Genomic DNA, 141,816 nt, shown 5'->3' with positions numbered 1-141,816 from the left:
TGGCTACAGGTTCACCTGCCTCGACTAAACTCTTCTTTTGGGGTGCTGCTATGGGCCAAGTGCCAACAGTCAGTATCTGGATAAAATGTGTTGCAACGAGGTGCAATGAGGTGTGTGATGTAAACAGAGAGGTCTATTTATTGGGGTGACCTGAACAGTGACTGGTTAGCAACTAGCTGTCCTCTCTAGAGGAATCTTCTAACTGTGACTGATGCCTGTAATCTAACCCAGATTATCACCGAGCCAACTACAGTGTGACTGATGCCGTAATATAACCCAGATTATCACTCAGCCAACAAGAGTGTGACTGATGCCAGTAATATAACCCAGATTATCACTCAGCCAACAAGAGTGTGACTGATGCCTGTAATATAACCCAGATTATCACTCAGCCAACTACAGTGTGATTTATGCCTGTAATATCACCCAGATTATCACTCAGCCAACTACAGTGTGATTGATGCCGGTAATACAACTCAGATTATCACCCAGCCAACTACAGTGTAAACCAATAGTGTCGGATCTATGACACCCACTTGTATTGATCATATTGTCACTAATGCTGCAAAGCTTTGCTCCAAACTAATATAAATTCCCATTGGCTGTAGTGACCATAACATTTTTGTCAATAACAAGGAAAGTGCCAAAGGTTTGGGCCTAAAGTAAATTCATAAGAGATCAGACAATATATTTTCTCAGGACTCTGTTGTTGTTGTTGAAGATGTAAACATGTACATGTTGGTCTGATGTGTTTGAGGAAGTGAACCAAGATGCAGCACTGGAAATATTTGTAAAATTATTCATGGCAATTGTTAATACCTTAACTGTTAGAACCCTGTTAGAACCCTGTGAGAACTGTTAGAACCCTGTGAGAACTGTTAGAACCCTGTTAGAACCCTGTGAGAACTGTTCGGACACTGTTAGAACCCTGTTAGAACCCTGTGTGAACTGTTCAAACCCTGTTAGAACCCTGTGAGAACTGTTCGGACACTGTTAGAACCCTGTTAGAACCCTGTGTGAACTGTTCGAACCCTGTTAGAAACCTGTGAGAACCCTGTTAGAACCCTGTTAGAACCCTGTTAGAACCCTGTTAGCTTGATGAGGAATTGAAACATTTTATGGTTCAAAGACGTGATGCAAAAAAGTCAGGCTGCTCAGCTGATTGGTTGACGTATTGTGCATGGAGACATATTGTGACTAAACTTAGCAAAAATAAGAAGAAATGATAATTACCAAACCGAGATAAATGACGTAAAACACAATAGGAAAAGACGTTGGAGTACCTTAAATGAAATATAACGGACAGAAAACCCAATTAATCTCCGTCCGTCTTTGAAGTTGAAAGGTCACCGATAACAAAACCTTTTGATGTTGCCCGTCATGTTAAATGGCTGTTTCACTACTAAAACTGGAGAGGGGAAAAAAAAACTCTGAAATTAAATGACAATATTGAACAGTGAACCATCATACTAATATATAAAATATCTAACAGGGAAAGAGAAGGATTGTTGTTTTGAATTTGGTCAAGTTAGTGTTGGAGAGGTAGAGAAACTACCTCAGCATGCATATAGAGAAGGGCACTCAACTTGTACTGCACTGACTCAGATGACTGCTGATTGGTTAAAATAACAGGATGACATTGGAGCTGTATTGTTAGATTTCAGAGCAGCTTTTAATGTTATTGAAGAAACTAACTTGCTGTGGCTTTACATCACCTGCCATCACACGACTGGAGAGTCATTTAACCAATAGAACCCAGAGAGTTCTTCAGTGGAAGCTTCTCTACCATAAGATATGTACAGTGTGCAGTGTCTCTCGGGCAGGTCGGGCCGTTACATTTCTCTGTTTATAAATGATTTTACCACTTGTCTCACACCACGCTAGGACGGCATGCGGATGATTCCACACTCTACATGGCAGCACCCAATGCCAGTGAGCTCACTGATATTCTAAATAAGAATGGGTGATGTAATAATAAACTGGTCACAGTCAGTATCAGAATGGGTGATGTAATAATAACCTGGTCACGGTCAGTATCAGAATGGGTGATGTAATAATGAACTGGTCACAGTCAGTGTCAGAATGGGTGATGTAATAATAAACTGGTCACAGTCAGTATCAGAATGGGTGATGTAATAATGAACTGGTCACGGTCAGTATCAGAATGGGTGATGTAATAATAAACTGGTCACAGTCAGTATCAGAATGGGTGATGTAATAATAAACTGGTCAGTATCAGAATGGGTGATGTAATAATGAACTGGTCAGTATCAGAATGGGTGATGTAATAATAAACTGGTCACGGTCAGTATCAGAATGGGTGATGTAATAATAAACTGGTCACAGTCAGTATCAGAATGGGTGATGTAATAATGAACTGGTCACAGTCAGTATCAGAATGGGTGATGTAATAATAAACTGGTCACGGTCAGTATCAGAATGGGTGATGTAATAATCAACTGGTCACAGTCAGTATCAGAATGGGTGATGTAATAATGAACTGGTCAGTATCAGAATGGGTGATGTAATAATAAACTGGTCAGTATCAGAATGGGTGATGTAATAATGAACTGGTCACAGTCAGTATCAGAATGGGTGATGTAATAATGAACTGGTCACAGTCAGTATCAGAATGGGTGATGTAAAAATGAACTGGTCACAGTCAGTATCACAATGGGTGATGTAATAATAAACTGGTCACAGTCAGTATCAGAATGGGTGATGTAATAATGAACTGGTCACAGTCAGTATCAGAATGGGTGATGTAATAATGAACTGGTCAGTATCAGAATGGGTGATGTAATAATAAACTGGTCAGTATCAGAATGGGTGATGTAATAATGAACTGGTCACAGTCAGTATCAGAATGGGTGATGTAATAATGAACTGGTCACAGTCAGTATCAGAATGGGTGATGTAATAATGAACTGGTCACAGTCAGTATCAGAATGGGTGATGTAATAATGAACTGGTCCCAGTCAGTATCAGAATGGGTGATGTAATAATGAACTGGTCACAGTCAGTATCAGAATGGGTGATGTAATAATGAACTGGTCACAGTCAGTATCAGAATGGGTGATGTAATAATAAACTGGTCACAGTCAGTATCAGAATGGGTGATGTAATAATCAACTGGTCACAGTCAGTATCAGAATGGGTGATGTAATAATCAACTGGTCACAGTCAGTATCAGAATGGGTGATGTAATAATGAACTGGTCACGATCAGTATCAGAATGGTTGATGTAATAATAAACTGGTCACGGTCAGTATCAGAATGGGTGATGTATTAATAACCTGGTCACAGTCAGTATCAGAATGTGTGATGTAATAATCAACTGGTCAGTATCAGAATGGGTGATGTAATAATAACCTGGTCTTGAATAAATCTAAAACTAAATGCATTGTATTTGGCTCTAAACATTCTCTAAGACCTTAACTGACGTTGTGCATAGAGGATGTGAGCGCTGAGGAAGCTGAACTCCAAGGTATAACATTGGATGGTCAATTATCATGGTCAAGTCATATTGACTAAGTTGTTGTTTAGATGAGGAGAAGTTATCATGGTCAACTGTTAGACTAGGTTGTTGACTAGGTTGTTGTGAAGATGGGGAGGGATATTGTCTGTTATAAAAATATGTTCTGTGTTTCTGACACAAAGATCAACTGTACTAGTTGTCCAGACTCTGGTCTTGTCCCATCTCGAGGACTGTCTGGTAATATGGTCAGGTGCAGAAAAGAAAGACCTAGCAAAGCTGTCTCAAAACAAAACAGCACGTCTTGCCCTTTAACTACACACACATATAACTAACATCAACAACATGGATGATAGTCTTTCTGGTTGACGGTTGACCAGAGATGTACTGCTTCTCTTTTAGTTATGGTAAATATTACTGTGGCGAAAAGTCCAAATTGTCTGGATAATCAAATCACATTCAGCTCACACACCCCTACATACCCCACAAGACATGCCACCAGGGGTCTCTTCAGACACCCATACATACCCCACTAGACATGCCACCAGGGGTCTCTTCACGCACCCATACAGACCCCACGAGACATGCCACCAGGGGTCTCTTCAGACACCCATACATACCCCACAAGACATGTTGTCAGGGGTCTCTTCAGACACCCATACATACCCCACAAGACATGCCACCAGGGGTCTCTTCAGACACCCATACATACCCCACAAGACATATTGTCAGGGGTCTCTTCAGACACCCATACATACCCCACAAGACATGCCACCAGGGGTCTCTTCACACACCCATACATACCCCACAAGACATGCCATCAGGGGTCTCTTCACACACCCATACATACCCCACAAGACATGCCATCAGGGGTCTCTTCAGACACCCATACATACCCCACTAGACATGCCACCAGGGGCCTCTTCCCAAGTCCAAAACGGGAATGGTGAGGGGACACACACACATAGAGACACCCTTTGTCTGTGTGTCCTAGACGAGAGTCTAGTCAAGACTATTGAGATACACCCTTTGTCTGTGTGTCCTAGACGAGGGTCTAGTCAAGACTATTGAGATACACCCTTTGTCTGTGTGTCCTGGTCTCGGGGTCCTTTGTTGCAGCTGCCATGGCGGATTTAAGCGTCCGTACGGGCCTGACTGAAACAGGCTTTACCTCCTCTCACACAAAGAGCCATTTAAACGCTGAAAGGACGACTGAAGTCTTCATTATATATACCTCCCGGAGAAAGAGAGAGGAACCTCGGGGGCGAGGAGGAGAACACATTGCGTCCCAGATGACACCCTATTCCCAATACACCGAGTCGACAAATAATTAGGAACACCTGCTCTTTCCATGACATACGTCCCAATACACCGAGTCGACAAATAATTAGGAATACCTGCTCTTTCCATGACATACGTCTCAATACACCGAGTCGACAAATAATTAGGAACACCTGCTCTTTCCATGACATACGTCCCAATACACCGAGTCGACAAATAATTAGGAACACCTGCTCTTTCCATGACATACGTCCCAATACACTGAGTCGACAAATAATTAGGAACACCTGCTCTTTCCATGACATACGTCCCAATACACCGAGTCGACAAATAATTAGGAACACCTGCTCTTTCCCATGACATACGTCCCAATACACCGAGTCGACAAATAATTAGGAACACCTGCTCTTTCCCATGACATGACGACTGACCAGGTGAATGTTAGGATCTCTTATTGATGTCGTCTGTTAAATCCACTTCAGTCAGTGTAGATGAAGGGGGAGGAGACGGGTTAAATACGTTTTTTTTTTTAAAGACGAGACATGGATTGTGCGTGTGTGCCATTGAACGGGAAGGACAAAAGATTTAAGTGCCTTTGAACGGGGTACCGGTTTTAGTGTGTCAAGAACTGCCACGCTGCTGGGTTATTCACGCTCAAGGATGTGTCGAGAACAGTCCACCACCCGAAGGACATCCAGCCAACTTGACGCAACTGTAGGAAGCATTGGAGTCAACATGGGCCAGCATCCCTGCGGAAACGCTCTCGACACCTTGTAGAGTCCATGCTCCGACGACTTGAGGCTGTTCTGAAGACAAAGGGGGTTGTGCAACCCAGTATTAGGAAGTTGTTCCTAATGTTTTTGTACACTCAGTGTGTAGCGCACAATTTTTTACCAGAGCCAATAGGGTAGTAGTGCACGACGTAGGGAATAAGGCACCATTTGGGAAGCAACCTGTTTGGAGAGGGTTGGTTCGTAGCTAAACAGCCATGGAGGACGGCTGTTTGGAGAGGGTTGGGTCGTAGCTAAACAGCCATGGAGGACGGCTGTTTGGAGACGGTTGGGTCGTAGCTAAACAGCCATGGAGGACGGCTGTTTGGAGAGGGTTGGGTCGTAGCTAAACAGCCATGGAGGACGGCTGTTTGGAGAGGGTTGGGTCGTAGTTAAACAGCCATGGAGGACGGCTGTTTGGAGAGGGTTGGTTCGTAGCTAAACAGCCATGGAGGACGGCTGTTTGGAGAGGGTTGGGTCGTAGCTAAACAGCCATGGAGGACGGCTGTTTGGAGAGGGTTGGGTCGTAGCTAAACAGCCATGGAGGACGGCTGTTTGGAGAGGGTTGGTTCGTAGCTAAACAGCCATGGAGGACGGCTGTTTGGAGAGGGTTGGGTCGTAGCTAAACAGCCATGGAGGACGGCTGTTTGGAGAGGGTTGGGTCGTAGCTAAACAGCCATGGAGGACGGCTGTTTGGAGAGGGTTGGTTCGTAGCTAAACAGCCATGGAGGACGGCTGTTTGGAGAGGGTTGGGTCGTAGCTAAACAGCCCACAATATGTGTTAAGAGTCACGAAGCATCAAACTAAGGAGACGAGCACGACTTGTTGGTTTATTGTGTTGAGATAGTAGAATAGTAGCTATCATCCGTATTCTGTGGGTTCTACAGCACACAGACAATCCTACCAGCTGACGAGAGAAAGGCTGAGATCTGTCTCTCTCTTCTCAGAGCTCCACACAGGCTCATTACCGAGTAATAACCAGGAAAAGAAGGGAAAAAAACTGGAAAGAAAAAAAAAAGCATAGAAACCTTTAACGTCTGAGAGGTGTTTAAACCCATTCATTCATCCCCTGTTCTTTTTCAGCCCGGCTTGGGCCCATAAAGAGGACTGTCAGCGTGTCTGCCATGGCTTCCTACTGATGTGTATTGAGACAGTGTGAATATAGAGAGACCAAAATGGCCTCCTCCTCCTCCTCCTCCTGCAAGGCTGGATTAGCTACACTGGATTAAAAGATTTACCTCCTGCTGCTTATTCAAATATTGTTTCACGTATTGTCATCAACAGTCTTGGAGACTCTACCTACTGCCCAGTCGAGAGAGAGAGAAAAAATAACCCTACATTAAACCTAGTTTAGAAATCGGAAATGTTTCCTGTCTATAACAGTCTAACAAAGGAGTTCTATTTGATTGGGGAATGAGAATGTGGAATCGGAACGTCGTGGGTTGGTAAAACAATGGAGGAGAGTTCTGAGGCATTCCGCAGCCAAGGAAGAGCGGATGGGGTGGAAGGAGATGGAGGGTAGAGATGGAGCAGGATGGAGCAGGATGGAGCAGGATGGAGCAGGATGGAGCAGGATGGGGTGGAAGGAGATGGAGGGTAGAGATGGAGCAGGATGGAGCAGGATGGAGCAGGATGGAGCAGGATGGGGTGGAAGGAGATGGAGGGTAGAGATGGAGCAGGATGGGGTGGAAGGAGATGGAGGGTAGAGATGGAGCAGGATGGAGCAGGATGGAGCAGGATGGAGCAGGATGGGGTGGAAGGAGATGGAGGGTAGAGATGGAGGGTAGAGATGGAGCAGGATGGGGTGGAAGGAGATGGAGGGTAGAGATGGAGGGTAGAGATGGAGCAGGATGGAGCAGGATGGGGTGGAAGGGGATGGAGGGTAGAGATGGAGCAGGATGGAGGGTAGAGATGGAGCAGGATGGAGCAGGATGGAGCTGGATGGAGGGTAGAGATGGAGCAGGATGGAGCAGGATGGGGTGGAAGGGGATGGAGGGTAGAGATGGAGCAGGATGGAGGGTAGAGATGGAGCAGGATGGAGCAGGATGGAGCAGGATGGAGCAGGATGGGGAGAAGAACCCCAGCAAGGCGAAGATGTAAATAAATGCGTCAGGAAAGCCTGTGGTGATCTTCGCTACGAGGTCTTTTTCCTGGAGACTCTCCTGGCAGTCAAACCAATTGATGTGGTTCCTTTGATGTGGATAAAGGGCTTCTGGAGACAGAAGGACCAGGATGAAAGGAGCGCAAGAAACAGAAGAAAAAAACTAACTGTTATTAGATTAGAAGACGAACACGACAACAAAACGGGTCGGACGACGACGCCGACACCGTGGCGGTGGGGGAGATGTTACGGCACAACGGGCTTCGTTGTTTTGGAGGTTCCGTTGGCATACGGACGGTGGGAGGGCGGTGGCAGCGATACGGTAAACGGGGATTCTTACCGTGGCGATGATGTGGCGGGGTCGGTGGTGGTCGTGTCGCGGTGTCAGGCCGATCGTCGTCCCGTTGTAACGGACAACGGTTCTGGTACTCCGCAGGACGATCTGTTAATCTGGACTCCCGTTGGCGTCCCGCAGTGGAATCTGTCGCCATCTTTGTGTCGTTGTCTTGGTTATCAGCCCTTCTCTCCCTCTCTCTCTCCTCCTCTCTTTCTCATCCCCTCCCTCCCTCCCTCCCTCCCTCCCTCCCACCCCTCCCCCTCTCTTGTTTCCGTGTTGTGATGTCATCACGCTGCAGCGATATGGAGGAGCAACGAAGGCCTTCTCCGTTCTGCAGGGGGCCCCGCCACCAACACACACACCAGACAGACCCTCAGTAGAAAGGACGTCAGACTGACAGAAGACCCCCTGCTGGGCTTGCCCTGTGTTTGATGTTGTATTTAACAGCTTCATTCATATCTCTCTCTCTCTCTCTCTCGCCCCCTCTCTCTTTCACCCCCCCTCTCTCCTCTCTCTCTCTCGCCCTCTTTCTCTTTCCCTCTCTCTCTCTCTCTCTCTCTCTCTCTCTCTCTTTCTCTCTCTCTCTCGCCCCCTCTCTCTTTCCCTCTCTCTCTCTCTCTCTCTCTCTCTCTCTCTCTCTCGCCCCCTCTCTCTTTCCCTCTCTCTCTCTCTCTCCCCCTCTCTCTTTCTCGCCCCCTCTCTCCTCCCTCTGTCCCCCTCTCTCTCTATGTTCAATACCTTCTCAAATCCTGTTAATGCTGCAAGGGGCAGTGTGTGTTCGTGTGTGTGTGTGTGTTGGAGAGCCCTTCTGTCTAGATCATCAACCGTGGCAGCTGCTTCTCTTTGAAGTCTTCATAAATAATCACTATTCATGTTCCTCCTTTCAACATTTTGTTTATCCCTTTTGAGTTGCGTTGACATGCTATCTGTGTGTGTGCGTGTGTGTGTGCGTGCGTGCGTGCGTGTGTGCGTGTGTGTGTGTGTGTTTAATCTATATAGTTTAATGTGCTGCTTTAGCGAGGGTAACTTGGAAAGGGGAAAGCAGAAGATGACACCGCAGAAAGCAGCCATATTGGAAACGTGAATCTGATCCATTCACTGGAATCAGACATGATGGGTCGTATCTCAATACTCTGACTCAGACATGATGAGTCATATCTCAATACTCTGAATCAGACATGATGGGTCGTATCTCAATACTCTGACTAAGACATGATGGGTCATATCTCAATACTCTGAATCAGACATGATGGGTCGTATCTCAATACTCTGAATCAGACATGATGGGTCATATCTCAATACTCTGAAGCAGACATGATGGGTCATATCTCAATACTCTGACTCAGACATGATGGGTCATATCTCAATACTCTGAAGCAGACATGATGGGTCATATCTCAATACTCTGAATCAGACATGATGGGTCATATCTCAATACTTTGACTCAGACATGATGGGTCATATCTCAATACTCTGGCTCAGACATGATGGGTCATATCTCAATACTCTGAAGCAGACATGATGGGTCATATCTCAATACTCTGAAGCAGGCATATCTCAATACTCTGACTCAGACATGATGGGTCATATCTCAATACTCCGAATCAGACATGATGGGTCATATCTCAATACTCTGAATCAGACATGATGGGTCATATCTCAATACTCTGAATCAGACATGATGGGTCATATCTCAATACTCTGAATCAGACATGATGGGTCATATCTCAATACTCTGAAGCAGACATGATGGGTCATATCTCAATACTCTGAATCAGACATGATGGGTCATATCTCAATACTCTGACTCAGACATGATGGGTCATATCTCAATACTCTGACTCAGACATGATGGGTCATATCTCAATACTCTGACTCAGACATGATGGGTCATATCTCAATACTCTGAGGCAGACATGATGGGTCATATCTCAATACTCTGAAGCAGGCATATCTCAATACTCTGACTCAGACATGATGGGTCATATCTCAATACTCTGAATCAGACATGATGGGTCATATCTCATTACTCTGAAGCAGACATGATGGGTCATATCTCAATACTCTGACTCAGACATGATGGGTCATATCTCAATACTCTGAAGCAGGCATGATGGGTCATATCTCAATACTCTGAATTAGCTTCCTCCCCTCTTCTACTTCTTCCCGTCTCTTTCTTTTGCTCTCCACAGTTCACACCACAACAGACTAGCCCTCCTCAATCTCCCCTCCCGTCCTCTCGCCCTCTCCTCTCCCCTCCTCTCCTCTCGCCCTCTCCTCTCCTCTCCCCTCCTCTCCTCTCCTCTCCCCTCCTCTGCCCTCCTCTCCCCTCCTCCCCTCTCCCCTCCTCCCGTCCTCTCCCCTCCTCTCCTTTCCCCTCTCCTCTCCTCTCCTCTCATCTCTTCTCCTCTCCTCTTCCCCTCCTCCACTCTCCCCTCCTCTGCCCTCTCCCCTCCCCTCCTCTCCTCTTCCCTCCTCTCCTCTTCCCCTCCTCCTCCTCTACTCTACTCTCCTCTCCTCTCCTCTCCTCTCCTCTCCTCTCCTCTCCTCTCCTCTCCTCTCCTCTCCCCTCCCCTCCCCTCCCCTCTCCCCCCCTCTCCCCTCTCCTCCTCCTCCTCAGACATGACCATTTTAATATGTCTGCTGCTTTAGAGCCCACCTGTCCTCCAGAGTCCAGTTAGTCATGTGACCTCTGTAGTGATACGGTAATCAGCCATGTAGAACGACCGACAGCAGAACAACAAAGAACTAGAACACTGCTGTGAAGGTCATATGGTCCAGACCAGAGTCCCTCTCTCCCTCTTCCTCAATCTGTCAGTCTCCCCATTTCCTCCTCTTCTCTTGCGTTGTCTCTTTAATTCATACTGCTCTCTCTCTCTCTCTCTCTCTCTCTCTCTCTCTCTCTCTCTCTCTATCTCTCTCTGTCTCTCTCTGTCTCTCTCTCTCTCTCTCTCTCTCTCTCTGGCTCTCTCTTCTAACAGTAATAAATACTGAGTAACATTGACTGATTACCGTGAGTCAGGTGTTAAAACTCATTTCTCATCACTAATTAACACATCATTATAAAAACACATCTTCCCATTTCCATTCCCTTCCTGGTTCGTAATATCCTCCAAACACATCTCAAACTACTCCACATTTAGGGCTCAAATGGCACCCTATTGCCTATGGACCCTGGTCTGAAGTAGTGCACCCTATTCCCTATGGACCCTGGTCTGAAGTAGTGCACCCTATTCCCTATGGACCTTGGTCTGAAGTAGTGCACCCTATTCCCTATGGACCCTGGTCTGAAGTAGTGCACCCTATTCCCTATGGTCCCTGGTCTGAAGTAGTGCACCCTATTCCCTATGGACCCTGGTCTGAAGTAGTGCACCCTATTCCCTATGGACCCTGGTCTGAAGTAGTGCACCCTATTCCCTATGGTCCCTGATCTGAAGTAGTGCACCCTATTCCCTATGGTCCCTGGTCTGAAGTAGTGCACCCTATTCCCTATGGACCCTGGTCTGAAGTAGTGCACCCTATTCCCTATGGACGCTGGTCTGAAGTAGTGCACCCTATTCCCTATGGTCCCTGATCTGAAGTAGTGCACCCTATTCCCTATGGACCCTGGTCTGAAGTAGTGCACCCTATTCCCTATGGTCCCTGATCTGAAGTAGTGCACCCTATTCCCTATGGTCCCTGGTCTGAAGTAGTGCACCCTATTCCCTATGGTCCCTGGTCTGAAGTAGTGCACCCTATTCCCTATGGACCCTGGTCTGAAGTAGTGCACCCTATTCCCTATGGTCCCTGGTCTGAAGTAGTGCACCCTATTCCCTATGGTCCCTGGTCTGAAGTAGTGCACCCTATTCCCTATGGACCCTGGTCTGAAGTAGTGCACCCTATTCCCTATGGTCCCTGATCTGAAGTAGTGCACCCTATTCCCTATGGTCCCTGGTCTGAAGTAGTGCACTAGGTAGGGGGGGGTTCCATCCGTCTGATGACTTCCATTCCCCCAGAAAGCTTTGGGGTCCGAGGGGACCAATGGGTGCTCAGAGTCAACACGGACCACTTGAGACAGCTCCACCTGCTGTGTTCTGCTGTGTTGCCGTGGTTACAGCTAATAGCCAGTCAGCTGACAGGCTGCTGAGTGATGATAAGAGTTTCTCATTATAAGACTCATTCACACACCATACACACACACACACACACACACACACACACACACACACACACACACACACACACACACACACACACACACACACACACACACACACACACACACACACACAGAGGGAAAGGGGAGAGTCATTATGGGGTAATCTCACCAGTAAATGGATGTAACTACATCTCCCAACAAGGTGTGAATAACAAGTGGGACTTTATATTACCTGTGGTGAGTGATACGGAGAGGAGTTCAGGAAGTGTGTGTGTATGTCGTGACTGTGGGAAGGGGAAAGTGTGTGTGGCATGAGAATCACAAAACCACTCAGCACACAACAGTCTAGAGAATCACACCCTGAAATATCACTTCTTCCTGTTCAACTCTGACCTCTGTAGCAGCAGTCTGACGTCCTGTTCAACTCTGACCTCTGTAGCAGCAGTCTGACGTCCTGTTCAACTCTGACCTCTGTAGCAGCAGTCTGACGTCCTGTTCAACTCTGACCTCTGTAGCAGCAGTCTGACGTCCTGTTCAACTCTGACCTCTGTAACAGCAGTCTGACGTCCTGTTCAACTCTGACCTCTGTAGCAGCAGTCTAACTGACGTCCTGTTCAACTCTGACCTCTGTAGCAGCAGTCTAACTGACGTCCTGTTCAACTCTGACCTCTGTAGCAGCAGTCTAACTGACGTCCTGTTCAACTCTGACCTCTGTAGCAGCAGTCTGACGTCCTGTTCAACTCTGACCTCTGTAGCAGCAGTCTAACTGACGCCCTGTTCAACTCTGACCTTTGTAGCAGCAGTCTAATGTCCTGTTCAACTCTGACCTCTGTAGCAGCAGTCTAACTGACGTCCTGTTCAACTCTGACCTCTGTAGCAGCAGTCTGACGTCCTGTTCAACTCTGACCTCTGTAGCAGCAGTCTAACTGACGTCCTGTTCAACTCTGACCTCTGTAGCAGCAGTCTGACGTCCTGTTCAACTCTGACCTCTGTAGCAGCAGTCTGACGTCCTGTTCAACTCTGACCTCTGTAACAGCAGTCTGACATCCTTTAAATGCTGAATTGAATGTCAGAACTCAATAATTAGCGAGCTAACTCTTCAGCAGAGACCAGTGTGATGCCTACATGCATAGTACGTGTGTGTGTGTGTCAGGGCCAGATGTCTGGGAGGAGGCCCAGGAGACAGATAAGTCTGACGGTGAAGGTCACATATGGCTTGCTTCCCAAATGGCAACACTATACCCTAGGTAGTGCACTACTATTGAGTAGGGCCCAGAGGGCTCTATATAGGGACTAAGGTCCCATTTGGAACTCAGCCATAGGGCTACGAGTAGGGCCCAGAGGGCTCTATATAGGGACTAAGGTCCCATTTGGAACTCAGCCATAGGGCTACACTAGTGGATGATAATTCCCATGTCCTGAGGGACAACGTGCACAAGAGTGTGTGTGTGTGTGTGTGTAGAAGTGTGTGTGTGTGTGTGTACTGTATGTTCCATTGTTTCCGGGGCCTCTGACCTTTCCACTCAAACGAGAGGGGTTTCGGACAATCCTGAGTGACGGGTGTGTGAGTCTCAGGTCTGAGTGGCAGGGGGGCCTCAGTTCCCACAGAGAAACACAGAGCAATTAGACAGGACCAGAGGGCCAATTAAATCAACAGAGACAGGAAGAGGGTGTGTGTGTGTGTGAGACTCCTGTGTGTTTTCTTAAGAGACGACCGAGTACAAACTGAATTCATGGGTAATATTGTTGGCTTCAACCTCTTCAAATGGCGTCAATGTTTATCTACTGAAGCCTACTGGAGGCATCATTTTATTACGTTACATAATTACCATATTATTCTAACAGTATGAACGGGTTAATTCATTCCCATCAGGTGTAGGTCAGGATAGACTAACAGGTGTAGGTCAGGATAGACTATCAGGTGTAGGTCAGGATAGACTAACAGGTGTAGGTCAGGATAGACTAACAGGTGTAGGTCAGGATAGACTAACAGGTGTAGGTCAGGATAGACTAACAGGTGTAGGTCAGGATAGACTAACAGGTGTAGGTCAGGATAGACTAACAGGTGTAGGTCAGGATAGACTAACAGGTGTAGGTCAGGATAGACTATCAGGTGTAGGTCAGGATAGACTATCAGGTGTAGGTCAGGATAGACTAACAGGTGTAGGTCAGGATAGACTAACAGGTGTAGGTCAGGATAGACTAACAGGTGTAGGTCAGGATAGACTAACAGGTGTAGGTCAGGATAGACTAACAGGTGTAGGTCAGGATAGACTATCAGGTGTAGGTCAGGATAGACTAACAGGTGTAGGTCAGGATAGACTAACAGGTGTAGGTCAGGATAGACTAACAGGTGTAGGTCAGGATAGACTAACAGGTGTAGGTCAGGATAGACTAACAGGTGTAGGTCAGGATAGACTAACAGGTGTAGGTCAGGATAGACTAACAGGTGTAGGTCAGGATAGACTAACAGGTGTAGGTCAGGATAGACTAACAGGTGTAGGTCAGGATAGACTAACAGGTGTAGGTCAGGATAGACTAACAGGTGTAGGTCAGGATAGACTAACAGGCAGACCGCACCGGCTGTCGGGACTAACGATTGGCGGGGTCGCTAGGAACACTCCCTGCCCAGGTAATTAGCTTTAATAAGGGAGAGTGAAAACTGCCACTTTGGGGAGATGTGTGTGTGTGTGTGAGAGAGAGAGAGGTCAATATGGCATACAAATGAGAGAGAGAGGGGGAGGAAGAGAGAGAGAGAAGGAGGGGAGAGCGAGAGGTGTGGGTGGGAGAGAGAGGAGGCAGAGAGAGGGGGGGAGGAAGAGAGAGAGAGGGGGGGAGGAAGAGAGAGAGAGAGGGGGGAGAGCGAGAGGTGTGGGCGGGAGAGAGAGGAGGCAGAGAGAAGGGGGTGGGAGGAAGAGAGAGAGAGGGGGGGGGAACGAGAGGTGGGGGCGGGAGAGAGAGGAGGCAGAGAGAAGGTGGAGGTAGAGAGAGAGAGAGCGAGCGAGACGGGGCGGGAGGGAGAGAGACGGGGGCGGGAGGCAGAGAAAGAGAGGGGAGAGAGAGAGAGAGAGGTGTTCTAAATTAGCTTTACAAATGAGTCAGCTCCTACTAAATGGAAGACAGAATATCAATATGAAAATATTCTGTTCTGTTCTAATGGAAGCCTCCGTCTCCACATTGACAACCTGTCTCTCCTATCTGTTTGTCTGTCAATGGAAGTCTATGAGCCAATTAGTACAACCCATCCCCCCTGTCTCTGTCTGTCTGACAGTCACTTCACTCTGCCTACAGATCCATAATGGAACTCAATGAGTTGTTGCTCAAATTACACTCAAGTGGCACCCTGGTCCAAAGAAGTGCACTATATATAGGGAATAGGGCTCTGGTCTAAAGTAGTGCACTATATAGGGAACAGGTCTCTGGTCTAAAGTAGTGCACTATATAGGGAACAGGTCTCTGGTCTAAAGTAGTGCACTATATAGGGAATAGGTCTCTGGTCTAAAGTAGTGCACTATATAGGGAATAGGGCTCTGGTCTAAAGTAGTGCACTATATAGGGAACAGGTCTCTGGTCTAAAGTAGTGCACTATATAGGGAATAGGTCTCTGGTCTAAAGTAGTGTACAATATATGGAATAGGGCTCTGGTCTAAAGTAGTGCACTATATAGGGAATAGGGCTCTGGTCTATAGTAGTGTTGTATATAGGGAATAGGGCCCTGGTCTACAATAGTGCACAATATAGAGAATAGGGCTCTGGTCTAAAGTAGTGCACTATATAGGGAATAGGGCTCTGGTCTAAAGTAGTGCACTATATAGGGAATATGGCTCTGGTCTATAGTAGTGTACTATATAGGGAATAGGGCTCTGGTCTATAGTAGTGTTCTATATAGGGAATAGGGCTCTGGTCTATAGTAGTGCACTATATAGGGAATAGGGGCCATTAGGGAATCATTCTAACACCCCTGAGATGGTGAGTGTCCAGACTATGGGCCAATGCTTCAATGATCCTGACCTGCTCATTAAGGAGAGATATGAAGAGACCGATGGCTGATGCACTGAACTTGGCCATCTTCAGTTGTTTTGCAGTGAATAGTTACTCTGGTCAAAAACAGGGAGGGACTACCTGCACTAGCCCAATAATACTCCTTCTCCCCATTGCAAAATGTTTTGCTAAGGTGTGCCCCTAATGAATTGGACCCAGGTGTCGGAGTGGCCAGAGCTATACACCAATAGCAAGGTTTTGTTCCAGCCTTATTGCAACACCTGATTTCACTAATCAGCTGATATTCGGAACCTTGATTAGCTGAACCAGGTGTGTTGTGTAAAATAGGTCTGGAGCAGGGCCTCCTGAGTGGTACAGTGGTCTCTAGCTGTGCCACTAAAGATCCTGGTTCGAGTCTTGAGCGCTGTCGCAGCCGGCCGCGACCGGGAGACCCATGGGGCGGCGCACAATTGGCCCAGAGTCGTCCGGGTTATGGGAGGGGTTTGGCCGACAGGGATGTTCTTGTCCAATCGCGCTCTAGCGACTCCAGTGGCGGGCCGGGCGCAGTGCACGCTGACACGGTTGCCAGGTTACGGCGTTTCCTCCGAGTCATTGGTGCGGCTGGCTTCCGGGTTCAGCGGGCATTGTGTCAAGAAACAGTGCGGCTTGGCCGGGTTGTTTCGGAGGACGCGGAGTGCCAGCGATGGGACAAGAAGAAAATAAATAAATAAATATATGTCTGGAGCAAAAGCCTGCTCTGTCGGTAGCTCTCTATATGAAGAGGATTTGGTCACCTCTGTGCTACTGGCTGGGTCTACAGTGCGATACAGCGTCACCTGGTGTTACACAGCAGTAATGGCTAAATTAAATTGGAATAGGTATCTGTAACCAGGTTTACACACAAATGTATGATTTAAAAAAAAATCTGAGTTAAGTAAAAATGTCATGACAGGCCTGACGGAAACTATTTGTTTTCGGTAAACTTTCCAAATGTCGACAAAACAAAATACGCTGGACAAGGTGGGATTTTATGCACAGATATTGATATAATAACCATCATATGGAAGTAACCGTTGAGTTACGCGATGACGCGGTGTGTGGTCCTCCCCTACGACTCGTCGGGAAAGTAAGCAGTTTATTAGGCTACAGATGAAATACGTAGAAATCATGAACTTCTCAGGGTGGCGAAAGAGCACGGTGATCTTGATGCTCATTTTCAATACATTTTGAGGGTCTTATTCCGGTGACACGATGATTGATGCTGGACTGCCCTTTGACAAATAAAAAATATTCCTCTCTTTAGTACATCGCTCGCTATACAACGCAACATGTCTCGTGAGACAACTATCAACAGCTGAAAATGCAACGGAAACAGATTGTCGGTACGTGGGAATTAAACCCTGAAAACAATGTATTTCATATGCACCAAGTCATCACACACAGCCTTTTATCTGCTACAAGTCAGTTTGATGGAAACACATCTCTCTCTCTCGTGGGAAAATTTGCATATTGTTTTTATGCAGATTTTCACAATATTCGCATCGAAAATCTCCCGTCAGTTAGATGGAAACCGAGCTTGTGAGTTACTTTGAAAATAAATTGGAGGGAGAATGAGAATATAAAAACACACAAAACAAAATCACTTTATTTCAAGGATCGGTTTTTTTTGGGGTTACTCTGTTCTACAAAACAAAAAGGTATATTACAGTATACCTCCATTATCGGACAGTATACGAGAGAGTCCTGCACTCAGATCAGGCCTTACATTCCTGGGGCCGCATCAATGGTCTCAGAGCTGATCTAGGATCTGTTTTGTCTTTAAGATTATAACAAATACAATGATATGGACAGGGAGAACCTGATCCTAGATCAGCACTCCTACTAAAATGATACATAACAGCCCCATGGACTAAGAAACACTTAAAATGGAGATTCTCATCTGGGTCCATGAGTGTGTTTCATCTGGGTCCATGAGTGTGTTTCATCTGGGTCCATGAGTGTGTTTCATCTGGGTCCATGAGTATGTTTCATCTGGGTCCATGAGTGTGTTTCATCTGGGTCCATGAGTATGTTTCATCTGGGTCCATGAGTGTGTTTCATCTGGGTCCATGAGTGTGTTTCATCTGGGTCCATGTGTATGTTTCATCTGGGTCCATGAGTATGTTTCATCTGGGTCCATGAGTGTGTTTCATCTGGGTCCATGAGTGTGTTTCATCTGGGTCCATGAGTGCGTTTCATCTGGGTCCATGAGTGCGTTTCATCTGGGTCCATGAGTGTGTTTCATCTGGGTCCATGACTGTGTTTCATCTGGGTCCATGAGTATGTTTCATCTGGGTCCATGAGTGTGTTTCATCTGGGTCCATGAGTGTGTTTCATCTGGGTCCATGAGTGTGTTTCATCTGGGTCCATGAGTGTGTTTCATCTGGGTCCATGAGTATGTTTCATCTGGGTCCATGAGTATGTTTCATCTGGGTCCATGAGTGTGTTTCATCTGGGTCCATGAGTATGTTTCATCTGGGTCCATGAGTGTGTTTCATCTGGGTCCATGAGTATGTTTCATCTGGGTCCATGAGTGTGTTTCATCTGGGTCCATGAGTATGTTTCATCTGGGTCCATGAGTATGTTTCATCTGGGTCCATGAGTGTGTTTCATCTGGGTCCATGAGTGTTTCATCTGGGTCCATGAGTATGTTTCATCTGGGTCCATGAGTATGTTTCATCTGGGTCCGGGAAACCAGCCCTGTAAGAACTGGGTCAACTTAGAAGACTAGTCTTCTAACATTAATTTACAGAGGAAAGACTGTCAGGTGACTAGGGTTGAAAAATTCTGTGAACTTTCAATGAATTCCCTGGTTTTACAGAAATCCCAGATGCAGGATTTCCTGAATAAAGAAGGAATAAGCAAGGAACTCAGAACCCTACGACCAGGATTTCTAGAAAACGAGGGAATTTAAATAAAATAAAATATGACACCTTTATGTTAAAAAAAAATGTATCTATTTAAAAAATCTAATGACATTTAAAAAAAAAATTACCCATCAGCTTTCAGTGATGGAGAGGAGACCAATGGACTGTCAGCGATGAGGAGGACATGTTGGAGACAATACAAAATGGAGGACCGAAAGGATTTTGTCGTAGTCTGGGTTGGGTACCATAGGACCTGGTGTAATGTAGTGCACTATGTAGGGAACAGGGTACCATAGGATCTGGTCTAATGTAGTATAGTTAACTAGTACCAGGGTTGGTGTCTGTTCCCTTTTCGATTCAGAATGTAACCCCAAATTCCAAAAGGTTCCTAAATCGAAACACATCGAAGAGAAATGGAATTTCAGTGTATTTTCTGAATTGACTGGAAATGAACAGGGAATTGATCCCCAACCCTGGTACTAGTCAACTATGCACCAACCCTGGTACTAGTCAACTATGCACCAACCCTGGTACTAGTCAACTATGCACCAACCCTGGTACTAGTCAACTATACACCAACCCTGGTACTAGTCAACTATGCACCAACCCTGGTACTAGTCAACTATGCACCAACCCTGGTACTAGTTAACTATGCACCAACCCTGGTACTAGTCAACTATACACCAACCCTGGTACTAGTCAACTATGCACCAACCCTGGTACTAGTCAACTATGCACCAACCCTGGTACTAGTTAACTATACACCAACCCTGGTACTAGTCAACTATACACCAACCCTGGTACTAGTCAACTATGCACCAACCCTGGTACTAGTCAACTATACACCAACCCTGGTACTAGTCAACTATGCACCAACCCTGGTACTAGTCAACTATGCACCAACCCTGGTACTAGTAAACTATACACCAACCCTGGTACTAGTCAACTATACACCAACCCTGGTACTAGTCAACTATGCACCAACCCTGGTACTAGTCAACTATGCACCAACCCTGGTACTAGTTAACTATGCACCAACCCTGGTACTAGTCAACTATACACCAACCCTGGTACTAGTCAACTATACACCAACCCTGGTACTAGTCAACTATACACCAACCCTGGTACTAGTCAACTATACACCAACCCTGGTACTAGTCAACTATGCACCAACCCTGGTACTAGTCAACTATGCACCAACCCTGGTACTAGTCAACTATGCACCAACCCTGGTACTAGTCAACTATGCACCAACCCTGGTACTAGTTAACTATGCACCAACCCTGGTACTAGTTAACTATACTACATTAGACCAGGTCCTATGGTACCCATAGGCCTCAGGTCAAAAATAGTGCACTATATAGGGATTAGGGTTCCATTTGGAATGGACAACAGGAATAGGACCTGTTCTACAGTAAAGCTAGCTAAAAACACATTGACTGCATCACCTGCACTGTGAGATGCCTTTTGAGTTGTTTATCAGTCCCATTTCACTTCCTCCCTCATTCCCCTCCCTCTTCTTCTCTCCCTTCCTGGTACAGGGATCTACTTCACTTCCTCCCTCATTCCCCTCCCTCTTCTTCTCTCCCTCCTGGTACAGGGATCTACTTCACTTCCTCCCTCATTCCCCTCCCTCTTCTTCTCTCCCTTCCTGGTACAGGGATCTACTTCACTTCCTCCCTCATTCCCCTCCCTCTTCTTCTCTCCCTTCCTGGTACAGGGATCTACTTCACTTCCTCATTCCCCTCCCTCTTCTTCTCTCCCTTCCTGGTACAGGGATCTACTTCTCTTCCTCCCCCTTTCCTTCCCTGTCTGTTTTTGGGGCATCCTTTCCCTCTTCCTGCTTTCCATCCTTCTCTTCCTGGTTCGACTTGATCTCTTCCTGTTTCCCATCCTTTTCTTCCTGGTTCGACTTGATCTCTTCCTGTTTCCCATCCTTTTCTTCCTGGTTCGACTTGATCTCTTCCTGTTTCCCATCCTTCTCTTCCTGGTTCGACTTGATCTCTTCCTGTTTCCCATCCTTCTCTTCCTGGTTCGACTTGATCTCTTCCTGTTTCCCATCCTTCTCTTCCTGGTTTGACTTGATCTCTTCCTGTTTCCCATCCTTCTCTTCCTGGTTCGACTTGATCTCTTCCTGGTTTGTGGTGACCTCTTCCTGTTTCCCATCTTTAGGCCCCTCCTCCTTGGCAACCTCCTGCAGGTTGTACTTCCTGTATAGAGTGTAGTCCCTGACGACGCTGACGCAGCACACACTCTTGATGACCTCGACGATGATGGTGAGCTCAGGGGTGGTCAGGTCAACCTTGTTTTTAGGATTCATCTTCCCCACCAGGCCTGCGGGGGGGAGATAAACATAATTAGCATGGCCAGGTACAGAGTTTATAGGAGCGAGCACAGTACACACACACACAGACCACACAGACACACACAGTACACACACAGTACACACACAGGGGTTGTCCCATGGATGGAGGACAGGTGTGTGGGATATGAATACACTAGGAACATGTAGAGACAGTTTCCTGGATGTAATCTCTACCCAGCATGCTTCTCAGACCAGGCCCAGGCTTAATCTGTGTCTGGGGGAAATGGCCCAATGAGACACACAGAAACATCTAGGATGGAAGTGGTCGGACCAAGCAAAGAGGTTTGACTTTGAGGAAGATTAAATCTGTCTTCAGCATTCTAGAAGACCATTTTAGAATTCTATAATAGAACTTAATTTAATGTATTCTAGAAGACCATTTTAGAATTCTATAATAGAACTTCATTTAATGTATTCTAGAAGACCGTTTTAGAATTCTATAATAGAACTTCATTTAATGTATTCTAGAAGACCGTTTTAGAATTCTATAATAGAACTTCATTTAATGTATTCTAGAAGACCGTTTTAGAATTCTATAATAGAACTTCCTTTAATGTATTCTATTTGATCGGATCTCTGTGATTATACGGCATCACAATAGATCAAAGGTAAAAGAGGGAGGTCCTCAATAAGGAAGTGGTCGGACCAAGCAGACAGGAGGCTACAAGACCGTTTTTCTAGTACAGACTGGGATATGTTCCAGGGATTCAATCACAACAGTCACGAGCTTCCTCAATAAGTGCATAGACGATGAACGCGCCCACAGTTCCTATAAGAACGTATCCAAACCAAACACCATGGATTACAGGCAGTATCCACGCTGGGCTAAAAGCTAGAGTTACCACTTTACAAGGGACGGGACATGGACACATACAAGAAAGCTAGGACATCAAACATGCAGAAGGACAATATAGGAGGAATCGTAGTACAGCGTCTCCGATGCTCGTCGGCAGAGTAGCCTAGTGGTTAGAGGCAGGGTAGCCTGGTGGTTAGAGGCAGGGTAGCCTGGTGTTTAGAGGCAGGGTAGCCTGGCGGTTAGAGGCAGGGTAGCCTGGCGGTTAGAGGCAGGGTAGCCTGGTGGTTAGAGGCAGGGCAGCCTGGTGGTTAGAGGCAGGGTAGCCTGGTGGTTAGAGGCAGGGTAGCCTGGTGGTTAGAGGCAGGGTAGCCTGGTGGTTAGAGGCAGGGTAGCCTTGTGGTTAGAGGCAGGGTAGCCTGGTGGTTAGAGGCAGGGTAGCCTGGTGGTTAGAGGCAGGGTAGCCTGGTGGTTAGAGGCAGGGTAGCCTGGTGGTTAGAGGCAGGGTAGCCTGGTGGTTAGAGGCAGGGTAGCCTGGTGGTTAGAGGCAGGGTAGCCTGGTGGTTAGAGGCAGGGTAGCCTGGTGGTTAGAGGCAGGGGCTCCGATGCTCGTCGTATGTGGCAGGGCTTTGCAGACGGTAACGGATTACAAAGGGAAACCCAGCCGAGAGCTGCCCAGCGATGCAGAAGCCATAGACTGTCACTGTTCACTCTGCTACCCTCTATATCAGCCACCCAGGCCATAGACTGTCACTGTTCACTCTGCTACCCTCTGACAAACGGTACCGGAACATCGGCTCCTGGAACAACAGGCTCCGAGACAGTTTCTATCGACAAGCCAGAAGACTGATTAATAGCCAGACTGCTAAATAGCCAGACTGCTAAATAGCCAGACTGATAAATAGCCAGACTGATAAATAGCCAATAAAAGGTGTCTGAACTATATTGCACTGATCGCACCATCACTAGACTTTATACCCACAAACACACACATTTACACTCATCATTTTCTGCTGCTACTCTGTTCTTTATTTTACTCTTATTATCTATCCTGTCTAGTCACTTTACCCTGCCTTCATGTACATATCTACCTCAAATACCTTAATATTATCTATCCTGATGTCTAGTCACTTTACCCTGCCTTCATGTACATATCTACCTCAAATACCTTATTATTATCTATCCTGATGTCTAGTCACTTTACCCTGCCTTCATGTACATATCTTACCTCAAATACCTTATTATTATCTATCCTGATGCCTAGTCACTTTACCCTGCCTTCATGTACATATCTACCTCAAATACCTTAATATTATCTATCCTGATGTCTAGTCACTTTACCCTGCCTTCATGTACATATCTACCTCAAATACCTTATTATTATCTATCCTGATGTCTAGTCACTTTACCCTGCCTTCATGTACATATCTTACCTCAAATACCTTATTATTATCTATCCTGATGTCTAGTCACTTTACCCTGCCTTCATGTACATTCTACCCCCAAATACCTTATTATTATCTATCCTGATGCCTAGTCACTTTACCCTGCCTTCATGTACATATCTACCTCAAATACCTTGTACCTCTGTACATTGATCTGGTGCTGGTACTCTCTGTGTATAGCTTAATTATTGTGTTAGTTACCATGTTATTGTGTTAGTTACCATGTTACTGTATTCCTCGTGTTAGTTACCATGTTATTGTATTCCTCGTGTTAGTTACCATGTTATTGTGTTAGTTACCATGTTATTGTATTCCTCGTGTTAGTTACCATGTTATTGTGTTAGTTACCATGTTATTGTATTCCTCGTGTTAGTTACCATGTTATTGTATTCCTCGTGTTAGTTACCATGTTATTGTATTCCTCGTGTTAGTTACCATGTTATTGTATTTCTCGTGTTAGTTACCATGTTATTGTATTCCTCGTGTTAGTTACCATGTTACTGTATTCCTCGTGTTAGTTACCATGTTATTGTATTCCTCGTGTTAGTTACCATGTTATTGTGTTAGTTACCATGTTATTGTATTCCTCGTGTTAGTTACCATGTTATTGTGTTAGTTACCATGTTATTGTATTCCTCGTGTTAGTTACCATGTTATTGTATTCCTCGTGTTAGTTACCATGTTATTGTATTCCTCGTGTTAGTTACCATGTTATTGTGTTAGTTACCATGTTATTGTGTTAGTTACCATGTTATTGTATTCCTCGTGTTAGTTACCATGTTACTGTATTCCTCGTGTTAGTTACCATGTTACTGTATTCCTCGTGTTAGTTACCATGTCATTGTATTCCTCGTGTTAGTTACCATGTTATTGTGTTAGTTACCATGTTATTGTATTCCTCGTGTTAGTTACCATGTTATTGTATTCCTCGTGTTAGTTACCATGTTATTGTATTCCTCGTGTTAGTTACCATGTTATTGTATTCCTCGTGTTAGTTACCATGTTATTGTATTCCTCGTGTTAGTGACCATGTTATTGTATTCCTTGTGTTAGTTACCATGTTATTGTGTTAGTTACCATGTTATTGTATTCCTCGTGTTAGTTACCATGTTATTGTATTCCTCGTGTTAGTTACCATGTTATTGTGTTAGTTACCATGTTACTGTATTCCTCGTGTTAGTTACCATGTTATTGTATTCCTCGTGTTAGTTACCATGTTATTGTGTTAGTTACCATGTTATTGTATTCCTCGTGTTAGTTACCATGTTATTGTGTTAGTTACCATGTTATTGTATTCCTCGTGTTAGTTACCATGTTATTGTATTCCTCGTGTTAGTTACCATGTTATTGTATTCCTCGTGTTAGTTACCATGTTATTGTATTCCTCGTGTTAGTTACCATGTTATTGTGTTAGTTACCATGTTATTGTGTTAGTTACCATGTTACTGTATTCCTCAGTGTTAGTTACCATGTTATTGTGTTAGTTACCATGTTACTGTATTCCTCAGTGTTAGTTACCATGTTATTGTATTCATTGTGTTAGTTACCATGTTATTGTATTCCTTGTGTTAGTTACCATGTTATTGTATTCCTCGTGTTAGTTACCATGTTATTGTATTCCTCGTGTTAGTTACCATGTTATTGTATTCCTCAGTGTTAGTTTCCATGTTATTGTGTTAGTTACCATGTTATTGTGTTAGTTACCATGTTATTGTATTCCTCGTGTTAGTTACCATGTTATTGTATTCCTCAGTGTTAGTTTCCATGTTATTGTGTTAGTTACCATGTTATTGTGTTAGTTACCATGTTATTGTATTCCTCGTGTTAGTTACCATGTTATTGTATTCCTCGTGTTGGTTACCATGTTATTGTATTCCTCGTGTTAGTTACCATGTTATTGTATTCCTCGTGTTAGTTACCATGTTATTGTATTCCTCGTGTTAGTTACCATGTTACTGTATTCCTCGTGTTAGTCACCATGTTATTGTATTCCTCGTGTTAGTTACCATGTTATTGTATTCCTCGTGTTAGTTACCATGTTATTGTGTTAGTTACCATGTTATTGTATTCCTCGTGTTAGTTACCATGTTATTGTGCTAGTTACCATGTTATTGTATTCCTCGTGTTAGTTACCATGTTATTGTATTCCTCGTGTTAGTTACCATGTTATTGTATTCCTCAGTGTTAGTTACCATGTTATTGTATTCCTCGTGTTAGTTACCATGTTATTGTGTTAGTTACCATGTTATTGTGTTAGTTACCATGTTACTGTATTCCTCAGTGTTAGTTACCATGTTATTGTGTTAGTTACCATGTTATTGTATTCCTCGTGTTAGTTACCATGTTATTGTGTTAGTTACCATGTTATTGTATTCCTCGTGTTAGTTACCATGTTATTGTGTTAGTTACCATGTTATTGTATTCCTCGTGTTAGTTACCATGTTATTGTATTCCTCGTGTTAGTTACCATGTTATTGTATTCCTTGTGTTAGTTACCATGTTATTGTATTCCTCGTGTTAGTTACCATGTTATTGTGTTAGTTACCATGTTATTGTATTCCTCGTGTTAGTTACCATGTTATTGTATTCCTCGTGTTAGTTACCATATTATTGTGTTAGTTACCATGTTATTGTGTTAGTTACCATGTTATTGTATTCCTCGTGTTAGTTACCATGTTATTGTATTCCTCAGTGTTAGTTACCATGTTATTGTGTTAGTTACCATGTTATTGTGTTAGTTACCATGTTATTGTGTTAGTTACCATGTTATTGTATTCCTCGTGTTAGTTACCATGTTATTGTATTCCTCAGTGTTAGTTACCATGTTATTGTGTTAGTTACCATGTTATTGTGTTAGTTACCATGTTATTGTATTCCTCGTGTTAGTTACCATGTTATTGTATTCCTCAGTGTTAGTTACCATGTTATTGTGTTAGTTACCATGTTATTGTGTTAGTTACCATGTTATTGTGTTAGTTACCATGTTATTGTATTCATTGTGTTAGTTACCATGTTACTGTATTCCTCGTGTTAGTTACCATGTTACTGTATTCCTCGTGTTAGTTACCATGTTACTGTATTCCTCCTGTTAGTTACCATTTCAATGTGCACCAGTTGTATTCGGTGCATGTGATCAATAAAATGTGATTTGATTTGGGCTTATTCTCTGGTCTCTGAACACACTGTATCTCGAGATGTGTTTCCCAGTACTGTGACCATGTAGCCCACCTGCCAGGGCCTTGATGATGTCATCCCTCTTGTTGTGGGAGCTGTTCCGGGCCTTGAAGGCGATCTGGTAGCTGCCCTGGTTGGGGGCTTTAAACCACGGCTCTAAGAACACACTCAGGTACTTATCCATGTCCTCCTGGAACGCCTTGCACGTTCCACTCACCTAGAACAAACGGAGAACCATCAGAACCACAAGGACCCCCCCCCCCACCACCACCAAAAAAAAAAACACACATTCCCAAAAAGAGACATTCTTCCAGCCAGTCTTTCCCTCTCTCTTCAGGTTGGACGGTCAGGAAACCTCCATGCCATCTGATACTCAGCCACATGACATTACATGTGCTCACCGGCAGCATTCTGAGGATGACTCGTGACTTGTTCTTCTTGGTGATGTGGAGGTCTGACAGGATGTGATGCACCAGCTTCTCAGGGTCTGGAGAGAGAGAGAGAGAGGGGGGAGAGAGAGAGAGAGAGAGGGGGGAGAGAGAGAGGGGAGAGAGAGAGAGACAGAGAGACAGAGCGAGACAGAGCGAGACAGAGCGAGAGAGAGACAGAGCGAGAGAGAGCGAGACAGAGCGAGAGAGAGCGAGACAGAGCGAGAGAGAGCGAGACAGAGCGAGAGAGAGCGAGAGAGAGCGAGACAGAGCGAGAGAGAGCGAGACAGAGCGAGACAGAGCGAGACAGAGCGAGAGAGAGCGAGACAGAGCGAGAGAGAGCGAGAGAGAGCGAGAGAGCGAGAGAGAGCGAGCGAGAGAGAGCGAGCGAGAGAGAGCGAGAGAGAGCGAGAGAGAGCGAGAGAGAGCGAGAGAGAGCGAGAGAGAGCGAGAGAGAGCGAGAGAGAGCGAGAGAGAGCGAGAGAGAGCGAGAGAGCGAGACAGAGCGAGAGAGCGAGAGAGAGCGAGAGAGAGCGAGAGAGAGCGAGAGAGAGCGAGCGAGACAGAGCGAGAGAGAGCGAGAGAGAGCGAGACAGAGCGAGACAGAGCGAGAGAGAGCGAGACAGAGCGAGAGAGAGCGAGAGAGAGCGAGACAGAGCGAGACAGCGAGAGAGAGCGAGACAGAGAGAGCGAGAGAGAGCGAGAGAGCGAGACAGAGCGAGAGAGAGACAGAGCGAGAGAGAGACAGAGCGAGACAGAGCGAGAGAGAGACAGAGCGAGACAGAGCGAGAGAGAGACAGAGCGAGACAGAGCGAGAGCGAGACAGAGCGAGAGAGACAGAGCGAGAGAGAGACAGAGCGAGAGAGAGACAGAGCGAGAGAGAGACAGAGCGAGAGAGAGACAGAGCGAGAGAGAGACAGAGCGAGAGAGAGACAGAGCGAGAGAGAGACAGAGCGAGAGAGAGACAGAGCGAGAGAGAGACAGAGCGAGAGAGAGAGAGCGCGAGAGCGAGAGAGCGAGAGAGAGACAGAGCGAGAGAGAGACAGAGCGAGAGAGAGACAGAGCGAGAGAGAGACAGAGCGAGAGAGAGACAGAGCGAGAGAGCGAGACAGAGAGAGAGAGAGCGAGACAGAGAGAGACAGAGCGAGACAGAGAGAGACAGAGCGAGACAGAGAGAGACAGAGCGAGACAGAGCGAGAGAGAGACAGAGCGAGAGAGAGACAGAGCGAGAGAGAGACAGAGCGAGAGAGAGACAGAGCGAGAGAGAGAGAGCGAGAGAGAGACAGAGCGAGAGAGAGCGAGAGAGAGACAGAGCGAGAGAGAGACAGAGCGAGAGAGAGACAGAGCGAGACAGAGAGAGACAGAGCGAGAGAGAGCGAGAGAGAGACAGAGGAGAATAAAAATACTAGTTAGTTATAAACAAAACAGACTATTTTGAGAACTTCTGAATAGGTGTAACTGTCAATGTTGGCAGTTCTTTATTGAACTAAGGATAAAACCTAGCCTGGTCCCAGATCTGTTTCTGCTATCATGTCAGCTCCTTGTCATGCCAAGTTAGTGGCATGACGGCACGAAACAGACTGGTACCCAGGCTAGGATACAACTAATGATTATTGAAATGAGCTAAAGAACTATGATAAAAGTGTCTGCTATAAATGAGTCGTCTCACTCTCCACTCGGGGCCCTGGTCCAGGGTAGTGGGCTCCCGAGTGGCACAGCGGTCTAAGGCACAGCATCTCAGTGCTAGAGGGGGTCACTACAGACACCCTGGTTCGAATCCAGGCTGTATCACAACCGGCCACGATTGGGAAGCCGGTTTGGCCGGTGTAGGCCGTCATTGTAAATAAGAATTTGTTCTTAACTGACTTGCCCAGTTAAATAAAGGTTCAATTAAAAAAAATATATATAAATATATACTGGGAGTCTTTTTAGACATGCTTCATCTCAGTCTGATGCTGTTCTTCAAACTCTTCCTCACCAAGGTTCTTGGTCTTGATGAAGATGACGTTGTTGGCCCCGCTGTCCATGGCCTGGAAGCGCCGCTGCCGTTTCCCCGACGACGCTTTGAGCTGCTTCACCTCCTTCTTCAGAGCCGCCTCCACATCTTCATCATCCTCTTCCTCACTACTGCTCTCCTCGGGTTCCTTAAACTGGGTTGTCAGAAGAGTTTAGAGAAGTTCGTTTAAACAAAAAAAAAGACTTAAGATTTATAACTATTAACAAAGATTACTAACCAATAAAGATGTACAGTACAAATAATAACAATTCACACTGAAAGTTGGCTTGGCGCAGTTACTTTAGAAATGACTCCTATTTGCGTTCAGTTGATGCCTGATTTGAATGAAATGATTGGACAGTTATCCGTTCCACCAGTGACGAGTTCAAGGAAGGAATTAAGGGAAACACCTCGTCACGTATTCGTACATGGACTCGCTAAATGTACTGCTTACATTCTCAGGTCCGTAGAGTTGGTCGGCGTATTCGTTCAGCAGGTTGAAGGCTTCCGCGGTGCATTTCCTCTCGTTCATATTGCAGGTGATGAGGACGCCTTGCATGCCCACCTCGAGCTCCCGGGAACCCTTGTACTTCTTACTCCGGTGTCCGCCGCCGTAGCGTTTCTTACTGCGCTTTCTCAAGTCTTGTGCTTCGGACATATTTGATCATATACAGGACTCCTGGATAATAGTTTGTTAACTGTTAGAAAAAACACATTTACCTGGATAACATTAACTCTCTGGTTTATTGTTTGGCACTAGCAAGTATAGCAGAATTGGCTAGCTAGCTAACGTGCAAGCACAACAAACGACACGAGCCGGGATTGCTTACGGTAGCTACTGTACTAAATCTCAATCCTTGATCGTACACGTTGGATTAAATGCTAACAATGTATCGTTTAATTTGCTAAATTATAGAAATACTAGTCAACGTTTATCGTATTCTTCACGAGTTGAGCCTGAAGGTACTCGTGGGCTCCTTCCTTCATTCAAACACGCGAGTGTTGTGAGCAGCAAAAGGGGAATCGGCGTATCGCCTTCAAAATAAAAGTCCCCAATTGAAACATGCAAACTAATAAAAATATTGAAATAATGACACATTTGGACTATAAATGTTAAACAAGGTTGAAATGTTGTTAGAAAAATTCAACATTAGACTATTTGACAACAAAATTGTTAAATCCGTTGATCGCACTGTGGATGTATAAACTTAGGGATGATGGTCCAAGCACACCAAGACAGTCGTGGAGAGGGCACGACACAACCTATTCCCCCTCGGGAGACTGAAAAGATTTGGCACGGGGCCTCAGATCCTCAAAAGGTTTTACAGCTGCACCATCGAGAGCATCCTGACTGGCTGCAGCATATATTAATGCAAGTATAGCGAAATGCTTGTTCTTCTTCTTCTGACAGTGCAGTAATATCTAACAAGTAATCTAACAAATTCCCCAACAACGACCTAATACACACAAATGTAAAGGAGTGATGGAGAATATGTACATGTAAGTGTAACAGTATAACTTTAGTCCGTCCCCTCGCGCGAACCAGGGACCCTCTGCACACATCAACATCAGTCACCCCTCGAAGCATCGTTACCCATCGCTCCACAACAGCCGCAGCCCTTGCAGAGCAAAGGGAACCACTACTTCAAGGTCTCAGAGCAAGTGACATCACCGATTGAAATGCTAGCCATTTCATATCCGTTACATAAGTATATGGATGAGCGATGGCTGAGCGGCACAGGCAAGGTGCAGTAGATGGTATAAAATATAGTATACACATGTGATATGAGTAATGTAAGATACGTAAACATTATTAAAGTGGCATTATTTAGAGTGGCATTGTATAAAGTGACTAGTGATCCATTTATTAAAGTGGCCAGTGATTGGGCCTCCATGTAGGCAGCAGCCTCTCTGAGTTAGTGAAGGCTTTTCAGCAGTCTGATGGCCTTGAGATAGCTGTTTTTCAGTCTCTCGGTCCCTGCTTTGATGCAGCTGTACTGACCTCGCCTTCTGGATGACAGCGGTGTGAACAGGCAGTGGCTCGGGTGTTTGATGTGCTTGATGATCTTTTTGGCCTTCCTACATACAGTATTTACATATGTTATGGTCTGGTGAAGGCTGGCTGAATTCTGGAAAAGAGGATGTTATTTTATCTCAGCATGCCCTACAGAGGATCCCATCTTCCTGTTATTTTAACTCAGCATGCCCTCAAATCAAATCAAATCAAATCAAATGTATTTATATAGCCCTTCATACATCAGCTGATATCTCAAAGTGCTGTACAGAAACCCAGCCTAAAACCCCAAACAGCAAGCAATGCAGGTGTAGAAGCACGGTGGCTAGGAAAAACTCCCTAGAAAGGCCAAAACCTAGGAAGAAGTCCTCCGAGAGAGAGAAAGAAAGAGAGAATTAGAGAGAGCATATGTGGGATGGCCAGTCCTCTTCTGGCTATGCCGGGTGGAGATTATAACAAAACATGGTCAAGATGTTCAAATGTTCATAAATGACCAGCATGGTCGAATAATAATAAGGCAGAATAGTTGAAACTGGAGCAGCAGCACAGCCAGGTGGACTGGGGACAGCAAGGAGTCATCATGTCAGGTATTCCTGGGGCATGGTCCTAGGGCTCAGGTCCTCCGAGAGAGAGAAAGAAAGAGAGAATTAGAGAGAGCATATGTGGGATGGCCAGTCCTCTTCTGGCTGTGCCGGGTGGAGATTATAACAGAACATGGCCAAGATGTTCAAATGTTCATAAATGACCAGCATGGTCGAATAATAATAAGGCAGAACAGTTGAAACTGGAGCAGCAGCACAGCCAGGTGGACTGGGGACAGCAAGGAGTCATCATGTCAGGTAGTCCTGGGGCATGGTCCTAGGGCTCAGGTCCTCCGAGAGAGAGAAAGAGAGAGGGGAGAATTAGAGAACGCACACTTAGATTCACACAGGACACCAAATAGGACAGGAGAAGTACTCCAGATATAACAAACTGACCCTAGCCCCCCGACACATAAACTACTGCAGCCCTACAGAGGATCCCATCTTCCTGTTATTTTATCTCAGCGTGCCCTACAGAGGATCCCAACTTCCTGTTATTTTATCTCAGCATGCCCTACAGAGGATCCCATCTTCCTGTTATTTTAACTCAGCATGCCCTACAGAGGATCCCATCTTCCTATTATTTTATCTCAGCATGCCCTACAGAGGATCCCATCTTCCTGTTATTTTAACTCAGCATGCCCTACAGAGGATCCCATCTTCCTGTTATTTTATCTCAGCATGCCCTACAGAGGATCCCATCTTCCTGTTATTTTAACTCAGCATGCCCTACAGAGGATCCCATCTTCCTATTATTTTATCTCAGCATGCCCTACAGAGGATCCCATCTTCCTGTTATTTTAACTCCCTGTTTTTGTTTGATCTGAAAATGTCGATACTGGAGACTGTTATCAGAAGAAACTGTGTAACCAGGCATTTTTATAGCGACTAAGAAAATGCATTGTCATTAATTGGAAGGTTGGTTATCCTCCGACAATGTCACAATGGATGGCAGAAATGTCAAGTTATGTACCACTGGATTTGATTCATTACAAACTTAAGGGTATTCTGAGCAACTTTTAGAAGGTCTGGATGCCTTATATGGAATACAGTATGACGAAAGGAGTCTGTGTAGAAAACATGCCCAGGTCAGGGGAGATACTTAGTCTATTTAGGCAATCCCTAGCTACTGGGCTGCTCAGTCCTGGTTCTGGGGGTCTGTGTGTTGTCACTCTGGCCTTGGCCTAACACACCACGAAACCAATAATGAATGTTTCACTAAGATCCTTAAGCTCAGCGGGTTGTGTAGGTTGGTGCGCTGCAGGGTGGTGGACTCCTAGGGGCAGGGTGGTGGACCCCTAGGGGCAGGGTGGTGGACCCATAGGGGCAGGGTGATGGACTCCTAGGGGCAGGGTGGTGGACCCCTAGGGACAGGGTGGGGCGACCCCTAGGGGCAGGGTGGTGGACTCCTAGGGGCAGGGTGGTAAACCCCTAGGGGCAGGGTGGTGGACTCCTAGGGGCAGTGTGGTGAACCCCTATGGGCAGGGTGGTGGACCCCTAGGGGCAGGGTGGTGGACCCCTATGGGCAGAGTGGTGGACCCCTAGGGGCAGGGTGGTGGACCCCTAGGGGCAGCGTGGTGGACCTCTAGGTGCAGGGTGGTGGACCCCCTAGGGGCAGGGTAGTGGACTCCTAGGGGCAGGGTGGTGGGCCCCTAGGGGCAGGGTGATGGACCCCTAGGGGCAGGGTGGTGGACTCCTAGGGGCAGGGTGGGGCGACTCCTAGGGGCAGGGTGGTGGACTCCTAGGGGCAGGGTGGTGGACCCCTAGGGGCAGGGTAGTGGGCCCCTAGGTGCAGGGTGGTGGACCCCCTAGGGGCAGGGTGGTGGACTCCTAGGGGCAGGGTGGGGCGACCCTGCTATATTGTGTGTAAGTAAAAAGAGCTCTACCGTACCATTACGACTATGAGATTAATTATATGGAGGATGTGCTGCTCCCGAGTGGCGCAGAGGTCTAAGGCACTGTAACGCAATATAGATTTTTGAATGACCTTTGATCTACTTCAGTTACTTATACATATGTAATAATCTCTCACCAAGCTTGATGACTGGGCATTTTGGCTTCCTGTTTGTTGTTCTAAATAGAGACGACTATAAAGGCCATGGGTCATATTGGATTGTGTAGAAAGGCAGGAAATTAGCTTTCGATGCCCCCCCCAAAAAATCTGGAGCAGGAACCCCAGAATCCCCGCGAGGTTATGCCCCCCCCTCCACTTCTAAAACTAAAGTTGCATCCCTGTATTAATTGTTAGCCAGAAATGATTTGATATTGAGATTAAAAACGGTTGCACTGGACCTTTAAACAAAACCTCTTTCTCTGAGAAATTGTATTGGTATAAAATAATTGAATTTTCAATACCTTTTATCAATGGTGCCAATAATTATGGATGTGACTGTAAATGAATCGTTTGACACTTTTCTATTATTGCATGGGGGACTTTTATTTTGAAATTCCCCCAAATTCCGTGACCCGGATTTGACCTGTTAGTGCTACTGGCAAGAACACGTAGCTAGCTAACAAAGCTCGAAATGCAACATCTCAATGAAAAAGGTAACTAGCAGCTAGACAGTAGTTAGCTATCGTTGCAGTGTGGTAGCATCTGCAGAGAAATGTTACTAAAATTGTTCTCTCTTTGGCCTCTGTCTCATAGCTAACTAACTAGCTAGCTAAAGTGAGTTATTTAAGTTGCGATCAAGTGATAGCTAGGCTAGCGAGCTAGATAAACTAGCCTATTACGAATTCGTCCGGAAAATTTTTATCTTGTCATTTTCCGTGGAAGCTTCACGTTATGTCAAGAGCAGCATTTGTATTTATTAGGGATCCCCATTAGTTCCTGCCAAGGCAGCAGCTACTCTTCTTGGGGTCCAAACACACCAAAGCACCCAGATTACATATAAAACAGTGAACTATATTTGTGCTGAATGAACTAAAGATAAAACAGTACGTCATATAACATCCCTACATCACAACATATCCACAACACAACATGCAAAATACCCCCATACAATTTGGAACATTTTATTTAACTAGGCAAGTCGGTACTAGAACAAATTCTTATTTACAATGACATCCTAACCCGGACGAAGCTGGGCCAATAGTTCGCCACCCTATGGAACTCCCAATTACGTCTGGTTGTGATACAGCCTGGAATCGAACCAGGGTCTGTAGTGACACCTCAAGTTCTGAGATGCATTGCCTTAGACAGCTGCACCACTCGGGAGCCATCTCCAGATCCTTCTCTTAATTGCCTATAACCACAAAACATAATAGCGTCCGTTTCTATGGCGATTTAAAGGTGAAGTCTCAGAAATACACAGTGAAAACAGGAACCGATTGTCTTTGAGGAGGGTGGATATTGAAATTCAGTCTGTTAGCTTCATGGATACCGACATGAGTGCTATGGGTCGGTAGTCATTTAGGCAGGTTACCTTAGCTTTTTGGGGGGGCACAAGGACTGCTTGAAACATGTAGGTATTACAGACTCGGTCAGGGAGAGGTTGAAAATGTCAATTAAGACACTTGCCAGTTGTGCCGCGCATGCTCTGAGTACACGTCCTGGTAATGTCTGGCCCTGCGTCCTTGTGAATGTTGACCTGCTTAAAGGTCTTACTCACATCGGCTACAAAGAGAGTGATCACACAGTCGTCCGGAACAGCTGGTGCTCTCATGCATGCTTCAGTGTTGCTTGCCTCGAAGCGAACGTAATTGGCATTTTGCCCGTCTTGTAGGCATTGGGCAGCTCGTGGCTGGGTTTCCCTTTGTAGTCCGTAATAGTTTGCAGCCTGCCACATCCGATGAGCGTCAGAGCCAGTGTCGGCTTCATAACAAACACTGTGAGGCAGGTGTGAGAGAAACAACAAGCTCTGTGAGCCCTTGCCATAATTTGAGGCTTGCCAACATTCATGCAGACTCCTACATACACTGATAACAGTCTGCACTCCAACATATGGGGTGGTAGAGTAGCCTAGTGGTTAGAGCGTTGGACTAGTAACCGGAAGGTTGCAAGTTCAAATCCCCGAGCTGACAAGGTATCTGTTGTTCTGACCCACTGTTCCTAGGCCGTCATTGAAAATAAGAATTTGTTCTTAACTGACTTGCCTAGTTAAATAAAGGTTAAATAAAATATAGACCTCAGGGATAATTAGCAACATGGAATCATTTGGAAATGCCTAACTTTATTTCTGTACACTCAGGTTGACTTCCCCACAAACAAATGTCTCCTTTTCTGAATCTGCCCGTAGGTCCATTTCTTCCCCCAGCGTCACTGCGTCTTTTGGTTCCTCCGCTGCGGCTGGTGTCTGCAGCTCTATGGCAGGTTGTTCAGCGGAGAGACGTCATGGACTACGGCTTGGTGGAGGAGTTTGTCGTCACTGTGTTGGACGTAGTCCCAGATCTGATGAGTTACAGAGAGAAAGTCCAACTCATCATGGGTCTGAGAGCACAGGTGAGAGATGGGGCTGATGGGTGGAGAGGGGGAAGGAGAAATGGGGCTGATGGGTGGAGAGGGTAGAGAGGGTGAAGGAGAGATGAGGCTGATGGGTGGAAAGGGTGAAGGAGAGATGGGGCTGATGGGTGGAGAGGGTGACGGAGAGATGAGGCTGATGGGTGGAGAGGGTGAAGGAGAGATGGGGCTGATGGGTGGAGAGGGTGAAGGAGAGATGAGGCTGATGGGTGGAGAGGGTGAAGGAGAGATGGGGCTGATGGGTGGAGAGGGTGAAGGAGAGATGAGGCTGATGGGTGGAGAGGGTGAAGGAGAGATGGGGCTGATGGGTGGAGAGGGGGAAGGAGAGATGGGGCTGATGGGTGGAGAGGGTGAAGGAGAGATGGGGCTGATGGGTGGAGAGGGTGAAGGAGAGATGGGGCTGATGGGTGGAGAGGGTGAAGGAGAGATGGGGCTGATGGGTGGAGAGGGTGAAGGAGAGATGGGGCTGATGGGTGGAGAGGGTGAAGGAGAGATGGGGCTGATGGGTGGAGAGGGTGAAGGAGAGATGGGGCTGATGGGTGGAGAGGGTGAAGGAGAGATGAGACTCAGAAGAAGCCCTTGTTTCAACACCGGGGGGGTGAGGTCACTTCATTAGATGCATGTAGTTGTTTGGTTATAATCTGGGTAATTCTATAAGAAGTAATTAGCTTGAGAACTAGGCTATACCACATTGCTATAGAAATGGATATAGTCCCGTGAAGAAGTATTCTCCCAACGGCACCGTTTCCATAGACACGCTGCCTACAACGCCGTGCTAAAACGGCACCGTTTCCATAGATACGCTGCCTACAACGCCGTGCTAAAACGGCACCGTTTCCATAGATACGCTGCCTACAACGCCGTGCTAAAACGTCTCCGTTTCCATAGACACGCTGCCTACAACACCGTGTTAAAACGTCTCCATGGGGGAAAGGCTCATCTCAGCTGCAGTCAATACACTGGTTTTGTTTGCTGGAATTCTTTAAAAAAAATAAAAAAATCGTAACTTTTATTCCCATCAGCTGGTTCTGAAGTTGTTGTTCTCAGAACACCTCGCCGACTCTGACACCATCCAGTCACACCTGAATAGGATGAAAACCTGTAGCATCACTCATAGGGACAACCAGGTGAGTGTCACTCAATGACATTGTAACTCTGCTGGTATTACTTGTAGTGGTCGATACCAAACCATAGTGACAGAAACACGGCTCACCTTTGTATCGGTGTCATAATGGCTTCTGGGACAGCATGGCCAGCGCCATTGAGGGATGTCTCCATTTTAAAGAAGTCAATTTTCTTCTTAGTGTAAAACTAATATTGGTGATGTACCGCCCCCTGCAGTGCTGGGGTCTTGAACCGAATCTAGTGTGTCATTCATTTAGTGTGGCCACCAGATGGCGGTCCTATAACATAAAGCCATTTAAAAACAATAGCACTCTATATGAAAAAGAAGCATTCACTCTGATCATTGGCTGTTCGCTCCCAACCCATAGGAATCCCCACCCAGTTGACTACTTAAAAATGGTGGAAGCCTTCAATGTCATTATCCATGCTAAAATGGGTTATATCCATCCAGAGAGGGACGTCACTGGCATTCACACAGCATTCACACAGCTTGAGATTGTGCCATGTGCTCTGGTTAGCCAGGCAAGGTGTTATAGATGCTGGCTCTTTTGATTTATTAACTGTGCTATCCATACTTCCTGTTAGTCACTGTGCTATCCATACTTCCTGTTAGTCACTGTGCTATCCATACTTCCTGTTAGTCACTGTGCTATCCATGCTTCCTGTTATTCACTGTGCTATCCATACTTCCTGTTATTCACTGTGCTATTCATACTTCTTGTTAGTCACTGTGCTATCTATACTTCCTGTTAGGTGTTAGTCACTGTGCTATCCATAGTTCCTGTTATTCACTGTGCTATCCATACTTCTTGTTAGTCACTGTGCTATCCATACTTCCTGTTTGTCACTGTGCTATCCATAGTTCCTGTTATTCACTGTGCTATCCATACTTCCTGTTAGTCACTCTTCTATCCATACTTCCTGTTAGTCACTCTTCTATCCATACTTCCTGTTAGTCACTGTGCTATCCATACTTCCTGTTAGTCACTCTTCTATCCATACTTCCTGTTAGTCACTCTTCTATCCATACTTCCTGTTAGTCACTGTGCTATCCATACTTCCTGTTATTCACTGTGCTATCCATACTTCCTGTTAGTCACTGTGCTATCCATACTTCCTGTTATTCACTGTGCTCTCCATACTTCCTGTAGATTTGTGATCCTGAGGTGGAGGCATCAGAATCCCACTTCCTGAAGCTGATTAAAACGCTGCTGGAAGACCCAGTTGAGAGAGAACGCTTCTTTCAGGTCAGTGACTAAGTAGCTGATTCTGTTGATGATGATGATGGTGGTGAGGAGGATAATAACTCCAAGGTGTTGAATGCTTTGTCAAGGTAATGTTCAATGCTTAGATTTAAAAAAAGCACTGTCCTATTCTCTATTTCTTTGGTTGTTTCCCAGAACGTTTTTCCAGGGGAATTCGGCCCAAAGTATCACTCTGCACTGCAGACTCTGGTGTGGGAGTTCCTCTCCAGACTGGAGAAGCTGCTTCCAACACCGACCCTTCAACAGGTACCACTATCTTCATCAGCGCCGGACTGAGGCTTCATACATCAGGGTGATACCAAACATTTACACAAATGCAATATTTTACCTTTATTTAACTAGGCAAGTCAGTTAAGAACAAATTCTTATTTTCAATGACGGCCTAGGAACAGTGGGTTAACTGCCTGTTCAGGGGCAGCATGACAGATTTGTACCTTGTCAGCTCTGGGGTTTGAACTTGCAACCTTCCGGTTACTAGACCAACGCGCTACCCTGCCGCCAGTATATTTTATACCATTGTGCGTTTTAATACCATTCATGCATATTGTCAGCGTCCTGGAAAAACACAGTTTCTTTTCAGATGTATTAATGTGGTATACTTCAGCAGCCACACTTTAAATATTGAACAGCTTCGTTTTGCCTTGTAGTTATTCTTTGGAACGCTACTCGTCTAACACCGTCTCTAAGCCGTTCAAAACTTTAAAACGTGCAGACTGGTCTGGAATAGTATGCTTAAATACACCTTTTTCAAACCATTTATACTTTAAAAACTATTAAATGTTTTTTCCTCCTAAAAAAAACTAACTTAATCCACTTTAATGGAATTTCTTCCAACATTCAAACGCTTCTATTGTTGAATACTCCCGTGACTTTCTGTTCACTGTAAACATTGTCACTTTTGATGCAAATCAGCGACTTTGACCACTTTCCCAACAACTTAGACAAAAACTTAAGAGCATACAACATCTTAAGGCTGTTTTATACTTGGCCTAACGACGTGTTTGTAGACAATTACAATTTCGACAAGTGTCGTTGGTCAAAACGACATTTCATTTCATACTCCGGTGGATTTGACTGTCTGTCGACCGTAGCTGCGACTGTCGGTTTCCATGTTCATGTTGCAGACGTAAAACTGAATTTTGACCCCCGTTTTCGGAGTCCATTGTCATGGTTACCAGAAACGAGAGAGGGCACAGGTTCAAATCAAAATCAAATCAAATTTATTTATATAGCCCTTCGTACATCAGCTGATATCTCAAAGTGCTGTACAGAAACCCAGCCTAAAACCCCAAACAGCAAGCAATGCAGGTGTAGAAGCAAGGTTCTAAAAGATCTTTAAGTAGAATGCCCTGCTTTTATTTCGTCACATTATTTAGATCTTGTTGTAATTTATCTTCCTGTAGTGATGGATACAAATGAGCTAAAGTTAAGACGTTGTCAGCTATGCTCTGGTCATTATTTTAACTGGCTAGGCAGCTAGCTAACAAGCTAGAAACAAAACAAACATTGTTTAGGAAGTTGAGGTTATGATATTCTGGAACTGGATCTGTTGTCATTGTCAAGCCCTTCTTTTTCCCTCAGACTGCGTCTTGGTTTCTACAACAAGTTAGACAAAAAAGTTGTGTATGAAATCCTAGTCTACTCTGCTTTTCAAATCTCAAAATCACAACACTTCTTCCACTACCACAAGAATACATTCAAATAGCTCAAGCAAGTCACACAATTTTTCTTTATGGACAATTACAATCTAGTTGCTTGTATTAAAAGCTCACAAGGTAATTTGAATTCCTTTTATTAATTATACTACAGTCAGTAAACTTTTACAGGACGTGGATGGCAATAACAGCTTTTTTTTATGTAAAAAATACAAATAATAGTCTAAACAATGTACATTTTCTAGGGCAACGAGGTTATGATATTATAGAACTGGATCTGTTGCCATTCTCTTTCCCTCAGACTGCATCTTGGTTTCTACATGACCCCTCTGTCCTGGAGCAGTGTGGGCAGTCTGTGCGTCACCCTCAACCTTTGAGGACCCTTCTCCAGTACCACACCAACCTTTCTCCAATCCCACATGTTGAGGCCAATGGTAGGAGAAGAAGACTTTTGAAAAATTAGGGAATTATATTTTTGTTTTTTACGGTTTGACATTCATGTTTTGATATTGCCTTTTCTTCTTCTCTTGTCCTCGGCTCTGTCATCTGGAGACAACCACATCCTGTCTCCATCTCCCCGAGAGTCATCCACTGACCAAGCTGACCCAGAGATCCAATCAGAACCCATACAGACATGTATGACCATTCAAAGCCCTGCATCATATTGCTGTGAGTCAGAAATGACACCTTCGCTGGATTACAGGGAGAGTCAACGAGGGATGAATTTAGACCGCACTGCAAATGTCGACATTTTGCCTTCGAATGAAGAGGTAGAGTGTGTCGACAAGGAAACTCTTGACGAAGAGAGCGAAATGGATCAAGTTTTTTTTCACCTTCGTGCTGACAGTGGGCCGAAAATCCAACCGGGAGCTCACCGCTTCGAAAAGGAAGCGCAGGACGTTTCTGATTGGTCTACGTCCTGTCGGCTCCGTCAGCCCACGGTGCTGCTGCACAGACTTGACATGACTGATACGCTGTCACCTGTGTCAGAGGTCTTTCCAACGCCGAGCAGAGAGATGCTTCAGATTGACAATGTGGCGACCCAAGGACGGAGAGGAGAACGGGTCGTATCACAAAAGAGCGAGAGGAATGTCGACGTAGAGCCCTCAGATAGCCCACCTCGATATCCTCTGGTCCCTGGCCCATGCCGGACTAAGGGGCAGCCTAAAAGAAGCAAGCGTGTCAAAATATGCTCCTTGTGTGGGAAAACTTTCAGGGAAGCAAAGGATTTGACGGCGCACATAACATCTCACACTGAGCCGAGGCCTTACCAGTACACCCTGTGTAGTAGACAAGACGTTGAACACCGTGAGGACTTGCAGAAGCGTCGTCAGAATGTGTGTGAGGCGGCAGCTCAACCAGAAGAGGATAACGCGTCTGCTACATCGACGGGGGATTGCACAGAGATATCTCAGCCCCGACCAGGAGCTCACCGCCTCGAAAAGGAAGCGCAGGACGTTTCTAATTTGTGCAGGACATCGACATCGACGGAGGACTGCACAGAGATATCTCAGCCCCGCGACACTTTACCTCAGAGAAGGCACATGACAACCCAACACGGTAAACCAAGACAGTCTTCCAAAGTCACCAAGTGCTCCGTGTGTGACGAGACCTTCAGTAAGGCATCGCACGTGGGAAAGCACGTGAGATACACACATGGGAAGCTCCTGTGCCTCAACTGCGGGGATGTTTTTGAGAACTCCACTTTGAGGAAACACAAAAAAGTGTGTTTGAAGACAAAGAAACGTCTCTCTTGCTCTCTGTGCGGAGACACCTTTGATCTCTCTGAGCCAAACGAGCGTGAGGACGTGAACCCACAGCAACTTCCGAGGGAGGCTCTTCCAGAGGCCGGCGCCGTTTTGGCAGCAGTAGAAAATTCGACAGAGATACCTCAGCCCTCAAACACAACACCCCGAAACCCAACCACCTCCAATGCTCTGCCCTTTCAGCTAGCTAATCATTACAGAAAATGCCTTTTATGTAAAGAAGCTTTTGATAACGGAGAAGACCTGAGAAGACATCTGAGGTTTCAACATGGTGTACTTCCTTACCTGTGTTTTAAATGTGGGGAGAGTTTCCAAAGCGCCTCTGATCAGAAGGAACACTCGGACCAGTGTTCCGGTCGAAACATTCCAGAGTCCAGGAAGTGTCCCGGTTGCAGGACGAGGACTTCTCAATATAGACAGCAGCAGCAGCAGCAGGAAATGACAAGTCAGGAAGTGAACCTTAAAAGACACCAGACAGCCTGGCCGCCGCTACATACAGGGGAAAACGAGATGGAGATCCCACAGTCCAGCAGCACAGACGTCGACTTCTCAAATGACTCTCGGCAACACCGGCTGAACCAATCCGTCGATCCATCAAAGTTACTTGTAAGGTGCTTTTTCGATCAGCGAACTGCTCTTACAGTAGGCCGGTCTAGACCCCGGAGAGCGAACCGCTGTGATGAGACGGACTTTCAGACACAGCAAGACTTTAATGAGGAAGTCAATCCAAGCCAAACCCTAAGGGAGGTTGACCCAGCAGGTGGAGGCACATCGCCGCCTTCAAGGGGGAACAGGATAGAGACTCCCCAGACCCACAGTACTGAATCGCAGAACCCAACAACCTGCGCCGCTTCCCCCACTCTGCCCCCTGGTGTGAATTTAGATTCTAGAACATGTCACGTGTGTTCCAAGAGTTTTCGTAGGAAACAATCCCTGATTTTGCATCTGAGACGTCACGGTGAGGGGGCCATTAAGTGTCCCATATGTTCAAGGTGCTTTGGTCGCAACAGGGATTTAAAGTTTCACCTGGCCAACAAATCAGGTTGTGGGCCAACGCGGCGTAATCTTACCACCGTAATCGTTCCCACAAAAGACACGCCGGTCTTCACTTGCCCCGAATGTCTGCAACAGTTCACAAGCGAAAAGAAACTGAAATCCCACATGGTATGTCACACAGGAGACGGGTTCTCCTGTAGCTTTTGTGGCAAAATGTTTGCTGGACACAACCAATTGAAGTTTCATATTCGTTGTCATAGTTACAGGCCTTATCTATGTGACACGTGTGGCAAGGACTTCCCATCTCAGAGTGCGTTGGAATCACACGAGCGCGTGCACACAGACGAGCGGGCATACTCTTGCACAGACTGTGGGAAAACCTTTAAGCGTAAGGGTACGCTGACACAACACCGACTGATTCACACGGGGGAGCGGCCATTCGCGTGTACTCTCTGTCAGGTACGCTTTACCACCAATAAGCATCTGAAACTGCACATGATGTGTCACACGGGGGAGAGGCCTTTTAAATGTCCGCTTTGTGGGCGGGGCTTTAGACAGAAAGGCGATTTGAGACAACATCAAGCTTTGTGTTCCTAGTTGCCTTTTGGGGGGCTCAAGAGGTTAAGATAAAAGAGTTCTTACGTTCTTATTGTGTCTGTCAGTATTCCGACGTTCTAATTCCATCAGAACATCTGGTACATTTGTGAATTCCAGCAATCCAACTGTGTGAAATCCACTTGAACGCCTCTCCAACTGGTAACTACTTGTGAAGGAAACGTATCTGTCCTCTCTGAGCTTCCGACTTCTGCCACATGAGGAACTCTGACGTCACAAAGGAAATAACCTTTGATAACAGCATTTTTTGGCAGTTAAATGCAACAACAAAACATTATTTATAAAAATAAAAAAATCGATTGTTTTTTTGAAAACAAGTTGTTAGTGAGCAGGTTGCTATACTTTCAGTTTGTGGTTGAAACAGTTTTGCCATCCAGCCAATCGGTGTTTTCTAAATTGGTTCAAAGCATGTGAATGTACTCAACTCGTTGAGCCCAGTTTACCGTTTGTCATGAAGGCAGCATAAAGCACGTCCATGGGAAGTGCCGCAGGTGCATTCCATTACGGTTTGGAATTGAGACTTCAATTTACGATTTTGACGAGGTTATCAATTAGTCTATTAGACCAATGTCAATGGGGATGTTTCGAAATGCAATAGACCTTATACCACCCGTCGCATAAATAAGGCCAATTAAGTACGACATGAATGGTTGAATTTTTTTTTGTCTTGCACAATTGTCCATGGCTGTCTTATTGCAACGATCCAGAACGTTCTGAGAGTTGATAAAATATTTTCGGGTTATCTGATTGGAGGAATCACTGAAGACTGAACAACGCTGATAGAATGCTGTTGTAACAGATCTCTCAGTGGGCAGATGTTCCATTGGGTACGTTGTTGGGGAGGATGATGCACTGCCCAGTTTCAAGCACACAGTGTAGAAGTCTGAATACTGCGGCTCGTGCCAGTAAATTCATAATTCAGCCAACTCTGAAAAGAACACTAGTCATTTTGATTTGTGATATACACTAACCAGATGTATTTGTCGGGTAAATTAGATTCCTGCTGGGTGGTTCTTATCAACAGACTAAAACCCTTCTACCTTTTCCACAACAAAAACTGATTCTTTGAGTTAATTTGAATTCTCCATATTGAAGGAGTTAATTTTGAATTCTCCATATTGAAGGAGTTAGTTTTGAATTCTCCATATTGAAGGAGTTCATTTTGAATTCTCCATATTGAAGGAGTTAATTTTGAATTCTCCATATTGAAGGAGTTAGTTTTGAATTCTCCATATTGAAGGAGTTAATTTTGAATTCTCCATATTGAAGGAGTTAATTTTGAATTCTCCATATTGAAGGAGTTAATTTTGAATTCTCCATATTGAAGGAGTTAATTTTGAATTCTCCATATTGAAGGAGTTAATTTTGAATTCTCCATATTGAAGGAGTTAATTTTGAATTCTCCATATTGAAGGAGTTAATTTTGAATTCTCCATATTGAAGGAGTTAATTTTGAATTCTCCATATTGAAGGAGTTCATTTTGAATTCTCCATATTGAAGGAGTTCATTTTGAATTCTCCATATTGAAGGAGTTCATTTTGAATTCTCCATATTGAAGGAGTTCATTTTGAATTCTCCATATTGAAGGAGTTCATTTTGAATTCTCCATATTGAAGGAGTTCATTTTGAATTCTCCATATTGAAGGAGTTCATTTTGAATTCTCCCTTTTTGAATGAAATAATCTAATATGTTGAAAAATGTTTATTTTTTTAATTACAAACTTCTTAGCTTTGTAAAACAGCCAATTGTATATATCCTTTACAAAACTGCAACTATATGTCTACAAGAATTGTAATAAACATAACAGCAACCCATGCATTATCCTCAATTTTGTCATCCTTCCATTTTGTACGTTACAATTTGTTCTACGCTGCCCCGTAATGAACGGTAAGAAACATGTCAAAACGAATCACTTTGGCCTCTCCCCGATCTGTCTTCGTGAAAAGTTATCCACAACAGGTTCTGAATTTACATCCATTGTACAGAAATGATTATTCTGTGGGAATCATTCTTAAGGTTTTGGTTGTTACAGGTAACTGCCAAAATAATGGAAACAAAGCAGGCGCAGCTACACAGGTGTGGTTCCTGAGTTAATTAAGCAGTTAACATCCCATCATGCTTAGGGTCATGTATTGGTATAAAAATGCTGGGCAGGCAATTATTTTGGCTACCATGGCTATGCTCTCATAGGGTGACAATGCCCCCCATCCACAGGGCACGAGTGGTCACTGAATGGTTTGTTGAGCATGAAAACGATGTAAACCATGTGCCATGGCCGTCTCAGTCACCAGATCTCAACCCAGTTGAACTATGGGAGATTCTGGAGCAGGGCCAGAGCCAGCGTTTTCCCACCACCATCAACAAAACAACTAATTATTGAATTTCTCATGGAATAAGGGTGTCACATCCCTCCAATAGAGTTCCAGACTCTTGTATAATCTATGCCAAGGTGCATTGAAGTTGTCCTGGCTCGTGGTGACCCAACACCCTAATAAGACACTTATGTTGGTGTTTCCTTTATTTTGGCAGTTACGTATGTCAGTCGTGAGACACGGGCTGAATTAACACGATAAAGCCAACATGATTGAAAGCCACAATCATTTCTATCTTAATAATCAAATCATTTTCTGGGTAACAAATAAGTACCTTACTGTGATTGTTTTCAATTCAAATTGTCAAAAAATAAACAACAATTGCTTCTCAGCAAAGAGCAATTTCTCAAGCTAGAATGTTTGCTCAGACTGTCTGGGAGTGGCCTCAGTGGGGAGGTGAAAACAGAAAACCAGCTGTTATTGGCAGAGAAGTTTGGAACTCTTATTGGTCCATTAACTAATTTACCTTCCGGTGATGTCACCAGGCAGGGTATTTTATTAGGATCCCTATGAAACATACATAATACAGAACATTAACAGACAAGAACAACTCTTCAGGTCCTGGAACCCTCTGGTCGGGTCCTGGACCCCTCTGGTCGGGTCCTGGACCCCTCTGGTCGGATCCTGGACCTCTCTGGTCGGGTCCTGGACCTCTCTGGTCAGGTCCTGGACCTCTGGTCGGGTCCTGGACCTCTCTGGTCAGAACCTCTCTGGTCGGGTCCTGGACCTCTGGTCGGGTTCTGGACCTCTCTGGTCAGGTCCTGGACCTCTCTGGTCAGGTCCTGGACCTCTCTGGTCATGTCCCGGACCTCTCTGGTCAGGTCCTGAACCTCTCTGGTCAGGTCCTGGACCTCTCTGGTCGGGTCCTGGACCCCTCTGGTCAGGTCCTGGACCTCTCTGGTCAGGTTCTGGACCTCTCTGGTCAGGTCCTGGACCTCTCTGGTCAGATCGTCCATTATTTTATTAGTTGAATCCACCAGTATTTGGACAAAACACTCGAAGCTATTTTGTTGTTGTCACAACCGCTTGTAGAACTATTTTTGTCAATGTAAAAGATCTTTCAGGTGCGATAGAGAGACACCACGGTCCTCAACGGTACTCTCGCCGACTCTGTTCTTTGTCATGGTAGCTAGGGAAAAACTCCATCCCACAAAAACAGAGATTTCAGGCGGTCTTTTCAAACAGCTCTGACACTAAAAGGGCGTTATCATCATTTTCACAGTATTATTCCAACCTCATAGTGTGGAAATATATATAAAACACAGGGAAATCATGTTTTTGAACGCACTGGACCTTTAACTAATGTGACCATTAAACTGCATTTACTATATTGCAGATTGCACCTTTAATAAGATACTTTGGTGAAGATAGAGAGGACTGAGAAGCTCTCAAAACAATGTTCTGTTTCACTGTCCTCTTGGATAGAGAGGACTGAGTAGGAACTCTCAAAACAACGTTGTTTCGCTGTCCTCTTGGATAGAGAGGACTGAGTAGGAACTCTCAAAACAACGTTGTTTCGCTGTCCTCTTGGATAGAGAGGACTGAGTAGGAACTCTCAAAACAACGTTGTTTCGCTGTCTTCTTGGATAGAGAGGACTGAGTAGGAACTCTCAAAACAACGTTGTTTCGCTGTCCTCTTGGATAGAGAGGACTGAGTAGGAACTCTCAAAACAACGTTGTTTCGCTGTCTTCTTGGATAGAGAGGACTGAGTAGGAACTCTCAAAACAACGTTGTTTCGCTGTCCTCTTGGATAGAGAGGACTGAGTAGGAACTCTCAAAACAACATTGTTTCGCTGTCCTCTTGGATAGAGAGGACTGAGTAGAAGCTCTCAAAACAACATTGTTTCGCTGTCCTCTTGGATAGAGAGGACTGAGTAGAAGCTCTCAAAACAACGTTCTGTTTCGCTGTCCTCTTGTTTAGTTCCAGAACCATCTCTTTTAATCCAGTTCTTTACTGTTCCTCCTATTCGTTTGTTTTCTGGTCACATGGTTCTCTTCTTCTCTGCCGTCATTGGGTTCATCTACAGTAGCTTGGTTCCTTAGTTCTGCTTTAACTACAAGAGGGTTTTTAAAAAACTGAATAGCCTTGGACGTGGTACGACCAAAGCCACATTCATTCTTCCTGTTACTATCTAAAACCAAAAGAAGGCACGCTATTCAAACTATACGGGAGCTTCTCAACGAATCCATATTGTACACTAGTGTTGCAAAGACTGACCAATGTGCAAGACATTTGAAAACAGTTGAATTTTGAATGTGGCTAACACAACAAAAATGGTGTCTACTGGTTGTTCTTGTGTGGGGTATGTCTTGTTTTGTACGCTTGGTACAAATTAATAAAATGCAGTACTACAGGATATTTCTTAACGTAGCTCTTTATTAGCTAGCTACAACTGGTATCACGTTTCTCCAACCAGAATCAACTGACCATGACCTAACCATCTGGGTGTTCTTAACCAATCATAGCACAGTATGATACGGGGGCGGTAAAATGCATCCAATTACAATTCAGTATATTTACACATGAATATTACATCCCCCTTCTTTTAAAAACAAACACAATGTTTACATATTCTAAGGGTTTATTTTGAAAACATGCTCTGTAGTTTGAACTCAAGGTAGGTACCCATTTATATGACATACTACACCAACTGAATCAACATAGACTCTGAAACAATGATCCAACATACTGTTACTTTTCAGACAAGGGGATTCTCAACAACTCGGCTTTCACCGTAGAAATGACATCTTAACATTTCAAACAAATACAATACCAAAGTATTTCAAGTGAACTTTCAATAACAAGTTTATGGTCTGGAACTCGTTTAGGGCAGCGACCCGCCTACACCCTTTGACATTTCGCAGGTCTAGGACAGCTCTGGGCTTGACCTCTCTTCCTGACCTTGTGCGATATGATGCTGAGCATGCTTCTGTGTCAGTCAACAGCTCTTGTGGTGTTGCAGGTAAGAATGGTGTATGTTGTGCTGTGTGTGTGTTTAGTCCATCACGTTCTCTTTCAGGGGAACAGTTCATCTCATCAGTGTGTTGTTCTCTTGTGTTCAGTAGGTGACGGTGATTGTGGCGGTACACCGCTCCTTCTGCAGTGAGGACGTGATATGAACGTTCAGTGTCAGCTGGCTGGATGACGACTGCTGGCTTCCAGAGACCATGCTCCTGGATTCTAACTGACTCTCTGTCGTTCAGTGTCAGCTGGCTTCCAGAGACCATGCTCCTGGATTCTAACTGACTCTCTGTCGTTCAGTGTCAGCTGGCTTCCAGAGACCATGCTCCTGGATTCTAACTGACTCTCTGTCGTTCAGTGTCAGCTGGCTTCCAGAGGCCATGCTCCTGGATTCTAACTGACTCTCTGTCGTTCAGTGTCAGCTGGCTTCCAGAGACCATGCTCCTGGATTCTAACTGACTCTCTGTCGTTCAGTGTCAGCTGGCTGGATGACGACTGCTGGCTTCCAGAGACCATGCTCCTGGATTCTAACTGACTCTGCTTCGATCAGTGGTCTAGCTGACCTGCCGTAGTATCGCTTTTGTTGTTGTTGTCGTCTCTGTGCACGTTTTTCATGCATTTCCTTCACTGAGGCTGCTGTCCTTATAGGTAAGAAACTTCCTGGAGAGTTGCATTCAATTGCCCCTCCATTTCCCTTCACGTCACAGGATTTATGGCTGATTTCAGATGACATCAACCCTGTTACTTTATTTGACACTTAATTGTCTTTTTTAAATTCATAATTTTTTTTTTTTACCTTTATTTAAGTCAGTTAAGAACAAATTCTTATTTTCAATGACGGCCTAGGAACAGTGGGTTAACTGCCTTGTTCAGGGGCAGAACTTTAACCTCTTGAGATGGGAAAATATTTGTTATTAAGTTGAACGTTTGCTCTTTATGACGAATTAGTGGAACGAGCCTTTAGAGTTTATTTCATTAATGTTTCAGGACCTCCGTGACACAAGATGGCGACACGGACCTAAAAAACCTTTCTCATTGCATATAGATGGGCTATCGAAGAAGAAACAATGCAGAGTCCGAAACGGGACAGCTAAGGTAGCTTGTATTTACAGGTATACATTTCATTTTCCTCTATACCTACCGAGTGCATACATTACAAAGTCAGGTTATTGTATTGTTCCCAAAACAGATCGTTGCAACATGGTGTTGAAGCGTCTTCTATCCGCTCTGCTCAACAAAGCGCAAGTGGTGGAAAAACTGGCCGAGTTGAGACCGATACGACGGGCCGCACAGCTCACCGCTTATGCCTTGATGAAGGCAAAAATTGCCGGAAAAGAAGCGACCACCAAACTGCTGAAGTTCAAAACAGTTCGCCAGATACGACATGAGGCGTCGGGACTGCCTCAAAAAGCCGGAAGACTCCGGGATTCTATAGTGAAGGATGTGAAAGACGGGATAAGGGACACCTCGAGACAAGTTAAAGACAAGGACAAATGATGGTGTGTTTAGCAACAAACCAAATAGTATATTTTAAGGCCTAAATGAAGGCTATCAATAATGGTCTTCAGCTCTCAAAAACGCTATTCTGACTAGTATTCAAAATAAAAAGCCCGCATTTTCAAAACACTGCAATGTGTAGAATTCATTCAAAAACATTAAAATATAAGATGTTAAATCAATGTCCATTTTTTTTGTGTGATTTACAAACAAATGCAAGGAGTACTTTATGGAAACAATTACAAAACATGCTTAAAAAAACATTTAAAACCACCATCGAAAAATACAATGTTCAGATTGGTATATTCACAATTTTGGGCTGTAGAGAAAAAAAACAATTCTATGAGCTGAGATAAATGTCGGGTTGGGAATACTCTGTAGGGTCTGTAGAATCTATATAATGTGTTATTTCTTATGGGTTGTGGTCGAAATACCCAGCAGCACTTTCTACCCCATCCATTCCATTCACTGGAATACATTGAAGGCCTATAAAATTACAAATTGGTTTATTTGGAGAGAAAAAACAATTATGTGTGTGGAAGTAAAACTAGGGTTGGGATTACTGTATATATTACTGCATAGGGTCTGTATAGATTACTGTATATATTACTGCATAGGGTCTGTATAGATTACTGTATATATTACTGCATAGGGTCTGTATATATTACTGCATAGGGTCTGTAGATTACTGTATATATTACTGTATAGGGTCTGTATAGATTACTGTATATATTACTGCATAGGGTCTGTATATATTACTGCATAGGGTCTGTAGATTACTGTATATATTACTGTATAGGGTCTGTATAGATTACAGTATAGGGTCTGTATATATTACTGTATATATTACTGTATAGGGTCTGTATAGATTACAGTATAGGGTCTGTATATATTACTGTATATATTACTGTATAGGGTCTGTATATATTATTGTATATATTACTGCATAGGGTCTGTATATATTACTGTATAGACTACTGTATAGGGTCTGTATATATTACTGCATAGGGTCTGTATATATTACTGTATATATTACTGTGTAGAATACTACATAGGGTCTGTATATATTACTGTATAGATTACAGTATAGGGTCTGTATATATTACTGTATATGGTCTGTATATATTACTGCATAGGGTCTGTATATATTACTGTATAGGGTCTGTATAGATTACAGTATAGGGTCTGTATAGGGTCTGTATATATTACTGTATAGGGTCTGTATATATTACTGTATAGATTACTGCATAGGGTCTGTATAGATTACAGTATAGGGTCTGTATAGATTACTGTATAGGGTCTGTATATATTACTGCATAGGGTCTGTATATATTACTGCATAGGGTCTGTATATATTACTGCATAAGGTCTGTATATATTACTGCATAAGGTCTGTATAGATTACTGCATAGGGTCTGTATATATTACTGCATAGGGTCTGTATATATTACTGCATAAGGTCTGTATATATTACTGCATAAGGTCTGTATAGATTACTGCATAGGGTCTGTATATATTACTGCATAGGGTCTGTAGATTACTGTATATATTACTGTATAGGGTCTGTAGAATCTGTATATGGTGTTATTTCTTGTGGGACTGTGGTCTAAATACCCAGCAGCACTTTCTACTCCACCCACTTGGTTCCAATGCAATACACTGTAGGTATGTATCATTTACATGTTAGTCATTTAGCAGACACTCTCATCCAGAGACTTAGGGTAGTGAGTCATTTAGGAGATGCTCTCATGTAGTGTGTCATTTAGGAGACACTCTTATCCAGAAAGACTTAGGGAAGTGAGCCATTTAGGAGACGCTCTTTTCCAGAGAGACTTAGGGTAGTGTGTCATTTAGCAGACGCTCCTATCCAGAGAGACTTAGGGTAGTGAGTCATTTAGCAGACGCTCCTATCCAGAGAGACTTAGGGTAGTGAGTCATTTAGCAGACGCTCTTATCCAGAGAGACTTAGGGTAGTGAGTCATTTAGGAGACGCTCTTATCCAGAGAGACTTAGGGTAGTGTGTCATTTAGCAGACGCTCCTATCCAGAGAGACTTAGGGTAGTGAGTCATTTAGCAGACGCTCCTATCCAGAGAGACTTAGGGTAGTGAGTCATTTAGCAGACGCTCTTATCCAGAGAGACTTAGGGTAGTGAGTCATTTAGGAGACGCTCTTATCCAGAGAGACTTAGGGTAGTGAGTCATTTAGGAGAGACTTAGGGTAGTGAGTCATTTAGGAGAGACTTAGGGTAGTGAGTCATTTAGCAGACACTCTCATCCAGAGAGACTTAGGGTAGTGAGTAATTTAGGAGAGACTTAGGGTAGTGAGTCATTTAGGAGAGACTTAGGGTAGTGAGTCATTTAGGAGAGACTTAGGGTAGTGAGTCATTTAGGAGAGACTTAGGGTAGTGAGTCATTTAGGAGAGACTTAGGGTAGTGAGTCATTTAGGAGAGACTTAGGGTAGTGAGTCATTTAGGAGAGACTTAGGGTAGTGAGTCATTTAGGAGAGACTTAGGGTAGTGAGTCATTTAGGAGAGACTTAAGGTAGTGAGTCATTTACTTCGCACTTTTACTTCGGCACATGGAATCATTTTTTCTCTATAAGCCAATTATTGCATTGGGACCAATGGAGTGGGTGGAGTAGAAAGTGTTTCTGGGCCTATAGACCTCAGTCCACCATATACACAGTGGGGTGTGAAATTATATTGTGTGCAAAAATAAAAGGGGAAATTCTATTATTTTATACAAATCGTTAAGAGAAAGAGATTTAAAAAAAACAATACAACAAATTGACACCCCTAAAGATTCTTATACAGTAGTCAGAAGTTTAGTATTTGGTTCCACATTCCCAGCACGCAAAAATTATATAAACTCTACAAATGTATTCCATGTGCAGTTCATTTTGGTTGTGTTTCGGATTATGTTCTACTGAATAGAAATTCATGGTAAATAACGTAGTTTGTCATTTGAGTCACAAAAAAAAGAAACGCGTTCACATTAGTGTGGATGCTACCATGGTTACAGATAATCCTGAATGAATTGTGAATAATGAGGAGTGAGAAAGTTAGAGGGTCAAAGATCATACCCCTCAAGACATGCTAACCTCTCACCATTACAATAACAGGGGAGGTTAGCATCATATAGCATACCCCCCAAGACATGCTAACCTCTCACCATTACAATAACAGGGGAGGTTAGCATCATATAGCATACCCCCCAAGACACGCTAATCTCTCACCATTACAATAACAGGGGAGGTTAGCATCATATATCATAGCCTCAAAACATGCTAATCTCTCACCATTACAATAACAGGGGAGGTTATATATATATATATATATATATATATATAATGCTAACCTCCCCTGTTATTGTAATGGTGAGAGATTAGCGTGTCTTGGGGGGTATGCTATATGATGCTAACCTCCCCTGTTATTGTAATGGTGAGAGATTAGCGTGTCTTGGGGGGTATGATATATATATATATATATATATATATATATATATATATATATATATATATATATATATATATATATATATATATATATATATATATATATATATATATATATATAATGCTATATATATATATATCATACCCCCCAAGACACGCTAATCTCTCACCATTACAATAACAGGGGAGGTTAGCATCATATAGCATACCCCCCAAGACACGCTAATCTCTCACCATTACAATAACAGGGGAGGTTAGCATCATATATCATACCCTCAAGACACGCTAATCTCTCACCATTACAATAACAGGGGAGGTTAGCATCATATATCATACCCTCAAGACACGCTAACCTCCCCTGTTATTGTAATGGTGAGGTTAGCATCATATATCATACCCCCCAAGACACGCTAACCTCTCACCATTACAATAACAGGGGAGGTTAGCATTTCATATCATATACCTCCAAGACATGCTAACCTCTCACCATTACAATAACATGAGAGCTTAGCATGATGTCTTGGGGGGTTAGATCTTTGACCCACTAACTTTCTCACTCATTCACGAACTGCCAAAAGGGACAATTTGCAATTCCGTCCTTCTGTCAGAACACAAAACATTTTATAATTTCCATTTTGGTTCCGACCTCAGCTGTTCAATTTACAACAATAGGAACCCCTGTAATACAATTCATGACATCTTTTATTATGACAGTGCTGACCTAAAAAAAGTATTTTACATTTCATTATGACATCATGTCATCTCACATTATGGAAGATCAATTCTATTTAGAAACTGTACAGGATATTGGTCAATGAATTAACCAGATTTAGTACGTGGACATAAATCATATACTCACAAAAAAATCAACATTATACATATTTTCATAAAGTACAGTTTAAAATATGACACCTTTGTGAGGAGAATCTCAATTACATTTCCTTGATTCCTTATGTCCTCTCAAACCCATTGGATGAGAAGGAAATGCTATTGAGAGTCTCCCTATGACCTCAAGCTAACTGATATCTCGTCCTAGACGACGACAGGGGGACGAACAACACTGGAGTTGAGCCCAAAACGCAGAGCGATGGAGTTGGCAGCGGAGGCTGGTGATTTAGCCTGGAGGAGAGCAGACTCCCACTTAAATAACTCACATCCCTTCCTGGTCCCCCCGGGGCCGTGTTTACGCACCGTACAGCAGTAGAACGCTCGGCCTTGGTTCGGGCCGCCGTTACACACCGTTAGACGCTTGGCTCGCCGCCCGCAGTCGCACAGCGGGGCCGTGATCTTGGTGCTGCGGGTCGGCGGGAGCGAGGAGCGGTTAACGGACGAGGAGAGGACGGAGAACGATCCACCGACAGAAGGACGAGAGACAGAGGAGAGGCAAGAGGAGTACTTGTGGATCGTGAAAGATGCGTTTGGCGTCTCTGCGTGCAGCCTCGAACGTGAAGTCAATGGGTCGGGGTTATGGACGACAGATCCGGGCCTGGCAAAGGAAAGACTGGATGCATAGCCGTTTGGTGTCTTTGAAGCAGAGAGGTTAGAGTCACTGCTGGTGGTAACTGGTTTGGGTCTAGTGACGGAAGGATTGGGAAGGTTTGTCATAGAGGACATGGGTGTGAAGGAGTTACCAGGGTTGTTTGTTGTGAGAGGTCTTGACCGTGTAGCATGGAGGTTGAAGTTCTGGAGGCCTGGTCTGGGTTTGACAAAGGAATGATTGGATGCTGTTGAGGTATTGGATGCTGTTGAGGTATTGGATGTGGAAGAGGTATTTGAGGCTCTCGGCTTGTCCTTGTAGATCACAAAGGAGTTGTTCCATGTTGCCGTTTGCGGTCTTGACCGTGTAGAATCATGGGTAACAGGTCTGGGTTTGTCGAAGGAGAAACTGCATGAACTATTTGACCCAGAGGTGTTGTATATCCTCGTTGTCGCAGCTTTTGCAGAACTTGAGGATGCTCTCGATTCGTTCTTGCCGATCACAAAGGAGTTTGACGTTTCCGTGTTCAGTCTTGACCGTGTATCTGAGAGGTTTGAGCCAGGGGTAACGGGTCTGGGTGTGTCAAAAGAGGAAGTGGACAGACTGTTGGGTGCAGTGGTGTTGTAGGTCCTTGTTGTCTCAGCCTTCAAAGACACCAAGTTACTGGAGGATGTTCTAGTATCAGTCTTGTGTACCAGGCTGGTCAGATGTTGGCAGGGCGTGTTGGTGGTATTGGACCTAAGCCTACTGTTGGTTGGACCTCTACCAGAATTTGAATGTACTGGGCTTGGACACAGCAAGGTCCTCCCATAAACCACCTCAAACCTCTCGTTCTCTGTGTACACATCAGCAACAGAAGCCTCGTCACCAACCGTGACATCCCAGTCCTCCTCCAATACCACGCTCTCGTTCTCTGTGTACACATCAGCAACAGAAGCCTCGTCACCAACCGTGACCTCCCAGTCCTCCTCCAATACCACGTCGTCATACGAACCGCACGAGATAGGCACGTCCTCCTCCATACTTCCTGTTTCCGGGTCAAGGGTCGGGTCTGGCTGGGGTAGATGGGTAATGCAATTCACAGTGGTGGAGACCAGAACGAGGCTGTTGATGTAGTGATGAGGAGAGGGGATATTGAAAGTCATAGGAGAGGAGATGGTTCCTATTCTAACTGTTCTGCTACCACCACCACACATTGGAGTGGTCAGACCATTGAGAAGGGTCTTTGGTGAAACAATACTCTGATACTGAACAGGTTCAGCGGTTAAGTTGGAGTTCACCTCTGTGTTGGGAACCATGTTGTCTGAAGGCTTGGGTCGTGTCTCAACAACGTCCGTGATGCTAGCTGGCTTGCTGTTGGGTCGATTTTCAAGATGGCCGCCGCCGCCGCCGCTCTCTGTCGTCTCGGAGGGGTTTTTGATAGTGGTTTTGTTATCCCTCTTGTTGCCAGGACAACCATCCCCTGGCACGTTCCCATTTCCAAACAGGGGTTTGGTCTTCAAAGGCGCCTAAGAGGTAAACAAAGTCAAATAAATCAATACATTATCATTTCTTATTTTTTTTCCTCACCATTTTTGTGATTACGATCTTGTCTCGTCGCTGAAACTCCCCAACGGGCTCGGGAGGCGAAGGTCGAGTCATGTGTCCTCCAAAACATGACCCGCCGACCCCCGCTTCTTAACACACGCCCACTTAACCCAGAAGCCATCCACATCAACTGACGACCGAGGTCAGACTGCAGGCGCCCGATCCGCCACAAGGAGTCACTAGAGTGCGATGAGCCAAGTAAAGCCCCCCCCCCACGGCCAAACCCTCCCCACGGCCAAACCCTCCCCACGGCCAAACCCTCCCCACGGCCAAACCCTCCCCGAACCCGGGCCGATTGTGCGCTGCCCTATGGAACTCCCGATCATGGCCGGTTGTGAAACAACCTGAGGTCGAACCAAGGTCTGTAGCGACACCTTTAGCACTACGATGCAGTGCCTGAGACCGCCGCACCACTCACGAGGCCCAAATCCTAAAAACATTTTTAACCAACTTTATGGATAGTCAGTCCAGTAAACAGAGGAGACCGAGTAATATTCACTAGAAACTAAATGAAAGAAAACTGACCCGAAACAAGGACTCCAATAAGAAACGAATCATTGCAAAACCTTTTACATGGCAAAATGTTTCACTACGGTTTGCACTAATGAATACACCCCAGGTGTGTATGGAACGGGGGGGAAGAGTCACCTGCGTAAGTCTTTACGGGAGGAGGAGTGGGTATTCTGGGGCGTTGACAGAAATCCAAGGGTTCAATGTAGTTCACCACTGGGTGAGTCTTTAGGGGCGTAGTACAGTAGTCCAGGGGTCGTCAGCACGGTGGGGTTGTTAGTACTGGGGGTGTAGGAGTGGGGGTTTGTCAGGGAGCCACTCACCCTCTCCAGACTGCGTGTAATCTTCATCAAACAGCCATCCCTCATCATCCTCCAGGCCAGGTGGGCAGTGTTACGGGCGTCGTCCAGACCTGCAAATAACATTCAACAAAAACTATTTTTGTGTCTAGATTTTGAAAAATGCTTAAGAGAAATATTCACGTTGTTTTATATGAATGTTATTCATTGTAACTTGTGGGCTTCATCCAGGCCTTCAAACAATATGTAGATTATTCACAGTAACTGACAATGATGACTGGGGTTGTGTGTGTTTTGATCCTAATGTTATTAAATGACTAGTACCAAGAATGCTAATCGCTAGCCAGCCACAAGTGATGAGAATGCTAATAGCTAGCCAGCCAGCCACTAGTGCTGAGAATGCTAATAGCTAGCCAGCCACTAGTGCTGAGAATGCTAATCGCTAGCCAGCCACTAGTGCTGAGAATGCTAATCGCTAGCCCGCCACTAGTGCTGAGAATGCTAATAGCTAGCCAGCCAGCCAGCCACTAGTGCTGAGAATGCTAATAGCTAGCCCGCCACTAGTGCTGAGAATGCTAATAGCTAGCCAGCCAGCCAGCCACTAGTGCTGAGAATGCTAATAGCTAGCCAGCTACTAGTGCTGAGAATGCTAATAGCTAGCCAGCCAGCCAGCCACTAGTGCTGAGAATGCTAATAGCTAGATTTTTTTTTTTTAATTTAAAAAAAATAGCCAGGGTTTTAGATTATGTGGGATGCTGTAACACAGAATCCAACTATTACTAAAAGTCCCATGATGGTAGGGACTGCTTGTAGTTAATTACCACATTGTATGCGCCAAACTATGTGCAATATTGGCCTGTTGGAAACTACAACATCACGCAGTTCAGGCCGGATCTGACGCATCTCCATAGAAACCACACATTGAGCTCACAGAAAAAAACCTAAATGGAATTTAAATAATTGAATCAACGTCAGTCAATAAGTTGTTTTAAAAACAACACAAATTTCTGTTAATTTTCAGCACTATAAATCAAATCAAATTTTATTTGTCACATACACATGGTTAGCAGATGTTAATGCGAGTGTAGCGAAATGCTTGTGCTTCTAGTTCCGACAATGCAGTAATAACAAGTAATCTAACTAACAATTCCAAAACTACTGTCTTATACACAGTGTAAGGGGATAAAGAATATGTACATAAGGATATAAAAGTATAAATGATAACAGAGAGATGTTTTTGGTCTGTGTGTACCTGAGTGCTCCCGTCCAGAGAACTGTATCCCTAGATCCTGTAAAGCTCCATTCAGTCCCTTGGGTTTTCTGTTGTAGAACAGCTGAGAGAGACACAAACACACGAGTTAGACTGGGTTAAGAGTAACACACACACATGAGTTAGACTGGGTTAAGAGTAACACACACACACACAACCACCTACTCTGTACGTAGCTCTCAGGTCTATCCAGCTGTTCAGAACAGCAGGTTTGTGGAGCTGCTTCCGTTTACACTCATACAGCAGACACACCCCCAGGTCCCAGTCTGAAACAATAGAACACAGATAATCAATCAAGTTGAACAGGGTTATCCCCACTAAATGTTTGAGACTGTACTAAAGTGTGCAAATGTCTTATTTTCTCTAAACCTTAACAAAGAATCCACTGGAAAAACAGTATATAGTCAGATATGAGTCCTGGACCTACAGAGAAAGGCAGTATATAGTCAGATATGAGTCCTGGGCCTACAGAGAAAGGCAGTATATAGTCAGATATGAGTCCTGGGCCTACAGAGAAAGGCAGTATATAGTCAGATATGAGTCCTGGGCCTACAGAGAAAGGCAGTATATAGTCATATGAGTCCTGGACCTACAGAGAAAGGCAGTATATAGACATATGAGTCCTGGGCCGACAGAGAAAGGCAGTATATGGTCAGATATTTGTCCTGGGCCTACAGAGAAAGGCAGTATATAGTCATGAGTCCTGGGCCTACAGAGAAAGGCAGTATATAGTCATATGAGTCCTGGGCCTACAGAGAAAGGCAGTATATAGTCATATGAGTCCTGGACCTACAGAGAAAGGCAGTATATAGTCAGATATGAGTCCTGGGCCTACAGAGAAAGGCAGTATATAGTCAGATATGAGTCCTGGGCCTACAGAGAAAGGCAGTATATAGTCATATGAGTCCTGGACCTACAGAGAAAGGCAGTATATAGTCATATGAGTCCTGGACCTACAGAGAAAGGCAGTATATAGTCAGATATGAGTCCTGGGCCTACAGAGAAAGGCAGTATATAGTCATATGAGTCCTGGACCTACAGAGAAAGGCAGTATATAGTCAGATATGAGTCCTGGGCCTACAGAGAAAGGCAGTATATAGTCATATGAGTCCTGGACCTACAGAGAAAGGCAGTATATAGTCATATGAGTCCTGGACCTACAGAGAAAGGCAGTATATAGTCAGATATGAGTCCTGGACCTACAGAGAAAGGCAGTATATAGTCAGATATGAGTCCTGGACCTACAGAGAAAGGCAGTATATAGTCAGATATGAGTCCTGGACCTACAGAGAAAGGCAGTATATAGTCAGATATGAGTCCTGGGCCTACAGAGAAAGGCAGTATATAGTCAGATATGAGTCCTGGGCCTACAGAGAAAGGCAGTATATAGTCATATGAGTCCTGGACCTACAGAGAAAGGCAGTATATAGACATATGAGTCCTGGGCCGACAGAGAAAGGCAGTATATAGTCAGATATTTGTCCTGGGCCTACAGAGAAAGGCAGTATATAGTCATGAGTCCTGGGCCTACAGAGAAAGGCAGTATATAGTCATATGAGTCCTGGGCCTACAGAGAAAGGCAGTATATAGTCATATGAGTCCTTGACCTACAGAGAAAGGCAGTATATAGACATATGAGTCCTGGGCCGACAGAGAAAGGCAGTATATAGTCAGATATGAGTCCTGGGCCTACAGAGAAAGGCAGTATATAGTCAGATATGAGTCCTGGACCTACAGAGAAAGGCAGTATATAGTCAGATATGAGTCCTGGGCCTACAGAGAAAGGCAGTATATAGTCATATGAGTCCTGGACCTACAGAGAAAGGCAGTATATAGTCAGATATGAGTCCTGGGCCTACAGAGAAAGGCAGTATATAGTCAGATATGAGTCCTGGGCCTACAGAGAAAGGCAGTATATAGTCAGATATGAGTCCTGGGCCTACAGAGAAAGGCAGTATATAGTCAGATATGAGTCCTGGGCCTACAGAGAAAGGCAGTATATAGTCATATGAGTCCTGGACCTACAGAGAAAGGCAGTATATAGTCAGATATGAGTCCTGGGCCGACAGAGAAATGGAGGGAAATAAGAATTTCTGATTTTCGTATCAAAACATTTCTTCCCATCTGAAGGTGACCCGGGTAACCTTTCCTATCCTAAACTACAATACCTGACCAGGTGACGAAGGCACAGGGGCGGTGCTCTGCGACTGGAGCCCTCTGGTCCCTGGGGAAGACCACACCCCTCTGGTGCTCCAGGGTCTGCAGCCATCGGGAGAACCGAGACAGACAGATGTGGAGGGGAACCCCGGCCTCCACCTGTTGCTGTAAACAAAATGAATAACAAACCGAGTGAGGAGGGGAACCCCGGCCTCCACCTGTTGCTGTAGAAGAGAAACAAAAGGTTTTCTAACACACACACGGATGTTGGCTAATGCTTAAAATATTCTGACTGTTACCATCCTGTTGAACAGGCCACAGGGAAGAAGGGTGTGTCTGTGTGTGTGAATACCTGTGTGATTCCAGTGAGCTCGGTGCAGAAGTCAGACAGTACCGGGTGCTCCTGCGGCTGAACGTACGTATGGAACTCTGACTCCACCTGGCCTGTAGAGGTGTTCAGGAGAACAGCAGGAAACTCAACTAGATGGGGGGAGGCAAGGGGGAGAGAGGGGGGAGGTAAGGGGAGGCAAGGGGGAGAGAGGGGAGGCAAGGGGGAGAGAGGGGAGGCAAGGGGGAGAGAGGGGAGGCAAGGGGGAGAGAGGGGGGAGGCAAGGGGGAGAGAGGGGAGGCAAGGGGAGGCAAGGGGGAGAGAGGGGGGAGGTAAGGGGAGGCAAGGGGGAGAGAGGGGGGAGGTAAGGGGGAGAGAGGGGAGGCAAGGGGGAGAGAGGGGAGGCAAGGGGGAGGAGGAGGCGAGGGGGAGGCAATGCGGTGAGGGGGAGGCAGGGAGGGGAGGGGGAGGCAAGGGGGAGAAAGGAGAGGCAAGGGGGAGAGAGGGGGGAGGTAAGGGGAGGCAAGGGGGAGAGAGGGGGGAGGCAAGGGGGAGAGAGGGGGGAGGTAAGGGGAGGCAAGGGGGAGAGAGGGGGGAGGTAAGGGGAGGCAAGGGGGAGAGAGGGGGGAGGTAAGGGGGAGAGAGGGGAGGCAAGGGGGAGAGAGGGGAGGCAAGGGGGAGGAGGAGGCGAGGGGGAGGCAATGCGGTGAGGGGGAGGCAGGGAGGGGAGGGGGAGGCAAGGGGGAGAAAGGAGAGGCAAGGGGGAGAGAGGGGGGAGGTAAGGGGAGGCAAGGGGGAGAGAGGGGGGAGGCAAGGGGGAGAGAGGGGGGACAAGGGGGAGAGAGGGGAGGCAAGGGGGAGAGAGGGGAGGCAAGGGGGAGAGAGGGGAGGCAAGGGGGAGAGAGGGGAGGCAAAGGGGAGAGAGGGGGAGGTAAGGGGAGGCAAAGGGGAGAGAGGGGGAGGTAAGGGGAGGCAAGGGGGAGAGAGGGGGGAGGCAAGGGGGAGAGAGGGGAGGCAAGGGGGAGAGAGGGGAGGCAAGGGGGAGAGAGGGGAGGCAAGGGGGAGAGAGAGGGGAGGCAAGGGGGAGGTAAGGGGGAGGAGGCGGCGAGGGGGAGGCAATGCGGTGAGGGGGAGGCAGGGAGGCAAGGGGGAGAAAGGAGAGGCAAGGGGGAGAGAGGGGGGAGGCAAGGGGGAGGTAAGGGGAGGCAAGGGGGAGGTAAGGGGAGGCAAGGGGGAGAGAGGGGGGAGGTAAGGGGAGGCAAAGGGGAGAGAGGGGGGAGGTAAGGGGGAGGACAATACAAAGTGCAATGTTACAGTATGTAGGTATGATTCTACCACAAATACTGTCAAAGTACTGTATACTTACTAATCTCCTGCCCGTAGCTGTTCCTCTCTCTCCAGCATGTGGATTCAAAGTCGATGACAATCAGATATGGGAATATTTGATCTGGAAAGTAGAAAGTCAAAAGTGATGGAAGTTGAACGAGATGTCATCGATTCAAGCAGAAAACCAAACATGGAGGGCGTTTGAAAAGACTCTTACTAGATGTTAGTGGTTTCTTCTGTCCAGTTGATGACTGACTGCGTTTCCTCAAGAACCCCAATTGTCTGTTGTTTTATGGAAGACATCATCCTATCAGTTTTGTCATCCCCTGCTACTGTGAATATTACTCGTTGTACATTTATGTTCATGGAAGCGCTAAAAAAACATTTATGAGAATCATGGCAAATCGGCATTTGAATTACATTGTTTCTCGGCTAGTATGGCTGTCTAGATATAGTTTAGCTAGAAAGCTAGTCAACGTTACTTACTTCGCCAGTTTCTTTGTAGACATGTCGTTTTCTTTAGGCCACGGACTCAACTTCGTTAAGAATATTGTACATTAAAATATGAACAATGTGACAACCGAAGTACGGCTTCAAAATTAAAAGTACCAGGTTAAAAATATCGCATACAACTTCATTAATAACAAAGCGGTGTTGGATTCGCGGTGATCCTTTTTTTGAATTCTCGTCTCATCGGTGATACTGTGCTGCGCTCGACTGGTTTGGGCTGAAAGGGAAAACCAATCGAGCAGGAAGCGATGATCGATCAGCAGCATGGAAACCTTGAAACGTGTGAGGCGAAGCAGGAAATCTTCACAAAACAGATTGACCCACTACGAGGTATTGATCTTTATTTGCACTTAGTCACACTGTAACTTGTTGGTAGATTTCGGACATGCTATACTGTATTTACTTATTGTTTGCGCATGGATATGATTGTTGTGGTTTTGTAAATAAAACAAGTCACGATCACTTCTCATCGACCGAGTCGAGATGCAGTAGTGTAGAGTTTGATCCCCAGTAAAAAAACAGACAAGTCAACGACATAAAGAAGACTTATAAAATACATTATGAAAGCAAATGTCATGGTATTTTGTCACGGTTGGGCCTGTTGCTAGGATATGATCGCTCGATGTATCTTCTGAAAACTCCGTTGGCTGATAGTGTTTGTTCCATAAGAGCAGGATTAATAAAGTAGCCAGCTAAACTAACTGTCCTGTTCTGAAATAACTTGATATTTTCCAAAAGTAGACCAAGCTAGCCTGATATAATTGACTCAACAATAATTTACTTTCTTCACTCGGATCCATGTCCAGTTTGAGTCACAACAACGAGCCAACCAACACAGCTGCTGACTTTCATGAGAACTTGTTCTCAGAGCTACAACCTTCCTTCATCCAACCTGGGACTCCCCGTAAGCACATGGAGCCACAAGTCTGTCTCAAGAGAAAGAGGGAACCTTCCCCAACACCAGAGAGCAGTAAAACAGTGAAAGAGACAGATGGTAACAGAGTTCCAGAGTCTGAGCACCGTTCCGGTTCCCGAACCCCGCGGCTCTCTCTGCCGTTTGACCGTCTCCGGGAACCGGTCACGTTGAAAGATCTGACGGAACTGCTTCAGTTTGCTGCTCTGGGGAACACCGGGGGGCTGAAACAACCCAGGTATGTTAGCTAGCTAAAATAAGTTGAGGTGTTTGTTGTTATTGTTGTTGTTATTGTAGCTAGCTAATAAGTTTTGAGGTGTTTGTTGTTATTGTTGTTGTAGCTAGCTAATACGTTTTGAGGTGTTTGTTGTTATTGTTGTTTTGAGGTGTTTGTTGTTATTGTTGTAGCTAGCTAGCTACAACAACAATAACAACAAACACCTCAACTTATTTTTTAGATCAGAGTCTAGACTCTCAAGGCAATAACTCTACTCCATAGAGATGGACGTCACACCACGACAGGAACTGAAGCAGACATTCTGCCACAACAACAACATGATGGATATGTATGTGGATGGATAAGTGACAACATCAGTGTTATTGTCTTGTGCCTGTTTCAGTTGGTGTCGCCTCCACCACCAGAAGAATGTGTCAGGGGTGAGCGTGATCCTTCTAGAAGGACTGAGCCAGGCTCACTTCTACAGACACTACCTACACTTTAAACACCTCCGCACCAAGTACACCTCTGTAAGTCAAAGACCAAATGGCATCCTATTCCCTATATAGTGCACTACCTTTGACCAGAACCGTATGGGTCAGAAAGTAGTGCACTCTATAGGGAACAGGGTGACACGGACTATGTCAGTCATATTGCATAAGATTCCACCGTGACCCCCCCCCCCCCCCTCCCCTCTGACCTCAGAGACACAGTTATACTCCATCGCCTGGCAACATGATTTCTGAGATATTTAGCAGTGAAGTTGTCAACAACAGTCCTGCCGATGCGCTAGGAGACCAGAAGAGTGCTCAGCCAGAGGGAGGTATGTATGGGTAGCCCTGCCTGAGACTTAAAAATCTGCCACTCTCGGCGCAAGGAGGAATTTCCTCTGGGTCTATTTGTTAGGATGTTGATTTCCGGAGTGTGTGTGTGTGTGTGTGTGTGTGTGTAGGTCTGCAGTGGCACCCAGTGATCAGGAAGTTTGGTCTGGAGACCAGAGGGCTGACTGGATACCTCCTCACCCAGGAGGAGATGATCAAGAAACACTTCCCTGTCCGCGGTGAGACACACACTGGACACTCACACACTGGACACACACACACTGGACACACACACACACACACACACACACGACACACACTGGACACACACACACTGGACACTCACACACTGGACACACACACACACACTGGACACACAGACACACACTGGACACTCACACACACACTGGACACTCACACACACACTGGACACTCACACACACACTGGACTCACACACACACTGGACACACACACACACACACACGACACACACACACGACACTCACACACACACACTGGACACTCACACACACACTGGACACTCACACACACTGGACACTCACACACACTGGGCACTCACACAGGTCTCTCTCTCTCTCATGTCTCTCTGTGGTGTGTTTTCCAGGTATGCCTGGCAGTGAGGGCTTTGTGTGTACAGACAGTGACGACTGTGTGACTGACAGTAGTCCTCTCTATGGGCTGGACTGTGAGATGGTGAGGACACGACTGTGTGACTGACAGTAGTCAGTCATAGGGCTCTGGTTCAAAGGCCACGGACTCAACTTCAGGGAATAGGGTGCCATTGGCCATAGGGCTCTGGTCTAAAGTAGTGCACTACATTGGGAATAGGGTGCCATTTGTGACATCCCATATTCATGTCATATCATTCATAGATTTTATTAACAGTAGATGAAACCTCCATTTTGTTTTCTAGTTATTGCTTGGTATCTAATGTGTGTGTGTGTGTGTGTGCGCGTGTGTGTGTGTGTAGTGTCTGACAGAATGTGGCAACGAGCTGACACGCATCTCTCTAGTAGACAGCAGAGGGAGCTGTGTTCTGGACGAGCTGGTCAAACCTCCCAACCGCATCCTACACTACCTTACACAGTAAGCAGAGTGAGTGTGTGTGTTTACGTGTGTGTGTGTGTGTGTGTTTACGTGTGTGTGTGTGTTTACGTGTGTGTGTGTGTTTACGTGTGTGTGTGTGTTTACGTGTGTGTGTGTGTTTACGTGTGTGTGTGTGTTTACGTGTGTGTGTGTGTTTACGTGTGTGTGTGTGTTTACGTGTGTGTGTTTACGTGTGTGTGTGTGTTTACGTGTGTGTGTGTGTTTACGTGTGTGTGTTTACGTGCGTGTGTGTGTTTACGTGTGTGTGTGTGTAGATGCATGTTTGCTTCTCAATATCTGTACGTAACCTCTCCCCTGATAGGTTCTCTGGTATCACCCGTGCAATGCTGCAGCCAATCACCACCACCCTGAGAGAAGTCCAATCAATGCTCAAGAAAGTGTTGCCCCGGGACGCGGTCCTGGTTGGCCACTCCCTTGAGAACGACCTCGTGGCCCTGAACGTGAGTCGCCGTGGTTTACCAATGTAGCCATGACGATAGTGGTTGCAATGGCAGCTAGCAGCAATGCCCGAGGCCTGTTCAGGAGAATATAACATTACAGAACGTTCAGATAGAAATGTATGTTGTAGAACAGATATGACTGTCAGGTAGAATAGGAATCATGTCAGATATATTCATTTCTATCTGGAACACATAGGTCATCTGACCTGTTGTCTCAGCTGACCCCTGACCTCAAAACCCCTGATCTTTGACCTGTTGTCTCGTCTCAGCTGACCCCTGACCCCAGACCTCAAAACCCCATAACTGTGACCTGTTGTCTCGTCTCAGCTGACCCCTGACCTCTAAGCCCCTGATCTGTGACCTGTTGTCTCGTCTCAGCTGACCCCTGACCTGTTGTGTTGTCTCCTCCCAGCTGATCCACCCCCATGTGATTGACACCTCCCTGCTGTACAGGAGAGAGTTTGGACGGAGGTTTAAACTCAAGGTGCTGGCTGAGACCGTGCTCAAGTGAGTTCACGACACACACACACACTGACGACACACACACACACACACTGACGACACACACACACACTGACGACACACACACACACTGACGACACACACACACACTGACGACACACACACACACTGACGACACACACACACACTGACGACACACACACACACTGACGACACACACACACACTGACGACACACACACACTGACGACACACACACACACTGACGACACACACACACTGACGACACACACACACACACACACACTGACGACACACACACACTGACGACACACACACACACTGACGACACACACACACACACACTGACGACACACACACACTGACGACACACACACACTGACGACACACACACACACTGACGACACACACACACTGACGACACACACACACACTGACGACACACACACACACTGACGACACACACACACTGACGACACACACACACTGACGACACACACACACTGACGACACACACACACACTGACGACACACACACACACTGACGACACACACACACACTGACGACACACACACACTGACGACACACACACACTGACGACACACACACACACTGACGACACACACACACACTGACGACACACACACACACTGACGACACACACACACTGACACCACACACACACTGACGCCATGCCACTACGCTCCATAATCGGTTGGAACTGCAGCATGTTTGTGTGTGTTTCTGCTCTGGGGTGAATTTCCCCCTATAGGTACAGATCTAGGATCAGCTTCCCCCTCCCCTAATCCTAACCTTAACTATTAGTTGGGGACAATGTTAAACTGACCCAAGATCAGTGTCTAGGGGCAACTTCACCCAACTCTTATGTTTGTGACCCACAGGAAGCAGATCCAGACGGAGGAGAGGAAGGGTCATGACCCCACAGAGGACGCCCAGGCTGCCCTGGAACTGGCCCAGTACTTCATACACACTGGACCTCGACAGGTACACAACACACACACACACACACACACACACACACACACTGGACCACCACACACACACACTGGACCACGACACACACACACACACACACTGGACCACGACACACACACACACACACACACACACACACACACACACACACACACACACACACACACACACACACACACTAGACCACGACACACACACACACACACACACACACTGGACCACGACACACACACACACACACACTGGACCACGACACACACACACACTAGACCACGACACACACACACACACACACACTGGACCACGACACACACACACACACACACACACACACTGGACCACGACACACACACACACACACACACACACTGGACCACGACAGGTACGACACACACACACTGGACCACGACACACACACACACACACACTAGACCACGAGACACACACACACACACACACACTGGACCACGACACACACACACACACACACACTGGACCACGACACACACACACACACACACTGGACCACGACACACACACACACACACTGGACCACGACACACACACACACTGGACCACGACAGGTACGACACACACACACTGGACCACGACACACACACACACACACACACACACACACACTGGACCACGACACACACACACTGGACCACGACACACACACACTGACTCCCAGGCTGAGTAACCAGTCTGTGTTCTGTATCAGGTAGTGGAGCTGTATTGTGAAGAGCTGTGGGGTGGGAGTCCTACCATGTACCAGCCTCCTGTCAACAGAGCAACATCTACACACAACAACAACAACAGGTGGGACCAACAAACCCTTCCCCTCTTTTCCATATGTGGTTCCTCTTGTATTAGCCTGGAGGCGAAATAAACACACCTGTTTAGGAGAGGTGCTGGCTAGGGGAGGAGAACACCTGTTTAGGAGAGGTACTGGCTAGGGGAGGAGAACACCTGTTTAGGAGAGGTGCTGGCTAGTGGAGGAGAACACCTGTTTAGGAGAGGTGCTGGCTAGGGGAGGAGAACACCTGTTTAGGAGAGGTGCTGGCTAGGGGAGGAGAACACCTGTTTAGGAGAGGTGCTGGCTAGGGGAGGAGAACACCTGTTTAGGAGAGGTGCTGGCTAGGGGAGGAGAACACCTGTTTAGGAGAGGTGCTGGCTAGCGGAGTAGAACACCTGTTTATGAGAGGTGCTGGCTAGGGGAGGAGAACACCTGTTTAGGAGAGGTGCTGGCTAGGGGAGGAGAACACCTGTTTAGGAGAGGTGCTGGCTAGCGGAGTAGAACACCTGTTTAGGAGAGGTGCTGGCTAGGGGAGGAGAACACCTGTTTAGGAGAGGTGCTGGCTAGGGGAGGAGAACACCTGTTTAGGAGAGGTGCTGGCTAGGGGAGGAGAACACCTGTATAGGAGAGGTGCTGGCTAGGGGAGGAGAACACCTGTTTAGGAGAGGTGCTGGCTAGGGGAATAGAACACCTGTTTAGGAGAGGTGCTGGCTAGGGGAGGAGAACACCTGTTTAGGAGAGGTGCTGGCTAGGGGAGGAGAACACCTGTTTAGGAGAGGTGCTGGCTAGGGGAATAGAACACCTGTTTAGGAGAGGTGCTGGCTAGGGGAGGAGAACACCTGTTTAGGAGAGGTGCTGGCTAGCAGAGTAGAAGACCTGTTTAGGAGAGGTGCTGGCTAGCAGAGTAGAAGACCTGTTTAGGAGAGGTGCTGGCTAGGGGAGGAGAACACCTGTTTAGGAGAGGTGCTGGCTAGGGGAGGAGAACACCTATTTAGGAGAGGTGCTGGCTAGGGGAGTAGAACACCTGTTTAGGAGAGGTGCTGGCTAGGGGAGGAGAACACCTATTTAGGAGAGGTGCTGGCTAGGGGAGGAGAACACCTATTTAGGAGAGGTGCTGGCTAGGGGAGGAGAACACCTATTTAGGAGAGGTGCTGGCTAGGGGAGGAGAACACCTGTTTAGGAGAGGTGCTGGCTAGGGGAGGAGAACACCTGTTTAGGAGAGGTGCTGGCTAGGGGAAGAGAACACCTGTTTAGGAGAGGTGCTGGCTAGGGGAGGAGAACACCTGTTTAGGAGAGGTGCTGGCTAGGGGAGGAGAACACCTGTATAGGAGAGGTGCTGGCTAGGGGAGTAGAACACCTGTTTAGGAGAGGTGCTGGCTAGGGGAGGAGAACACCTGTTTAGGAGAGGTGCTGGCTAGGGGAGGAGAACACCTGTTTAGGAGAGGTGCTGGCTAGGGGAGGAGAACACCTGTTTAGGAGAGGTGCTGGCTAGGGGAGTAGAACACCTGTTTAGGAGAGGTGCTGGCTAGGGGAGGAGAACACCTGTTTAGGAGAGGTGCTGGCTAGGGGAGGAGAACACCTGTAAAAGGGTGATGAAGAAGCTCCTCTGTGTAAATGGTTATTAAATTATCTGAGCATAAGAGCTAATTTCTCTCTTGTAGTAACAACACTGCTGTAGCTCTCTCAGGTTTGAGTGTGTCTCTCATTTCTCTCTTGTAGTAACAACACTGCTGTAGCTCTCTCAGGTTTGAGTGTGGCTCTCATTTCTCTCTTGTAGTAACAACACTGCTGTAGCTCTCTCAGGTTCGCCGAGGCCCTGAAGAGTTCTGGCCAATCAGCCGTGTTTATAGGGAAGCGTGCTGACAACACCCTGGATCTGGCCAATCAGCAGTGGCACAGCTCAGACAGAGAGGTGAGACGCGTGATGGGTCAGGGGCTCCCATGGAGCTCAGTTGGTAGAGCATGGCACTTGCAACACCAGGGTTGTGGGTTCAATTCCCACTGGGGACCAGTTTGAAAAAGTAGCCTAACCCGCCTAACCTCCAACCCTTCACCCTACCTCCTAAACCCTCCACCCTAACTATCCCTCATTCTCTCCTCCAGGTCTTGTCTTCCTTTAAAAGAGGACTAGACTCTCACTCGTTCAGCGTTGTCCAGTTGTCTTCCTTCTCTGACCATCTGAAGGCTATGATCTCTACTGACCAGCACTACCACACGGTATGAATCTGTCTACCTCTGTCTGTCATATCTATCACACGGTATGAATCTGTCTACCTCTCTGTCTGTCATATCTATCACATGGTATGAATCTGTCGACCTCTCTGTCTGTCATATCTATCACTACCACACGGTATGAATCTGTCTACCTCTCTGTCTGTCATATCTATCACATGGTATGAATCTGTCGACCTCTCTGTCTGTCATATCTATCACTACCACACGGTATGAATCTGTCTACCTCTGTCTGTCATATCTATCACACGGTATGAATCTGTCTACCTCTCTGTCTGTCATATCTATCACTACCACACGGTATGAATCTGTCTACCTCTGTCTGTCATATCTATCACACGGTATGAATCTGTCTACCTCTCTGTCTGTCATATCTATCACACGGTATGAATCTGTCTACCTCTCTCTGTCATATCTATCACTACCACACGGTATGAATCTGTCTACCTCTCTGTCTGTCATATCTATCACTACCACACGGTATGAATCTGTCTACCTCTCTCTGTCATATCTATCACTACCACACGGTATGAATCTGTCTACCTCTGTCTGTCATATCTATCACACGGTATGAATCTGTCTACCTCTCTGTCTGTCATATCTATCACACGGTATGAATCTGTCTACCTCTCTGTCTGTCATATCTATCACACGGTATGAATCTGTCTACCTCTCTCTGTCATATCTATCACTACCACACGGTATGAATCTGTCTACCTCTCTGTCTGTCATATCTATCACTACCACACGGTATGAATCTGTCTACCTCTCTGTCTGTCATATCTATCACACGGTATGAATCTGTCTACCTCTCTCTGTCATATCTATCACTACCACACGGTATGAATCTGTCTACCTCTCTGTCTGTCATATCTATCACTACCACACGGTATGAATCTGTCTACCTCTGTCTGTCATATCTATCACACGGTATGAATCTGTCTACCTCTCTGTCTGTCATATCTATCACACGGTATGAATCTGTCTACCATATCTATCACTACCACACGGTATGAATCTGTCTACCTCTCTGTCTGTCATATCTATCACTACCACACTGTATGAATCTGTCTACCTCTGTCTGTCATATCTATCACTACCACACGGTATGAATCTGTCTACCTCTCTCTGTCATATCTATCACTACCACACAGTATGAATCTGCGCTAACTGTATACTGAACTAGTCCTGTTAGATGTAATGACTATATTCCAATAGGGGGCGCTAACTGTATACTGAACTAGTCCTGTTGGATGTAATGACTTTATACTCCAATAGGGGGCGCTAACTGTATACTGAACTAGTCCTGTTGGATGTAATGACTTTATACTCCAATAGGGGGCGCTAACTGTATACTGAACTGTTGGATGTAATGACTTTATATTCCAATAGGGGGCGCTAACTGTATACTGAACTAGTCCTGTTTGATGTAATGACTTTATACTCCAATAGGGGGCGCTAACTGTATACTGAACTAGTCCTGTTGGATGTAATGACTTTATATTCCAATAGGGGGCGCTAACTGTATACTGAACTAGTCCTGTTTGATGTAATGACTTTATGCTCCAATAGGGGGCGCTAACTGTATACTGAACTAGTCCTGTTGGATGTAATGACTTTATATTCCAATAGGGGGCGCTAACTGTATACTGAACTAGTCCTGTTGGATGTAATGACTTTATACTCCAATAGGGGGCGCTAACTGTATACTGAACTGTTGGATGTAATGACTTTATATTCCAATAGGGGGCGCTAACTGTATACTGAACTGTTGGATGTAATGACTTTATATTCCAATAGGGGGCGCTAACTGTATACTGAACTAGTCCTGTTGGATGTAATGACTTTATACTCCAATAGGGGGCGCTAACTGTATACTGAACTGTTGGATGTAATGACTTTATACTCCAATAGGGGGCGCTAACTGTATACTGAACTAGTCCTGTTGGATGTAATGACTTTATATTCCAATAGGGGGCGCTAACTGTATACTGAACTAGTCCTGTTGGATGTAATGACTTTATATTCCAATAGGGGGCGCTAACTGTATACTGAACTAGTCCTGTTGGATGTATTGACTTTATGTTCCAATAGGGGGCGCTAACTGTATACTGAACTAGTCCTGTTGGATGTAATGACTTTATACTCCAATAGGGGGCGCTAACTGTATACTGAACTAGTCCTGTTGGATGTAATGACTTTATATTCCAATAGGGGGCGCTAACTGTATACTGAACTAGTCCTGTTGGATGTAATGACTTTATACTCCAATAGGGGGCGCTAACTGTATACTGAACTAGTCCTGTTGGAGGTAATGACTTTATACTCCAATAGGGGGCGCTAACTGTATACTGAACTAGTCCTGTTGGATGTAATGACTTTATAATCCAATAGGGGGCGCTAACTGTATACTGAACTAGTCCTGTTGGATGTAATGACTTTATACTCCAATAGGGGGCGCTAACTGTATACTGAACTAGTCCTGTTGGATGTAATGACTTTATACTCCAATAGGGGGCGCTAACTGTATACATGTTGATGTCATATCTGGCTAAATTAACTTTGTATGTGCGTGTCGTGTCGTGTGTTCCAGATGTCTCAGCGTCTGAGAGAGATGTGTGTGGTGTTTGCAGGGCCGTTGCCTAGCGACTACACAGAGAGGGCTGTGAGGAGGCTGTTCAGCAGCTGTGGAACCGTACGAGCTGTCAGGCTGTTGAACACTACTCAGAGGGTACGTGACCAGAAATCAGAAGCCATCAAGCTGATCTAGGATCAGGTCCCCCTTGTCCATTCGTTACCACAGTAGAGCTGATCTAGGATCAGGTCCCCCTTGTCCATTCGTTACCACAGTAGAGCTGATCTAGGATCAGGTCCCCCTTGTCCATTCGTTACCACAGTAGAGCTGATCTAGGATCAGGTCCCCCTTGTTCATTCGTTACCACAGTAGAGCTGATCTAGGATCAGGTCCCCCTTGTCCATTCGTTACCACAGTAGAGCTGATCTAGGATCAGGTCCCCCTTGTCCATTCGTTACCACAGTAGAGCTGATCTAGGATCAGGTCCCCCTTGTCCATTCGTTACCACAGTGGTGCTGATCTAGGATCAGGTCCCCCTTGTCCATTCGTTACCACAGTGGTGCTGATCTAGGATCAGGTCCCCCTTGTTCATTCGTTACCACAGTAGAGCTGATCTAGGATCAGGTCCCCCTTGTCCATTCGTTACCACAGTAGAGCTGATCTAGGATCAGGTCCCCCTTGTCCATTCGTTACCACAGTAGAGCTGATCTAGGATCAGGTCCCCCTTGTTCATTCGTTACCACAGTAGTGCTGATCTAGGATCAGGTCCCCCTTGTCCATTCATTACCACAGCAGAGCTGATCTAGGATCAGGTCCCCCTTGTCCATTCGTTACCACAGTAGAGCTGATCTAGGATCAGGTCCCCCTTGTCCATTCGTTACCACAGTAGAGCTGATCTAGGATCAGGTGCCCCTTGTTCATTCGTTACCACAGTAGAGCTGATCTAGGATCAGGTCCCCCTTGTCCATTCGTTACCACAGTAGAGCTGATCTAGGATCAGGTCCCCCTTGTCCATTCGTTACCACAGTAGAGCTGATCTAGGATCAGGTGCCCCTTGTTCATTCGTTACCACAGTAGAGCTGATCTAGGATCAGGTCCCCCTTGTCCATTCGTTACCACAGTAGAGCTGATCTAGGATCAGGTCCCCCTTGTCCATTCGTTACCACAGTAGAGCTGATCTAGGATCAGGTCCCCCTTGTCCATTCGTTACCACAGTAGAGCTGATCTAGGATCAGGTCCCCCTTGTCCATTCGTTACCACAGTAGAGCTGATCTAGGATCAGGTCCCCCTTGTCCATTCGTTACCACAGTAGAGCTGATCTAGGATCAGGTCCCCCTTGTCCATTCGTTACCACAGTAGAGCTGATCTAGGATCAGGTCCCCCTTGTCCATTCGTTACCACAGTAGAGCTGATCTAGGATCAGGTCCCCCTTGTCCATTCGTTACCACAGTAGAGCTGATCTAGGATCAGGTCCCCCTTGTCCATTCGTTACCACAGTAGAGCTGATCTAGGATCAGGTCCCCCTTGTCCATTCGTTACCACAGTAGAGCTGATCTAGGATCAGGTCCCCCTTGTCCATTCGTTACCACAGTAGAGCTGATCTAGGATCAGGTCCCCCTTGTCCATTCGTTACCACAGTAGAGCTGATCTAGGATCAGGTCCCCCTTGTCCATTCGTTACCACAGTAGAGCTGATCTAGGATCAGGTCCCCCTTGTCCATTCGTTACCACAGTAGAGCTGATCTAGGATCAGGTCCCCCTTGTCCATTCGTTACCACAGTAGAGCTGATCTAGGATCAGGTCCCCCTTGTCCATTCGTTACCACAGTAGAGCTGATCTAGGATCAGGTCCCCCTTGTCCATTCGTTACCACAGTAGAGCTGATCTAGGATCAGGTCCCCCTTGTCCATTCGTTACCACAGTAGAGCTGATCTAGGATCAGGTCCCCCTTGTCCATTCGTTACCACAGTAGAGCTGATCTAGGATCAGGTCCCCCTTGTCCATTCGTTACCACAGTAGAGCTGATCTAGGATCAGGTCCCCCTTGTCCATTCGTTACCACAGTAGAGCTGATCTAGGATCAGGTCCCCCTTGTCCATTCGTTACCACAGTAGAGCTGATCTAGGATCAGGTCCCCCTTGTCCATTCGTTACCACAGTAGAGCTGATCTAGGATCAGGTCCCCCTTGTCCATTCGTTACCACAGTAGAGCTGATCTAGGATCAGGTCCCCCTTGTCCATTCGTTACCACAGTAGAGCTGATCTAGGATCAGGTCCCCCTTGTCCATTCGTTACCACAGTAGAGCTGATCTAGGATCAGGTCCCCCTTGTCCATTCGTTACCACAGTAGAGCTGATCTAGGATCAGGTCCCCCTTGTCCATTCGTTACCACAGTAGAGCTGATCTAGGATCAGGTCCCCCTTGTTCATTCGTTACCACAGTGGTGCTGATCTAGGATCAGGTCCCCCTCGTCCATTCATTACCACAGTAGAGCTGATCTAGGATCAGGTCCCCCTTGTCCATTCGTTACCACAGTAGAGCTGATCTAGGATCAGGTCCCCCTTGTTCATTCGTTACCACAGTAGAGCTGATCTAGGATCAGGTCCCCCTTGTCCATTCGTTACCACAGTAGAGCTGATCTAGGATCAGGTCCCCCTTGTTCATTCGTTATCACAGTAGAGCTGATCTAGGATCAGGTCCCCCTTGTCCATTCGTTGCCACAGTAGAGCTGATCTAGGATCAGATCCCCCTTGTCCATTCGTTACCACAGTAGAGCTGATCTAGGATCAGGTCCCCCTTGTCCATTCGTTACCACAGTAGAGCTGATCTAGGATCAGGTCTCCCTTGTTCATTCGTTACCACAGTAGAGCTGATCTAGGATCAGGTCCCCCTTGTCCATTCGTTACCACAGTAGAGCTGATCTAGGATCAGGTCCCCCTTGTCCATTCGTTACCACAGTAGAGCTGATCTAGGATCAGGTCCCCCTTGTCCACTCATTACAACTTAAAAAGGCAAAGATGATCCTAGATCAGCTCTCCGTCTCAGAGATGCTTTATGAGTTCTGGCCCAGGGGTCTCCAATGGGTACAGGCTTTTGTTCCATCCAAATCATGTTATTTGTCACATGCTTTGTAAACAACAGGTGTAGATTAATAGTGAAATGCTGACTTATGGGTCCTTTTCCAACAAAGCAGAGTTAAAGATAAACATGGTAAATAGATAGAAAGTGACACAATGTTGATTGGCTGAAAGCTAATATTTTTACACTTCTAATTAAGTTAGTAACCAGTTTATAATAGCAATAAGGCACCTCTGGGATTTGTGGTATTTGGCCAATATACCTCCGCTAAGGGTTGTATCTAAGAACAGCCCATAGCTGTGGTATATTGGCCATATACCACATCAGCATGCGCACATATGTAGTGTGTGTCTGGGCGTGTGTAGTGTGTACTGGGGTGTAGTGTGTACTGGGGTGTAGTGTGTGTCTGGGCGTATGTAGTGTGTACTGGGGTGTAGTGTGTGTCTGGGCGTGTGTAGTGTGTACTGGGGTGTAGTGTGTGTCTGGGCGTGTGTAGTGTGTACTGGGGTGTAGTGTGTGTCTGGGCGTATGTAGTGTGTACTGGGGGGTGTGAGTGTGTGTCTGGGCGTATGTAGTGTGTACTGGGGGGTGTGAGTGTGTGTCTGGGCGTATGTAGTGTGTACTGGGGGGTGTGAGTGTGTGTCTGGGCGAATGTAGTGTGTACTGGGGGGTGTGAGTGTGTGTCTGGGCATATGTAGTGTGTACTGGGGTGTAGTGTGTGTCTGGGAGTATGTAGTGTGTACTGGGGTGTAGTGTGTGTCTGGGCGTATGTAGTGTGTACTGGGGTGTAGTGTGTGTCTGGGCGTATGTAGTGTGTACTGGGGTGTGAGTGTGTGTCTGGGCGTATGTAGTGTGTACTGGGGGGTAGTGTGTGTCTGGGCGTATGTAATGTGTACTGGGGGGTAGTGTGTGTCTGGGCGTATGTAATGTGTACTGGGGGGTGTGAGTGTGTGTCTGGGCGTATGTAATGTGTACTGGGGGGTGTGAGTGTGTGTCTGGGCGTATGTAATGTGTACTGGGGTGTAGTGTGTGTCTGGGCGTATGTAATGTGTACTGGGGGGTGTGAGTGTGTGTCTGGGCGTATGTAATGTGTACTGGGGTGTAGTGTGTGTCTGGGCGTATGTAATGTGTACTGGGGGGTGTGAGTGTGTGTCTGGGCGTATGTAGTGTGTACTGGGGTGTAGTGTGTGTCTGGGCGTATGTAGTGTGTACTGGGGTGTAGTGTGTGTCTGGGCGTATGTAGTGTGTACTGGGGGGTGTGAGTGTGTGTCTGGGCGTATGTAATGTGTACTGGGGTGTAGTGTGTGTCTGGGCGTATGTAATGTGTACTGGGGTGTGTGAGTGTGGCGTTAGGTTCTAATTTTCAGAGTATAAAACTCATTTGACAAGCTCAAACCAAGTTTATTTTTCCCCAGAGGCTCCATAGATGCTCTCAATGGTGTAGCTGTAGAACTGAGGAGATCTGATGCCAAATCTCCTCAGCCTCCTGAGGGGAAGAGGCGCCGTCGTGCTCTCGTCACAACTGTGTGGGGTGTGTGTGGACCATGTTCATTCCTTAGTAGTGTGGATACTGAGGAACTTGGAAGTTCTCGACCTGCTCCACTACAGCCCCATGGATGTGGTTGGAGGCTCTCGACCTGCTCCACTACAGCCCCGTTGATGTGGTTGGAGGCTCTCGACCTGCTCCACTACAGCCCCATTGATGTGGTTGGAGGCTCTCGACCTGCTCCACTACAGCCCCATTGATGTGGTTGGAGGCTCTCGACCTGCTCCACTACAGCCCCATGGATGTGGTTGGAGGCTCTCGACCTGCTCCACTACAGCCCCATTGATGTGGTTGGAGGCTCTCGACCTGCTCCACTACAGCCCCATTGATGTGGTTGGAGGCTCTCGACCTGCTCCACTACAGCCCCATTTATGTGGTTGGAGGCTCTCGACCTGCTCCACTACAGCCCCATTGATGTGGTTGGAGGCTCTCGACCTGCTCCACTACAGCCCCATTGATGTGGTTGGAGGCTCTCGACCTGCTCCACTACAGCCCCATTGATGTGGTTGGAGGCTCTCGACCTGCTCCACTACAGCCCCATTGATGTGGTTGGAGGCTCTCGACCTGCTCCACTACAGCCCCATTGATGTGGTTGGAGGCTCTCGACCTGCTCCACTACAGCCCCATGGATGTGGTTGGAGGCTCTCGACCTGCTCCACTACAGCCCCATTGATGTGGTTGGAGGCTCTCGACCTGCTCCACTACAGCCCCATTGATGTGGTTGGAGGCTCTCGACCTGCTCCACTACAGCCCCATTTATGTGGTTGGAGGCTCTCGACCTGCTCCACTACAGCCCCATTGATGTGGTTGGAGGCGTGGCTCACCCCTCTGTTTCCTGTAGTCCACGACCAACTCCTTTGTCTTTCTGACGTTGAGGGAGAGGTTGTTGTCCTGGCACCACACGGCCAGGCCTCTGATCTCCTCCCTATAGGCTGCTTCATCGTCGTCTGTGATCAGTCCTACCACCGTCGTGTCATCAGGTAAATTTGATGATGGTGTTGGAGTCGTGCGCGGCCACACGGTCGTAGGGTGAACAATGAATACATGATGGAACTAAGCACATACCCGAGCGGCCCGTGTTGTTGGTCAGCGTGGCGGATGTGTTGTTGCCTACCCTTAACGCCTGGAGCCGGCCCGTGTTGTTGGTCAGCGTGGCGGATGTTGTTGTTGCCTACCCTTAACTCCTAGAGCCGGCCCGTGTTGTTGGTCAGCGTGGCGGATGTTGTTGTTGCCTACCCTTAACGCCTGGAGCCGGCCCGTCAGTAAGTCCAGATCCAGTTGCAGAAGAAGGTGTTTAGTCCCAGGGTCCTGAGCTCAGTGATGAGCTTGGAGGTGACTGTGGTGTTGAATGCTGAGCTGTAGTCAATGGACAGCATTCTCACATACCGGTAGGTAATCCTTTTGTCCAGATGGGTGAAGGCAGTGTGGATGACAATAGAGATTGAGTCGTCTGTGTATCTGTTGGGTAATGTGAATTGGAGTGGGTCCAGGGTGTCTGGGATGATGATGGTGTTGATGTGAGAAATGACCAGCCTTTCAAACCATTTCATGGCTATATATGTGAGTGCTACGGGGCGATAGTCATTTAGGCAGGTTACCTGGGCGTTTTTGGGCACGGGGTCTGCTTGAAACAAGTTGGTATTACAGACCGGGTTAGGTTGAAAATGTCAGTGAAGACACCTGCCAGATGGTCAGCGTATGCGTCCTGGTATTCCGTCTGGCCCTGCGGCCTTGGTCGTGCTCACATCGGCTACAGAGAGCATGATCACACAGTCCGGAACAGCTGGTGCTCTCATGCATGGTTCAGCGTTGCTTGCCTCGGTAAACTTGCGTCGCTGGGCAGCTCGTGGCTGGGTTTGGCTTTGTATACTGTGATAGTTTACAAGCCCTGTCACATCCCTCGAGCATCAGAGCCGATGTCGTAGGATTCGATCTTAGTCCTGTATTGACGCTTTGCCTGTTTGATGGCTCGTCGGATGTCGTAGCGGAATTTCTTATAAGCCTCCGGATTAATGTCCCTCTCCTTGAAAGTGGCAGCTGTACTTACGGTCACTGGAGACGACGACAACGTCGTCTTCGATGCACTTATTGATGACGCTAAACTCCCCAATGTTATCGGATGAATCCCAGAACATATTCCAGTCTGTGCTCGTGAAACAGTAGCTTAGCATCCACTTCATCGGACCAGCACGAACACCTGATGATTCGACTAATCAAAGTCTTGATGAGAACCAGAGTCGGTGACTAGCGATCAAGATTACTTTCCTATGAGTATATGCGCTTCATAAATGTGAGTTTGACCTTTGACCCTGTGATGACTCGGCAGGTGCATGCAGAGGTAGAGTTTGAGCTGCTGGAGGGAGCTGTGCTGGCTGTCGAGATGCTCAACGGAACACTGCTACACAGCGGACACATCGTCAAGGTCTGGATCTGTCCCTCGTTTTCTGTTTATCTACGTTTCTCTCTCCTAACATCTTCATGTACCTGTCTGGGTTTTTTCTGCCTCTCTTTTTCACTTTCTGTCTCTCAATCTCTGTCTCTCTCAATCTCTTTCTGTCTCTCTCAATCTCTTTGTCTCTCTCAATCACTTTCTCTCTCTCTCTCTCAATCACTTTCTCTCTCTCTCAATCACTTTCTCTCTCTCAATCGTTTTCTGTCTCTCTCAATCGCTTTCTGCCCTGCCTGTGTCTCTTTCACACTGTCCGTCTCCCCACTCTCTTTCTCCCTCGCCCTGTCCTTTTTTCATATACTCGTTCTTATTTCTCCCTCTGACCTTTGCTTCCAGTAATTCTCCCCTTCTGTCTTGTTGCTCATGCTCTTTCTGAATGTAAATCTAAATGTGTTCTCTCTTCTACCGGTCAGGTCCAGAGACCTGTAAAGGAGTCCATGTTGGATCTGGACGTCTTTCTGAGTTCCCTGCAGGATGACCCGCTAAATGCTAACGTCATCTACGCCGCAGGGCTAAAGGCTAATGCTAAAACAGCACAGTTTGCAGCCAAAGTCAATGGGACTGGGCTAAATGCTAATGCAGCAGCTGAAGTCAATGAGACTGGGCTAAATGCTAACATAGCAGCACTCCCAGCTAAGGTCAATAGAGCTAGGCTACATGCTAAAGCGAACCATTCGGGGCTCTTAGAGAAAGTCAATGGAACTTTTCTAAATGCTAAAGCTAAGCTAGCTGAAGCGAATGGACCTGGGCTACATTCTAAAGCTAAATTTGCTAAGCTAGCAGAGCTCTCAGTTGAAGTCAATGGCACTCTGCTCCAAGTGAAAACTATGCTAGCAGAGATAGCAGCCGAAGCCAATGTTGGAGCGAGGCTCCATGCTAAGACTGCCGGACTCTGTGAAGAGGACCTCCGCGAGGCCTTCGGACAGTACGGAACGGTTCAGGGCGTAATTCTACCTGCAAAGCACTCTGGAAAACAGAAACGTAGGAGACATGCTTTCTTAAGTGAGTCAAAGCTTCACATGTACCAACATCTTTATTATTATTATTTTATTTATTATTATTATTATTACTATTTTATTATTATTTTATTATTTATTTTTTACAATTATTACTATTTTTATTTTTTTATTATTTTTTTTATTTAAAAAAAAAACATTTTAGTCAGTTAGCAGACGCTCTTATCTGGAGCAACTTACCCTTGTTGGCTCAGGGATTCGAACTAGCAACCTTAAGTCACCGGCCCAATACTCTAACGGCTAGGCTACCTGCCGCCCATCATCAATGACCTGAGTCTAATTTTAGCCGTTGAATTTGTTGTTCGAAATATAAAGTACGATTTTTAAAATGCAATTGGTTTGCGAATCATCATATTAAAAACGTGCACATTTTTCCAGAGTATGATAGTCCTGACACTGTGGACGCGGTCCTCAGCTCACCTGTGGAACTCTGGGACAGGAAGGTGAGCACTCGCAGAGCCCTGACTCCGCCCCACCTGTGCTCCTGGGTTACTATGACGACGACGACTGGGTCCGACAGAGAGACACTGGACGAGTCGTCGCAGGAAACCGGAAGAGAGGAACAGGAAGTGGCGTGCGTGATGAGGAAGTTGGACCGGCGCGTGGGGAAGCTGTTCAGATCTTTACCTGACAACACCCTCAGCATCGTACTGCTGCCTGGTCACAACAGGTGAGAACAGACACTGGCCCAATCCCAAATCAATCACCTTATGCACTTGTGGAGATCTGAAAGGATTTAATTGGTATGTGGTCACAACAGGTGAGAACAGACACTGGCCCAATCCCAAACCAATCACCTTATGCACTTGTGGAGATCTGAAAGGATTTAATTGGTATGAGCAATATGTTGATATCACCTAGCCTATCAGGAGGTCAATGTGGAGCTCTATTACCAGGTTTCTTAAACCTGTCAACTCTTCTCAGATCTGTGCTTAGGGGTTGTGATTTGAGATCGGGCCCAAGTCATGTTAGGACACCAGAGGTGTATCCATTCGTGGCACCGCATAGCAAAACATTTAGCAAAAAACAACTAGTGTCTCCTATTGGACGATGTTTAGTTATGGTAGCCCCTCCCTGTTTTGGACGATGTTTAGTTATGGTGGCCCCTCCCTGTTTTGGACGATGTTTAGTTATGGTGGCCCCTCCCTGTTTTGGACGATGTTTAGTTATGGTGGCCCCTCCCTGTTTTGGACGATGTTTAGTTATGGTAGCCCCTCCCTGTTTTGGACGATGTTTAGTTATGGTAGCCCCTCCCTGTTTTGGACGATGTGTAGTTATGGTAGCCCCTCCCTGTTTTGGACGATGTGTAGTTATGGTAGCCCCTCCCTGTTTTGGACGATGTTTAGTTATGGTAGCCCCTCCCTGTTTTGGACGATGTTTAGTTATGGTAGCCCCTCCCTGTTTTGGACGATGTTTAGTTATGGTAGCCACTCCCTGTTTTGGACGATGTTTAGTTATGGTAGCCCCTCCCTGTTTTGGACAATGTTTAGTTATGGTGGCCCCTCCCTGTTTTGGACAATGTTTAGTTATGGTAGCCCCTCCCTGTTTTGGACGATGTTTAGTTATGGTGGCCCCTCCCTGTTTTGGACAATGTTTAGTTATGGTAGCCCCTCGCTGTTTTGGACGATGTTTAGTTATGGTAGCCCCTCCCTGTTTTGTCCCTTCGTTTCCAATGGGTTCCTAGTGAATACAACCCCTGGTGAGGAAAGGGGTTTTCACAGGATGGGTTGTTGTTTTCTATAGAGAGAGTGAACTCGGGGGTTGTTGTTTTCTATAGAGAGGGAACTCAGGGGAGCTGTTGTTTTCTATAGAGAGAGGGAACTCGGGGGCTGTTGTTTTCTATAGAGAGAGGGAACTCGGGGGCTGTTGTTTTCTATAGAGAGAGGGAACTCGGGGGCTGTTGTTTTCTATAGAGAGAGGGAACTCGGGGGCTGTTGTTTTCTATAGAGAGAGGGAACTCGGGGGCTGTTGTTTTCTATAGAGAGAGGGAACTCGGGGGCTGTTGTTTTCTATAGAGAGAGGGAACTCGGGGGCTGTTGTTTTCTATAGAGAGAGGGAACTCGGGGGCTGTTGTTTTCTATAGAGAGAGTGAACTCGGGGGCTGTTGTTTTCTATAGAGAGAGTGAACTCGGGGGCTGTTGTTTTCTATAGAGAGAGGGAACTCGGGGGCTGTTGTTTTCTATAGAGAGAGGGAACTCGGGGGGAGCTGTTGTTTCCTATAGAGAGAGGGAACTCGGGGGGAGCTGTTGTTTCCTATAGAGAGAGGGAACTCAGGGGGAGCTGTTGTTTCCTATAGAGAGAGGGAACTCAGGGGGAGCTGTTGTTTCCTATAGAGAGAGGGAACTCAGGGGGAGCTGTTGTTTCCTATAGAGAGAGGGAACTCGGGGGGGCTGTTGTTTCCTATATATAGAGAGGGGTGGATTCTAATACGCTGTCGGTTTGCTTTTTTCAGTTCCCATGGCGATGGTCTGTGTTTCCTGGAGGTCAAACAGGGGTCAGCAGCACTCAGTGACCACGCCCACGACCTGATGCTACCTGCATAGGGTACCTTCCCAAGATTCCCAGAAATCCAGTACCTTCCCAAGATTCCCAGAAATCCAGTTCCTTCCCAAGATTCCCAGAAATCCTGGTTGGAGGATTCTGGATTTCTTGCTTACTCCCTCCTGATTTTGTGAATCTTCCAAACGGGACATTTTGAGAAAGTTAACAGATGTTGGCAACACTTCGCCTGCGATACTGTGTTTTACCATCTTGGTGTGCTGTAGCCCAGCAGTGCTGCAACTTGACTAACAAAGACAGCTCTAGGCTACGTATTAAGTATTAAGTCATGTTTTAAATAAAGAAGTGAGTCTACCTACGAGTGCTTGATATGTTTCGTTCAGTACAGGCTGGACAGGGTTTTGGACACAGGCAATGAAGGTACAACACAGGATGTGTCTGATATGACACCCTATTCCCTATGTAGTGTGCACTATGGGCAGGCTATTCCCTATGTAGTGTGCACTATGGGCACGCCATGGGTCCTGGCAAAACTCTCTACAGGGATTATTAGGGTGCCATTTTGGACGTAAACTCACTGTTTGACCTGTATTGCTGCTTCTGATCCGAATCACATGATGCCTTGTGTCGTCTTTATCATGTCCACCTAATAAACAGGTGATTGTTGATAACATGGTTCTGTCATTCAATAGAGAGCAGGCTTCTACTGTCTGGTAGTACATTCATACCTCTACTCCGTCACCGAGTAGAATGCATAACTCCCTCCGTCACAGAGTAGAATGCATAACTCGCTCCGTCACCTCGCTCCGTCACAGAGTAGAATGCATAACTCGCTCCGTCACCTCGCTCTGTCACAAAGTAGAATGCATAACTCGCTCCGTCACCTCGCTCCGTCACAGAGTAGAATGCATAACTCGCTCCGTCACCTCGCTCTGTCAGAGTAGAATGCGTAACTCGCTCCGTCACAGAGTAGAATGCGTAACTCGCTCCGTCAGAGAGTAGAATGCGTAACTCGCTCCGTCACAGAGTAGAATGCGTAACTCGCTCCGTCACAGAGTAGAATGCGTAACTCGCTCCGTCACAGAGTAGAATGCGTAACTCGCTCCGTCACAGAGTAGAATGCGTAACTCGCTCCGTCACAGAGTAGAATGCGTAACTCGCTCCGTCACAGAGTAGAATGCGTAACTCGCTCCGTCACAGAGTAGAATGCGTAACTCGCTCCGTCACAGAGTAGAATGCGTAACTCGCTCCGTCACAGAGTAGAATGCGTAACTCGCTCCGTCACAGAGTAGAATGCGTAACTCGCTCCGTCACAGAGTAGAATGCATAACTCGCTCAGTCACAGAGTAGAATGCATAACTCGCTCCGTCACCTCTCTGTCACAGAGTAGAATGCATAACTCGCTCCGTCACCTCGCTCTGTCACAGAGTAGAATGCGTAACTCGCTCAGTCACAGAGTAGAATGCATAACTCGCTCCGTCACCTCTCTGTCACAGAGTAGAATGCATAACTCGCTCCGTCACCTCGCTCTGTCACAGAGTAGAATGCGTAACTCGCTCCGTCACAGAGTAGAATGCGTAACTCGCTCCGTCAGAGTAGAATGCGTAACTCGCTCCGTCACAGAGTAGAATGCGTAACTCGCTCCATCACAGAGTAGAATGCGTAACTCGCTCCATCACCTCTCTCCGTCACAGAGTAGAATGCGTAACTCCCTCCGTCAGAGTAGAATGCGTAACTCCCTCCGTCAGAGTAGAATGCGTAACTCCCTCCGTCATCTCGCTCTGTCACAGAGTAGAATGCATAACTCGCTCCGTCACCAGAGTAGAATGCATAACTCATTCTAGTCTTATTTTGAAGGCTTCCTCTGAAGGAAGACGGGGGAAACAGATGTTCAGTTTGAAACTAATGGTGGGTCGGGTGAAGATGAGAACACAGAGAGTGAGAACGAGTGGGTTACCGTGGTGAACAAGGAAAGGATGGAGTGGCGTTGAAGACGCGATGGTAGTAGAGCCTACACCCGTGAACGTTTCTCTGCACCAAGGGACCCTGATATATTTAATGTTAAAAAAGGTGGACTGGGCCTCCCGGGTGGCGCAGTGGTTAAGGGCGCTGTACTGCAGTGGTTAAGGGCGCTGTACTGCAGTGGTTAAGGGCGCTGTACTGCAGTGGTTAAGGGCGCTGTACTGCAGTGGTTAAGGGCGCTGTACTGCAGTGGTTAAGGGCGCTGTACTGCAGTGGTTAAGGGCGCTGTACTGCAGTGGTTAAGGGCGCTGTACTGCAGTGGTTAAGGGCGCTGTACTGCAGCGCCAGCTGTGCCACCAGAGACCCTGGGTTTGCGCCCAGGCTCTGTCGTAACCGGCCGCGACCGGGAGGTCCGTGGATTGACGCACAACTGGCCTAGCGTCGCCCGGGTTACGGAGGGCTTGGTCGGTAGGGATATCCTTGTCTCATCGCGCACCAGCGACTCCTGTGGCGGGCCGGGCGCAGTGCACGCTAACCAAGGTCGCCAGGTGCACGGTGTTTCCTCCGACACATTGGTGCGGCTGGCTTCCGGGTTGGATGCTCACTGTGTTAAAGAAGCAGTGCGGCTTGGTTGGGTATCGGAGGACGCACGACTCTCAATCTTCGTCTCTCCCGAGCCCGTACGGGAGTTGTAGCGATGCGACAAGATAGTAGCTACTAAAAACAATTGGACACCACGAAATTGGGGAGAAAAAGGGGTAAAATAAAAAAGGTGGACTGTATAATTGATTGCAACGGTCATAAACTACACAGCACAAACTGAAAATAAACAGAGACAATTGGCATCATTGTGAGTGCAGCTGAACGCTCTTTGGGACTTAAGAGTCCTGTCGAAGAATGTTCCGCCCTGGACTATGACTGGATGTGTTTTTTAATGGGTCTATTTTTGTATAGTATAGTTTTTTTTCTTCCATTGTGCCCCTCTAATGAGTGACTGATTTAGACCTGGGACACTGGGTGTGTGCAATTAATTATCAGGAAGAACAGCAAACCAACAGGCTCCAGACCTCCTAGGCTTAGAGTTGAGTACCCCTGCTATAGCGTATGATGTCGTTTCCTCCACCCTCCCCCAAATTATTTGTATATTTATTTCGTTCACTACCCTGTACAGTAGGTGGCGGCAATAGACATTCAAGTCTATTGGGTAGCCTAGAGCGTTGGACTAGTAACCGGAAGGTTGCAAGTTCAAATCCCCGAGCTGACAAGGTACAAATCTGCCATTCTGCCCCTGAACAGGCAGTTAACCCACTGTTAAAAAAACTCAGAACAAGGCTTCCTTCCCATACCGGAAATGACGGCATCAAACTGCTGCCATCAAAACAGACTGGGTTGAAAGCAAGACTTATCTAAACCATCTTTGGTCAAAAGGTAAACAAGAGAACACGTCGGAGGGAAACGTCACACAGACGATATGATTAAAAGCATCCAGGTACATCATAAATGCACATCTAGCCAAATTATAACCGCTTTGTAGCATGGATCGCTAGCTTATCTAACTAGTTAACTGTTGTAACGTATTTGTTCAAACGTTAGCTATATCAGAACGGTTTATATAGACCTGTAAAGGCCAAAATCATACGATAAGTGTTTAAGCACGAATATAATGCAGAATGAGAAGACGGGCTGCGAGCGTCACTCTTTTTTTCCCTCGCGTCTACACGGATCAATGCTGGTAAAATGAATGGTTAAATTGCCAGAAAATATTTTTTGTGTATATAGTGGTTCCATCGAAATGCATGGTACAGTGTAGCTTTGGGACACAACATCGGGGGTCTGTATTGGTTGGACTCCCTGAGTTGTGCATATAGTAGTTCTGGTGGCTGGCGACGGGAAATAACCCTACCACAATATAGCCGGCTACACAAAAGCATATGTGTAATCTCTAGGAACTCTTATTTACCAGACGTAAATTGAAATGTGACTCTTCACTATCAAATAAACGTCTGAATCCAAACTTTGTCCGAACCGCACCGTATTTCTGCTCTGTAGACAGTGGTAGGACGTGCGTGGTCTAATGATAACCCGCTGTCTAACTCAACATGGTGCTGTTCTGACAAAAGTTGGATACAGACGTTAATTCGATAGAGAGGGTCACATTTAACTTTACATTCGGTAAATAGTTCCTAGAGATTACACATGCATATGCCTTTGACAGAAAACGTTTTTTGTTGTTGTTGCTGAAGCCGGCTATATTGTGGTACGTTATGTTCTGTTGCCAACCACCAGAATGATGCAGCCAATGAGTCCAACCAATACAGAAAGCTAGGTAAAGTGATAGTTCATGGAATCAAACGGGTTATCCTCATCAGCTGTGATAACCGTTGATCTCAGGCAGCTGCATAGCAGGAGATTTATCCACCAACCCTTTTTTCTGGTCGATACTTTCTTCGTTCTTGATTAGGAAAGGCACCATTCTCTTAAATGTATGTGTCCAGTTGCAACGAGAACGATTGGATTCACAAGATGCTCCCGTTATTAAATACACGTCGTGCTCCATGATGTATTCGCCGCCATCTTTTCTATCTCTGATCTGCTCTCATTGATCGAGCCAGGTGAGTGTCATTCAAAGTGACGCTTGATTGGTGGATTAGTTAACGAGCCAGGTGGGTGTCCACCAATCAAGCGTACACTGACCTGACTCCGATCAATGAGGGATGAGGAATAGACAAGATGGCTACGTTTACATTGTTGGATTACTTCTTGGAACAAAATATTTAATTTAATATCTAAGTGTTTTCTAAATTCAAACGTTACCCCAGCAACTGGACACATACGTGTATAAGACAACGGTGCCTCTCCTATGCTGACTAAACAGGACTTGCGCATGTTGATTTTGTACCCCTACACCAGACACGATCAGGACACGCAGGTTGAAATATGAAAACAAACTCTGAACCAATTATATTAATTTGGGGACAGGTCGAAAAGCATTTTAATCATTTATGGCATTTTAGCTAGCTAGCTTGCAGTTGCTAGCTAATTTGTCCTATTTAGTTAGCTTGCTGTTTCTAGCTCATTTGTCCTGGGATATAAACATTGGGTTGTTTATTTTACCTGAAATGCACAAGGTCCTCAACTCTGACAATTAATCCACAGATAAAACGGTCAACGGTCTCCTCCTTCCTAAAGGCTCCTCCTCCTTCCTAAAGGCTCCTCCTCCTTCCTAAAGGCTCCTCCTTCCTAAAGGCTCCTCCTCCCTGAAGGCTTCTTTTTCTTCTTTGGACTTTATATGGCGGTTGGCAACCAACTTTACAGCATTACTACAACCTACCGGAGTGTGGACCTTAGTTCATCTTTCAATCAACCACGTGTGTATATGTAACGGATGTGAAACGCTAGCTTAGTTAGCGGTGGTGCGTAGTAGTTGTTCCCGTGGGTGACTGTTGTTGACGTGTGCAGAGGGTCCCTGGTTCGCGCCCGGGTATGGGCGAGGGGACGGACTAAAGTTATACTGTTACATATATGCTCCTAAAAACCAATGAGGACGGGGAGGCAGGTGGTTAGAGCGTTGAGCCAGTAACCTGAAAGGTTGCCGGATCGAATCCCTGAGCTGACAAGGTCAAAAACTGTCGTTCTGCCCCCTGAACAAGTCAGTTAACCCACTGTTCCTAGGCCGTCGTTGTACATAAGAATTTGTTCTTTAACTGACTTGCCGAGTTAAATAAAGGTGAAAGGAGATTCTCGCGTCTGGTTTGGTCAGCATGTCGTCGAGCAGGAAGAAAGTATCGCCAAGGAAAGGATGATGGAAGAATCTCCTGCTGTGAAGCTGCCTGTTGTCAACGGTTATCACAGCTAATGAGGATAAACCGGTTGATGGAAGAATCTCCTGCTGTGAAGCTGCCTGTTGTCAACGGTTATCACAGCTAATGAGGATAAACCGGTTGATTCAACTGTTCCTAGGCCCTCATTGTACATTAGAATTTGTTCTTAACTGACTTGCCTATGTAAAATAAAGGTTAAATAAGCTAAGGTTTGTCAGTCAAATAGGCTACATATTTGAAAACAATGAAAGCCTGCCTGTGTTGATTTGGATCATAAGAATGACTGGAAGTCTATGGAAACTGTTAGCTGTTTCTGTAGACGTCGTCATTGCGCTAACGCTAGTTAGCATTGGCTCGCGAAACTATATCTCTTAACTGATTTCATACTGGACGGCAGAAACATAAACATGTCCATTTACCTCTGGGGAAGTAAAGAAACTCATTGCCAAAATCCTGAACTGTTCCTTTAAATATCAGCTAATGAGGACGTGAAGTTACAGATGAGTGTTTTGATGTATAAATCTTTTTTTACAGGTTCTCTAAAGTCCTGCCATTGACTGCATTGTCGTTGTTGCCACACGAGCAGAACAATATGAATCCACTCAGTTCAGAGAAGGAAACATTGATTGATGACATTGAACAGAGTTTATTCACGTTAACCGTGGACAATTTACGCTACCTGTGTGAACGTCATGGCAAAGATGGCTCTGAAATTAAAGGGATGAATCATCGCTTATTAAGGCGTAGAATCATGGAGGAAATGTGGGACAATACGGAGTCAATGAAATCAGAGGAGCAGGGAATGTCTTGGTTAGTCCAACTGAAAGAGGACATCAGAAGGATGCTGGAGGATGCTAGTGGGGCACCAATGAGTCCCAGCCAGTCTGATGATGATGATGATGCTGTAGACTGTGATGAAGAATGCGACAAGGAGGACAGCGATTGGTTGCCTAGCAATGGACTGAAGGCGGAACACTTGAGTTCCAGCCGATCCGATGATGACGCTGCAGACTGCGACAAAGACTCGGACGTGGAGGACAAGGATTGGTTGGCTAGCGATGGGCTGGAGGCAGAGTCAGATCCAGAGAGGCACAGTCCAGAGCAGAGAGTAAGAGACACAAGTATTTATTTTTCCCAGTCATAAAATGTGTGTTTCAGTCTTTCCTTGATAAATGTCATCCTTGATTCCTTGTCCTCAAATCCGTTTGTTGGTCGCGAAACACACATTTTCAGATCCCCAATATGTCAGAATATGTCAGAAACAACACCCCCAGTATGTCAGAAATAACACCCCCGGTATGTCAGAAATAACACCCCCAGTATGTCAGAAATAACACCCCCAGTATGTCAGAAATAACACCCCCAGTATGTATATCAGAAATAACACCCCTAGTATGTCAGAAATAACACCCCCAATATGTCAGAATATGTCAGAAATAACACCCCCAGTATGTCAGAAATAACACCCCCAGTATGTCAGAAATAACACCCCCGGTATGTCAGAAATAACACCCCCAGTATGTATATCAGCAATAACACCCCCAATATGTCAGAAACAACACCCCCAGTATGTCAGAAATAACACCCCCAATATGTCAGAAATAACACCCCCAATATGTCAGAAATAACACCCCCAATATGTCAGAAATAACACACCCAATATGTCAGAATATGTCAGAAATAACACCCCCAGTATGTCAGAAATAACACCCCCAGTATGTCAGAAATAACACCCCCGGTATGTCAGAAATAACACCCCCAGTATGTATATCAGCAATAACACCCCCAATATGTCAGAAATAACACCCCCAATATGTCAGAAATAACACCCCCAATATGTCAGAAATAACACCCCCAATATGTCAGAAATAACACCCCCAATATGTCAGAATATGTCAGAAATAACACCCCCAGTATGTCAGAAATAACACCCCCAGTATGTCAGAAATAACACCCCCAATATGTCAGAAATAACACCCCTAGTATGTCAGAAATAACACCCCCAATATGTCAGAATATGTCAGAAATAACACCCCCAATATGTCAGAATATGTCAGAAATAACACCCCCAGTATGTCAGAAATAACACCCCCAATATGTCAGAAATAATACCCCCAATATGTCAGAAACAACACCCCCAGTATGTCAGAAATAACACCCCCAATATGTCAGAAATAACACCCCCAGTATGTCAGAAATAACACCCCCAATATGTCAGAAATAACACCCCCAGTATGTCAGAAATAACACCCCCAGTATGTCAGAAACAACACCCCCAATATGTCAGAAATAACACCCCCAATATGTCAGAAATAACACCCCCAGTATGTCAGAAATAACACCCCCAATATGTCAGAAACAACACCCCCAATATGTCAGAAATAACACCCCCAATATGTCAGAAATAACACCCCCAATATGTCAGAATATGTCAGAAATAACACCCCCAGTATGTCAGAAATAACACCCCCAGTATGTCAGAAATAACACCCCCAATATGTCAGAAATAACACCCCCAATATGTCAGAAATAACACCCCCAATATGTCAGAAATAACACCCCCAATATGTCAGAATATGTCAGAAATAACACCCCCAGTATGTCAGAAATAACACCCCCAGTATGTCAGAAATAACACCCCCAATATGTCAGAAATAACACCCCTAGTATGTCAGAAATAACACCCCCAATATGTCAGAATATGTCAGAAATAACACCCCCAATATGTCAGAATATGTCAGAAATAACACCCCCAGTATGTCAGAAATAACACCCCCAATATGTCAGAAATAATACCCCCAATATGTCAGAAACAACACCCCCAGTATGTCAGAAATAACACCCCCAATATGTCAGAAATAACACCCCCAGTATGTCAGAAATAACACCCCCAATATGTCAGAAATAACACCCCCAGTATGTCAGAAATAACACCCCCAGTATGTCAGAAATAACACCCCCAATATGTCAGAAATAACACCCCCAGTATGTCAGAAATAACACCCCCAGTATGTCAGAAACAACACCCCCAATATGTCAGAAATAACACCCCCAATATGTCAGAAATAACACCCCCAGTATGTCAGAAATAACACCCCCAGTATGTCAGAAATAACACCCCCAATATGTCAGAAAAAACACCCCCAGTATATCAGAAATAACACCCCCAATATGTCAGAAACAACACCCCCAATATGTCAGAAACAACACCCCCAATATGTCAGAAATAACACCCCCAATATGTCAGCAATAACACCCCCAATATGTCAGCAATAACACCCCCCAGAAATACTGCAAAGTTGGCTAGTAGCTAGAAACGAGGCCACTGTGTCTGTCGGCGCCATCTTGTCCTCCTCCTTCTGTAAATGTATTGGAGGAAAAGATTCAAGGTTTCTCCTCTTTATCCTCCAATGTTTTTTAATCAAGGATGAGTGGAGTCAAGGGAAAGACTTTTGAGACACAAAAATGCCTTGACACGTAGGAGAATGTTTCCTACCCTGATTTGTTCTCTGTCTATTTTTTATGATTTCCATAACAAGCTTCCCACGTCACCCTCCGCCCTCCTGAAGTCCCCAGGTCGTGCCTCTCCCAGTAGCGTATTACTGCTGGGTCTGAAGAGGGTGTCTGTGCGGCTGGTCGACTGCAGGAAGACACCGGGGCAGAGTAGCCATATAATACACAAGACAACACAGACGGGAGAGAAACCCCACAGCTGGTCTAATGCTGAACAACACAAAACCCTCTCAGGAGACAGGCCTGGCTCCCATATCTGTGATCACTGTGGGAAGAATTTTATCACAGCAAGAAGTCTACAACTACACCTACAGTACCTGAAGAGATTCAGAGAGAACTTGACTGGAGAGAAACCACACGTGTGTTCTACATGCGGAAAGGGATTCAGTGAGGCTGGCAGTCTTAAGAGACACCTGAGAACTCATACTGGGGAGAAACCGTACGTTTGCCATCATTGTGGGAAGGCTTGGAGTGATTCTGGAAACTTAAGGAGACACATGAGAAAAACTCACCCAGGAGAGAAGGTCGTTGTGAAGAGCGCCCTTACAGGAGAGAAACCTTACCATTGCTCCTCTGACGACTGTGGAATGAGCTTCGTTACCTCACGCAAACGCAGAGTACACCAGAGAAAACACACAAGAGAGAAGCTTCGCAGCACGCCTAATGCTAAGCAACGTAAGGAACCCCTCTCAGGAGATGGCTCCCATATCTGTGATCACTGTGGGAAGAATTTTATCACAGCACGAAGTCTAAAACGACACTCACAGTACCTGAAGAGATACAGAGATAACTTGACTGGAGAGAAACCACACGTGTGCTCTACATGCGGAAAGGGATTCAGTGAGGCTGGCAGTCTTAAGAGACACCTGAGAACTCACACTGGGGAGAAACCGTACGTCTGCCATCATTGTGGGAAGAACTACAATGATTCTGGAAACTTGCAGAGACACATCAGGACTCACACAGGTGAGAAACCTTACCACTGCTCGGAATGTGGTAGGAATTTTCGTGAAAAAATAAGCCTTGTACATCACCGGGAAGTTGTTCACACAGAACACCCTCACCGCTGTGCTCGCTGTATGAAGAGTTTCGTAAGTGCATCTAAACTGGAATCACACATGCAAACCCGGCATCCACCAAATGATCCTCTGAAAAAGCCACACGTGTGCTCTGAATGTGGAAGGGGTTTCAGTGAGGCCGGTAGTCTTAAAAGACACGTGAGAATCCATACTGGGGAGAAACCGTACGTCTGCCCTCGTTGCGGTAAAGATTTTACTCAATCTGGACTCTTACAGAGACACATGAGAACTCACACGGGAGAGACACCTTACCACTGCTCAGTGTGCGGGATGAAGTTTCGCCATACAATCTCGCTAAAGCAGCACCACCTGAAGAACCACAAGGGGGAGACACTGGATCCCGTCCGTATGCACCAAGGCCCTCTTCCATGCCCCCACTGTGGGGAGAAGTTCTCTACCAAGGCTCTTCTAAAGGGTCACATTCAGAAGACTCACAAAAGCAGAGTCCACTGCCCACAGTGCGACAAGACCTTCACCACTAAAGGTAGTTTACTAGTCCACCAGAGGAAGCACACTGGAGAGAGGCCTTACCTTTGCCCTCAGTGTGGGAAGAGTTTCTCCCTGACAGGGAGTTTAAAACTTCATCTCCGGATTCATGCGGGTGAGAAACCTTACTGCTGTACTTACTGTGACAAGAGCTTCACAAGTAAGAGCCACTGCATTCTACACCTGCGAATCCACACTGGAGAGAAACCGTACCAATGCCCTGACTGCGGGAGGAGGTTTCGTGATGGGAATGTCTTGAAAAACCACCGGCGGACCCACACAGGAGAGAAACCGTTCCAGTGCCACGTGTGTGATAAAGCCTTCGCCCAGTGGAGCAGTCTGAAGAAACATCAGGACACACACAGGCTAACACAGCCTGTCTCTGTCCCAAGACTCCCTAATCCCTACCTACCACCCAATCAGCATGTCCCTTATCCCTACCCATCACAGACTCAATGGTAACCTGGTTTAACACCTGTCCAATCCCTTATTGAGGGATTCCTTTACGATGCCCAGACAGAAAAATACCAAGATTTGGGGGAAATTCACTAAATATAATCCATAGAATAAAACATTAACACCTTCCTAATATTGAGTTGCACCCCATTTTTCCCTAAGAACATCCTCAGTTTGTTGGGGCATGGACTCTACAAGGTGTGGAAAGCGTTCCACAGGGATGCTGGCCCATGTTGACTCCACAAGGTGTGGAAAGCGTTTTCACAGGGATGCTGGCCCATGTTGACTCTACAAGGTGTGGAAAGCGTTTCCACAGGGATGCTGGCCCATGTTGACTCTACAAGGTGTGGAAAGCGTTTCCACAGGGATGCTGGCCCATGTCGACTCCCAATGCTTTCCACAGTTGTGTCCAGTTGGCTGGATGTCCTTTGGGTGGTGGACCGTTCTTGATACACACAGGAAACTGTATGACAAACCCCGAAGCGTTGCAGTCCTTGACAATAGGTGTAGCCTGGCACCTATTACCTACCACACCCCGTTCAAAGGCACTTCCATCTTTTGTGCGACACTGCACTAAGATGCAGTGTCTTAGACCACTGCTCCACTCGGGAGCCCCTGAGCCCTGTTTCATAAAATGGGCTTAACTTTAAAACTAGGAGAGCTTCCACTCTGGAACCGTGATATGCTTATAGAGTATATTATGTACAACTATATAAATATACACTGCTCCAAGGATCTGGTTCTGCAGGTGACAACCACAGACCACTTCTCAGTTCCTATGCTTATATTATGTACAACTGGATAAATATACACTGCTCCAAGGATCTGGTTCTGCAGGTGACAACCACAGACCACTTCTCAGTTCCTATGCTTATATTATGTACAACTGGATAAATATACACTGCTCCAAGGATCTGGTTCTGCAGGTGACAACCACAGACCACTTCTCAGTTCCTATGCTTATATTATGTACAACTGTATAAATATACACTGCTCCAAGGATCTGGTTCTGCAGGTGACAACCACAGACCACTTCTCAGTTCCTATGCTTATATTATGTACAACTGTATAAATATACACTGCTCCAAGGATCTGGTTCTGCAGGTGACAACCACAGACCACTTCTCAGTTCCTATGCTTATATTATGTACAACTGGATAAATATACACTGCTCCAAGGATCTGGTTCTGCAGGTGACAACCACAGACCACTTCTCAGTTCCTATGCTTATATTATGTACAACTGGATAAATATACACTGCTCCAAGGATCTGGTTCTGCAGGTGACAACCACAGACCACTTCTCAGTTCCTATGCTTATATTATGTACAACTGGATAAATATACACTGCTCCAAGGATCTGGTTCTGCAGGTGACAACCACAGACCACTTCTCAGTTCCTATGCTTATATTATGTACAACTGGATAAATATACACTGCTCCAAGGATCTGGTTCTGCAGGTGACAACCACAGACCACTTCTCAGTTCCTATGCTTATATTATGTACAACTGTATAAATATACACTGCTCCAAGGATCTGGTTCTGCAGGTGACAACCACAGACCACTTCTCAGTTCCTATGCTTATATTATGTACAACTGTATAAATATACACTGCTCCAAGGATCTGGTTCTGCAGGTGACAACCACAGACCACTTCTCAGTTCCTATGCTTATATTATGTACAACTGTATAAATATACACTGCTCCAAGGATCTGGTTCTGCAGGTGACAACCACAGACCACTTCTCAGTTCCTATGCTTATATTATGTACAACTGGATAAATATACACTGCTCCAAGGATCTGGTTCTGCAGGTGACAACCACAGACCACTTCTCAGTTCCTATGCTTATATTATGTACAACTGGATACATATACACTGCTCCAAGGATCTGGTTCTGCAGGTGACAACCACAGACCACTTCTCAGTTCCTATGCTTATATTATGTACAACTGTATAAATATACACTGCTCCAAGGATCTGGTTCTGCAGGTGACAACCACAGACCACTTCTCAGTTCCTATGCTTATATTATGTACAACTGTATAAATATACACTGCTCCAAGGATCTGGTTCTGCAGGTGACAACCACAGACCACTTCTCAGTTCCTATGCTTATATTATGTACAACTGTATAAATATACACTGCTCCAAGGATCTGGTTCTGCAGGTGACAACCACAGACCACTTCTCAGTTCCTATGCTTATATTATGTACAACTGGATAAATATACACTGCTCCAAGGATCTGGTTCTGCAGGTGACAACCACAGACCACTTCTCAGTTCCTATGCTTATATTATGTACAACTGGATAAATATACACTGCTCCAAGGATCTGGTTCTGCAGGTGACAACCACAGACCACTTCTCAGTTCCTATGCTTATATTATGTACAACTGTATAAATATACACTGCTCCAAGGATCTGGTTCTGCAGGTGACAACCACAGACCACTTCTCAGTTCCTATGCTTATATTATGTACAACTGGATAAATATACACTGCTCCAAGGATCTGGTTCTGCAGGTGACAACCACAGACCACTTCTCAGTTCCTATGCTTATATTATGTACAACTGGATAAATATACACTGCTCCAAGGATCTGGTTCTGCAGGTGACAACCACAGACCACTTCTCAGTTCCTATGCTTATATTATGTACAACTGTATAAATATACACTGCTCCAAGGATCTGGTTCTGCAGGTGACAACCACAGACCACTTCTCAGTTCCTATGCTTATATTATGTACAACTGTATAAATATACACTGCTCCAAGGATCTGGTTCTGCAGGTGACAACCACAGACCACTTCTCAGTTCCTATGCTTATATTATGTACAACTGGATACATATATATACACTACGTTTCAAAAGTTTGGGGTCACTTAGAAATGTCCTTTGTTTAAAAAAAAAAAAGAAAAGCACATTGTTTGTTCATTAAAATAACATCAAACTGATCAGAAATACAGTGTAGACATTGTTAATGTTGTAAATGACTATTATAGCTGGAAACGGCAGATTTTTAATGGATTATCTACATAGGTCGTACAGAGGCCCGTTATCAGCATCCATCACTCCTGTGTTCCAATGTCAAGTTGTGTTAGCTAATCCAAGTTTATCATTTTAAAAGGCTAATTGATCACTAGAAAACCCTTTTGCAATTATGTTAGCACAGCTGAAAATGGTTGTTCTGATTAAGGAAGAAATAAAACTGGCCTTCTTTAGACACGTTGAGTATCTGGAGCATCAGCATTTGTGGGTTTGATTACAGGCTCAAAATGGGCAGAAACAAAGAACTTTCTTCTTAAACTCATTCTTGTCTATTCTTGATCTGAGAAATGAAGGCTATTCCATGCGAGAAATTCCCAAGAATCTGAAGATCTCGTACAACACTGTGTACTACTCCCTTCACAGAACAGCGCAAACTGGCTCTAACCAGAATAGAAAGAGGAGTGGGAGGACCCGGTGCACAACTGAGCAAGAGGACAAGTACATTAGAGTGTCTAGTTTGAGAAACAGACGCCTCACAAGTCCTCAACTGACAGCTTCATTAAATAGTACCTGCAAAACACCAGTCTCAACGTCAACAGTGAAGAGGCGACTCCGGGATGCTGGTCCTTCTAGGCAGAGTTCCTCTGTCCAGTGTCTGTGTTCTTTTGCCCATCTTAATCTTTTATTTGTATTGGCCAGTCTGAGATATGGCTTTTTCTTTGCAACTCTGCCTAGAAGGCCAGCCAAAAACAAGGACATTTCTAAGTGACCCCAAACTTTTGAACGGTGGTGTGTGTGTATACATATAAAAATTGCCAAATCAGAAATGGTTTATTTTTTGCTTTGTAGCACTTACAGATAGATGAAACATGGAGTTTTAAATTAGGCCTGGGTAAGGCCAAAATCTAATAACTTTTGATCAGTTATTTCTCAATGATGCTTTAAGTTAAGAGATTAATCTCAAACATATGTAAACAATCCTTCCTCCAAATGACCCATTCTATGGATGACATTGAGTTACAACCCCCAAAACCCCACTGGACACACACCGGTTGAATAAACGCTGTTTCTACGTCATTTCAATGAAAATTACATTGAACCAACGTGGAATAGAATTAGAATGGATGTCTGCGCCCAGTCTTTGTTGTTGTTGTTGTTGTCTGGGTTTCATGAGGAATCACTCTCTATAGATCTGGTTACCAACTGATGCAAATAGATTGGGAGGAAGCATTTCCTGAAGTACTGGAACACTGCCTTTGACTCCAAAATGGCACACTCTGTACGATAGAGGGCACTGATTATGACCAGAGCCTAATGCCCTACACTCTGTACGATAGAGGGCACTAATTATGACCAGAGCCTAATGCCCTACACTCTGTACGATAAAGGGCACTAATTATGACCAGAGCCTAATGCCCTACACTCTGTACGATAGAGGGCACTAATTATGACCAGAGCCTAATGCCCTACACTCTGTACGATAGAGGGCACTAATTATGACCAGAGCCTAATGCCCTACACTCTGTACGATAGAGGGCACTAATTATGACCAGAGCCTAATGCCCTACACTCTGTACGGTAGAGGGCACTAATTATGACCAGAGCCTAATGCCCTACACTCTGTACGATAGAGGGCACTAATTATGACCAGAGCCTAATGCCCTACACTCTGTACGATAGAGGGCACTAATTATGACCAGAGCCTAATGCCCTACACTCTGTTCTATAGAGGGCACTAATTATGACCAGAGCCTAATGCCCTACACTCTGTACGATAAAGGGCACTAATTATGACCAGAGCCTAATGCCCTACACTCTGTACGATAGAGGGCACTAATTATGACCAGAGCCTAATGCCCTACACTCTGTACAATAGAGGGCACTAATTATGACCAGAGCCTAATGCCCTACACTCTGTACGGTAGAGGGCACTAATTATGACCAGAGCCTAATGCCCTACACTCTGTACGATAGAGGGCACTAATTATGACCAGAGCCTAATGCCCTACACTCTGTACGATAGAGGGCACTAATTATGACCAGAGCCTAATGCCCTACACTCTGTACGATAGAGGGCACTAATTATGACCAGAGCCTAATTCCCTACACTCTGTACGGTAGAGGGCACTAATTATGACCAGAGCCTAATGCCCTACATACACTCTGTTCAATAGAGGGCACTAATTATGACCAGAGCCTAATGCCCTACATACACTCTGTTCAATAGAGGGCACTAATTATGACCAGAGCCTAATGCCCTACACTCTACGATAGAGGGCACTAATTATGACCAGAGCCTAATGCCCTACACTCTGTACGATAGAGGGCACTAATTATGACCAGAGCCTAATGCCCTACACTCTGTACGATAGAGGGCACTAATTATGACCAGAGCCTAATGCCCTACACTCTGTACGATAGAGGGCACTAATTATGACCAGAGCCTAATGCCCTACACTCTGTACGATAGAGGGCACTAATTATGACCAGAGCCTAATGCCCTACACTCTGTACGATAGAGGGCACTAATTATGACCAGAGCCTAATGCCCTACACTCTGTACGATAGAGGGCACTAATTATGACCAGAGCCTAATGCCCTACACTCTGTACGATAGAGGGCACTAATTATGACCAGAGCCTAATGCCCTACAAGTTGTGCAAGACTTTTAACCATAAGGCTCTAACCAGGGCTCTGGTCAACATTAGTGCACTCTATAGGGACAAAGGTGCCATTTGGCACTCAGGACATCTCAAACCCCTACCTACTACGTCCCCCTGGGCCCCTCCCCCTTCTATGTGGGCCAGATCTCGGGACATCTCAAACCCCTACCTACTACGTCCCCCTGGCCCTACTATGTGGGCCAGATCTCGGGACATCTCAAACCCCTACCTACTACGTCCCCCTCCCCCTTCTATGTGGGCCAGATCTCGGGAGGGATTTGGAACCTGATGAGGTAATAAAAGAGGAAACAGATGGGAGACTGAATAGAACTCTTAACAACTGACTTCCTCAAAGTATTGGGTCTGGTGTGTCCTGATTTCTGGGGTTTTGAAATACTTTAACGCAGACTTACCTCCTTGACCAGAGATTGAATCGAGACATCCCACTCCCAAATGTTTCCGTTTCAATGGAAGTCAATGAACTAAGTAGTCCAGACTCGCATTTGGTGTCTATTGGAGAGCCACCCACTTAGATAGACAATGGTTAAACGGCTTGAGTCGTTCATCTTACATTTATCCGCCATCTTTGCCTTGACCAGTTCATTCTAAATGACAAATGTGGGTCAAATTCTATATTGTGATGTTTGTTTGTAATGTAAAACATTCTGCTTTATTCAGTTACTGTGGTTGTGTCCAACTACAGAGCTGTGGAACTGCAGAGGGGCCACGATTCATTAACACCACTAAAGAAATGCTAGTTCATTTTTTTTTTTTTAGGGGGGTTAATAACATTTATAAACACCACCAGCGATTTATAATTTAACAAATTTTTGTGAGAAATAAAAATGTTTAAAAAAATTATAATTGTGAGAAAAAAAACACTAACTGAGGCTGTTTTCTGTTTAACTGTACAGTTTATTTATGATTATCTAGACAACTCCCTAGCAACCATTAGTCCTGTCAATTGTAAATCTAAGATGTAGACTACATTGCAACACCCTATCTACAGCTTAGTATATATTTAAGCAGTAAGGCACGAGGGGGAGGGGGTGTGGTATATTGCTAATATACCACGAACTAAGGCTCGATGCAAAGCGGAGTGCCTGGATACAGCCCTTAGCGGAGGTATATTGGCCATATACCACAACCCTCCGAGGTGCCTTATTGCTATTATAAACTGGTTACCAATGTAAATAGAGCAGTAAAAATACATGTTTTGTCATACCCATGGTTTACGGTTTGATAAACCACGGCTGTCAGCCAATCAGCAATCAGGGCTCGAACCACCCAGTTTATAAATATTGATATCACACTGGCTGTAATTATGACACGGTATATTCATGAGTCTTTAGTTTAAGGCATGAGTAAGAGAGACCTGGGTTAGCGCATGACGATGTCTTCTCAGTTTCTCCATGCTCGCAACCGGGTCTGCGTCACGCCAAACGCCACCGGGTCTGCGTCACGCCAAACTCCACCGGGTCTGAGTCACGCCAAACGCCACCGGGTCTGCGTCACACCAAACGCCACCGGGTCTGCGTCACGCCAAACGCCACCGGGTCTGCGTCACGCCCAAACGCCACCGGGTCTGCGTCACGCCAAACGCCACCGGGTCTGCGTCACGCCAAACGCCACCGGGTTTGCGTCACGCCAAACGCCACCGGGTCTGCGTCACGCCAAACGCCACCGGGTCTGCGTCACGCCAAACGCCACCGGGTCTGCGTCACGCCAAACGCCACCGGGTCTGCGTCACGCCAAACGCCACCAGAGTAACCACTCCTTTCAAAGGCACCCTGCTCCGGAGAGAAAGGTAAGTCACAGGTCTTGTCCCGAGCGCATGACGTGGAGCACCTTTACCTTCTGGGCGGAAGAAACACAGGAAATCATCAGAAGCTACCTTCATTGATTTAACAGTACCCAAATGATTTGTATGCGTTATGTTCGTTTTGCACCCCCGACTTTCCGACCTGAAGATCACTGACATGATGATTTGAGCTCGAATTTTCCCAGTTGTTTTGAACGTGACATGGGAACTCTGGGGGGAAAAAAAGGTAAAATCATGACGTCAGTGATCTTCAGGTCGGAAAGTCTGAGCTCTAAGAGGAGGCCCAAGTTTCCGATTTGGAATTCCAAGTTGGATGACCATTCAAAGTGATGTTTTTCTTGAACGCACTGAAGTCGGAGGTCGGGAGATCCCTGAGTTCCCAGTTGTCTTGAATGCAGCATGAGCCCATGTCGTCAACCAAGTGCACCTACCTGTATGTGTGGTATCAATGAAATAGATTAGACTGCCTGTTATCTTTCCAAGGAAATTAACTGAAATATGATTAGACTATAGTTTACAACAATGACCGTAAATGAATATTGATCACCAATATTTGCTCAGAGATGCCGAAATAACTATATAAATAACAATATATTATTATATATATAACAATATAAATACCAATGGCCTAATACAATGGGCCACATGAGAATCTCTGGTAATTTGACCTGTTTAGGTTACTTCTGCACATTTTGATATTGCCTATGGACAGGATTTTTGATTTATTTCACCTTTATTTAACCAGGTAGGCCCAGTTGATAACACCTTTATTTAACCAGGTAGGCCAGTTGATAACACCTTTATTTAACCAGGTAGGCCCAGTTGATAACACCTTTATTTAACCAGGTAGGCCCAGTTGAGAACACCTTTATTTAACCAGGTAGGCCCAGTTGATAACACCTTTATTTAACCAGGTAGGCCCAGTTGATAACACCTTTATTTAACCAGGTAGGCCCAGTTGATAACACCTTTATTTAACCAGGTAGGCCCAGTTGATAACACCTTTATTTAACCAGGTAGGCCAGTTGAGAACAAGTTCTCAATTACAACTGCGACCTGGCCAAGATAAAGCAAAGCAGTGCGACACAAACAACAACACAGAGTTACACATGGAATAAACAAACGTACAGTCAATAACACAATAGAAAAGTCTACATACAGTGTGTGTAAAGGAAGTAAGATTAGGATTGGGGTTGGGCGGATTACTTGAAAAATGTAACCTGTTGCTGATTGCAGTTACATGGAAAATGAAGTAATTGTTAACGTAATCCTCTGGATTACTCTAAATGAGTAACGTAATCTGATTACAATTGGATTACTTTCCCTTCTTAAACACCCAGAAATATTTTTAAACGTTTTAAAAACATTCACTTAATATAGTGTAACAGTATAACTTTAGACCGTCCCCTCGCCCATACCCGGGCGCGAACCAACAACAGTCACCCAGGAAGCATCGTTACCCATCGCTCCACAAAAGCCGCGGCGCTTGCAGAGCAAAGGGGAACTACTACTTCAAGGTCTCAGAGCAAGTGACGTCACCGATTGAAACGCTATTTAGCGCGCACCGCCGCTAACTAAGCTAGCCGTTTCACATCCGTTACACTAGCATTTTGTTGTAGTGGTTGTAGTATTTCCACACTGGGGACTAGTGTGAGAGCATAGTCTAAAGATCCTGAAATTCACATGTTCTGTTCTAAAAGCATAGTTACAGGGAGGACTCCATACTAACATTTACAATTGGTGGCATCAGCCCGTGATTTGGTCGTATCACAATTGGGGGGGGGGGGGGGGTCAAGCAATAGAACAAATTAGAAGCCTCCTCATCTTATGGAGTCATTTGGAAGTGTTCTAGAATAGGCCTACTAGAATGTTGTGATGCAACAAATAAACGGTGTATTCTAACATCATGTCCAAGCACCAATGCATGATTCCAGAAACGTTTATGTGCAAACTAAACCTGTGATTAACATTCGTTTTTGTTTTGACAATTGAACAATTGCTGCTATTATTATTATTTATTTATTTGTTCTTCAATAGAGATTCATTTTCCTACATATTTTTGGGGCACTTATATCACATAGACTAATTCATTTGGGGCTAATCCACCACCTGAGGAAGTGGTTAGCTGAATGGCTAACTCTAAATACAGCCTAATATCACTGATAGTTAGCCATGTAATTGATATCTAACAGATGGCTACATTTAGTGTATAGACCTATACACCCACCTTGAATGACTGACGTGAGTGCCATTATTAAATACAATTCAGAACAGAAAGACATTTTTTCTCCAGCAGAAACAACACTGGTTGATCCTTTTCTCTTCAGCAGTAACAACACTGGTTGATCCTTTTCTCTCCAATATAAACAACACTGGTTGATCCTTTTCTCTCCAATATAAACAACACTGGTTGATCCTTTTCTCTTCAGCAGTAACAACACTGGTTGATCCTTTTCTCTTCAGCAGTAACAACACTGGTTGATCCTTTTCTCTCCAATATAAACAACACTGGTTGATCCTTTTCTCTCCAATATAAACAACACTGGTTGATCCTTTTCTCTCCAATAGAAACAACACTGGTTGATCCTTTTCTCTCCAGCAGTAACAACACTGGTTGATCCTTTTCTCTCCAGCAGTAACAACACTGGTTGATCCTTTTCTCTCCAGCAGTAACAACACTGGTTGATCATTTACTCTCCAGCAGTAACAACACTGGTTGATCCTTTTCTCTCCAGCAGTAACAACACTGGTTGATCCTTTTCTCTCCAGCAGTAACAACACTGGTTGATCCTTTTCTCTCCAGCAGTAACAACACTGGTTGATCCTTTTCTCTCCAGCAGTAACAACACTGGTTGATCCTTTTCTCTCCAGCAGTAACAACACTGGTTGATCCTTTTCTCTCCAGCAGTAACAACACTGGTTGATCCTTTTCTCTCCAGCAGTAACAACACTGGTTGATCCTTTTCTCTCCAGCAGTAACAACACTGGTTGATCCTTTTCTCTCCAGCAGTAACAACACTGGTTGATCCTTTTCTCTTCAGCAGTAACAACACTGGTTGATCCTTTTCTCTCCAATATAAACAACACTGGTTGATCCTTTTCTCTCCAGCAGTAACAACACTGGTTGATCCTTTTCTCTTCAGCAGTAACAACACTGGTTGATCCTTTTCTCTCCAATATAAACAACACTGGTTGATCCTTTTCTCTCCAATATAAACAACACTGGTTGATCCTTTTCTCTCCAGCAGTAACAACACTGGTTGATCCTTTTCTCTTCAGCAGTAACAACACTGGTTGATCCTTTTCTCTCCAATATAAACAACACTGGTTGATCCTTTTCTCTCCAATATAAACAACACTGGTTGATCCTTTTCTCTCCAGCAGTAACAACACTGGTTGATCCTTTTCTCTCCAGCAGTAACAACACTGGTTGATCCTTTTCTCTCCAATAGAAACAACACTGGTTGATCCTCTTCTCTCCAGCAGTAACAACACTGGTTGATCCTCTTCTCTCCAGCAGTAACAACACTGGTTGATCCTTTTCTCTCCAGCAGTAACAACACTGGTTGATCCTTTTCTCTTCAGCAGTAACAACACTGGTTGATCCTTTTCTCTCCAGCAGTAACAACACTGGTTGATCCTTTTCTCTCCAGCAGTAACAACACTGGTTGATCCTTTTCTCTCCAGTAGTAACAACACTGGTTGATCCTTTTCTCTCCAATAGAAACAACACTGGTTGATCCTTTTCTCTCCAGCAGTAACAACACTGGTTGATCCTTTTCTCTCCAGCAGTAACAACACTGGTTGATCCTTTTCTCTCCAGCAGTAACAACACTGGTTGATCCTTTTCTCTCCAGCAGTAACAACACTGGTTGATCCTTTTCTCTCCAGCAGTAACAACACTGGTTGATCCTTTTCTCTCCAGCAGTAACAACACTGGTTGATCCTTTTCTCTTCAGCAGTAACAACACTGGTTGATCCTTTTCTCTCCAGCAGTAACAACACTGGTTGATCCTTTTCTCTCCAGCAGTAACAACACTGGTTGATCCTTTTCTCTCCAGCAGTAACAACACTGGTTGATCCTTTTCTCTCCAGCAGTAACAACACTGGTTGATCCTTTTCTCTCCAGCAGTAACAACACTGGTTGATCCTTTTCTCTCCAATAGAAACAACACTGGTTGATCCTTTTCTCTCCAGCAGTAACAACACTGGTTGATCCTTTTCTCTCCAATAGAAACAACACTGGTTGATCCTTTTCTCTCCAGCAGTAACAACACTGGTTGATCCTTTTCTCTCCAGCAGTAACAACACTGGTTGATCCTTTTCTCTCCAGCAGTAACAACGCTGGTTGATCCTTTTCTCTCCAGCAGTAACAACACTGGTTGATCCTTTTCTCTCCAGCAGTAACAACACTGGTTGATCCTTTTCTCTCCAATAGAAACAACACTGGTTGATCCTTTTCTCTCCAATATAAACAACACTGGTTGATCCTTTTCTCTCCAATATAAACAACACTGGTTGATCCTTTTCTCTCCAGCAGTAACAACACTGGTTGATCCTTTTCTCTCCAGCAGTAACAACACTGGTTGATCCTTTTCTCTCCAGCAGAAACAACACTGGTTGATCCTTTTCTCTCCAGCAGTAACAACGCTGGTTGATCCTTTTCTCTCCAGCAGAAACAACACTGGTTGATCCTTTTCTCTCCAGCAGTAACAACACTGGTTGATCCTTTTCTCTCCAGCAGAAACAACACTGGTTGATCCTTTTCTCTCCAGCAGTAACAACACTGGTTGCTTTCAATGCAGAGTTTTTCCTGCGATTAGGCTACATTTTGTAATATTGTGCAACCAGAAAGCATTTTCACAAAAGAGAGAGAGAGAGAGAGAGAGAGAGAGAGAGAGAGAGAGAGAGAGAGAGAGAGAGAGAGAGAGAGAGAGAAACCGCACTGCTTCAATGACCTCTACTGAACCATCTTTGTGTGATATAACCCGGGATGAATTCAACTTGAATTAAAAAGCCAACGAGATTATAAAGTTATTTTAAATTACAAACCGGGTATTTTGGGTCCTGCATGCTGATTGGCTGAAAGCGGGGTGAGCAGGCAGTGGCTCGGGTTGTTGTTGTCCTTGATGATATTTCTGGCTTTCCTGTGACAACAGGTGCTATAGGTGTCCTGGAGGGCAGGTAGTTTGCCCCCGGTGATGCGTTGTGCAGACCGCACCATCCTCTGGAGAGCCCTGCGGGTATGAATGAGTGTTGGGTTAGTCGGAAGGGTTTATACAAAATATTTTATTTTACTATTTTTTAATTTCCCCCTTTTCCCGTTTTGTATCACAAAGTATCATGGATTTATATTAAAGTCCAGTTGGGGTCGGTAATGCAACATATTGGATGCCAACCGGCGTTAGATCCCAAAGAAGAAGAAGAAGAAGCAGAATGCGACGTCATCGAACTGCTGCCAGTAGAATTGTGGTCAAAATGTAAACATCAGAAGGAAAATCACAGACTATATGAACAGAGTTATTAAAAGCAGCCAGGTATATTATAAATGCATATATAGACCATTTATATTCGCTTTGTAGATAGGCATAGTCAGCAATATAGCTGCTAGATGGCTAGGTCCACATGGGTAGCTAGCTAAGTTAGCACATGCTGATCTAGCTACGCTAACGTGTAGCTGCTTTGTACACCGCTATCTAGCTAGATCTGTTGTAGTGTTTATGTATACTGTAAGATGAGGTTTATTCTCCCAACTTTGCTACACGTTCAAGCTGTGAATGTGTATTTCCAGGATCTGTAAATCGATTGAACTGATTTGGGTCCCCTACACAACGTGAACAGAATAGCTAGCTAAGCTAAGTAGCCAGCTAACTTGCTAAACGGCTAACAGAGCGACGGTCACGTCCCAGGCTTCTTTGTAGACGGCTGCCAGATCTCACAACGCCTGGTGACGTGTTTTAAATATCAGCTAATGAGGACGTGAAATTACAGATGAGTGTTGTGATGTATAAATCTTTTTTTTACAGGTTCTCTAAAGTCCTGCCATTGACTGCATTGTCGTTGTTGCCACATGAGCAGGACAATATGAATCCACTCAGTTCAGAGAAGGAAACATTGATTGATGAAATTGAACAGAGTTTATTCACTTTAACCGTGGACAATTTACGCTACCTGTGTGAACGTCATGGCAAAGATGGCTCTGAAATTAAAGGGATGAATCATCGCTTATTAAGGCGTAGAATCATGGAGGAAATGTGGGACAATACGGATTCAATGAAATCAGAGGAGCAGGGAGTGTCATGGTTACTCCATCTGAAAGAGGACATCAGAAGGATGCTGGAGGATGCTAGTGGGGCACAAATTAGTCCCAGCAAGTCCGATGATGATGATGCTATCGACTATGACGAAGAATGCGACAAGGAGGACAGCGATTGGTTGCCTAGCAATGGACTGAAGGCGGAACACTTGAGTTCCAGCCAATCCGATGATGACGCTGCAGACTGCGACAAAGACTGGGACGTGGAGGAAAAGGATTGGTTGGCTAGCGATGGGCTGGAGGCAGAGTCAGATCCAGAGAGGCACACTCCAGAGCAGAGAGTAAGAGAGGTGAGTATTTATTTTTCCAGTCATAAAATGATTCCTTGACCTCAAGGTTCATCCTCTTGGAATTTCTCCTGAAATGTTTTTTGAAAAGGAGTCAAAGTAATCAAGGGTGAGAGGAATCAAGGAAAGACTTTTGAGAGTATTACCCTGATTAAGTCTGTCTCTTTTTTTAAGGATTTCCAGGACAAGCCTCCACCACCCCCCTCCCCTCGCCCAGAGTCTCCAGGTCGTGCCTTTCCCAGTAGTATCTTACTGCAGAGTCAGAAGAGGGTGTCTGTGCGGCTGGTCGACTGCAGGAAGACACCGGGGCAGAGTAGCCATATAATACACAAGACAACACAGACCGGAGAGAAACCCCACAGCTGGTCTAATGCTGAACAACACAAAACCCTCTCAGGAGACAGGCCTGGCTCCCATATCTGTGATCACTGTGGGAAGAATTTTACCACAGCAAGAAGTCTACAACTACACCTACAGTACCTGAAGAGATTCAGTGATACCGTCACTGCAGAGAAACCACACGTGTGCTCTGAATGCGGAAAGGGATTCTCTCAGGCCTACAGTCTTAAGATACATTGGAGAACTCACACTGGGGAGAAACCGTACGTTTGTTATCAGTGTGGGAAGGGTTTCACTGAATCTGGAACCTTAAAGAGACACATCAGAACTCACACGGGAGAGAAACCTTTCCACTGCCCTCGTTGTGGGAAGGACTTTATTGAATCTGGAGGCTTGAAGAAACACATCAAAAGAGCTCACCCAGGAGAGGAGGTCGTTGTCCCTCAGAAGAGCGTCCATCCAGGAGAGAAACCTTACCATTTCTCCTCTGACGACTGTGGGATGAGCTTTGCTACCTCACGCGAACAGAGACTACAACAGAGAAAACACACAAGAGAGAAGCTTCGCAGCACACCTAATGCTAAACAACGTAAGGAACCCCTCTCAGGAGATGGCTCCCATATCTGTGATCACTGTGGGAAGAATTTTACCACAGCAAGAAGTCTAAAACTACACCTACAGTACCTGAAGAGATACAGAGATAACTTGACTGGAGAGAAACCACACGTGTGCTCTACATGCGGAAAGGGATTCAGTGAGGCTGGCAGTCTTAAGAGACACCTGAGAACTCACACTGGGGAGAAACCGTACGTCTGCCATCATTGTGGGAAGGACTACAATGATTCTGGAAACTTACAGAAACACATCAGAACCCACACAGGTGAGAAACCTTACCACTGCTCGGAGTGTGGGAAGAATTTCCGTGTAAAAATAAGCCTGAAACATCACCAGGAAATTGTTCACACAGAACACCCTCACCGCTGTGGTCAATGTAAGAAGAGCTTCATAACTGCAGAAAGACTGGAATCACACATTAAGACACGACACCCGCCTAGTGATCCTCTGAAGAACCCACATGTGTGCTCTGAATGTGGAAGGGGATTCAGATATGCCGACAATCTCAAAATACACCTGAGAATCCATACCGGGGAGAAACCGTACGTCTGCCCTCGTTGCGGTAAGGATTTTACCCAATCAGGACTCTTACAGAGACACATGAGAACTCACACGGGAGAGAAACCCTATCACTGCTCAGTGTGCGGGATGAAGTTTCGTCATACAATCTCGCTAAAGCAGCACCACCTGAAGAACCACAAGGGGGAGACACTGGGTCCAGTCCGTATGCACCAAGGCCCTCTTCCATGCCCCCACTGTGGGGAGAAGTTCTCTACCAAGGCTCTTCTGAAGGATCACCTGCAGAAGACCCACAACAGCCGTGTCCACTGTCCACAGTGCGACAAGACCTTCTCCACTAAACGTAATTTACTAGTCCACCAGAGGAAGCACACTGGAGAGAGGCCTTACCTTTGCCCTCAGTGTGGGAAGAGTTTCTCTCTGACAGGAAGCTTAAAACTTCATCTCCGGATTCATGCGGGTGAGAAACCTTACTGCTGTACTTACTGTGACAAGAGCTTCACAAGTAAGAGCCACTGCACTCTTCACCTGCGAATCCACACTGGAGAGAAACCGTACCAATGCCCTGACTGCGGGAGGAGGTTTCGTGATGGGAATGTCCTGAAAAACCACAGGCGGACCCACACAGGAGAGAAACCGTTCCAGTGCCGCTTGTGTGATAAAGCCTTCGCTCAGTTGAGCAGTCTGAAGAAACATCAGGAGACACACAGGCAAACTCCGCCTGTCTCTGTCCCAAGACTCCCTAATCCCTACCTACCACCCAATCAGCATGTCCCTTATCCCGACCCACCACCCAATCAGCATGTCCCTTATCCCTACTCACATCACACTCCATTGTAGCCTGGTTTACACCAGATATGTTTACTACTTCAAGGAAACAAGATGTGAAGCATGTGTTTTTTTTAAAGGGGGTATAATTCAAATCAAATCAAATTTATTTATACAGCCCTTCGTACATCAGCTGATATCTCAAAGTGCTGTATAGAAACCCAGCCTAAAACCCCAAACAGCAAGCAACGCAGGTGTAGAAGCATGTTGTAATTGTTTTTAATGGAGACAGGTTAGAAGTAGAAACGGATACAGATGACGAGGGAAGACAGTGAAGAGTAGATGCAGGGATTGAACCCTGGACTCCAGTGGGGAGGCATACATAGAGGATGGAGGCATACATAGAGGATCCAGCTGTGCTACCACAAGACTACAGGCTATGTGTACTAGAGCTGGGACATTAAACCCAGAATGATCTACAGCGAACATACCAATCACTGTATTGCAGGGCGTTTAGCTCTGTCATTCATTAGGATAAATACACTAGAACGTTTCAACTGAAACAGGTTTGTTAAAATGGCTGATTGTTCATGGGACAATTCATGGCTAGAACCATCCAACTAGTAGTAGTATTTTTTTTAAAGGATAATTGTTTAAAACTGCTGTGCTCGTTGATGTTATAAACGTATTGTTCTGTAAGTCGTTATCCACATCAGTTCAGTCAATTTATGACGATATGGAGATTAGTGACCATATCGCCCGCAGCTCTACTGTGCATCTCTGTAAAGTATTGGAACAGAACCCTAGACTTAGAACCCCCGTCCAAATCCCCCCCCCCCTACCTATCACATCCCGTTTGGCCCTCACCTTTCCACGTTGACAGATCTCAACCCCCACCCACCTATCACATCCCCTTGGCCCTCACCGTTCCGACATGGATCTAAACGCAGGGGATTGTTACAAGCATCGGGCTGAAGAGAGCTTCCACCATTGGTCAAATCCATTCCAGAATAGGAGAATCTAAAAAACCCATTGGATGAGAAGGTCAGAGGTTCCCCATCCGCTCTGACTTTCTTATCCAATGGGTTTTGAGAAGGTGGCGAGGAGAGAGGACGCGAGGAATCAAAGGCAATTGAAGATTCTTCCAAAGTGTTCAAATTTGTCACACTTGTGGAGAATCGGGACACCCGCCCATGAAGTAGAACTCGATACAACTGACCTCCTGTCACTGGACCACTGGACAAAGTATTGGATCAGTTCCAGGTTCTGAAAGGCTTGTCTTCAAACATTCTAAATGACTCCATAGAATTCCATAGCAGTGTTTCCTGTATATATATTACTGGGAAAGGTATTGCACTTTGTCTGTTTCACACAAATTATTATACTCTGATCACATTCTTGCCTAGGAGTTTTTTTTGTATGAACGGGTTGACAGTTAAATCAAATTGTATTGGTCACATACAGATGAAGAGTCAGGTGGTCGTGATTCATTTGGCAGGGACAGATACAGATGAAGAGTCAGGTGGTCGTGATTCATTTGGCAGGGACAGATACAGATGAAGAGTCAGGTGGTCGTGATTCATTTGGCAGGGACAGCTACAGATGAAGAGTCAGGTGGCCGTGATTCATTTGGCAGGGACAGCTACAGATGAAGAGTCAGGTGGTCGTGATTCAATTGGCAGGGACAGCTACAGATGAAGAGTCAGGTGGTCGTGATTCATTTGGCAGGGACAGATACAGATGAAGAGTCAGGTGGTCGTGATTCATTTGGCAGGGACAGCTACAGATGAAGAGTCAGGTGGTCGTGATTCAATTGGCAGGGACAGCTACAGATGAGTCAGGTGGTCGTGATTCATTTGGCAGGGACAGCTACAGATGAAGAGTCATTTTATTTAGCGCACTCATTTACAGCATCAGCAGTTCTTTGTTTGGGCTTTAAAAATAAGAAAAACATACTACCTCTTCTAAAACATTTACAGAGGTATTCCTTTAAGTTCCATTGTTTATGTAATTTTATGTATCAAACCACGTATGCAAGTGTAATGAATAACTTTACCATGATCAAAGTTTTTGATGAGAAAAAAAATCCAGAAAATCACATTGTAGGATTTTTAATGAATTTATTTGCAAATGATGGTGGAAAATAAGTATTTGGTCACCTACAAACAAGCAAGATTTCTGGCTCTCACAGACCTGTAACTTCTTCTTTTAAGAGGCTCCTCTGTCCTCCACTCGTTACCTGTATTAATGGCACCTGTTTGAACTTGTTATCAGTATAAAAGACACCTGTCCACAACCTCAAACAGTCACACTCCAAACTCCACTATGGCCAAGACCAAAGAGCTGTCAAAGGACACCAGAAACAAAATTGTAGACCTGCACCAGGCTGGGAAGACTGAATCTGCAATAGGTAAGCAGCTTGGTTTGAAGAAATCAACTGTGAGAGCAACTATTAAGAAATGGAAGACATACAAGACCACTGATAATCTCCCTCGATCTGTGGCTCCACGCAAGATCTCACCCCGTGGGGTGTAAATTATCACAAGAACGGTGAGCAAAAATCTCAGAACCACACGGGGGGACCTAGTGAATGACCTGCAGAGAGCTGGGACCAAAGTAACAAAGCCTACCATCAGTAACACACTACGCCGCCAGGGACTCAAATCCTGCAGTGCCAGACGTGTCCCCCTGCGTGTCCCCCTGCTTAAGCCAGTACATGTCCAGGCCCGTCTGAAGTTTGCTAGAGAGCATTTGGATGATCCAGAAGAAGATTGGGAGAATGTCATATGGTCAGATGAAACCAAAATATAACTTTTTGGTAAAAACTCAACTCGTCATGTTTGGAGGACAAAGAATGCTGAGTTGCATCCAAAGAACACCATACCTACTGTGAAGCATGGGGGTGGAAACATCATGCTTTGGGGCTGTTTTTCTGCAAAGGGACCAGGACGACTGATCCGTGTAAAGGAAAGAATGAATGGGGCCATGTATTGTGAGATTTTGAGTGAAAACCTCCTTCCATCAGCAAGGGCATTGAAGATGAAACGTGGCTGGGTCTTTCAGCATGGCAACGAAGGAGTGGCTTCGTAAGAAGCATTTCAAGGTCCTGGAGTGGCCTAGCCAGTCTCCAGATCTCAACCCCATAGAAAATCTTTGGAGGGAGTTGAAAGTCCGTGTTGCCGAGCAACAGCCCCAAAACATCACTGCTCTAGAGGAGATCTGCATGGAGGAATGGGCCAAAATACCAGCAACAGTGTGTGAAAACCTTGTGAAGACTTTGACCTCTGTCATTGCCAACAAAGGGTATATAACAAAGTATTGAGATAAACTTTTGTTATTGACCAAATACTTATTTTCCACCATAATTTGCAAATAAATTCATTAAAAATCCTACAATGTGATTTTCTGGATTTTTTTCTCTCATTTTGTCTGTCATAGTTGAAGTGTCCCTATGATGAAAATTACAGGCCTCTCATCTTTTTAAGTGGGAGAACTTGCACAATTGGTGGCTGACTAGATACTCCCCCCCACTGTAGGTGGAGCTCCTCCTCACCACTCTGTTATTATAACATGTAGGTGGAGCTCCTCCTCACCACTCTGTTATTATAACATGTAGGTGGAGCTCCTCCTCACCACTCTGTTATTATAACATGTAGGTGGAGCTCCTCCTCACCACTCTGTTATTATAACATGTAGGTGGAGCTCCTCCTCATCACTCTGTTATTATAACATGTAGGTGGAGCTCCTCCTCACCACTCTGTTATTATAACATGTAGGTGGAGCTCCTCCTCATCACTCTGTTATTATAACATGTAGGTGGAGCTCCTCCTCACCACTCTGTTATTATAACATGTAGGTGGAGCTCCTCCTCACCACTCTGTTATTATAACATGTAGGTGGAGCTCCTCCTCATCACTCTGTTATTATAACATGTAGGTGGAGCTCCTCCTCACCACTCTGTTATTATAACATGTAGGTGGAGCTCCTCCTCACCACTCTGTTATTATAACATGTAGGTGGAGCTCCTCCTCACCACTCTGTTATTACTACATGTAGGTGGAGCTCCTCCTCATCACTCTGTTATTATAACATGTAGGTGGAGCTCCTCCTCACCACTCTGTTATTATTATAACATGTAGGTGGAGCTCCTCCTCATCACTCTGTTATTAAAACATGTAGGTGGAGCTCCTCCTCACCACTCTGTTATTATAACATGTAGGTGGAGCTCCTCCTCACCACTCTGTTATTATTACATGTAGGTGGAGCTCCTCCTCATCACTCTGTTATTATAACATGTAGGTGGAGCTCCTCCTCACCACTCTGTTATTATAACATGTAGGTGGAGCTCCTCCTCATCACTCTGTTATTATAACATGTATGTGGAGCTCCTCCTCACCACTCTGTTATTATAACATGTAGGTGGAGCTCCTCCTCATCACTCTGTTATTATAACATGTAGGTGGAGCTCCTCCTCATCACTCTGTTATTATAACATGTAGGTGGAGCTCCTCCTCATCACTCTGTTATTATAACATGTAGGTGGAGCTCCTCCTCATCACTCTGTTATTATAACATGTAGGTGGAGCTCCTCCTCATCACTCTGTTATTATAACATGTAGGTGGAGCTCCTCCTCATCACTCTGTTATTATAACATGTAGGTGGAGCTCCTCCTCACCACTCTGTTATTATAACATGTAGGTGGAGCTCCTCCTCATCACTCTGTTATTATAACATGTAGGTGGAGCTCCTCCTCATCACTCTGTTATTATAACATGTAGGTGGAGCTCCTCCTCATCACTCTGTTATTATAACATGTAGGTGGAGCTCCTCCTCATCACTCTGTTATTATAACATGTAGGTGGAGCTCCTCCTCATCACTCTGTTATTATAACATGTAGGTGGAGCTCCTCCTCACCACTCTGTTATTATTATAACATGTAGGTGGAGCTCCTCCTCATCACTCTGTTATTATAACATGTAGGTGGAGCTCCTCCTCACCACTCTGTTATTATAACATGTAGGAGGAGCTCCTCCTCACCATTCTGTTATTATAACATGTAGATGGAGCTCCTCCTCATCACTCTGTTATTATAACATGTAGGTGGAGCTCCTCCTCACCACTCTGTTATTATTATAACATGTAGGTGGAGCTCCTCCTCACCACTCTGTTATTATTATAACATGTAGGTGGAGCTCCTCCTCATCACTCTGTTATTATAACATGTAGGAGGAGCTCCTCCTCACCACTCTGTTATTATAACATGTAGGTGGAGCTCCTCCTCACCACTCTGTTATTATTATAACATGTAGGTGGAGCTCCTCCTCACCACTCTGTTATTATTATAACATGTAGGTGGAGCTCCTCCTCACCACTCTGTTATTATTATAACATGTAGGTGGAGCTCCTCCTCACCACTCTGTTATTACTACATGTAGACCCTACTTTACGGACTTTATTGTTCCCATGGGGAAATGTTGTTCCAGTGTCATGTACACATTTAAAGTGGTGTTTAAATACCAAAACAAATTGACAACTTTCATAACAGTTACATACCAATAAAACTTGGCAGGTAAAAACTCAATATCAGCACATACAAGCTTGAACCCCCCAAAAAACATACAAATCTGCACGGATGGAGGCTGATGGATGGGAGCTGATGGATGGGAGCTGACGGATGGGAGCTGACGGATGGGAGCTGACGGATGGGAGCTGACGGATGGGGGCTGACGGATGGGGGCTGACGGATGGGGGCTGACGGATGGGGGATGACGGATGGGAGCTGACGGATGAAAGGTGACGGATGGAGGCTGACGGATGGGAGCTGACGGATGGGAGCTGACGGATGGGGGCTGACGGATGGGGGCTGACGGATGGAAGGTGGTCTGAGAGTTGAGACAGAACAGATGGTATTGAGAGCGGAGGACGCATTCGTGGTCTCGGAGGGAGCCAGTCAGATCCGCAGCAACGCACCTCACTGTGTGGACCACCTCTCTCTGTGGACCATCTCTCTCTGTGGACCACCTATCTCCGTGGACCACCTCTCTCTGTGGACCACCTCTCTCCGTGGACCACCTCTCTCCGTGGACCACCTCTCTCTTGATTTCCACGGGCCATATATTTTTCAACTCTGCTGTGATGTCTTAGACAAAATGAAGTCACTGCGTAAGTTAATTTAACCAGCACTGTTTCCCCTATGGCAGTTTCTTGGGTCTTCAGTCTTTCAGACATCCACAGATGCTTAATATTGTATTGTTTTATGTCCGTTTATGAGAAATGCATAATCAAGATTTAACATAACTATTTTGTTGGTGATCAGGAGAGACGCGACACAAGTTCATTTGTCCTGTCCCATTGTCATTTTGGCAGCTGCTTCGGTCTGCCTAGCTGCCGTTTAGGTCCTATGGGCTTGCCAGCGTGTCTCTTGTTGTGTGAATAAAGGTTTGCTCTACAGCTGAAACGCTTCCCACATTCAGTGCACAGGTACGGTTTCTCTCCCGTGTGAACTCTCTGGTGGATTTTGAAAGTTCCTTCTCGACTGTATGTCTTCCCGCAGATGGAGCAAAGGTACGGTTTCTCTCCAGTGTGTGTCAGTACGTGACTTTTTAAGTATGCTTTTTTCACGAAACTATTTCCACACACAAGGCAACTGTAGGGTCTCTCTCCAGTGTGTGTTCGCTGGTGAATTTTAATGTAGCTTTCATTGACGAAACATTTCCCACAGTCAGGGCAGGAGTACGGCTTCTCTCCAACATGCTGTAACTGGTGGTCTTGGATTTGCCCTTTCTCAGTGAATTCCGCCCCGCAAAGGGAGCATTGGTAAGACGGCTTCTTACTGGTGTGAGTTTTCATGTGTTTTTTTAGTGCTGGTAGAGTTTGGCACATCTCCCCACATTCTATGCAATTCTGAAATGTCTTAGCTGTGTGGTTCTTCTGGTGTTGTTCAGGTTCTCCTGATGTAGAGGGACTGTCCTCTCCTGCCGACCACAATCTGGGGTTCAGCCCTGCGTGGAAGACATGGTGTGAAGTCGGTCAAACCAGCATGTACTTCGTGAAGAAGTAAGAAAGTCCAATGGAAATGCAGTCAAACACTTACTAGGACATAAATGTTTATCTTTTCAGAACTACTCAACATTATTTAAAAAAAAATCAGATAAAACTGTTTTAAAGTGTAAATTTCAAGTGTAATGTCTGAATTATATTTTTTTTGCATAATAAACTCAAGCTGACAAACGTTTCCATAGTTACTGCTATGCATAGTTATTACTGGGGCAGATGACAAACGTTTCCATAGTTACTGCTATGCATAGTTATTACTGGGGCAGATGACAAACGTTTCCATAGTTACTGCTATGCATAGTTATTACAGGGACAGATGACAAACGTTTCCATAGTTACTGCTATGCATAGTTATTACAGGGACAGATGACAAACGTTTCCATAGTTACTGCTATGCATAGTTATTACAGGGACAGATGACAAACGTTTCCATAGTTACTGCTATGCATAGTTATTACAGGGACAGTCATTTAAGGTTTCTCCTCACCTCTGTGTGTTTTCATGTGTGTTTTCAGATTTCCTTTCTGCGTGAATCCTCTGCCGCACACGGAGCAGCCGTGAGGTTTCTCTCCCGTGTGCGTTCTCATGTGCCTCTTCAGCTTCATTGCTTCCGATAGTTGTTTTCCACACACGACACAGTCGTGAGACTTCTTAGCTTTGGGATTCGTCCGGTGTTGTCCAGGTATTCCTGATGCAGGAAACAAAGACAGTGGCCGTGTCCGAATACCCATACTAGTCTACTACGTACTTAAAACGGCACACTCATTTCGACGTTTGTTCTAGTAGAATTCACACGTTTTTTCCTGACTCACGTGTCTGACCACAGCTGATAATCAATAGCGAAGACATACTATAACACTTAAAAAATATATATATTTCCGCATACTATTTAGTACGCCAGCATGGGTCGGTTTACTAGTAAAAAGGCCAACATGTTTAAAAAAAAAAGTGAGTTATCAATGGTCACATTCCAGGCTGACTGCATTGCAGACGCATGCCAGACCTCACGGCGCATGGATAGGTGTTTAACATAAATATTATCGTCAAACCACGTCATAGGATACGCTGATGCCCAACTGTGCAGTCGATGACGTGGCACGCAACCATTGGCTGATGCAATGTCCAGTACCAGTCACAATGTCCAGTACCAGTCTGCAATGTCCAGTACCAGTCTGCAATGTCCAGTACCAGTCTGCAATGTACAGTATCAGTCTGCAATGTACAGTACCAGTCTGCAATGTACAGTACCAGTCTGCAATGTACAGTACCAGTCTGCAATGTACAGTACCAGTCTGCAATGTACAGTACCAGTCTACAATGTACAGTACCAGTCTGCAATGTACAGTATCAGTCTGCAATGTACAGCACCAGTCAAAATGTACAGTACCAGTCTGCAATGTCCAGTACCAGTCTGCAATGTACAGTACCAGTCTGCAATGTACAGTACCAGTCTGCAATGTACAGTACCAGTCTGCAATGTACAGTACCAGTCCAAATGTACAGTACCAGTCCAAATGTACAGTACCAGTCCAAATGTACAGTACCAGTCCAAATGTACAGTACCAGTCTGCAATGTCCAGTACCAGTCTGCAATGTACAGTATCAGTCTGCAATGTCCAGTACCAGTCTACAATGTACAGTACCAGTCTGCAATGTACAGTACCAGTCTGCAATGTACAGTATCAGTCTGCAATGTCCAGTACCAGTCAAAATGTACAGTACCAGTCTGCAATGTACAGTACCAGTCTGCAATGTACAGTATCAGTCTGCAATGTCCAGTATCAGTCAAAATGTACAGTACCAGTCTGCAATGTACAGTACCAGTCTGCAATGTACAGTACCAGTCTGCAATGTACAGTACCAGTCTGCAATGTACAGTACCAGTCAAAATGTACAGTACCAGTCTGCAATGTACAGTACCAGTCTGCAATGTACAGTACCAGTCAAAATGTACAGTACCAGTCAAAATGTACAGTACCAGTCTGCAATGTACAGTACCAGTCTGCAATGTACAGTACCAGTCTGCAATGTACAGTACCAGTCTGCAATGTACAGTACCAGTCAAAATGTACAGTATCAGTCTGCAATGTACAGTACCAGTCTGCAATGTACAGTACCAGTCTGCAATGTACAGTACCAGTCAAAATGTACAGTACCAGTCTGCAATGTCCAGTACCAGTCTGCAATGTACAGTATCAGTCTGCAATGTACAGTACCAGTCTGCAATGTACAGTACCAGTCAAAATGTACAGTACCAGTCTGCAATGTCCAGTACCAGTCTGCAATGTACAGTACCAGTCTGCAATGTCCAGTACCAGTCTGCAATGTCCAGTACCAGTCAAAATGTACAGTACCAGTCAAAATGTACAGTACCAGTCTGCAATGTACAGTACCAGTCTGCAATGTCCAGTACCAGTCTGCAATGTACAGTACCAGTCAAAATGTACAGTACCAGTCTGCAATGTACAGTACCAGTCTGCAATGTACAGTACCAGTCAAAATGTACAGTACCAGTCTACAATGTCCAGTACCAGTCAGCAATGTCCAGTACTAGTCTACAATGTACAGTATCAGTCTGCAATGTCCAGTACCAGTCAGCAATGTCCAGTACTAGTCTACAATGTACAGTATCAGTCTGCAATGTCCAGTACCAGTCTGCAATGTCCAGTACCAGTCAAAATGTACAGTACCAGTCTGCAATGTACAGTACCAGTCTGCAATGTCCAGTACCAGTCAAAATGTACAGTACCAGTCTGCAATGTACAGTACCAGTCTGCAATGTACAGTACCAGTCTGCAATGTACAGTACCAGTCTGCAATGTACAGTACCAGTCTGCAATGTACAGTACCAGTCAAAATGTACAGTACCAGTCTGCAATGTACAGTACCAGTCTGCAATGTACAGTACCAGTCTGCAATGTACAGTACCAGTCAAAATGTACAGTACCAGTCTGCAATGTACAGTACCAGTCTGCAATGTACAGTACCAGTCAAAATGTACAGTACCAGTCAAAATGTACAGTACCAGTCTGCAATGTACAGTACCAGTCTACAATGTACAGTACCAGTCTGCAATGTACAGTACCAGTCTGCAATGTACAGTACCAGTCTGCAATGTACAGTACCAGTCTGCAATGTACAGTACCAGTCTGCAATGTACAGTACCAGTCTACAATGTACAGTACCAGTCTGCAATGTACAGTACCAGTCTGCAATGTACAGTACCAGTCTGCAATGTCCAGTACCAGTCAAAATGTACAGTACCAGTCAAAATGTCCAGTACCAGTCTGCAATGTACAGTACCAGTCTGCAATGTACAGTACCAGTCTGCAATGTACAGTATCAGTCTGCAATGTACAGTACCAGTCTGCAATGTACAGTACCAGTCTGCAATGTACAGTATCAGTCTGCAATGTACAGTACCAGTCTACAATGTACAGTACCAGTCTGCAATGTACAGTACCAGTCAAAATGTACAGTACCAGTCAAAATGTACAGTACCAGTCTGCAATGTACAGTACCAGTCCAAATGTCCAGTACCAGTCTGCAATGTCCAGTACCAGTCAAAATGTCCAGTATCAGTCTGCAATGTACAGTACCAGTCTGCAATGTACAGTACCAGTCTGCAATGTACAGTACCAGTCTGCAATGTACAGTACCAGTCTGCAATGTACAGTACCAGTCAAAATGTACAGTACCAGTCTGCAATGTACAGTACCAGTCTGCAATGTACAGTACCAGTCTGCAATGTCCAGTATCAGTCTGCAATGTACAGTACCAGTCTGCAATGTACAGTACCAGTCTGCAATGTACAGTACCAGTCTGCAATGTACAGTACCAGTCAAAATGTACAGTACCAGTCTGCAATGTACAGTACCAGTCTGCAATGTACAGTACCAGTCTGCAATGTACAGTACCAGTCTGCAATGTACAGTACCAGTCTGCAATGTACAGTACCAGTCAAAATGTACAGTACCAGTCAAAATGTACAGTACCAGTCTGCAATGTACAGTACCAGTCAAAATGTACAGTACCAGTCTGCAATGTACAGTACCAGTCTGCAATGTACAGTACCAGTCTGCAATGTACAGTACCAGTCTGCAATGTCCAGTACCAGTCTGCAATGTACAGTACCAGTCTGCAATGTACAGTACCAGTCTGCAATGTACAGTATCAGTCAAAATGTACAGTACCAGTCAAAATGTACAGTACCAGTCTGCAATGTACAGTACCAGTCTGCAATGTACAGTACCAGTCAGCAATGTCCAGTACTAGTCTACAATGTACAGTATCAGTCTGCAATGTCCAGTACCAGTCTGCAATGTCCAGTACTAGTCAAAATGTACAGTACCAGTCTGCAATGTACAGTACCAGTCAAAATGTACAGTACCAGTCTGCAATGTCCAGTACCAGTCTGCAATGTCCAGTACCAGTCTGCAATGTACAGTACCAGTCTGCAATGTCCAGTACCAGTCTGCAATGTACAGTACCAGTCTGCAATGTCCAGTACCAGTCTGCAATGTACAGTACCAGTCTGCAATGTACAGTACCAGTCTGCAATGTACAGTACCAGTCTGCAATGTACAGTATCAGTCAAAATGTCCAGTACCAGTCAAAATGTCCAGTACCAGTCAAAATGTACAGTACCAGTCAAAATGTCCAGTACCAGTCAAAATGTACAGTACCAGTCTGCAATGTACAGTACCAGTCTGCAATGTCCAGTACCAGTCTGCAATGTACAGTACCAGTCTGCAATGTACAGTACCAGTCAAAATGTACAGTACCAGTCAAAATGTACAGTACCAGTCTGCAATGTACAGTACCAGTCTGCAATGTCCAGTACTAGTCTACAATGTACAGTATCAGTCTGCAATGTCCAGTACCAGTCTGCAATGTACAGTACCAGTCTGCAATGTCCAGTACTAGTCTACAATGTACAGTATCAGTCTGCAATGTCCAGTACCAGTCTGCAATGTCCAGTACCAGTCAAAATGTACAGTACCAGTCAAAATGTACAGTACCAGTCTGCAATGTACAGTACCAGTCTGCAATGTACAGTACCAGTCTGCAATGTACAGTACCAGTCTGCAATGTACAGTACCAGTCTGCAATGTACAGTACCAGTCAAAATGTACAGTACCAGTCTGCAATGTACAGTACCAGTCTGCAATGTACAGTACCAGTCTGCAATGCCCAGTACCAGTCTGCAATGTACAGTACCAGTCTGCAATGTCCAGTACCAGTCTGCAATGTCCAGTACCAGTCTACAATGTACAGTATCAGTCTGCAATGTCCAGTACCAGTCTGCAATGTCCAGTACCAGTCTGCAATGTCCAGTACCAGTCAAAATGTACAGTACCAGTAAAAATGTACAGTACCAGTCTGCAATGTACAGTACCAGTCTGCAATGTACAGTACCAGTCTGCAATGTCCAGTACCAGTCTGCAATGTCCAGTACCAGTCTGCAATGTCCAGTACCAGTCTGCAATGTCCAGTACCAGTCTGCAATGTCCAGTACCAGTCTGCAATGTCCAGTACCAGTCCAAATGTACAGTACCAGTCTGCAATGTCCAGTACCAGTCTGCAATGTACAGTACCAGTCTGCAATGTACAGTACCAGTCTGCAATGTACAGTACCAGTCTGCAATGTCCAGTACCAGTCTGCAATGTACAGTACCAGTCTGCAATGTACAGTACCAGTCTGCAATGTACAGTACCAGTCCAAATGTACAGTACCAGTCCAAATGTACAGTACCAGTCCAAATGTACAGTACCAGTCCAAATGTACAGTACCAGTCTGCAATGTCCAGTACCAGTCTGCAATGTACAGTACCAGTCTGCAATGTACAGTATCAGTCTGCAATGTCCAGTACCAGTCAAAATGTACAGTACCAGTCTGCAATGTACAGTACCAGTCTGCAATGTACAGTACCAGTCTGCAATGTACAGTATCAGTCTGCAATGTACAGTACCAGTCTGCAATGTACAGTACCAGTCTGCAATGTACAGTACCAGTCAAAATGTACAGTACCAGTCAAAATGTACAGTACCAGTCTACAATGTCCAGTACCAGTCTGCAATGTCCAGTACCAGTCTACAATGTACAGTATCAGTCTACAATGTACAGTACCAGTCAAAATGTACAGTACCAGTCAAAATGTCCAGTACCAGTCTGCAATGTCCAGTACCAGTCTGCAATGTCCAGTACCAGTCTGCAATGTCCAGTACCAGTCTACAATGTACAGTATCAGTCTGCAATGTCCAGTACCAGTCTGCAATGTCCAGTACCAGTCTGCAATGTCCAGTACCAGTCAAAATGTACAGTACCAGTCTGCAATGTACAGTACCAGTCTGCAATGTCCAGTACCAGTCAAAATGTACAGTACCAGTCTGCAATGTACAGTACCAGTCAAAATGTACAGTACCAGTCTGCAATGTACAGTACCAGTCTGCAATGTACAGTACCAGTCTGCAATGTACAGTACCAGTCTGCAATGTACAGTACCAGTCTGCAATGTACAGTACCAGTCTGCAATGCCCAGTACCAGTCTGCAATGTCCAGTACCAGTCTGCAATGTCCAGTACCAGTCTGCAATGTCCAGTACCAGTCTACAATGTACAGTATCAGTCTGCAATGTCCAGTACCAGTCTGCAATGTCCAGTACCAGTCTGCAATGTCCAGTACCAGTCTGCAATGTCCAGTACCAGTCAAAATGTACAGTACCAGTAAAAATGTACAGTACCAGTCTGCAATGTACAGTACCAGTCTGCAATGTACAGTACCAGTCTGCAATGTCCAGTACCAGTCTGCAATGTCCAGTACCAGTCTGCAATGTCCAGTACCAGTCTGCAATGTCCAGTACCAGTCTGCAATGTCCAGTACCAGTCTGCAATGTCCAGTACCAGTCCAAATGTACAGTACCAGTCTGCAATGTCCAGTACCAGTCTGCAATGTACAGTACCAGTCTGCAATGTACAGTACCAGTCTGCAATGTACAGTACCAGTCTGCAATGTCCAGTACCAGTCTGCAATGTACAGTACCAGTCTGCAATGTACAGTACCAGTCTGCAATGTACAGTACCAGTCTGCAATGTCCAGTACCAGTCTGCAATGTCCAGTACCAGTCAACATTTTGGACACACCTACTCATTCAAGGGGGTTTTCTTTATTTGTACTATTTTCTACATTGTAGAATAACAGTGAAGACATCAAAACTATGAAATAACACGTATGGAATCATGTAGTACCCAAAAGTGTAAAAAAAATTTTTAAAAATCGTAATATATTTTATATTTGAGATTCTTCAAAGTAGCCACACTTTGCCTTGACAGTTTCTACAAGTGCAGTCGTACAAAAAAACATCAAGAGCTATGATGAAACTGGCTCTCATGAGGACCGCCACGGGAAAGGAAGACCCAGAGTTACCTCTGCTGCAGAGGATACGTTCATTAGAGTTACCTGCACCTCAGATTGCAGCCCAAATAAATGCTTCACAGAGTTCAAGTAACAGACGCATCTAAACATCAACTGTTCAGAGGAGACCGCGTGAATCCGGCTTTCATGGTCGAATTGCTGCAAAGAAACCACTACTGAAGGACACCAATAATAAGAAGAGACTTGCTTGGGCCAAGAAACACGAGCAATGGACATTAGACCGGTGAATATCTGTCCTTGGGTCTGATGAGTCCAAATTGGAGATTTTTGGTTCCAACCGCCGTGTCTTTGTGAGACGTAGAGTAGGTGAACGGATGATCTCCACATGTGTGGTTCCACCGTGAAGCATGGAGGAGGAGGTGTGATGGTGCTTTGCTGGTGACACTGTCAGTGATTTATTTCGAATTCAAGACACACTTAACCAGCATGGCTTCCACAGCATTCTGCAGCGATACGCCATCCCATCTGGTTTGCACATCACTTGCTTTTCAACAGGACAGTGACCCAACACACCTCCAGGCTGTGTAAGGGCTATTTGACCAAGGGGAGTGATGGAGTGCTGCATCAGATGGCCTGGTCTCCACAATCACACGACCTCAACCCAATTGAGATGGTTTGGGATGAGTTGGACCACAGAGTGAAGGAAAAGCAGCCAACAAGTATTCAGCATATGTGGGAACTCCTTCAAGACTGTCGGGATAAGCATTCCAGGTGAAGCTGGTTGAGAGAATGTCAAGAGTGTGCAAAACTGTCATCAAGTCAAAGGGTGGCTACTTTTAAGAATCTCAAATATAAAACATATTTTGATTTCTTTAACACTTTTTATGGTTACTACATGATTCCATATGTGTTATTTCGTAGTTTTGATGTCTTCACTATTATTCTACAATGTAGAAAATAGTAAAAAATAAAGAAAAACCCTTGAATGATTGAGCTGTGGTAAACTTAGTGTGATAAACCATATTTTCAGTCACTCAAATCACTTCGGCTACACTCTAGCTGTCATGGTTTCCTACATGGCTGCTCACACACAAGAATCTCATTATTTTAAAAAGGATCTCTGTGGCTTTTCACCTGTGTCAACTTTCTGATGGTGTGTTTTGAGTAACTCTTTCTGGTAGAACAGCTCTCCACAGACAGACTTGTAGAAGCCTCTCTCCATGTGTGTCCTCTGGTGTAACAGGAGGTCGTAGGCAGCAGGGAACTCCTGTCCACAGCCAAAGCAGTGGTGAGACGTCGTGGCTGTGTCGTGGTTCTCCCGGTGAGACGTCGTGGCTGTGTCGTGGTTCTCCCGGTGTTGCTCAGGTTCTCCTGATGTAGAGGTAGTCTCCTCACTGCCGTGGCTGGAGGCAGGACTCATTCCTGTGGGGGGGAAAATAATATGGATTTACTAATAGAGCAAATAGGTCAATAGCTATGGTAGTATTGGTTGAGTCGATCCCAAATGACTCCCTATTCCCTTTATAGTGCACTACTTTTGACCAGAACCCTATGGGCCCTAGTCAAAAGTAGTGCACTATGTAGGGAATAGGTTGCCATTGGGAATGTATCACAGGGTAAAGTAGTGCACTATGTAGGGAATAGGGTGCCATTTGGAGGCAGGACTCATTCCTGTGGGGGGAAATAATATGGATTTACTAATAGAGCATATAAAGGTAACTGCCAAAATAAAGGAAACACTTGAGTCAATTAGTATTCTAGCTGCTCTGTTAGACCTATAGGTAACTACCAAAATAAAGGAAACATTTGAGTAAATTAATATTCTGGCTGCTCTGTTAGACCTACATGTAACTACCAAAATAAAGGAAACATTGAGTAAATTAGGAATCTGGCTGCACTGTTAGACCTATAGGTAACTGCCAAAATAAAGGAAACACTTGAGTAAATTAGTATTGTGGCTACTCCGTTATGTTGTGGGGAGCATTTTCCTGGCATGGGTTAGGTCCAATCAACCCCTTAGACGACAAGATAAAAACCAATAAATACACCACCATTCTGATTGATCACTGTCAACCTTTGGCAAATCATTTCTATCCAGATCGGGGTGGTCTCTTCCAGGATGACAATGCCCCCATCCACAGGGCACGAGTGGTCACTGAATAGTTTGATGAGCATGAAAACGATGTGCCATGGCCGTCTCAATCACCAGATCTCAACCCAGTTGAACTATGGGGAGGCAGGGTAGCCTAGTGGTTAGAGTGTTGGACTAGTAACCGGAAGGTTGCAAGTTCAAAGTTCAAATTTGTCGTTCTGCCCCTGAACAGGCAGTTCCTAGGCCGTCATTGAAAATAAGAATTTGTTCTTAACTGACTTGCCTAGTTAAATAAAGGTTAAATAAAATAAAAAAAGGGAGATTCTGGAGCAGGGCCAGAGCCAGTGTTTTCCCACCACCATCAACAAAACACCAAATGATGTAATTTATTGAGGAATAATGGTGTCATATCCCTGCAAGAGTTCCAGAACCTTGTAGAATTCATGCCAAGGCACATTGAAGCTGTTCTGTCTCATGGTGGCCCACCCCCAAGAGAGTTGCAGAACCTTGTAGAATTCATGCCAAGGCACATTGAAGATGTTTCTGTCTCATGGTGGCCCACCCCCAAGAGAGTTCCAGAACCTTGTAGAATTCATGCCAAGGCACATTGAAGATGTTTCTGTCTCATGGTGGCCCACCTCCAAGAGAGTTGCAGAACCTTGTAGAATTCATGCCAAGGCACATTGAAGATGTTTCTGTCTCATGGTGGCCCACCTCCAAGAGAGTTCCAGAACCTTGTAGAATTCATGCCAAGGCACATTGAAGATGTTTCTGTCTCATGGTGGCCCACCCCCAAGAGAGTTGCAGAACCTTGTAGAATTCATGCCAAGGCACATTGAAGCTGTTCTGTCTCATGGTGGCCCACCCCCAAGAGAGTTGCAGAACCTTGTAGAATTCATGCCAAGGCACATTGAAGCTGTTCTGTCTCATGGTGGCCCACCCCCAAGAGAGTTGCAGAACCTTGTAGAATTCATGCCAAGGCACATTGAAGATGTTTCTGTCTCATGGTGGCCCACCCCCAAGAGAGTTGCAGAACCTTGTAGAATTCATGCCAAGGCACATTGAAGCTGTTCTGTCTCATGGTGGCCCACCCCCAAGAGAGTTGCAGAACCTTGTAGAATTCATGCCAAGGCACATTGAAGCTGTTCTGTCTCATGGTGGCCCACCCCCAAGAGAGTTGCAGAACCTTGTAGAATTCATGCCAAGGCACATTGAAGCTGTTCTGTCTCATGGTGGCCCACCCCCAAGAGAGTTCCAGAACCTTGTAGAATTCATGCCAAGGCACATTGAAGCTGTTCTGTCTCATGGTGGCCCACCTCCAAGAGAGTTCCAGAACCTTGTAGAATTCATGCCAAGGCACATTGAAGCTGTTCTGTCTCATGGTGGCCCACCCCCAAGAGAGTTGCAGAACCTTGTAGAATTCATGCCAAGGCACATTGAAGCTGTTCTGTCTCATGGTGGCCCACCCCCAAGAGAGTTGCAGAACCTTGTAGAATTCATGCCAAGGCACATTGAAGCTGTTCTGTCTCATGGTGGCCCACCTCCAAGAGAGTTCCAGAACCTTGTAGAATTCATGCCAAGGCACATTGAAGCTGTTCTGTCTCATGGTGGCCCACCCCCAAGAGAGTTGCAGAACCTTGTAGAATTCATGCCAAGGCACATTGAAGCTGTTCTGTCTCATGGTGGCCCACCTCCAAGAGAGTTCCAGACCCTTGTTGAATTCATGCCAAGGCACATTGAAGCTGTTCTGTCTCATGGTGGCCCACCTCCAAGAGAGTTCCAGAACCTTGTAGAATTCATGCCAAGGCACATTGAAGCTGTTCTGTCTCATGGTGGCCCACCTCCAAGAGAGTTGCAGACCCTTGTAGAATTCATGCCAAGGCACATTAAAGATGTTCTGGCTTGTGGCCCAACGGCCAATTAAAACACTTTATGTTGGTGCTTCCTCTTTTTTAGCAGTTACCTTGTAGGTCCATTACTATGGAAACGGAAAGGAAAGGGAGAGGGGGAGACCTAGTCAGTTGTACAACTGAATGCCTTCAACTGAAATGGCTCTTCTGCATTTAACCCAACCCCTATGGTGGTATAGTATAGTGTCCCAAATGGCACCCTTTTCCCTATGGGGGCTCTGGTCAAAAGTAGTGCACTATGTAGGGGATAGGGTGCCATTTAGGACTAACATTTGTGTTCTTTAATAGCATCATATCCCAGCCCCTTACCGAGTTGAGGAGGATCCCAAGTAGCTGCTTCTTCACGTTTAATAAATCCACCAACTTCCTCTCCTTCCTCCTCCTCCTCCTCCTCAGTGTGACCACGCTCTCTCTTCACAGCGGATGTTTGCTGGTGTGCAGTCATGGTATGTCCCCCACATGGAACCCTGTTCCTTATATAGTGAGTCCTCTGGTGTAGCATGAGGTCATAGGCACCAGGGAACTCCTGTCCACAGGCACAGCAGCAGTGGTGAGACGACGTGGCTGTCTGATGAGTCTCCCGGTGAGATGGCGTGGCTGTCTGATGAGTCTCCCGGTGAGACGACGTGGCTGTCTGATGAGTCTCCCGGTGAGATGGCGTGGCTGTCTGATGAGTCTCCCGGTGAGATGGCGTGGCTGTCTGATGAGTCTCCCGGTGAGACGGCGTGGCTGTCTGATGAGTCTCCCGGTGAGACGGCGTGGCTGTCTGATGAGTCTCCCGGTGAGACGGCGTGGCTGTCTGATGAGTCTCCCGGTGAGACGGCGTGGCTGTCTGATGAGTCTCCCGGTGAGACGGCGTGGCTGTCTGATGAGTCTCCCGGTGAGACGGCGTGGCTGTCTGATGAGTCTCCCGGTGAGACGGCGTGGCTGTCTGATGAGTCTCCCGGTGAGACGATTTATCTGTCTGATGAGTCTCCCGGTGAGACGGCGTGGCTGTCTGATGAGTCTCCCGGTGAGACGGCGTGGCTGTCTGATGAGTCTCCCGGTGAGACGGCGTGGCTGTCTGATGATTCTCCTGGTGTTGCTCAGGTTCTCCTGATGTAGAGGTAGTCTCCTCACTGCCGTGGCTGGAGGCAGGACTCATTCCTGTGGGGGGGAAAATAATATGGATTTACTAATAGAGCAAATAGGTCAATAGCTATGGTAGTATTGGTTGAGTCGATCCCAAATGACTCCCTATTCCCTTTAGAGTGCACTACTTTTGACCAGAACCCTATGGGCCCTAGTCAAAAGTAGTGCACTATGTAGGGAATAGGTTGCCATTGGGGATGTATCACAGGGTAAAGTAGTGCACTATGTCGGGAATAGGGTGCCATTTGGGGCCTATCCTTTAACCACTACTTACCAAGCTGAAGAGAATCCAAATGACCTAATTCTCCTTCAGAATGTATCAATCCACCTACTTCCTCCTCCCTTTTCTCTTCTTCCTTCTCTTCCTCCTCAGTGTCATTACTCTCTCTACAGTGTGGGCAGTCACATCTTCCTGCTGAGTCAAGCCCATGCCACAGACAGGGCAGGAGTAAGGTTTCTCTCCTGTGTGCACTACCTGGTGTAGCTTCAAGTTCTTCCTGGATGCAGAACATCGGTAAGGTTTCACCCTCTTGGTGGATCTGTTGGTGTCCGCGTGGTTTATACGAGGTAGGGAACTCCTTTCCACACTCTCTGCAGCCGTGTGTATCTTCTTGGATGTGTGTTTGGACTGGTCCTATTGTTTAGGTTCTCCTGAGGTAGAACCTCCTCACTGTCAGAGTGACGGCGGCAACTCTCTCCTGTGGCGATATAGGGGAAGAGTCCGGTCCGTCTAGCGCCAATGGGAACCACATTAGAGGCCCAGTTCCAAACAGACCCTCTCAACACTTGTTGAGATCTGATTGGTCTAAGCAGTATGGGGATGATTCCACCTGACCTCTCTGAGGACAAGGTGGATCTTTTTCTCAAGTGGGATCTTATTGGACTATCAGCATGAACGAATGAAGCCAATCTCCGTCTGCTCACTGGTTGCTGCTACAGCTGACCCTTTAATGCTCTTGACGATACAAAAGCAGTTTCCACAAAGATGATATGCGTTGCAAATGGCACTCTGTTCCCTATATACAGCATCAACTGTCTTTGTCAGGTTATTCTCTCTTGTGTCCAGCTACATGGGACAACGATTGAAAGGCATTGCACGCTCACCAGTATTACTCTGACCACAAGGTGCATGGTCGTCACCTTCTGGCTCCTCTTTGAATACAATGTTAAATCTATGGACCATCTCGGGACCCTGGAGTCTGCTGCTCTGGTCACCATGGTTACAGCCAGGACTCCGCCATTTTGACTGTTGGCGTTCATCAAACTATTAAAAAGGTGAGGAGAGCGCATCACAAAATGTATCAATAATGTAAATTAAGCTTTGTTTACAGTCCTAACAACTAGCCTAGTTAGGGTTGATAACGTATTATTTTTTTTGAGATAACTAGCTAGCTGACCGTCCTGACAACTTATCGACTTATTCAACTCTTGACAAGTGAAGTTGCATAGCTAAATGCGTTAGTTAGCTAATATAGCTAGCTAGTTAACGTTAGCAAACTAATAAGTTAAGAGGTTGTCTTCTCACCTCATGCATTTTGAATGGGCTTCAAATATCTCAAAGAATATGTTGTTGTGCCAGAGTTATTCCAGTCTCTTGCTGTGCTGTGAGGGAGAAATGTTATCTAACGATAGCGCGCTGCTACAACTGGCTAGTATTGTAGCTCCAAAACTGGCAGAGGCGGAAATCCTGCGTTTCATAGTTCCATACTTTAACTAGTCCAGCCAGTGAATAATAATTAACGTTACCATAACCCTATCATAAGTTATATCTGGTGATATTAGCTGTATGGAACTAGCTACAATGCTTTGAAGTGCGATAAATAAACTGGTTAGTTAACGTCAGTTAGCTGCATTACTACTTCCGTGTTTGGTGTACGTCGTCTTCTTGGTGCGCTTTAGTAAATCTAATCCAATTGTATTGGTGGCGTGCACATCTTTTGCAGCCGTTATCGCAGGCGCAGTGACATGCTTATGTTTCTAGTTCGTGCAGTAATACCAAACAATACAAAACACAAAATCCCCCCAAAAATAAAAAATGTGGAAATTAAGAAATATGAGAACGAGCAATGGTCCAAGTCAAGAATGTCAATGTATATATGTGGAGGTGTGTATAGACAGTATATTAATATACAAGGTGTGTATAGCAGTAGTAATATAGCATTAGCATTGGCTAAAATACAGTATATACATATGAAGTGTGTAAAACAGTAGGTAAATATGATTAAAGTGACCAGTGGTAGGAAGCAGTCTGTAAGGTGCGGTGTAGAGTACCAGGCTGGGCAGAGACCGGCTAATGGTGACTAATTAACAATCTGATGGCCTGGAAATAGAAGCTGGGTTTTTTTTTCGCCTCTTGGATGCACCTGTACTGTCATCATCTGGGCTGGATGGGAAAGACAATGTCCAAAGCCTGTTACAATATATCAGTATACTAAGTAACCTGCTGACACGGTTTCTTAAATCACATGTTTTATAGATAATAAACACGTAAGATGTTTATCCCCACAATGCTCTTGTATTCATTCCATCAGGACATGCATATGATCAGTGAGTAACATGTCACTAGTGGTCTGTAAGTCACTGTGGATTTCTTGGCACAATAAGTAAGATCAATGAGGTGAAATAATAATAATATACAGACAATTAAAATGGATGACAAGAAAATAATGGGTTGTTTGAAGTAATTCTTTATGACCAAACAGAAGCTTTGTGCAGATGTGCCCTTAGTTTTGTTCTTATAAAATATATCAGGAACGAAACACGTAACAGACGAACAGGTGGTGGGAAATATAACACGTCTGAAGAAGTTCGGATTCTCTATCCTTGTGCACTCGCGCACTCCCCCTCGTGTATTTAAAGGAATGGATTGGTGGAAAAGGAATATGGTGGAAACTCCCTCGAGCCATGCTTGCACCAATCCAATGGCTTTAAATGCACGAGGGGTCGTGACGACGTGCACACTTCTGAAAGAGGGCAGAGATAGTAGTGCTGCCATTGTCAAATCAAATCAAATGTTATTTGTTACATGCGCCGAATACAACAGGTGTAGTAGACCTTACAGTGAAACGCGTACTTACAAGCCCTTAATTAACCAACAATTCAGTTAAGAAAAAATACACACACAAAAAAAATGTAACAAATAATTAAAGAGCAGCAGTAAAATAACAATAGCGAGGCTATATACAGGGGCGTACCGGTACAGTTGTTTCTTTGATGCGAAGTGTTCCATGATGTAACGTTACTAATGTTGAGCTGTGCTAAACTATGTGTGATAAACCAGACTTTCAGTCACTCATAACCACTTACACCTGGGTTGGGTTCAATTTGAGTTTAAGTCAATCCTTTCAGGATGTAAACTGACATTCCAATTCAATAATTGAAAGAAAAAGCATCTATTTTCAATGACTTCTCAATAAGTTGAAAAATAAAAGATGAATAAAAAAATTAAATAAAGTTTTTCCATTTTACATTCAAATCACTTCCTGAATTGACTGCCTTCAATTCAAATGACCCTAAACCTGACTTACAGTCTAGCAGTCATGGTTTCCGTCACAGGTTCTTACACCCAGAATAACGTGCAGAATCTCACCTAATCTAATTGAATAGGATCTCTGTGAGTTACACCCAGAATCTCACCTAATCTAATTGAATAGGATCTCAGTGAGTTACACCCAGAATAACATGTAGAATCTCACCTAATCTAATTGAATAGGATCTCTGTGAGTTACACCCAGAATAACTTGTAGAATCTCACCTAATCTAATTGAATAGGATCTCTGTGAGTTACACCCAGAATAACATGCAGAATCTCACCTAATCTAATTAAATAGGATCTCTGTGAGTTACACCCAGAATAACATGTAGAATCTCACCTAATCTAATCTCTGTGAGTTACACCCAGAATAACATGTAGAATCTCACCTAATCTAATCTCTGTGAGTTACACACAGAATAACATGTAGAATCTCACCTAATGTGAATAATGTATCTGCACTGTATATGTGTTAGCTCGCTAGCCAGGCAGTTTTACAGGAATGATTACATCAATTGTTTAAATTAACTAGACAACTTGTAAATGCGACAAGTACTAATATTGTATGATATAATAGCAGTCACAGCTTTCCAATAAATAAAAAATGGAGACATTTATGGTCTGTTTGCAAATATTTTAGAGACAATTTATACAGAACATTTGTATAAAACCTGTATAACAGGTATTTATAATTATAACCAATCATTTTAGGTTGAATGTAATTTATGACACCATTTCTGATACATCACATGCCTTACTTGTATTTTCCTGCATCAGTAAAAGCAGGAAATGCATCCCCTACTGCCTTTCATACCAATTAAGACTGGTTTTGTATTTCTCCCTGACCAAGATGGCTGCCATTTTGGCTCCACTATGGAACTTTGAGGGTTTATGGCGTAGCCCCTCGTGTAATTTAATAGGATATTTTAATAGGACATCTATGGCTCCAACTAGTTAGCTACCTAGCTGACGTTAGCTAACCTCCTGCATTGTGAATGAACTCGACATTATCTCGAGAAGGACGCTGTGCCTGCGTTAATCCACCGTTGCTGGCTTTGCTACGAAGAACAAAAATGTTGTTCTTTCCTTGTTGCGTTCAGCTCAAAGAAAGGTTACACTAGCTAGTTGCAAGCTAACGTTAGTCAGTGAAGTGAGAACGTAAACAACCGCTTCATAACGTTAGCTTAGCTAGCTACATTACTACTTCCTTGTGTCCTTCAGGTCCTCTCCTGCCTGGACATTACTGCCACCATCTGAGCTGGAGGGAAAGACAACGGGAACCATAACCAGAATGCTACTTTATTAATCATGACATGGTTATTCTCAGTGAGGAACATTTCATAAGTGGGCTACAAGTCACGGTTGATTTCTTAGCACCATCACAGCATTGATGAAAAATCGCCCCCCCCCCCATTTTGTTGATCATAATATGTTGATTGATGAGATGAGTGAGAGTTAGCATCATTATCTAACTGATCAGAGATGGCGACAACACAGACACAGCTTCAGAGACAAAGTCGCGGCTAATTGTCATAGTACTGGCAGTCCTGCATTTCCGTATCACTCTCCATCTTAGGCACTTTCTTGGACATTTGAGCCCTGGTTAACTGCTTTGGCCTGCCTAACTGGCGGGTCGGTCCGATGGGCTTGGCGTCATGTGTCCTCTGGTGCTGCCGGAGCCCTTGTTTACGAACGAAGCTCTTGCCGCATTCAATGCACTCGTGAGGTTTCTCTCCTGTGTGTGTTCTGAGGTGGACTTTGAGGTCAAATTCTCTGGGGTAAGTCTTGCCACACACAGGGCAGGCGAGGCACTTTTCTCCCGTGTGAGATCTCATGTGTTTGTGTAGTTCTGGGAGGTTAGAGTGTTCCTCGCCGCACACGAGGCAGCCGTGAGATGTGACGTCCGCGTGGTTCTCCTGGTGTTGTTCCGCTTCTCCCGATGTACAGGGACTCCCCTCACCAGTGGACCAGGAGCTGGGATAATCTCCTGTGGGAAAGAAACAGGGTGAGCTGTTTCAGATACCCTATTTCCTAGTTGTTTTAATGTCATTTAAATGCCCTATTTGTTTTAATGCCATTTCATTTTTTCTTTTCACTCTGTAGCCCACACACTATTTGTAGCTTGCAAACCAGGGTCCTACCACTTCCATTAAAGTTTACATGCAACGTGCTATGTGAAGCTAATGCAACGTGCTAATGTGAAGCTGTTAGGAGTGTAGGCTGTCATCATCAATCATGATTAATTAATAATAAATCAATGACAGCATAACGTGTTCTCACCAGTGTGCACTTTCTGATGCGTTTTTAAATTTCCTTTCTGCGTGAAACTCATCCCACACACAGAGCACTGGTAAGGCCTCTCTCCTGTGTGTGTTCTCATGTGTCTGTCCAGGTAATATGTTTGAGGGAACTCCTTCCCACAGTCTGGGCATCTGTGAGTCGCCTTGGCTCTCCTCTGTCGGTGTTCAAGTGCTCTTGATACAGAGGAACTCAACTCCCCTTCGGAACAGTGAAGCCGCTGATGAATCTTCAGATAGCCTTTCTGAGTGAAACTCTTTCCACAGACTGAGCAAGGGTGTTTCTCTCCGGCGTGCGACTTCTCGTGTGTTGTCAAGTTTCCTTTTTGAGTAAAACTCTTCTCACACAGAGAGCAAGAGAAAGGCTTCTCTCCTGTGTGGGATCGCTGGTGTACTTTCAGTAATGCTTTATGAGTAAAGGTCTTCTTACACACACAGCAGGTGTAAGGCTTGTCTCCAGTGTTTGTCTTCAAGTGAACCTCCAGAACATTCTTGGAAGAGAACTCTTGTCCACAGCAGCAGCCAATCGTGTCATCCGGGTCAGTTTTAATCTGTTCAGAGTGTTTCTTCAGGTGGTGGCATCTCAAACTACACTGATGAGTGAAGCCCTTCCCACACTCAGAGCAGGTGTAAGGCTTCTCTCCTGTGTGGGTTCTCATGTGTATTTGTAGTGCCGATAATGTCTGGCAGTGTTTCCCACAATCTGGGCATGGGTGGGTCTTTTTCTGCCTCGTTCTGCGTTTCATCTGGTGTTGTTCAGGTTCTCCTGATGTAGAGGGACTCTCCCCGGCTGCAGAGTGATGGCTGGGACTCTCTCCTGTGGGGATGAGACAGGACAGATATAGTCAGTGAGACTGAGTCAGACTCAGGTTCTCCTGATGTAGAGGGACTCTCCCCGGCTGCAGAGTGATGGCTGGGACTCTCTCCTGTGGGGATGAGACAGGACAGATATAGTCAGTGAGACTGAGTCAGACTCAGGTTCTCCTGATGTAGAGGGACTCTCCCCGGCTGCAGAGTGATGGCTGGGACTCTCTCCTGTGGGGATGAGACAGGACAGATAGTCAGTGAGACTGAGTCAGACTCAGGTTCTCCTGATGTAGAGGGACTCTCCCCGGCTGCAGAGTGATGGCTGGGACTCTCTCCTGTGGGGATGAGACAGGACAGATAGTCAGTGAGACTGAGTCAGACTCAGGTTCTCCTGATGTAGAGGGACTCTCCCCGGCTGCAGAGTGATGGCTGGGACTCTCTCCTGTAGGGATGAGACAGGACAGATAGTCAGTGAGACTGAGTCAGACTCAGGTTCTCCTGATGTTGAGGGCATCTCCTCGCCTGCAGAGTGATGGCTGGGACTCTCTCCTGTAGGGATGAGACAGGACAGATATAGTCAGTGAGACTGAGTCAGACTCAGGTTCTCCTGATATAGAGGGTCTCTCCCCGGCTGCAGAGTGATAGCTGGGACTCTCTCCTGTAGGGATGAGACAGGACAGATAGTCAGTGAGACTGAGTCAGACTCAGGTTCTCCTGATATAGAGGGTCTCTCCCCGGCTGCAGAGTGATAGCTGGGACTCTCTCCTGTAGGGATGAGACAGGACAGATAGTCAGTGAGACTGAGTCAGACTCAGGTTCTCCTGATGTTGAGGGCATCTCCTCGCCTGCAGAGTGATGGCTGGGACTGAGTCTAAGTTTATTGTACATACCTACTGGGTTTCTCCATTGTTTTACACCACCTCCCGTGCTATTCCCATTCTCATATTTATGGCAACACACAAGACTGAGTCCCAAATCATGCCACCCTATTCCCTATATAGTGCACCACTTCTGATTAGAGCCCGATGGACCATAGAGAGCAGTGTAGTAGATAGGGATTAGTATTCCCTTTGGGACCCATCCCAAGTTAGCCTGGCTCCAGCTACCCACCTGTATTATCTAGTTCCCAGTCTTCTTCTTCTTTGACTACGATATTAAATGTTGGTGTTTCACTGTTGATGTCCAGACTCACAGTAACCCTCTCCTGACCCTGCGGTGTGTCTTTCTGATCACCATGGTTACTGTCCTCCTGGTCACCATGGTTCCTGTCAGGACCCGGGGACACCGTGGGTTGGGTTTTGGTGGAGCAAGATGGAGACGGGCTGGACGGGTCTTCAGAGTTCTATATGATGAAGAGTTACAGCGCAGTTTTCACAACAAGCTACCTTATGAAAGATGGACTAAGCAATATGACACCATCCTCAACAGCAAGGCAATGTCTCTGCTTGTTATAGAAATTACCATTTCTCAGTAAAGAAACCGTTCAAACTAAAAATACTTGGTTTAAAAACGATCAATCAATGCAAACCAAATTACAGCAGCTAATTTATTGTATTTTCATTCACCTAGCTAGCTAGCACTGGCCAGTTAGCTAACGTTAGATACCTACTAGAAAACAAAGTCGCATCATCAAGCAACACAAACGTAGCTAGCTAGTACTGCTGTTACTAGCATGCGTTGAGCAACTCGACTTGCAAGCTAGCCGCACCATTTGGTATAGCAACAAACGAGCAGTTTGCAGAGCAGAAAAGTGATGTGGCTAGCACATGTTCAGATTACTACCTCTTCCATTGTAAATCAATCCCTGAGCTAGCTAGCTAACTGATAAATTAAGATATAAATCTAGTTTAGTTTTAACTTATGATGACTGCCAATGCTGTAGGTCGTAACCTCGCGTATCGTTGGATGTAGGATGGGAAATACCAACACCTGAGAATATTTAATCGAAAGTTACTGTATTCTTTTTTACAAATAGCAATGCTAACGTTACAATGTTGTACATTTAAATAAACTGTCAAACTCTCGTTGGCTTCCTACTTCCGGGTTAGCGCCGACATGCGCTCTGGAAGTTAAAGGCAATAGATTTAGGATTTCTTGCAGTGGTGCAGTGTGAATACTTTGAAGTACTACATAAGTAGTTTTTGGGGGTATCTGTACTTTACATTTTTGACCACCTTTTACTCCAAATCATGGACTTTTTACTCCACACATTTTCCCTGACACCCAAAAGTACTCATTACATTTTGAATGCTTAGCAGGACAGGACAATGGTTCAAGACACGCATGTATCAAGATAACATCCCTGGTCATTCCTGCCTCTGGTCTGGCAGACTCACTAAACACAAATATATTGTAAAATATGTCTGAGTGTTGGAGTGAAACTCTTGAGGAAATGAGGGACACAAATGATGTTATGATGTAGGATGCTTGTTCCTGGCATGGTTTTGGGAAACGCTGCCTTAGAGCACGTGTCAAACTCATTTCGCTGAGGGCCGAGTGTCTGCAGGTTTTCGCTCCACCCTTGTACTTGATTGACGAATAAAGGTCACTCATTAGTAAGGATCTCTGTCTTAATTGAAAGGAAAAAAAGAAATACCTGCAAACACTTGTCCCTCCTTACAGCCATTTTGAGTGATCATCTTAAACCAGGGCTCTCCAACCCTGTTCCTGGGGAGCTACCGTCCTGTAGGTTTAAACCAGGGCTCTCCAACCCTGTTCCTGGGGAGCTACCATCCTGTAGGTTTAAACCAGGGCTCTCCAACCCTGTTCCTGGGGAGCTACCGTCCTGTAGGTTTAAACCAGGGCTCTCCAACCCTGTTCCTGGGGAGCTACCATCCTGTAGGTTTAAACCAGGGCTCTCCAACCCTGTTCCTGGGGAGCTACCGTCCTGTAGGTTTAAACCAGGGCTCTCCAACACTGTTCTGTCCTGTAGGTTTAAACCAGGCCTCTCCAACACTGTTCTGTCCTGTAGGTTTAAACCAGGCCTCTCCAACACTGTTCCGTCCTGTAGGTTTAAACCAGGCCTCTCCAACACTGTTCCGTCCTGTAGGTTTAAACCAGGCCTCTCCAACACTGTTCTGTCCTGTATGTTTAAACCAGGCCTCTCCAACACTGTTCCTTCTTGTAGGTTTAAACCAGGCCTCTCCAACACTGTTCTGTCCTGTATGTTTAAACCAGGCCTCTCCAACACTGTTCCGTCCTGTATGTTTTTGCTACAACCTTCAGGTAGCGCACCTGATTCTAATAATTAGCTTGTTGATGAGCTGAATCTGGTTAGTTACAACTGGGGTTGGAGTGAAAACCTATAGGAGGGTTGCTCTCCAGGAACAAGGTTGGAGAGCCCTGGCCGAAACCTATGGTGAATCA

General features: G+C 45.5%; 10 protein-coding genes across 24 annotated transcripts in view; 5 read left to right on the top strand and 5 right to left on the bottom strand.

The window, feature by feature from the left end:
- LOC110512102 (axin-1) overlaps positions 1 to 8,194 on the bottom strand; it is a 54,627-nt gene extending 46,433 nt beyond the window's left edge. The window contains exon 1 of the mRNA XM_090194978.1: positions 7,968 to 8,194. The gene's annotated coding sequence lies outside the window, so the exon portion shown is untranslated. The remainder of the gene's footprint in view (positions 1 to 7,967) is intronic.
- Positions 8,195 to 20,509: 12,315 nt separating this feature from the next.
- thumpd1 (THUMP domain containing 1) lies at positions 20,510 to 30,223 on the bottom strand. 2 transcript variants are annotated; one of them, XM_036942260.2, is made up of 6 exons: positions 30,021 to 30,220; positions 29,645 to 29,869; positions 29,173 to 29,344; positions 27,168 to 27,253; positions 26,821 to 26,983; positions 20,510 to 21,323 (listed from the first exon to the last, which is right to left on the bottom strand). In XM_036942260.2, the coding sequence occupies exons 2-6, from the start codon at positions 29,846 to 29,848 to the stop codon at positions 20,770 to 20,772; spliced, it is 1,179 nt and encodes a 392-aa protein (XP_036798155.2). In that variant the 5' UTR covers positions 29,849 to 29,869; positions 30,021 to 30,220; the 3' UTR covers positions 20,510 to 20,769. The 2 variants fall into 2 exon arrangements, with proteins under 2 accessions (XP_036798155.2, XP_090051102.1); XM_090194976.1 differs by having other exon boundaries at positions 29,645 to 30,223.
- Positions 30,224 to 34,244: 4,021 nt separating this feature from the next.
- Positions 34,245 to 45,496, top strand: LOC110524888 (uncharacterized). The gene is made up of 7 exons (XM_036973325.2): positions 34,245 to 34,332; positions 36,024 to 36,226; positions 37,267 to 37,371; positions 38,521 to 38,616; positions 38,770 to 38,880; positions 40,591 to 40,723; positions 40,842 to 45,496. Exons 1-7 carry the CDS (start codon positions 34,311 to 34,313, stop codon positions 43,646 to 43,648), a joined length of 3,477 nt encoding a protein of 1,158 aa, XP_036829220.2. The 5' UTR covers positions 34,245 to 34,310; the 3' UTR covers positions 43,649 to 45,496.
- A 2,709-nt stretch (positions 45,497 to 48,205) lies between these two features.
- Positions 48,206 to 50,682, top strand: ncbp2as2 (NCBP2 antisense 2 (head to head)). 2 transcript variants are annotated; one of them, XR_016485593.1, is made up of 3 exons: positions 48,206 to 49,004; positions 49,105 to 50,098; positions 50,193 to 50,682. XR_016485593.1 is itself a non-coding variant. In XM_090194962.1 (2 exons), exon 2 carries the CDS (start codon positions 50,204 to 50,206, stop codon positions 50,498 to 50,500), a length of 297 nt encoding a protein of 98 aa, XP_090051088.1. In that variant the 5' UTR covers positions 49,989 to 50,098; positions 50,193 to 50,203; the 3' UTR covers positions 50,501 to 50,682. The 2 variants fall into 2 exon arrangements, 1 of the variants encoding a protein (XP_090051088.1); XM_090194962.1 differs by lacking the exon at positions 48,206 to 49,004 and having other exon boundaries at positions 49,989 to 50,098.
- A 3,957-nt stretch (positions 50,683 to 54,639) lies between these two features.
- eri2 (ERI1 exoribonuclease family member 2) lies at positions 54,640 to 63,655 on the bottom strand. Of its 3 annotated transcripts, none has more exons than XR_016485579.1 (9): positions 63,396 to 63,651; positions 63,127 to 63,191; positions 62,950 to 63,030; positions 61,608 to 61,735; positions 61,267 to 61,420; positions 59,264 to 59,364; positions 59,081 to 59,162; positions 57,668 to 57,941; positions 54,640 to 56,940 (listed from the first exon to the last, which is right to left on the bottom strand). XR_016485579.1 is itself a non-coding variant. In XM_036942174.2 (9 exons), exons 1-9 carry the CDS (start codon positions 63,416 to 63,418, stop codon positions 54,988 to 54,990), a joined length of 2,676 nt encoding a protein of 891 aa, XP_036798069.2. In that variant the 5' UTR covers positions 63,419 to 63,655; the 3' UTR covers positions 54,640 to 54,987. The 3 variants fall into 3 exon arrangements, 2 of the variants coding, with proteins under 2 accessions (XP_036798069.2, XP_090050916.1); XM_036942174.2 differs by having other exon boundaries at positions 57,853 to 57,941; positions 63,396 to 63,655; XM_090194790.1 differs by lacking the exons at positions 61,267 to 61,420; positions 61,608 to 61,735; positions 62,950 to 63,030; positions 63,127 to 63,191; positions 63,396 to 63,651.
- rexo5 (RNA exonuclease 5) lies at positions 63,632 to 85,279 on the top strand. 5 transcript variants are annotated; one of them, XM_090194784.1, is made up of 18 exons: positions 63,632 to 63,749; positions 64,226 to 64,570; positions 64,953 to 65,079; positions 65,255 to 65,372; positions 65,502 to 65,609; positions 65,997 to 66,085; positions 66,363 to 66,478; positions 66,801 to 66,939; positions 67,352 to 67,446; positions 68,325 to 68,427; positions 69,143 to 69,240; positions 71,021 to 71,129; positions 71,321 to 71,434; positions 74,043 to 74,180; positions 80,971 to 81,066; positions 81,507 to 82,095; positions 82,488 to 82,779; positions 84,562 to 85,279. In XM_090194784.1, exons 2-18 carry the CDS (start codon positions 64,332 to 64,334, stop codon positions 84,650 to 84,652), a joined length of 2,661 nt encoding a protein of 886 aa, XP_090050910.1. In that variant the 5' UTR covers positions 63,632 to 63,749; positions 64,226 to 64,331; the 3' UTR covers positions 84,653 to 85,279. The 5 variants fall into 5 exon arrangements, with proteins under 5 accessions (XP_090050910.1, XP_090050909.1, XP_090050908.1 ...); XM_090194783.1 differs by having other exon boundaries at positions 63,651 to 63,749; positions 71,012 to 71,129; XM_090194782.1 differs by lacking the exon at positions 63,632 to 63,749 and having other exon boundaries at positions 64,037 to 64,570.
- Positions 85,280 to 87,914: 2,635 nt separating this feature from the next.
- Positions 87,915 to 96,060, top strand: LOC110487308 (uncharacterized). Its single transcript, XM_090194967.1, has 3 exons — positions 87,915 to 88,059; positions 90,926 to 91,499; positions 93,925 to 96,060. Exons 2-3 carry the CDS (start codon positions 90,984 to 90,986, stop codon positions 95,929 to 95,931), a joined length of 2,523 nt encoding a protein of 840 aa, XP_090051093.1. The 5' UTR covers positions 87,915 to 88,059; positions 90,926 to 90,983; the 3' UTR covers positions 95,932 to 96,060.
- A 12,493-nt stretch (positions 96,061 to 108,553) lies between these two features.
- LOC110487303 (uncharacterized) lies at positions 108,554 to 113,643 on the top strand. 2 transcript variants are annotated; one of them, XM_021559222.3, is made up of 3 exons: positions 108,554 to 108,941; positions 109,431 to 110,010; positions 110,182 to 113,643. In XM_021559222.3, the coding sequence occupies exons 2-3, from the start codon at positions 109,489 to 109,491 to the stop codon at positions 112,318 to 112,320; spliced, it is 2,661 nt and encodes an 886-aa protein (XP_021414897.3). In that variant the 5' UTR covers positions 108,554 to 108,941; positions 109,431 to 109,488; the 3' UTR covers positions 112,321 to 113,643. The 2 variants fall into 2 exon arrangements, with proteins under 2 accessions (XP_021414897.3, XP_090050905.1); XM_090194779.1 differs by having other exon boundaries at positions 108,803 to 108,884.
- A 4,856-nt stretch (positions 113,644 to 118,499) lies between these two features.
- Positions 118,500 to 133,734, bottom strand: LOC110487323 (uncharacterized). Of its 3 annotated transcripts, none has more exons than XM_090194826.1 (6): positions 133,340 to 133,734; positions 132,919 to 133,078; positions 130,993 to 131,829; positions 127,816 to 128,103; positions 119,794 to 119,994; positions 118,500 to 119,251 (listed from the first exon to the last, which is right to left on the bottom strand). In XM_090194826.1, the coding sequence occupies exons 1-6, from the start codon at positions 133,346 to 133,348 to the stop codon at positions 118,605 to 118,607; spliced, it is 2,142 nt and encodes a 713-aa protein (XP_090050952.1). In that variant the 5' UTR covers positions 133,349 to 133,734; the 3' UTR covers positions 118,500 to 118,604. The 3 variants fall into 3 exon arrangements, with proteins under 3 accessions (XP_090050952.1, XP_090050951.1, XP_090050953.1); XM_090194825.1 differs by having other exon boundaries at positions 132,089 to 133,078; positions 133,340 to 133,719; XM_090194827.1 differs by lacking the exons at positions 130,993 to 131,829; positions 132,919 to 133,078; positions 133,340 to 133,734 and adding an exon at positions 132,089 to 132,878.
- A 2,895-nt stretch (positions 133,735 to 136,629) lies between these two features.
- On the bottom strand, positions 136,630 to 140,514 carry LOC110487317 (uncharacterized). 4 transcript variants are annotated; one of them, XM_036973297.2, is made up of 4 exons: positions 140,233 to 140,514; positions 139,561 to 139,792; positions 137,627 to 138,460; positions 136,630 to 137,333 (listed from the first exon to the last, which is right to left on the bottom strand). In XM_036973297.2, the coding sequence occupies exons 1-4, from the start codon at positions 140,239 to 140,241 to the stop codon at positions 136,870 to 136,872; spliced, it is 1,539 nt and encodes a 512-aa protein (XP_036829192.2). In that variant the 5' UTR covers positions 140,242 to 140,514; the 3' UTR covers positions 136,630 to 136,869. The 4 variants fall into 4 exon arrangements, with proteins under 4 accessions (XP_036829192.2, XP_036829191.2, XP_090051032.1 ...); XM_036973296.2 differs by having other exon boundaries at positions 140,060 to 140,499; XM_090194906.1 differs by having other exon boundaries at positions 140,309 to 140,496.
- Positions 140,515 to 141,816: the final 1,302 nt, after the last annotated feature.

The sequence above is a fragment of the Oncorhynchus mykiss genome, chromosome 13 (assembly GCF_057628025.1).
Source record: "Oncorhynchus mykiss isolate SJ-2025 chromosome 13, ASM5762802v1, whole genome shotgun sequence".
In the NCBI taxonomy this organism is placed as follows: domain Eukaryota; kingdom Metazoa; phylum Chordata; class Actinopteri; order Salmoniformes; family Salmonidae; genus Oncorhynchus; species Oncorhynchus mykiss.
This window is presented reverse-complemented; position numbering and strand designations above follow the sequence as displayed.

Coding starts and splice junctions, on each gene's coding strand:
- thumpd1 (XM_090194976.1), bottom strand. CDS start 29,848: ATGTCCGAAGCACAAGACTTGAGAAAGCGCAGTAAGAAACGCTACGGC. Junction 29,345..29,644: donor AACTCTACGGACCTGAGAAT/GTAAGCAGTACA, acceptor CTGACAACCCAG/TTTAAGGAACCCGAGGAGAG. Junction 26,984..27,167: donor TCATCCTCAGAATGCTGCCG/GTGAGCACATGT, acceptor CGTTTGTTCTAG/GTGAGTGGAACGTGCAAGGC.
- LOC110524888 (XM_036973325.2), top strand. CDS start 34,311: ATGCAACATCTCAATGAAAAAG. Junction 34,333..36,023: donor GCAACATCTCAATGAAAAAG/GTAACTAGCAGC, acceptor ATCTGCCCGTAG/GTCCATTTCTTCCCCCAGCG. Junction 38,881..40,590: donor CAACACCGACCCTTCAACAG/GTACCACTATCT, acceptor TCTTTCCCTCAG/ACTGCATCTTGGTTTCTACA.
- ncbp2as2 (XM_090194962.1), top strand. CDS start 50,204: ATGGTGTTGAAGCGTCTTCTATCCGCTCTGCTCAACAAAGCGCAAGTG.
- eri2 (XM_036942174.2), bottom strand. CDS start 63,418: ATGTCTACAAAGAAACTGGCGAA. Junction 63,031..63,126: donor GAAGAAACCACTAACATCTA/GTAAGAGTCTTT, acceptor TCTACTTTCCAG/ATCAAATATTCCCATATCTG. Junction 59,163..59,263: donor ACCTGAGAGCTACGTACAGA/GTAGGTGGTTGT, acceptor TGTCTCTCTCAG/CTGTTCTACAACAGAAAACC.
- rexo5 (XM_090194780.1), top strand. CDS start 64,218: ATGTCCAGTTTGAGTCACAACAACGAGCCAACCAACACAGCTGCTGAC. Junction 66,086..66,362: donor ATGGGCTGGACTGTGAGATG/GTGAGGACACGA, acceptor GTGTGTGTGTAG/TGTCTGACAGAATGTGGCAA. Junction 74,181..80,970: donor TGTTGAACACTACTCAGAGG/GTACGTGACCAG, acceptor ATGACTCGGCAG/GTGCATGCAGAGGTAGAGTT.
- LOC110487308 (XM_090194967.1), top strand. CDS start 90,984: ATGAATCCACTCAGTTCAGAGAAGGAAACATTGATTGATGACATTGAA. Junction 91,500..93,924: donor GGCACAGTCCAGAGCAGAGA/GTAAGAGACACA, acceptor TATGATTTCCAT/AACAAGCTTCCCACGTCACC.
- LOC110487303 (XM_090194779.1), top strand. CDS start 108,841: ATGCGACGTCATCGAACTGCTGCCAGTAGAATTGTGGTCAAAAT. Junction 108,885..109,430: donor AGTAGAATTGTGGTCAAAAT/GTAAACATCAGA, acceptor TTTTTTTTACAG/GTTCTCTAAAGTCCTGCCAT. Junction 110,011..110,181: donor CAGAGCAGAGAGTAAGAGAG/GTGAGTATTTAT, acceptor TCTTTTTTTAAG/GATTTCCAGGACAAGCCTCC.
- LOC110487323 (XM_090194825.1), bottom strand. CDS start 132,326: ATGTTCTGCATCCAGGAAGAACTTGAAGCTACACCAGGTAGTGCACAC. Junction 128,104..130,992: donor TTGGGATCCTCCTCAACTCG/GTAAGGGGCTGG, acceptor TCCCCCCCACAG/GAATGAGTCCTGCCTCCAGC. Junction 119,252..119,793: donor ACACATGAAAACACACAGAG/GTGAGGAGAAAC, acceptor TCTTCCACGCAG/GGCTGAACCCCAGATTGTGG.
- LOC110487317 (XM_036973296.2), bottom strand. CDS start 140,080: ATGATGCGACTTTGTTTTCTA. Junction 139,793..140,059: donor TGATGCGACTTTGTTTTCTA/GTAGGTATCTAA, acceptor TTCATCATATAG/AACTCTGAAGACCCGTCCAG. Junction 137,334..137,626: donor GCATCAGAAAGTGCACACTG/GTGAGAACACGT, acceptor TCTTTCCCACAG/GAGATTATCCCAGCTCCTGG.